Genomic DNA, 119,452 nt, shown 5'->3' with positions numbered 1-119,452 from the left:
CAAAAAAGGGTTTTACAAACAGAAATAAAGCTGGGTGTAGTGCCTCACTTTATTTTTTCTTTGTCTTTTTCTATTATTTGTTTGTTTGTTTGCTTTTGACAGGGTTTCTCTGCAAATCTTAGCAGTCCTGAAACTCTCTGTAAACCAGGCTAGACTCGACCTCAGAGATCCCCCTGCCTCTGCCTCCCAGGTGCTGGGATGAAAGCCGTGCTCCACCATGCTCAGCGCATCCCAACAAGTTTAACCCTCTGCTGCTTACATCCACCACAACATTATTTCAAGAGGCCATTGGGTCTTGGTGGCTGGGACTGTGCCACGTGGCTTTGGCAGGACTAATCTATGGTAGTGGGGTGCATTCGACTGACTCTTCACTGTTGTTATGGCAACAACACCTTGCTTTTTAGCTTGGGGACAGAGAAGACCACTCATTCCTCACCTCCAGGCACTGGCTGTCATTGTAGGACACCAGACATCATTCCATGTCAGTCACAACTGGATGATGCTATGTTCCACACCATGCCAGACCCCAGCAGTGAGCAGGATGGGATCAATGGGCTCATAGCATCTTCCTGGGAAGCCCTACAGTTCCTTGACGGATCCCAGCATCACTAACACTTCCAGTGTCCGCCAGTAGAAGCAATTCCCAGGGACTGCAGAGAGGTGCTTGACCAGTAGAACCACACACCCTCTTCTATCTTGCTGGACTCCCCTCCTCCTCAGGCACCCATAGGTATTCTTGCTGGATCCCATCCTGACTTCTTTTTTGGGAGGCTGGATTTAGCTCCCTGTGTCCAGACCTACAGACGGCCCTGCAGAAGAGTGTCATCTCCCTACCAAACCTCCAGACAGCCCATTCTAGCTCTATTTCAGCTTACTTCACAAGAAGGGGCCTGGGGAGATGAGCTTAGTGGGCAAGGACATTCACTATATCAACTCGAGGACCTGAGTTCAAATCCCTAGAGCCCACAAAACAGAAAAAAAGACAGGCTGGGTAGCATGGGCTTCTAATCCCAGCCCTGTAAGGGGGTGGGTCTTGCTGGCTGCCAGCCTGGTTTCAGGTTCAGCAAACACCTTGTCACTGGGGATAAGGTGGAGAGATAGAGCAGGACACCTCTGGTTTTCACATGTGCATGGGGTACACACACATATATATATATATATGCACATAAGACAGCGGGGGAAGGAGAGAGGGAGGGAGGGAGGGAGGAAAGGAGGGAGGGAGGGAGAGAGAGAAAGAGAGTGTGTGTTGCAGAGAGACTCCAGAAGGAAAACTGTACTTTGTTCTTTTCATACAAACAACTCTTTTGCACCTTTCCCATGTCTGGAACCAAGGGCCACACACTGAGTTACTCATTAATGTTTTCGAGCTGTGAACAATGGTGGCTTTTGTGACTCAGCAATCAGCCCTTTTCCACTTAAAATAAAAAGACATCTCTGTTCCTGGGGTGGCAGAACCTCTGTCACCAAAGTACCAAGGAAGCAGCAGGGGCTGGCATCTGGGCTGGGGCAGTAACTTTTAACCTGCCATGCCTAGGGAGCGGTTACTGCCTTGCACGAGCTTTTTGTGTTGTTGCTCGTTTTGGTTTTGATTATGGTTTTGGTTTAAGATGGGCCCTCACTACGTAGCTCAGGCTGGCCTCGAACTCACTGGGAGTTCTGCCTCGCTCTAAGGCAGAGCTGATTTTCCAAGCACTCTGCTCTCTCGCTCTCTGTCTCTCTCTGTCTCTCTCTGTCTCTGTCTCTCTCTGTCTCTCTGTCTCTGTCTCTCTCTCTCTGTCTCTCTGTCTCTCTGTCTCTCTGTCTCTCTCTCTCTCTCTCTCTCGTGTGTGTGTGTCTGTGTGTGTGTGTGTGTAGCCGGATACACCTGTATGTGCACATGTGGAGACCAGAGAAGGATGTCAAGATCTTCCATATTGCTTTGAGGGGTGGCCTCTCTCTGAATTGGAAGCTCATCATTTTTGGCCCACAAACTCTCAACATCCACTTGTGTCTGTTTCCCCGATGGGGTTGCCGGCATGCACAGACATACATGGCTTTTCGTGTGAATGGTAGGGTTTCAAGCTCAAGCCCTCATGGTTGTGTGAAAGAACTCGTGGCCACTATGCCAGCCTGCTCAGGCTATGTCCATGTTAGTATTCCTCACCCGGCCTCTTCCAGGCCACCCAGGCTTCCTCCCAGCAAGGCACGAGGGCTGGTGGGAGCTCTATCTCTTAATGCCATAGCCTTGGCCTGGCATTGTTGGAAACCAGAGGATGGTCCCTTCACCGCACGGCGTGGGCGGGGTTAGATGAGGGGGCGGGGCTGGGCTTGGTGGGTGGGGACTAGGGGCAGGGCCAGTTGTCCCTGTGTGGGAAATACACATCCCTTCTGATAGGAAGGAGACAGCATCGTATTACTCAAAGAAAATGTGATAGGAATCTAGGTGGCCACCTTTGGTGGGTATTGGCCTCCACACCAGGTCAAGGCTAGATGTCGCCCCATCCAGTCAACCAGAGCTCTGCATGCAGAGATAGCCCAGGGCATCCATCAGTCTGGCCCCACCAAGACTGATGAGAACAGACCCTCAGTGGATTGAGCAACCAAGCCGGAGACAGTTGGCGCCGCACCTTTGCTGGGTGTGGGGAAATTCCATCAAAATTAAAAAAGAGAACAGCCCCAGGGCTGGGGATTTAGCTTAGTAAAGCTAAGATTTAATCCCCAGCATTAAAAAATTTTAAAAAAGGATGGTTTACACTCCTGCAGTGCCAGCCTGCACTCTAGAGAAGTGGGGAGGAGGAGGGGTTCAAGGTCAACCTGGTCAACCTGCACTAGACAAATACACCCTGACTTTAAAAACTTAGGACTGGAGATGTAATTCAATCGTAGAGTGTTAGGTCTCAAGCTTGGGGAAAAATGGCAAATTGAGGGACCCATTTAACATCAAAGTGGATCTTGGCCGCCATGTTCTCCCAGCATCCCTCGGTCCCTACCTGTTATAGGGTGGGTGTGGCTGACATACCATGCCCTCTATCTATGCTAAACTTCTTCAGCGGCCCAGGGGCTGGGCTGCTCTGCTCCTCAGTTGAATTTCCCTATGTAATCCAGCCATTTTGGTTACGCAGCTCTATTCATTTACCCATTACCCTCCTAGCTCTCCCACGTCTACCACCCCTTCTCCTCACTTGGTTCTGCTCGAGGTCACGTTCCCTTTGGACTGTCCCAGATGTCCCTGCCTCTAGCTATGCTGTCCCTCATAGCTACAATAAACTTCCTCTAGCGTCCCTAGGAGAAGTCATATCTTTCCTTTCTACTTCTTTTTTTTTCTTTCATAGAATACCTGCCTAGAATCCCCCAGTGAGGGGCTAGGGTGTGGCTCAGTGGTAGAGCCTCTGCCTAGAATCCCCCAGTGAGGGGCTGGGGGTGTGGCTCAGTGGTAGAGCTCCTGCCTAGAATCCCCCAGTGAGGGGCTGGGGGTGTGGCTCAGTGGTAGAGCCCCTGCCTAGAATCCCCCAGTGAGGGGCTGGGGGCGTGGCTCAGTGGTAGAGCCCCTGCCTAGAATCCCCCAGTGAGGGGCTGGAACTGTGGCTCGGTGCTAGAGTTCTTGTCTAGCAAGGGCCATGGGTTTGATTCCCAGCAAGCACCACAAAAAGTAACAACAAACTCCAGCGCCTTCACTCAGAGTCTGCTTTGCAACATCTCTTGTGGCTTCACACAGTATCAAGGCTTACAGTATAGGAAAGGTTGCTCCGGAGCTCACCATCCTCCTGCCGTAGCCTCTCCAGAGCTGGGACCACAGGTGTGCTCACCTCCCTCTGTTCTGCCCTCATCTTTAGCAGGTTGCTTTGTTTAAGGCTGGGAACAACGTGAACACTCACACCCACCACGCCCAGCACAGCAGAGGAGGCCCGCGTCTAATTCTGGGTACACGGTCATGTTAAAAATAGCATCAAGCAATGTACGATGGCTGTATGGTGGGAGACACACTGGGCTCAAGGAAGCTGGGGTGATGTTTGCTAGCTTAATCATAGTAATGGCCCAGGCGCATGTGAAAACTCTCCCGGATCTGTTTCTCTGTTTCTTAACACTCTCTCTCTCTCTCTCTCTCTCTCTCTCTCTCTCTCTCTTTCTCTCTCTCTCACTTTTGGGCTGGTAGATGGAGCCTGATCCTAGTGCATACTTCAGTGAATGATCTGCTGCTGAACTGTGCCTGTGCTGCTAATCTGCGGCCCAGAATATGTGCTTGATGCATGTGGTCTTATGTATATTATATGTGTGGAGAATAGATGGGCAAGCTGTGCAAGCATGAAGACTTGTGTTCCGTCCCCAGTACCCATGCGAAAAGCCAGGCAGAAATGCACGTGGTACATGTTTACAACCATGCCGCTGAGGACGCTGAGACAAAAGCTCTTGAAGGCCAGCAGGGCACCCAGCCTAGCAGAATTGGTGAATTCCAGGTCAGGGAGAGATCCTGTCTGAATAACTAAGGTGAGGCTGGGGGATATAGCTCAGGGGGTAAAACGTTTGCTGTGCAGCTCTGAGGATCCCAGATCCTATGTGAAGTTGGATGTGAAATCATCCCCCAATCCCAGTGTTCTTATGGGAGGTGAGGGGACAGGAGAAATCCCAGAATCCCACACACCAGCTGATATTCATATGCAGCTATGAACAAAGGATCCCATGGCAAACAAGGTACAAGGTGAGAATGGACACCAGAGGTCATCCTCTGATTTCTAGAGGTCATCCTCTGACCTCTACACACAGGCTGTGGTATGTGTGTGCTTGTACTCACATACATGAACCTGCACATACGGACACATACAGAGGCCCTGTCAACTGAGCATGGCGAATACTAGTAATCTAAGCCCTAGGGAAGGAGAGACCACGAGTTCGAAGCCAGCCTGAGCTATATGAAGCCCTGTAACAAATAAATAAGGAGGAGGAAGAGGAGGAGGAGGAGGGGAGGAGGAGAAGGAGAAGGAGGAGAAGGAGGAAGAGGAGGAGGAAGAGGAGGAGGAAGAGGAGGAGGAGGAAGGGGAGGAGGAAGGGGAGGAAAGGAGCAGGAGGAGGAGGAGGAAAGGAGCAGGAGGAGGAGGAGGAAGAGGAGCAGGAGGAGGAGGAGGAGAATTCCTTTCCTAAAACAACCTCCATGGTAACTGGGTAGTGAGTGTTGCCTGTAATCCCAGCCCTTGGGAGGCAGAAGTAGGATTCGGGCCACACCAGTCATGCAGAAGCACGGAAACTGCAGGGGGGAGCTGTCTAGAGATGCCTAGACATCAGGACACCTAACTCACCCAGGCAACTCTAGAGTGAGTTCCTGTGAGTCTTCGCTGAAGCCACGGGGACTCTCATGCTGGCCTGGGAGCTTATGCCTGACTTCCTCCTATGCGATGCATGCTCGGTGGCAAATGGAGCCACACCAGTCTTGCCCTGGGATTGTGACATCTGAATCCTATTGGTCCTTCCCCAAAATAACCCTCAAGGTAGCTGGGTAGCGTTGCCTGATTTCCATAGCCCTCACTCCTGGTCAAGTCTGGCACTTAGCGACTACTCTGTAAGTACTTTCCTGCAACAATCATGTAGATTAAATTATGTAGATTTTCCTGGCCGAGTAGGATTCCCTTGGTTGCATTGGTTGAAACATGACCCAGACAGCCACAGGGGTGACAGGGAGCTGTCCCAGCCCAGGTTGGTGCTGTACTGGGAAGTGAGATGCTAGGGTGAGATACAGTCTAGGTCGGACTTCTCTCCATAGACAATACAGGGGCGCAAGACCTGGGTGTAGAGAGTGTAAATGGCTTCTACTTCTTCCTCTGCTCAGCATTGTACAGGGTGTGGATGACACCCCAGGGGATAGGCCCCATGGTGAGGGGCCCTGCTTGGGGGACAGGACTCCAGGTGCCTCAAGTTGAGGCAAGCTGCGGGAAGCAACCCAGCTACTTCTGGTGCCAAGAGCCACCCGCCCCGCACAGCCCTTTCTCACTGGGGCACCGCCTCCCCAGTGAGGCCTCCTGGGTTTTAAGAGACAGGATTAGAGCCCAGACAGCTGGGGCTGTAAACCAGGCCACCTGCTGGCTGTTCACAGTCTGCTGATGGCCCTTCAGCATCTGGGAGGTTGTGCCCCTTACTCCAGGTTGTTGGGTGAGCTCCCTCAACTTCAGTAGACGTTCACTGCTTCTGAAGTCTATGAGCTTTGAGGCCCTCGAGGTTAGAGAGGTCCTTGATGATCGCACAGGGCGTTCAGTGTTGTATAGAGGCCCTGTACCCGCTGGGCACTAGGTCTCTTTCTGGAGGCGTCTGAGGACACGGGAGACCCTCATCCTTCATCTCAGGATGAGGCTCTAGCCTCGAAGTCCCACAAGTTCTGCCTCTATGGGAAACCACATAGAACTATAGGTTCCCAGAGTTGGAGACAGAACAGACACAGCTCTGACCATGACACTGGGACCTGGGGGCTCATGGCACATGGAGGGATGTAGGTTTCTTGGAAGCCTGACCTGACATGGCCTAAGCTTGCACAACCTGTGACCAAAAAGCCTTGGCCCTGTACTGTGCTTTCAGCCCCGCCCCAGGCCCCCTGCCACAGAGGGGACCCCACATTCCACACAGCCTGTAGCTTTAAGCCTCCTGTTGGGCTGTCCCCTGCAAACTGCTCGTTCCACATTCTCGGGGTGGTGGGGTGGGTGGGGTGCGGGCACGCCCTAGGGAGGATGGCTATAAGGCTCACTGGGCCCCCGGAGAGCTGAGGATTTGCTATCCTGAAGTTCACATGGAGCTGCTGGTCCTGTGTGTCTGGGGGATCTTACTACTTCTGGGGCTGTGGGGACTGCTCCGGGGCTGTGCCCAGGACCCCTCCATGACCCGTCAGTGGCCCCCCGGGCCTCGTCCTCTGCCATTCCTGGGGAACCTGCATCTGCTGGGTGTAACCCATCAAGACCGGGCACTGATGGAGGTAGGGTGGGCAAAATCCTATGTTATCTCACAGCTTGCATGATGTCTGTGTCCCAGCTCTGACAGGGGAGGAAGTCAGTGGGGGATACAGGATGCCAGAGGCTTGTCCCAGAGAGCAGATGTTGGAAGCAAGAGTGACCTAGGCTCGGTATGTGTAATGTGCACATTCATGAGGGCATGGTTCTATCCCAGGACTGCAAATATATATATATATATATATATATATATATATATATATATATATATATATATATATATATATATATATATAGCTGGGCAGTGCAGCCAAGGGTCAGGGCTCAGGAGTGGTGGGCAGGGTGGGCTCTGGGACAATGAGGAAGAGACTGGCAGGTAGGTCTAGAAGCGACAGAAGTGGGGTGGGGGGGAGCTACAGATTGCACAGCAGTGCCCTTGTCTAGGTAGGGTATTAACTGAGTATGGCTTCCCCCAGAACTTGGAGGTGAAGGTAAGCTAGTTGCACCATCACGAGCCGGGGCTAACTGTCTCAGTGGGGTGGAAGCCCTTGAATTTTGTCCAGGGGACTCTTGCTTGCAGAGAAGTCCACACAGCTGCAGAGCTGGTTTGAAGCGGCCCTGCTCCACCTTTCCTAGGGTGGATCAGGCTAGACTCCAATGTAGCTGCAGGCACTGGGTTGAGAGGTTCAGGCCCTCCCTCGGGGCCCGAAGCCCTCCCTCAGTCTGAGGAGCAGATATGGGGCAGATCCAGCCATCATGGCTCTTGGTGAGAATCACAAAATTCCACTTTCTTGCTTTCAACATTTTTCTCTTTGAAACGGGGAGATGGAAGTTTGAACATTTGAACAGCGCCCCCTCCTGGGGAGACTGGGAAGCCTCTTGGGGGTCCTCTCCAGACCTTAAGCTTCCAGCCTACATAGGGTACGGCTGTGTGTGGTTCTCAGAGGGTGGGTGGAGGCTGTCTGACTCCTGTCCGTTCCCACCAGCTCTCAGAACGCTACGGGCCGATGTTCACAATCCATCTGGGATCTCAGAAGACCGTGGTGCTGTCGGGCTACGAGGTGGTGAGGGAGGCCTTGGTTGGGACTGGGCACGAGCTAGCCGACCGGCCCCCAATCCCCATCTTCCAGCTCATCCAACGAGGTGGGGGTAGGTGGGCATTGGGATTCCTTGCCAGATGGGGAGGGGACTTGACCTATTGGATTGGTACTTAGGGAGAGACAGGCTCAGTCTGTCCTGATCCTGAGCAAGTTTGTCCTGATCCTGAGCAAGGCAAGAGGGGTATGACCCAGGATAACCCCTGAATGGGAGGGCTTGGAGTTGAGCCTGGAGCCCCCCAAGTGGGCCCCCTGTTCCTTGCATGCATCATGAGATGGGGAGTGGCTGGCACTCACGGCTCATGTCTACCCCACAGGCATCTTCTTTTCTTCTGGAGTTCACTGGAAGGTGGCTCGCCAGTTCACGGTGCGCACACTGCAGAGCCTGGGTATACGACAGCCACCCATGGTGGGCAAGGTGCTGCAGGAGCTGGTCTGTCTTAAAGGGCAGCTGGACAGCTATGGAGGTGAGTGGGGGACCAGGTTGCCCCTGCCCGGCGTGTATGCCCACCTGAGGCCTGTCTTCCTCCGACCTCCAGGCCAGCCCTTTCCTCTGACCCTGCTGGGTTGGGCACCGTGCAACATCACCTTCACACTCCTCTTCGGCCAGCGCTTTGACTACCAGGATCCTGTGTTTGTGTCCCTGTTGAGTCTCATTGACCAGGTCATGGTCCTGTTGGGCTCACCTGGCATACAGGTGAGAGGCTTGCCGCCTGGCAGGGAAAGGAGCTGAACTAGAGTGTGGGGCCCAGTTCTAAACCCTGAGGTCAGGGAGGTTGGTACGTAGCACTCTCCAAACAAAGAATGTGTGACATCAGCCAAAGGCAGACATTGGTTAGCGTGTTTTGTGCCTGAACCAGGTCCTGTGCTCTCTGGAGGTTGGGGCGTTTGGACCAAGGATAAATGGGCTTTTTTACACATCTCTAAGTGTGGCTGCTGAAACATGTGCAGGGGCCTTTACGGTTTGTGGGACCTGTGTCTGAGGGGTCCCCCACACAAATGTACCTTTTTCTTTTATTTATTTACTTTTGATAGAGGGTGTCTCTATGTGGCCCTGGCTGTCCTGGTATTGCCTATGTAGACCAGGCTGGCTTCAAACTCACAGATCCACTCGTCTTTGCCTCCTGAGTGCTGGAACTAAAGGTGTGTCCTGTCATGCCTGGCCAGGCACCTTCTTGACTCCTTGTCACAGAAATCGTGAAAATCAGCCTTTCTAGCGTCTAGGGCCCTAACATTTAAAGCGTCCTGGCTTTGGGCTAGACACTGGAGCCAGACACTCAGCACCAAGCCTTTACAGTTGAGTCCTGGCTCAGGATGAGGCCCCACAGGGGTGAGGAGGGGCAGCCATTGTGGTGAGCCTGTTCTTAGACTTGCCTTCACACCATGTAGTAGGAGCAGGCCATGAGCTCACTCCCAGAGCACTCACTGTGGGGGATGAAGGAGGCAGGGACCCCCTAGATGCCCTGGGTAATAGAGATGGTCCCCACCACTTAGAGCAACATGAGGCATTCCTCCCGGTTATTGCCAAAGCACTTGGAACTCTGAATACCTATTGGCACCAGACCCACTCTGTTGTAAGCCACACATTGCCGGTCCCCAATCATAGCTATGACTCCTTCTCCATCGAAGCCATTCCTCTTCTGATTTTCCCCTTCAGCGATAAGAGAAAGGAGCACGTCCTCAGGCAGCAAAGAGTACTTGGGTCTTGCCCAGAGCCATCCAAATGTATCAGGTCAGCTGGCTCCTTCCTGCACACTCTGAGATTTCCTCCCCGTCCCTGGACTTCCAGGAGGGTGACAAGCCTCTAGTGCTGCTGGCCTGGTGCCCTCTTGTGGTCAGGGGCAGCGTTGCCCTGATTCGTTTGTCCAGAGCCTGGAGCCAGCCTCACCTGCCTGACGGATGGATTGACTTCCTCCCAGTCACCTCACCTCGACCCCACCCCACTGTCCCGCCCACTCGCAGTTATTCAACACGTTCCCCCGGCTGGGGGCCTTACTGCGGTTGCACAGGCCAGTCTTGAGCAAGATCGAGGAGGTGCGCACCATCCTAAGAACCCTCCTGGAAGCGCAGAGACCACCCTTGCCAAACGGCAGTCCGGCGCGGAGTTATGTGGAAGCTCTGCTTCAGCAGGGCCAGGTCTTCATCAGAGGCAGGGGTTGTGGGGGTGCGGGTGGGGGTCGAGCGGGGGTGTTGGCGGCCCCAATTCACGGGAGGGGAATTGTGGAGGGCTTTTTGCGACCTGCTGGGACCTCTGCGAGTCTCAGTCTCCTCCTTTATGAGGCCTGGCCCCTGTGAGTACCTGGAGTGGGCACTGGGGTTCGGTGAATTCCCAGTAAATGTTAGCTCTTTCCACCCAGTCTGACCTCTACCCATCCTCCTCCTGGTCCTGGGACTAGGCTGGGCCCACAGGTAGGGGTTGGATTCTCAGAGATCCAAGCCCAGTTCTGACCACCCTCCTGCAGGATGACCCGGAGGACATGTTTAGCGAGGCTAATGTTCTGGCCTGTACACTGGACATGGTCATGGCTGGAACAGAGACTACGGCAGCCACACTGCAGTGGGCAGTCTTCCTGATGGTTAAGCACCCACACGTGCAGGGTGAGAGTCACCCCATGGTAGAGAACCCTTAGGGGTTAGGAATGGGGCTTCACCCATACAGTGCCACCTTCTGGCCTAGGTCGTGTGCAGGAGGAGCTGGACCGAGTGCTGGGCCCTGGGCAGCTACCTCAACCAGAGGACCAGCGAGCACTGCCCTATACCAGTGCTGTGCTGCACGAGGTCCAGCGGTACATCACACTCCTGCCCCATGTGCCCCGCTGCACGGCTGCTGACATCCAGCTGGGTGGCTACCTGCTCCCTAAGGTGGGTCCCCACTTCTTCCCTTTGACTTGGGGTGGATAGAGGACTTCCTGGGTCTCATATTCACCTGCGAAAGAGGTTATTACCATGTGGTGCAGGCGGGAGGCAGGAGCTCCCCCAGACAGTGTTCTGCCCTCTTCTCCTAACTCTGAGCAGATCCGCCTACCCTGGGATCCCTCTGCCTTACAGGGCACCCCCGTGATTCCTTTGCTGACCTCAGTGCTCCTGGACAAGACGCAGTGGGAGACTCCAAGCCAGTTCAACCCAAACCACTTTCTGGATGCCAAGGGATGCTTTATGAAGCGGGGAGCGTTCCTGCCTTTCTCCACTGGTAACTTGCTGGCCGTTAGGATGTGCCTCCAACAATTTCTGCTCAGCTCTCTCCTCCAGTAGGGAACCGGTGCCTTGGTTTCTCTTGCAGGTCGCCGGGTCTGCGTTGGGGAGAGCCTGGCCAGGACAGAGCTCTTCCTGCTGTTTGCTGGCCTCCTCCAGCAGTACCATCTGCTGCCCCCACCCGGCCTCAGCCCCGCAGACCTGGATTTACGGCCTGCCCCAGCTTTTACCATGCGGCCACCCGCCCAGACCTTGCGCGTGGTGCCGAGATCCTAGGGTGCTCACAGACCGGAAAACCACCAGAGCCTAGCCTGCCTCTCCCTGAGGTTGCATTGCAGGTGATGGGATAGTTGTAGCATCCCTAGCAATGAATGATGAGCAGTGGTCCCTCTGGACCACCATAGCTTTTATGACCAGTGTACAGTGTGGCCAAGGCTGTTTACCCATCTGTGGAGGCTGGAAGCCCGCCTTTCATCTGGGCATCGTGGGGCAGAGGGTCTATCTGCCCAGCCCAGCAGCCCTCCCCGGTCCTGATATGGTACTTATAGGAACCCCAACTCCCCTTCCAGGCTCCTACACTACGGACACTACAGACGCTTCTCTATTCTGGTTCTCCGGGCAGCCATATCCTCAGAGTAGAGACTACACTCCAGTCTCTTCACCCTAACCCTAACCCTAACCCTAACCCTAACCCTAACCCAAAAGCCTGGTCTATAGCCCCTCCACAGCCCGCAGTATACCTCCCATCTCCCCACCTGGGCAGATTCTGCCCATAGCTTGGGATGCTCCACCTTTGACGGGCACCAAGGGCACCCCAAAGGCTGCCTGAACTTCACCTCAGATGACATTTTTGTTCCTTTCTTCTGCTGTGATAACTGGAACTCCACCGTGGTCACCTGCGACAAGAATACTCAGAAGAATCGAGACTCTTCCAGCTGACGTCCTTGGGAACCTTCCCCTGGTTCCTGATGCCAGTTCTCACCAATAGCGAGGAACCTACCATATTTCCTGTTTCAACTTGGCTACCAGGAAACCAATAGCTATGGTCCTTGTTCCTTCCGCCCCACTCCTTGGTAGTGTTTGTATTCCTTGTTTCTCAGTGTGCTCGCTCAAGGCTTTGAAATGCCCAGGGTGATAGCCTTGTTGCACACGTCTGACATGACAGCGTGCTAATTCTAACTGTGCCTTCTTCGGCAGCCACCGACACCACCAGTCAACGCAGGGTTTCCCCAAGTGCGGAAGGGCAGGGCTAGATGCCACCATGAGTGGCAAGCCCAGCTGGAGTGCACGTGAGACCCAGATCACACGACGCTTGGGTCCCTTCTGGCAAGAGTCTGGTGGTTGTGGCAAGCAGTCGCTGTTGACTAGAGACATGAATACCAGCCAGTGCTTAAATTTAGTAATTTAGTAATTTTAGTAATTAAATCTGGAGTGGCAGAAGTGTCTAAGGGACGTAGAACCAGACTGGGGACAGGGCTTTGTAGGTAAGGTTGCGTCTGACTGCAAACAGCCAGGTTGCCTGAGACCCCATGACCCAGAAGGGCCCCACACTTTGGCTGGCTGCCCATCTTCCCTCATCAATGCAGTGCTTGGCTGCCGTGCCCAAGTGCTCGGGACCTGAGACAACCTATCACACTTGGTTTTTGAGACAGGGTTTTTCTAGCACTGGCTGTCCTAGAACTCGTTCTGTAGACCAGGCTGTCCCAGAATTCGGGGTACTGCCTGCTTCGGCCTCCAGTGCTGGGATTAAAGTGTGTGCCACCATTGCCAATCTCTTCACTTTTACCAGGCCCGGGGACAGCTCAGCTCTGCTCCAATCAAGGGAGCTGGCAGGGTTTGAAGCCTGGAGGCCGCCCAAGCGAGTGTCCTCTTTTCTGCCACATGGCACCTTGTTCCAGGCAGTGAGGACAGAGGACATGCTTAAGGCTCAGGGGTGTGGGGACTGCCCTCTAGTGGCAGCTGGGTCTGAATGGACTGCTCATGAAGGAACTGTGACTTCTCACAGGCTCAGGATGCTGTGAACTCTGGGCCTCCGGGCAGCTGAGGGCAACTTGGCTTCAGCCCAGCTGGCCCCGGATGCCCATGTCCTCCCTGTGACGCATGTCCTGGTCACTTGGAGCTGTGAGTGGGTGGTGGACTGTGTCCTCTGTCCTTGGATCAGAACAGCTGTCATCACCTGAAAGACCCTGGAAAGACACGGCCTGTTGACATTCCTGTAGGAAAGGGATGGGTGGAAGTACTACTCCATCTACCAGAGATCCCAGCCACCATTCCCTCCTGCCTCTTCCACTGTGGGCTGCAACCCTGCTTGGGCATGAAATACTTGGCAAGTCAGATGAATCTGCGTAAATGAAGCAAAATCCGTAGCCCGGTGGTAGGGCACGCCTTTAATCCCAGCACTCGGGAGATAGGCAGGTGGATCTCTGTGAGTTTAAGGTCAGTTCAGTCTACAGATCGAGTTCCAGGATAGCCAGGGCTACACACAGAGACCTTGCCTAGAAAAAAACCAAACCACCCAAGCAAAAAGAGAAGTGTGTAACATACACCACCTGCAGCCTTGCTTCTGACCATGCGCACCATGCACGCCCTCGTGCACCCAATCTGCCACCAAGACACCTTGGCCCTGGCCAGATGTTAGCAGCCTCTGGGCTTTGTTTAATTTTGTTTTTCAAGACAGGGTATCTCTGTGTGACCCTGGCCATCCTGGAACTCACTCTGTAGACCAGGCTAGCCTCGAATTCAGAGATTGGTCTGCTTCTGCCCCTGAGTGCTGGGACTAAAGAGTCTCGTGGCTTTAACACCAAATGTTTCTGTCACAGAAAACACGTTTTTGGTGTTTCGCCCCTCAGCATCTCAGCTACCAAGCTGCCCCGTGATTGGGCAGCATTAGACAAAAGTCATGACTATGCAAACTTTCCTTTAATAAACGGGAAATTATTTGTATTCAGAATTGTTTTAATAAATTTCTTGAGATATGGCATATATTTTTCTGTAAATCTCTTTTATAAACCTCTATACCTGGGGTATAAAAGTGACTGATGCAAAGGGCCGTGGATAAGGAGGTCAAGAAGCTGTGGCTGGAAGCGGGAGAGGCTGAAGGCGGACACAGGCCGTGGTTCCCATTTGCAGACCCCAGTGAACTCACTACTCCCTGAGCCAGACTCGCACCAGATCCTCTCTAGCCTGTCAGTGCCCTCCCTGTGTGGCATCGATGGGCGATTCTTTATGGTCTGAAAAGTCATCCAATGGGAGTGGAGCGTGTGTTCTGATGGTGTCATGGGCCCAGATACAGATGCTTAGTCCTTCTGTTTCCAATGTGCTGGCCAAGAGGTTCAGTGAGAAGGAGCTGGCCCAGTGCTGACACTAGGGACAGCTGTGACTGCCAAACTGAGTAGGGATCATGGGGCAGCCACACAGGCCCAGGGGCCTCAATACGAGCCCTCAATAGGGTCTCCCTGAAGACTGGTGAGCTGCACCCAGGCTGCAGGCTTGGGCCAACCTTTAAGATACCCTTGGTAGAAAAAGAAGACTCTGTTCACAGCCACTTCAGGGCCACTCATGCAGGAGTGGCACCTTAGAACTATTTCAGGGAGACCATGTTCAACTCCCAAGGCACCAGAAACTGTTACAGCTTATAGGAGGGGGATGGAAGGACTTTGGAAGGAAGTCCTCGAGCCAGATGACCTGCTGGTGACCCGTTGGCTCCCACAGCTCTGGGAAGAGGTAGCAGTGCGTCCTCGGGGCCAAGGCGGCTCCTCCGCTAGGAGAGCAGCTGGAGCACCTGCCGGAGGCGCTGCATCTTCCCCAGAGACCTGGCCTTGGGGTCCGTCCCATCCAGCTCCTGCATCAGGGTCTCGGCCTTCTGCACTGTCAGCTCTCGGGCACTGCCCCTGAGCCCCTCGAGGTAGTCCAGCAGGGTAGAAAAGTGCTGTTCAGGAACCTGGAGGGAAAAGGGGACAGTGCTGAGGGCCAAGGCGTAGGGACCCTGAGCTGTGGGCACGCAATGGGAGGCTTGGCTTTCTCCCTGTGCTGCCGGGGGAACCGACCTATGTCATCTCATGATGGGGTCTCCCAGTACAGCTGTATGCAGGGAGCCTCGTCCACCCTGTTGCTACTTTGTCAGGACAAGGGGGGGGACATGGTGGGTAAGAGGCCACTGTGCTGGCATGACTCTCCTGTACCTCGGACATTCCCTGCATAAATTAAAAATGCCTTCAAACACTGTCCCTAGCCCAGGCTGGCCTTGAACTTGCCTCATGGGCATAAGGTCCTGGCTTCCATGCTCAGCCTGTGGTGGTACGGACCTGAGCTCAGCAGTGCTGCAGGACGCAGAGTAGGGTGAGGAGTTTGCGGCCATGAAGGAGCCTTGCTTAGCTGTCCATGTGCTGTGCATGGACCTGACACCGAGTGTCCCACTGTCCACACAGGGACCTGACACCCGAGTGTCCCACTGTCCACACAGGGACCTGACACCCGAGTGTCCCACTGTCCACACAGGGACCCTGACACCCGAGTGTCCCACTGTCCACACAGGGACCCTGACACCCGAGTGTCCCACTGTCCACACAGGGACCCTGACACCCGAGTGTCCCACTGTCCACACAGGGACCCTGACACCCGAGTGTCCCACTGTCCACACAGGGACCCTGACACCCGAGTGTCCCACTGTCCACACAGGGACCCTGACACCCGAGTGTCCCACTGTCCACGAAGGGCCCCACCTCGACCCATGCATGTGCACAGACCTTGTCCTCATCGTACATGTGTAGCAAGAGCCATGTCTGCCTCGTCTTCTGGAATCTCCAGCTCTCTTGCTTCTCAGCCCACCTGGGAACCAAGACAGAGACCTCAGGACGTAGAGCAGAGTCTCGTGGGCTGCCTGAGAGCATGGGGCAGCCGAGTCTGGCTCAAGGGGGACGTGCCCTTAGCATACCCGCCGTGAGTCCTCAGGCCACCTGCCCACATGTGTCCACAGGGTCACCTTCAACTCTACAATGCTCTACCATTTCGCTACATTAAAGAAAGGCAGCAGTCTACATGTCTTCAGGTCAGTTTTTCTTTCTTTCTTTTGTTTTTTGTGACAGCCTCAAATTCACTATGTAGCCAGGCTGATCCCCATCTCAGCCTCTCAAGTGCTGGGACTAAAGGTGTGCACCGTCGTCACCCGGCTGAGGCAGGGTCTCAATCTGGCCGGTCTCCTCAGTCAGTCTGGACGCAGGATTCCCGATCTCTGCCTTCTAAGAGAGAACTACAGGCAGAACCCCACACTTTCCCGCGAATCCTGGGGATCCACACTCTGACCCCCAGCTTCTGTGGTAAACACTTTAAGGACTAACTCATCTACCCAGCCTTGGTTCATTAATTCTTCACTGACGTTTCTGCCTAGGCCACGGAGGGTCTAGAATATGCCGTCGTTAGTCGGAATTTTCTTGCAGGCCCCTGAATGACTGCACACGACCCCCAGCTCACCCACCAGGCCTCTACATCCTCCTGGGCAGAGGCACCAGGAGGGAAGGACTAAGATTGGTACCCAGCCTTGCACCTCTGGCCCCTGCTCTCTGGCTCTCGCGGCTGCTGCACAAGGCTCTCGGGCTGTCCACTGAAGCCACAGTTCTCACTCCACCTCAGGGTTGAGCTGAGCTCTACCTGATACCTACTTGAGTATTCAAGTCCATGGAGGGCCTCCAGTTGTGTGTGGACCCCAGGGTCAGTCAAGGGTTCCACTTTCTGAGTGTGTCCTGTTTCAAGGTTCCCACCCCACACATTCTCCCATCACTTTCACACACCCTAAGTCCCTGAGAGTGGCTTCCCCAGGACTGAAGGATGCAAAGTGGAGGCAGGACAGCAGGCTGGGAAGGTCAGCTAGAGGTTACATAGAGACCAGAGCACTCAGGCCACACCCCAAATACCTGAAATGGCAGGCAGGGCTAGCTCTGAGCCCAGTAGGTTTCAAGGCAGGAAGGAAGTGGCCATTTGGCAGACACCCTCAGGTCTCCCCAAGTTCCCAGCCATGCAGGTATGGTAATTGAGGCTACACCATTGATGGTACAACGATACCATGGTAGAGAATCCAGGAGAACAGAGCCCGAGCACACATGGGGCTTGGGACGCAGTACAGGCTTCAGCTGCTCCCTGGGCTTGGCCACCAGTCCTGGCAGACATTCCCAGGCCTCCAGTGAAGGAGTTGGTTGCACTGCATTTGATCTGATTCCCACAAGGTACTGTGCCCAGGTCCACTGGGCTCTGTGGTCTTCCCGAGCATTGTGGGACTGAGGCTTTCTGTGGTATCTGAGCCAATCCCACCTGAACCTCTGCCGGCTGTAAGTGATCCTATGAAGCACAGACAGCAGGGCCAGGAGGAAGCACAGACAGCAGGGCCAGGAGGAACACGAGCTGTAAGAGAACGCCACTCTCAGGGGCTGGGGATTTAGCAAGCACAAGGCCCTGGGTTCGGTCCCCAGCTCCGAAAAAAACAAAAAAAAAAAAAAAAAAAAACAAAAAAAAAAAAGAGAAGGCCACTCTCTACCTCACAGATTCCATCATCCCCCGTTTCAGGAAACCTCGACCGACCAAACACAAGGAATCCTGCTACAGCCCCAGCTTCTGGGGCTCCTGACAAACCACCTCTCTACTAGGATCCATCTGGATCCCTGGGACCTGCCTGAAAGCTGACCTGACTTGGAGACAGGCCGCTCTCTCCACTGTTGCCTCTGTGTCCTACATGGAGGCTGCCGAGCCTGAATGCTCAGGCCCCGGGTAGAAGCTCTCCGGGGACACAGCTGTTGTGAGGCTCCAGCTGCCCCCCACCACCAGATTCCTCTCAACATCTGCCCAGTGTGATGGTTTAATGCTGTCCACTTGATAGGATCTAGAATTGCATAGGAGACAGACCTCTGGGCACATCTGTGAGGGAATGTCTAGATGGGGTTGATGGTGGTGGGAAGAACCACTCTGAATATGCTGGTGTTCTGTCCCCTGGGCTGGGGTTCTAGACCAAATAAAAAGGAGAAAGTGGGGTTGGGGATTTAGCTCAGTGGTAGAGCGCTTGCCTAGCAAGCGCAAGGCCCTGGGTTCGGTCCCCAGCTCCTAAAAAAAGAAAAGAAAAAAAGAAAAAAAAAGGAGAAAGCAACAGCATTCATTTCTATTTTCTGCCACACAAGGACACTACATGACTAGCCATGTCACCCTCCGCCATGATGAGCTGCAGTCCTGAACAGTGGCCCCAAATAAACCCTTCCTGCCATAAGCCACCTTTGTCAGATGTTGAGACCACTTGGGCCCAGTAGCTAAGGGTGTGTATGCTCTTTGCCTGGAACTGCAGCTCCAGGGACTCTGACACTATCTGCTGGCTTCCACCGGTGCACATGTGTGTTCATACACACAGAATTAATAATAAGGTTGCTGGCCGCGGTGGCACACACCTTTGATCCTAGCACTCTGGGAAGCAGAGGCAGGCAGATTTGAGTTTGAGGCAGCCTGGTCCACAGAGTGAGTTCCAGGACAGCCAGGACTATAGAAAAACCCTCTCATAAAACCAGTAAGTAAAATAAAATAAAATTTAAAAAATTTATTTTTCTGCTTTAAATATTTTTAGTTATTCTTAACTATGAATGCAGGAACCTGTGGAGGTCAGAGGTGGGCATCGAATCCCGTGGAACTCGAGTCATAGACAGTTGTGAGCTGCCATGTGGGTGCTGGAAATTGAGCCCAGATCCCCTGGGAGAACAGCCAGTTTTCTTAACCACTGAGCCATTTCTCCGGGTCCAAAATAAATCTTAAAAATAAAGCACCTGGGAAGAGTCCTAGCTGAAGGTTTGTCACAATCTGGAACCTACCATGGTTCAGGGTCCTGTGGGCAGAACACCTGTTTTCAGTGCTCAGCTAAGATTGGGGAGTCTGGGCACACAGTAGCCACAGGACACCTCCACAGGGTGAAAAGGAGGGGGGATGCGTGTGCCTGAGGGCAGTTCTGTGGATACAGAACAGGCAGGGCAGGGCCTCCCCAGTACCTGTCAATGGCTGACTGAGCTGGATGGACCACCCGCCCTTCCCCACCTACCACAGTGGACCACCCACCCTTCCCCACCTGCCACAGTGGACCACCCGCCCTTCCCCACCTGCCACAGTGGACCACCCACCCTTCCCCACCTGCCACAGTGGACCACCCACCCTTCCCCACCTGCCACAGTGGACCACCCACCCTTCCCACCTGCCACAGTGGACCACCCGCCCTTCCCCACCTGCCACAGTGGACCAGCCTCTAGCCAGCACCATGGCAGCAGCAGAATGTTCTGGATTCAGCCCACAACAGAGTTTACCCTTGGAGGTACTCCAGGGCCAGGACAGCAGCTGAGGGCTTGGCTGGCGGAGTCTGAACCTTGGCAGTCTGTGCTGTGGCAATGCCTGCCTCCCGCAGCCGCTTCTTCTCTTCCTTCTTCCGTTCCTTCTTCAGTTTCCTTTCCAAGACCCTTCTCTCCTCTGGGGACAACTCAGGGCTGGCCTCCTGCACCTGAAAGTTAAGGACAGGCTGTCAAACTGGGTGTGGGTATGGAGCTAAGACAGACTGCTGCCCGCCCACCCTTCTATTCATAGCTCAGGTGCGGAATCCATCAGGTTTCAAGAGCATGGACCATTGTTTCCTGAGCCTTGTGCAGTACCCACAGTAGCCAACAGAGGGCAGCAGTTCCACGGAACTTTGCCTGTTCTTTTCTGGCAAGTTCTTGGTTCCTGGCTCCAGCCAGTCCTTAAGACCTAGCTGGGTGCTGGCACGGTCTCCATTGCTAGGGACACCTCTCAGTGAAGATCCCACAGAGTAGGATGTGGTGCTCTGGCCTTGTGAAGCACCACTTCTGGAGGCATCTTGCCGAGGAAGCCCATGCCTGCCCTCTCCCTCCCTGTCCTAGGAGCCAAGTGGAGGACAGTACCACAGAGGCATTTGGCAGTGCCAGCATGTCAGTCCACTTTCTCTTTCCTGGAAAAAGCAGAACCAGTGTTGATTCTGATGTTGCTAGAAGCCCGGAAAGGGTGTGGGAACATGGTGAGGAACCCAAGTACACCACCCCAGCCTTTCCAGGAAAGGCGAGCTTCCCCATGATCCCAGGTTCCCACAGGTCCCACCCCCAGGGCAGAGTAACAAAATACAGCAAACAGAGGCACTCCCTCCCCCCTGGAAACCCACGCCCACAGTTCAGTCACAGGACACCCACACGCTCAAGTAAGAACGGTTTCTCCTCAGTCCACACAGGAGCTGGGCCATCAGGGGCTCCAGAGACTCCAGTAGGGCGCCCTCCTCCACACAGGAGCGTTTGCCTGGGGCCCAAGGCAAACTCTTGCTTCCCTCCCCCAGTCACCCTGTATCCCTGCAGCTGGAGAGGTCCCAATCTGAGAAGGCATTCTGGGCAGGTTGCCTGAGGGCCCTCTGGGGACAAGGAAAGGAGTCTAGAGAGTTAACTTAGGCCTGGGGGGGGGGGTGTAGAAGGGGAGACTGGCTGCCCCAGCTACCAGCTCCGATTGGCTTTGGCCAGGTCCCAGAGGCTGTGTGGCTGACAGTTGTATAAACTGTAGCAATGGAAAAAAAAAAAAAAAAAAAGCAGACAGCTTCCCCCAGCCTCCGCAGGCCTGCCTCTGACCCCACAGCCACAGCCACATGTGGGGCACAGTGCCACCAGGGCCAAGGTCCATCAAGGGAGTAGACAGGGCAGGGGAGCAGTTAGATGGATGATCTGGGGAGGGGACATTAGCCTCCCACTGTCTACAGGGCATGACCTCAGCAACCCCAGGCCCAGGATCCTGGTCTTTGGATCTAATGATGCTGCCTGTGGACACCTGGCTGGGAGTCCTGTCACACACACTAGAAGCTCTGAGGGCTGTCTGGAGTCTCCTGGGGGTCTGCAGCCCTTGTGCCCTCCAAGAAGGAGAGCCATGGTCCCTGGACCGAGTTGATGCAGGAGAGACAGGCTGCCACCAAGATCGCAATTGTAGAATGGGTCTGTTGAGGTCACTCTGCTGTAGGAACCCAACTGAGAGAGACACCGTGTGCATGAGGTCAAGTGTGGGAGCTCTCGCCTAGAGAACTGAGTCTACATCGAAGCAAGGCTTCCATTCCCTACCCCTGCCCCTGTCCAGAATCGGCCACACAGCAGACTCTTGTTAGGCAACTTCCCCCATCTTCAGAAAGTACAAAAATAGACCCCTACTTCTGCTAAATGGGCTGACTTCCCTCTTCAGAGACCCCACCGTGTTGTCTCTGGCACTGGTTTGAATTCCTCGTGGAGGATCCGTCATACCGTCACCTGCCTGTCCATGATATTAGCAGCAGTTCTAACCCAGAAGAGCCTCGACAGCAGTGGTTCTCAACCACTGGGTCGCGACCCCCCAAAACCAATAGGAAACCCTGACATTCACATTACAGTTCATGACAGTAGCAAAAATACAGGTATTAAGTAGTGACGGGAGTGATTTTAAGGGGGGGGTCTCCACAACACGAGGAACTGTGGCTAAGGGTTGCAGCACCAGGAAGGCTGAGAACCAGGGCTCTACAGTAATGTATCTCAGTGTCCCCCCTAAATGCCCCCTGCCCCCAAGACCTAACACTGCCTCTCTACTGGATCTCTGAGGGAGCTCATGCTGGCCCCTGTGAAGACTGCAGAGGGAGTCTCTATCTGAAGCCACGGAGGTGACCACACCTCTGCCATCACTCTGTAGCTTGGGGTTTTACAGAAAGAGGAAGGCCATGTTAGAGTTGGGGCAGTGGGAGCTGGGGCTTGTAATGTTTGCCTAGCATGCAGACAGTCCTGGCCCCAGCACTGCATAAAGCAGGCATGGTGGAACACTTGCCTATCCGAGTACTCAGGAGGCAGAGGCAGAAAGATCAGGAGAGCAGAGTGAGTCGGCCTATCTGTCTCCACTTCATTTATCAGCCGTAGGATTACAAACATGGACCGCCACGGAGCTTTCAATGTGTTCTCATGGGATCTGACTCAGGTCCTCCTGCTTGTCCAGCAGGCACTGGCTGACAGCCACCTCTCCACCTCCTGTTTCTTTGTTGTTGTTAAATTATTTTTAAGATGTATTTAGGTACATGGGTGTTATGCCTGCATACATGTACATGCACATGTGTGCCTGGTGCCCTCTGATGTCAGAAGTCAGTGTCAGATCCCCTGGAACTGCAGTTACTGGAGAACTGGATGGTTCTGATCATGTGGGCACTGGGCGTTGAAACTGGATTCTCTGGAAGCCGGACAAGTGCTCTAAACCAAGAAGCCATCTCTCCAGCCCTCAAAGAGGAACTTGGTATGTGGCCCGGGCTGGCAATTCTCCTGTCTCCGTAGCCTCTGGAGTTCCGGGTCAGAGCTATCATACTCAGCGTCTCTCCTCTTTTTAAAGAGAGGAGCTCATGTAGCTCATGCCATGCTGGGTGGAAATGGCTCTGGTGTAGAGCACTTGTTGCTCTTACAGAGGACCTCAATTATCTGGAATTGCAGCTTCAGAGGGTCCAATGTCCTCTTCTGAACTCTGGGTACATACGTAGTGCTCATACACATATGCATATAAAATGTGAATGTATATGAAGTAACCTTTTAAAAACCCACAGTGTTGTTGCATTAAGAACAGCAGCCGCAGGCCTCAGACTGTGAAGTGCGTTTCTGTCCTGTATTAAGCCACGACTCTTCTGAGTTCCGCTTCCCTTGAGAAAAGGCACAAATTTCACTTGAAAGGGCCCTGTGTATGTGGTTCAAGCTGAAAAACCTAAAAAAAAAAAAAAAAAAAAAAAAATCCCCAGAAAGCTGATTTGGTGAAGACTGGTTCCTGATTCGGGGAGCCTGGCAGTGCTGTCTGTCCCATGGTACGGTGGGGACACTTGGGTTGCCTAAATGGATGCTGTATCCTGTGGAGGATCCTTGTGTGGATGATGGACTGAGCTCCTTGCTGTCCCAAGAGGCAGGGAGGAAACCAGTTGTCCTTGGTAGGCTGACACTTTTGAGGCCACGGCAGAATCAGCAGTCTCCCAAATGGCACCCATTGAAGGTTCCTCCACCCACATCTCCATCAACACTCACGGTTTACACTGATCCGGGGCTGGCGGAGCAGGCAGCCTTTGTCCTATGCTGACAGGCAAGGCTTGCTGAGGCTCTGGAGACTGAGAAGGAAACTGGACCATCCCCCAACAGCCTTGGTAGCTGAATTCAAGACTGCCTGGTCTCACACCAGGTGACAAGGTGTGTCTTTTCAGGGAAGTGGCTGTTGTCACTCTCCTGGTCCCCACTATACCTAGAGGACCTGGTGAGTTCAAGTGAGAGCAACAGTGTCTATGACAGGGCGCCAGCCCTAGCCTGAGGTGTGAGAGCAGGTCTTCCTTGTCCCCAACACTCAAGGACCCAAAGCTCTTGGAGTTGAGGCCAGGTTCCAAGCACATGACTTCACCCAGTCCGTCTGTCTTCTGCAGAGTATGATGGGGGTGGAGGTTAGCTGGCACGATCAGCTTCAAGCTGACCTGGAATTATAAAGCCCAGGGTAACGTAGCCTCCCCTTAGAGACAATCTTGCCTCAGTCTCCCTGAGTTCTGGGAGTACAGATATACATTTTACCCAAAGGTGTTCAGAAGAGTCCTAGCCAGCCATTCTGAGCCACACTGGTAACAGGAGCCTGACCTATTTGTGCCTGTTGCCAGGTGAGGAGGCTTAACTCTATCACCTGTGAGCAGGGTCACCCAGGTAACCTGGTGCTGTCTGCCAGCGGAGACGCCAGGCAGCACTTTCTCCCCCGCCATCACCAGGTGGTACGTAAACCCAGGATCAGCCTTGAACCAGGGCAGCTGCGTGGGCTTGCTTCTCTTGTTTATTCCTAGATTTAATCGGGAAGCCCTACTGTTTTTGAAGTCTCAGACCCTGAGGAGACACACAAAGGTGGGTGCTGCAGTAAACCCCCAGCTTCAGGCACTCCACCATTGCCTCAAGCCCCTCCCTCGGTTCCATGAGAGTCAAAAGAGACCTTCTGTGTGGGAGGCAGAGCAAGGGCCCACTGTCCTTCCCGAACAAAGTCCACAGGGCAAAGAGATGTTCTCCCTCTTCGTGGAGCTAGAGAAGTGAACTTCCGGCCCTGGCCAGGGTTTCACCTGTGCTGGGGCCAGTGTGACTGGGGTATGTCCTCCTCATAGGGATTTGTGCAGTCAGTGCCGAGTTTTTGAGCATCCACTGGGTTGGACATCTTGATCAAACATTCTTGGAATTATGGAGGTGGTTGGTGAATATACCCCGAGGATTGAGAGTCCAAGGCTGGCTTGAGCTTGGTAAGTCTGTCTCAAAAATAAACAAACCCCTCAAAGGTTGTTGTACGGCTTGGTGGTAGAGGACCTGATGGGGTGCCAGAAACCCAGCTCTGTATGGCCCTCTTTCTGGGAGTGACTGAGGTCAGATGTAAAAGGATGAACACAGGTGAGGGTGGAAGGACCCTCTGTCGTCCCCACTCCATCATGTGATCTGAGCAGCTGCACTGGGGGCGCAGCTGAGTAGCAGGTCATTTGACCCGATTCACACAGGACCTAGTCCCAAGGGCACAGCAGATGGCTGACAGAGCCCAGCACCTGGCCTTACATCCACCACATGCCCACGTGGTGCCTCCAAGGCTGGAGCATGGTCTCTGATCCCTAACACCCCTAGACACGTTCGCCAGACATTGGAAAAGGCCTACATATGACAGTGATGTTTGAGGGGAAGACCACGAGCCCTGCAGAGGCTGGAGGAACTGGATGCCAAGGGCCGTGGACTCTGGTCTGGAGACCAGAAGCCTGTTTCCACTCCTCAGCCCAGAATCACCCCTCATCCATTCACTTGGATTCAGCCTGAGTCCAGGGTCCCCCAGAGGTGTTGAGAGCCCGTCCCCAGACCTCAGCGGACTACTGCCCAGCTATGCACATACTCAGTAGCAAACTTTCCAGAAATCAAAATAAAAGCCCAAGCAAATAATGAAGAATGAGGAGAGAGTGTGTGGGAAATGAAGCTTTTTATTTGGAGGTAATTATTGAAACACTGTGGATGTTGGAAGTGACTGCCAGGCTCCAGGTCACGCACAGTAGAATCAACTGGTGCTACAAAGGACGCACACAGAGGGAGGGACCTGGAAGGCTCACTCCCTCACTCCCCTCCCCTCCCATGTCTGCTTAGATGGAGATGATTAGGACCCCAGTGGGGTCAGTGCCTTGCTTCACTGCACAGAGGAACCAAAGCCCCCTCCATTCTGACCCATGGAATGACCCGCAGATGTGCACACTCGAGTTGGGGAAGCTACTGCATCGACAGCCGGTGGCTGTGAGCATCAGTGCGCTGCAGGCAAGGGTCTTTGGGCAGTGCAGGGGTGGACTCTGGCTCTGTCGTCGAGGCGCTCACAGGCAGGCATACGTGAGCTCCTGGAGGACAGGGACGGTGTCCACCCCGTCCAGCTCTGCACAGCTGTGCTCTCTCTTGCCACCTTGGTGCCAAGGCAAGGGTCACACCCACCTAGGGATCTCCTAGGAATGACTTCTCAAACGCACAAAGTAGTTACTGTGTGCAGGCATGCACAAAATGCCACCTTAAACTCCATGCTAAAAGGACGACAAAGGTGACAGACGCGGCTCTCAATGACCTGAACGGCACAGGCCAGCAGCAGACCCGAGGCTCTCCCTGAGAAGTAAAGACAAAGGAGACTGGGCTATCACCAGCTGCCATAGGACACACGAATGAATCCCTAGAGGTGATTCTGTCACTGCCACCAAGCCCAGGCTCTGTCCAGGCCACAGATCCTTCTGCAGTCACTGCAGAAACACCATCTGTCACTTGGGGGCTAAACACAGGCTGAAACCTACCCTTGACCTCAGACTGCAGGTAAGACAGCCTGGACCCCAGAGAATCACCTTTCTCCCAGACTCCAGTACAGACCACATGGCCTCTAGGTTGCTAGTCCCCAACTGTAGATCGGTTTTCTTGGCTCTCTGGCCTCAACCCACCTGACTCAGGCTGACTGGCCTCACCGACGGGTTCTAAAGGTCCCATTGGTTTGCTAGGTTTAACCTATACCACTGCTATCTCACAGGCTGCCACTCACGTGTCCACCGTTACTGCGTGACCAGTCCCGCCATGGGAGCAGACAGACCCCTGAGCTTGAATAGGTGGGGAGATTTCCTTGACTAGGATGAGGGGCTGGCCCCAGAAGATAAAACCCCATTGCCTGCAGGTCACGGAACTGGTCCCAGTAGCTCTGGCCCAAGTTTAAGTGCTAAGCTCAATTCGTCCATCAGAGAAGCTCCTGGGCCAAGAGAAAGGACAGAAACAGTCCCTGCCACCTGAATCATGGGGGTGGGGATGAGGCACAGGACAAGCTCCCATCCAGGTCTACTCAGAAGTGGCAGAAAGCAGCCAACAGGCAGGGCAGAGGACCCTGTAGCTGGGGAGATGGGGCGGTCTCTGATCAGACACCTGCAGCGAGAGACCCTGAAGTGAATGAAGGAGAGATGTTCTGAGGCAAGGAAGCTGTGGACAGCTTTCTGCATGGGTGAGCATGACAGCTACATGCAAAAAGGGAGGCAGGCAGACAGGACCAGCCTCCATGGCCCCTGCATGCATAACTGAGCGTTCCCAGTCCGGGAAAAGCCAGCTGGCACAAGAACCTCTGCACTATGCAGAGCCCACGCTGCAGCCCTAAGCTGGGACTCGGTCTCATCTGCTGCACTGCAGCTTCATTCGGCTGCAGCTGCCTCCTTCACCCTAGCTGTAGCTGGGCCAGGTACCCACATCCCCTTCTCTAGAGCTTCCCAGCTTTGTCCACCCCGCAGAGATGGGTGCCCTGCTCCCAATTCTATTTGAACCTGCCGGTAGTCAAGGCCTTTGATTTTTGGCTTCCTCTGGTATAGCAGCTGTGTCCACATCCAAAACGGTCTGGTGGACCCCCAAGTGACATTAAGCTCATGGACGCTTTCTTGCTGTGGCCAAGAAAGTCCATTTTTCCTGCTACAGTGGGTCCAGTAACCATCCTGCAAGGTCAGATGGCTCAGCTCACCTGTTCAAAGTGACTCCCCAGGAATCCAAAACTGCACTTTTTGGTTTTGTTTTACAGCAGAAATGTGAAGACAGCTCTGAGCCAATGAGGGCAGAGATGACCAGAACAGAGAGAGGCAAAAATGACACTCACGAGATCCTCTACAGTTGCTACTAATTTGTTTGTGCTGATCTTGCTATTTTATTGCAGACCGGACTTCTAAAGCTTGAAAAACCCATTAAGCAAAGTGCAGAGTCATCCAAGGGACGGGTGCAAACAGTTGCAACTGGGCAGAAAATGGTGTCTCTCAGGAAAAAAACAATTATGCACAGTTAAAACTATCAACCTCCAGGCTTCCACACTAGCTGAGCATTCTGTGATCCTATTTCTTCTGCTCCCGGCCAGTGATGTGGCAAGTGACATCCTGTGAGCACAGACTGCAAGGTTCTCACCTCAGGGTCCTAACTATACCACCTTCCCCATAGACTTTAGGATTTCCTGCAGAAAGGCTCACCTGGGAGCAATTGAGAAGGCCTGAAAGAATGTCTGCCTCCTGGGAGATGGAAAAAAAAAAAAACCCAGGCGAGTGGAGCAGGCAAGAGTGAAATCAACATTACACAGGGACTTCATTAAGTGCCACAAAGTTTGTCATTACGCCCCTCTCACTGCTCACAAGCAGCTTTTACTTAAGTCGCGATTTCTGGGTCAGGGCTCTGCACACACCGCGGACACCCCTGAGGTCCACAAGGCTGGCTGGTTAATAAGACAAGCGATCCCAATAGTAGGAGGCCAGTAAGACAACGAGATGGGCCCTGGCTGTAGGCTCGGGGTTTGGGCAGGCAGAGAGCGGTGCGGTGGGGCACCCGGACGACCTCGCGTCGCTACAGGGCGAGACCGCCACCGAAGCCTTGGGGCCACCTCGCACTGCCCGCACCGGGCCACGCACTGACCTCGCTTGTAGGCAGCCGGGAGTCGTTGGTGCGAACTGCAGGGACTGAGGACACTTCACAGCAGTGAGCCCCAGACTGGGGCGGAACCAGATTCAGCCGGCTGGACAGTGACGCCGGCGCGCCTGCGCCCTTGGCGCGTGGGCGTGGCCTCTGCCGGGGCTTGTCCCGGCACCAGGGGGCTGCTTGTACGTCGGTGGCGTGGGTGGTCCCATCTACGGATAACTAAGGCTATGGCTGAGGTGTATGCTGTTGCCATGCCTCCCTCCAGCTCGCGCAGACTTGTGTTCCACAGCTCCCAACACAAAATTAGGAAAGGTTTTCAGCGGTTGGGTTGGGAGCACTTACTGAACTTGCAAAGGGCTGGTTGGGTTCCCAGAACACACAAGCATCTGAATTTACAGTTCCAGAGGGGTCTGACATGCGCTCGCTCGCTCCCTCCCTCCCACGCCCCAGAATGAATGTATGAATAAGGGAGAAACACACACACACTGAGTGTATGACTAAGGAAGAAACGCCCAGCGACTCTTCTGCATCTGTCTCCAAGTGCTGTCATTTTTGAAATGAGACACCTTGCCAGGTGCCCACATAAGAAGAACAGTAAGAAACGACCTACAGTTGGTACCTAAGAACACGCTTCTTCCACACCAAAGACTATTGACCTTGGCAATGAAGGAAATACAAAGATTCATCAAGGCGGACTTCGGAGCACGTGATGAAAGTCTGCTCCCAAGGCCATGAGGTGTGCTCCATTCATAAAGTCCCGAGATGTCTTACTGTAAGGGCTGCCAGGAAGCAGGACTGGCATATCTGGAGAGATGTGGGAGGAACCTGTGGTATCAGAGCTGGACACAGACACAGCGCCACGCTCCAGGGGGGATGCAGTGGGGATGCTGCAGTAGTTATGAGCATCCTCTGTGCTATTTTTCCAACCAGGGAACCCTTATCTATTTCAAAATACAAAGTCGAAAATAGCAAAGGTAAAAGAAGAGGAGTCACCAGAACATCCTTCGTGCTTTGGCTGTTGGCTAGTTTTTTGTTTTTGTTTTTTTGTTTTTGGTCAACTTGACACAGTAAGGGTGAGGATGAGGATCAGCAACTGAGACATGCCTCCATCAGATTGGCTGGTGGGCAAGTCTGTGGTACATCCTTTTTGTTGTTTTTGGTAGTGATTGATGTGTGAGGGCCCAGCCCACTGTGGGCAGGAGGTCCTGGGTGCTTATAAGAAAGCAAACTGGGGGGGTTGGGGATTTGGCTCAGTGGTAGAGCGCTTGGGTGGCAAGGCCCTGGGTTCGGTCCCCAGCTCTGAAAAAAAGAAAAAAGAAAAAAAAAAAAAAAAAGAAAAGAAAAGAAAAGAAAGCAAACTGGGTAGGTCACCGTGAACCAGCCAGCAATGAGATCTTCCGTTGTCTGCTTCAGTTCCTTCCTTGAGCTTTTGCCCTGACTTCCCTCTGTGATCATGTGGGACCTGAGAGGGTTAGAAGAAGTAAACCCTTCCCTCCCCAAGCTTAAGTTCTCCTGCCTCCACACGGAGTTGCACACAATGGACACACAGGATACAACTAGGTGATCAAGTTGGATTAGCTTTCATTAAGCCTGCCGAAAGCCTGACGAAGGGCGTTTGAATCAAGCTGGGTGGACACTGTATAAACCCTTTTGGAGCTTCTGTAAAAGATGAAAACTGTCGGGAGGGGGCTGGGGATGGCTTAAGCACGATGCTTGCCTTGTAGACTTGATGACTCAGGTTTGGATCCTCAGAGTCTTAACTTCTCTTCCTGACAAAGGCAACTTAAGAGAGAAAGTTTGTTCTGGCTCCACAGCTCAGGCAGGTTAAGTCCACCATATCAGAGAAGTCAAGGCAACGAGAACTTGAAGCAACTGATAATGTGGAATCAGGAAACAGGTAGAAATGAATGCTCAGCTCCCTTTATTTAGAGTATGTTACCAGCCATGGGACATCCCTGCCCATAATAAAGATGGGTCTTTCACATTAATTAACATACTCAAGATAGTCCAGAACAAGAATGTCCAGAGGCCTGTCTCCCAGGTGACTCTGGATGCTGTCAAGCTGACAATTAACACCACCCATCACACCAGGCATCCAAGTAACCTGGCACGGTTTGCTCTTGCTCATCCTGGTAAGAGGGGCGGGGACAGGAAGGTCCCTGAAACTCTGGCTGGCCAGCCAGCCTAGTCTAATTGGTGAGTACCAGGATCAGGGAGTATACTGACTGGTTTTATGCCAATTTGGCCCAAGCGAGAGTCATTGGAGGAGAGGGCTTCAATTGAGAAAATGTCTCCATAAGATCGGGCTGTAGGAGGGGCTGGGGATTTAGCTCAGTGGTAGAGCGCTTACCTAGGAAGCGCAAGGCCCTGGGTTCGGTCCCCAGCTCCGAAAAAAAGAACCCCCCCCCCCCAAAAAAAAAGAAAAAAAAAAAAGAAAAGATCGGGCTGTAGGCAAGCCTTGTAGGGCATTTTTTTTCAGTTAGTTATTGATGTGGGAGGGCTCAGCCCATTGTGGTTGGTGCCATCCTGGTGGTCCTGGGATCTATAGGAAAGCAGGCTGGGCAAGCCATGGGAGCAAGCCAACAAACAGCACCCCTCCATGGCCTCTGCATCAGCTCCTGCTTCTTGGTTCCTGCCCTGTTTGACTCCCTTTGATGATGGAAGTTTGAACCAAATAAACACTGTCCCTCTCGAGTCACTCTGGCCCTGGTGTTCTATCACAGCAACAGTCACTCTAACTAGGACAGGGAGAGACTTTATATCAAACATAAGTCCAGGAGAGATTGAGAAAGACACGAGATGTTGACTTCTGGCCTGCATTCACTGGCGTGCACACACTTTGGTTGTGGCTGGACCACCCTCACGGCAGCCCGTCTGCTTTCGTACTCCGCAGGCTCCCTGAGGGAGCCACATGGAAGGACAGCATCACAGAAAGAACTGTTACTAAACCGCTCTGCAGTCACTGCAGCCACCTTGGATGGCCTATGGCTGGTGCAAACAGAACCTACTTTATTTGCATGCAGAACTGCTGATTGGTGCAGGAACACTTGCCACACCCCTTTACTGACACGTGCAGTGATGAGCTGAAGCTAGGGTGTCTCTTGTTTGTTTCTGTTTATTTGTTTATATTTGGAGGCCTTTTCTTTGTTATTCTAAAGCATGTGGGTGTGTGCAATGTGTGTGTGTGTGTGTGTGTGTGTGTGTGTGTGTGTGTGTGTGTGTGTGTGTCTGAGGTTGACAGCTGGAATCTCAGATTCCTCTTCACCTGATTATTTGAGGTAGGACCTCTCACTTGGGGCTAGAACTCACCAAGATGACTAATCCAGCCATCCAGCTTGCCCTAGGGATCCCAGCTCCACCTTCTTACCATTGGAATTACAGGTCATGTCCGCTAGGCCAGGCACTTAGTGACCAATGGGGATCTGAACTCTGGTCCTCACACTTGTACAAGCACTTTATCCACTTTATCCCAGTCCCTTGCTAGCAATTTTGTTTGCCAGGGAGTGCAGGTGGGAAGGGTGGGGGTGGTACAAGACAAGGTTTCTCTGTGTGGTCCTGCTGTCCCTAAACAGAGATATGCTTGCCTCTGCCTCCTAAATGCTGGGATTAAAGGCATGTGCCACCACCACCTGGCTCCTTGCCAGCTTCTTCTTGAGCCCAACCACAGCACTAGGGGAACAGCTGTCTTCCAGCTGAATGACAAACCTGCTTATAGAGAGAAGGGCATTGGCCCCAATCACAGCAAACCTAGCATGCAAATGAAGGCTTCTATTTCCACCAATCACAGGCTCATCTCTTTCCAGTTAGGTCCTGAAGTCCCTCTGCTAGGCCTAGGGGAAGTGCCCTCCCTGTGTCTAAAGTGCAAATGGTTACAACTCGAGTGCACTTTTAGGTTTGTGATAGCAAAGGCTGGTACAAGGTGTTTGCAACAGTCCTGCCCTCAGGAGCCCGAGCAGTCAGCTTTACCACTGAAGAGTTAAGCTTAGAGCAGCTGCTGCCTTACGGGTCATTGCTGGGCTCATCTGACTGACAGTTCCTTTGCTCTAGACAGCCTGGCAAGCCAGGAAGTGCCCAACAGCTGCCAGGAAGGTCTCATTGCCCATCCTCAGCATGTTCCTTAATACAGGGAAATGGACGTCTCACTAGGCTTAGAGAGCTTGTCATTAACGCTATCGGTGTTAGGATTTTGCAGCATTAAGACCTCGCCCATCCAGAAAGAAGCGAGTACCTGTTTCACTGGGATCAACCCAGAAAACCAACCATACCATCCCTGTTATGCATGAAGCCCAACTCCAGCCACTGACACTATGCACAAGAGTGCGGTTTCCTGCACACTGTTTGATGGGTACTCGGTGGCCTCTGAAAGCTCTACCTGTCTTCCAGGACAAAATGCTGAAGGTGGGTTAGCCTGCAGCCCTGTGTGTTTTTCATTGACTGCCGTCCTTCCTCTGCTCTGCTGACTTTCAGCTAGAATGTTCCCTGTCACTCAAAGCAGTTGAATGGCTGTAAGTGACAGGGGCCCAGGCAGCAAAGGTGACCCTTTGTGGATCTGCGTCAGACAGAGGCACACGATGGTAATTGGGATCTGGAGGAATCGGCAGTGTCTGTGCTATGGTGGTGTCACTTCTCTTTGCCTCCTACCTAGTCAGCAGTGAGAGTGGCCCGAGTGGCCCTGGCAGCTGGGGAACAATATCTCTGACACACAGACCCAGAGAGGGCAGGCTAGGGGCAAAGTCAGACACAGGCATCTCTATTTTTAGCATCTGCCAGCCGGAAAACCACCTCCTTCTGCTTCCCTTCTCTCTAGCTGCCACTGTTCGTGCCCGCAGTGATCTGCGTAGGACCAGAATGTCTAGGTCCCACAGTACCAGCCAGGCTATGGCAGGCTTGTTCTGATGCAGAGTTCCCAAAGTCTCAGGCTAGAGAGGCGAGACTGTGGAGAGGAGGGCTCCCAGGGCCACAGGAAAGGCTAAGGGGCTTGGTGTATCCTGGCAGACCCACATGGCTGGTTGCTCCCACCACACATGCTGACAATTCCTGTTGTTTCTGGAGCCTCCCTGAGGGCAACTGCTCACATGCCTGTGACTAGTGCTCCTACTCCTAGAGGGGACTTTGGTCAGCACAGATGCTCTGTTAGTCAATAGTCCCAGACACTACAGTTTGTCACCAACAGAAGACCGTGAGGAGATCTTCTGAGTGTGAACCGTGTCACTGTATGCCAGGCTCTCCTCTGCCAAGAGCAACTGAGAATGACATTGGGATCATCTTGAGGCCAGAAGGCCTAGCCACAGCTGGAAAGGAAGCCTGGCCCTTCTCGAGTTACTCATGGGAAGATCTGTTTCCACTGAGGACAGGAAAGGCCCTGGCAGGCAGCCAGGGTGGTGGACTCTGTGAGAAGGCATGGGAAGGGTACAAGAAAGGGCATGGGCACCTGTGCTGACAGAGAGGCTCACCACGCAGGAGCCTCAGCTTCGAGTGGACTCAGACCACCTGCCCCGCCCCAGCTCAACTCTTCCACCTTTCCTTATTTGGGTGATCAGTCAGATGGCTCTAACACTTGGGAGGCTCAGGCAGGAGGATCACAAACTCAAGGCTAGCCTGGGCTATAGAGTAAAACCCTATGTCAAAAAGTGTTTGTAATATGCTAGGTCCTCAATGGCACTAGGTTATGTCCCTATAATTCTACAAATAAAGTAATGTGTTTATTGAGAGAACCTCATGGAGATAAGGCTAGCTTTAAAATTGCTCTATAGGCAAGGCCGGCCTTGAGCGCTTCATCCTCCTGCTTCCTACATGCTGAGATTACAGGCATCCACCGCCATACACTGTTTATGTGGTGCTGTGGCTGGGCCCTAGGCTTTATGCATGTTAGGTAAGCATTCTACCTACTTAGCTACAACCCCCAGCCCCCATTGAAAACTAATAAATTAACTTAAAAGTATTCCCTGCCCCCGGTCAACGTTCCCTAGATTCAAATCTACACGACAGTGCACCAACGCACAAGAGGAAGTGGCGAAAAGGGGGAGCCAGTGAGGACAGACGTAACCCCAATACCCACCAATCCCCTGAAAGACCCAACACAACGTCTCAGGAAACAGGGCTACTCTCAGGTCCCTGCCCAGCAGTTCTAAGTGCCCTTGTTGAGGAATGCAGCTGATCTTATCGACTGCCACTCCAGAACACCAGGAAGACCTGCCAAGTCCCAAGAATGTGGCCTGGGAAGGGAAGTTCCGGCGTTTCCATGGTGCTTGGCCTCAGCAGGGCACTGGGCTGCAGTGTGAGATGAGACTCGTGACCACGCGTACATGGCATGCGGAGGCCTGAGCCGGGGCCATGCCTGACCCTTAGGAGCCCTCCCTGCAGCACAAGGGGGGCCAATTCTGTGGGATTTTTTCAAATATCAACCCCAGAGCAGGAGGTGAGACACAGCCTCACACACCCCTACCATGTCCAAGATGTCTAGCTTGGGGACTAGCCTGCTCAATGAGAAAACAGTCTGCAGTCAAGTTGGCAGCTGCGGCCCTGTGCGACGGTCTCCTTGCCTGGACTCTCCTCCAGCGTTGCTCTTCCTTTGGACATCTGTACTGTGCTTCCATGGGGCAGGGCAGGCAACCAGTGGGCACTCTGCACTGGGACACCAGGAGGGCTCCGTTAACTGCCAGCACTTCTTAGCTGTGAATGAAGCCTCACAGGAACCTGCGGATAGGCCCCAGGAGACTGACACTTTGGAGATGGATAACGCAGCCCAGACCCTCACCAGGAGTCCTGGGGGCTGTTTATTTATGGTTTAGTTTTGTTTTTATGTCTACCTTGGCAGTCATTCCTCAGGTGCTGCCCACCTTGTTTTTATAAGACAGGGTTGGTTTTGTGGGGGAAGGGTTGGGAATGGTTGGTGGCCTGAAACATGAAAGTTAGGCTAGCCAAGGGGCTCTGCTTGCCACCTCTCTAGCACTAAGAGCACAGGCTACCACACTCAATCTTTTTGACATGGGTTCTGAGAGATCACATATAGGTTCTTATGTTTGCAATTGGGCCAATAACTCCAGGACCCTCCCCTCACTTTTGACAGTCTTGCTTTGAAACCCCAGTTGGCCCAGAATTTGCTATGTAAGCTACAAGGGCCTCAGATTTATGGCAGTCCTCCTTGCTTCTGCCTTTGAGTGCTGAGAATATAGATGGGCACCATCATGCCCAGTTAGGCTGGCTGGCTCGTTCGCTCGCTCTCTCTCTCTCTCTCTCTCTCTCTCTCTCTCCTCTGTGTGTGTGTGTGTGTGTGTGTGTGTGTGTGTGTATTTTGTTGTTACTGTTTGTTTTTTAAGACAAGATCTCATGTATCCCAGGATGCCTTTCAGGTGATTTTTTTAGCCAGAGACAGCCTTGAACTTCTGATCCTCCCTGCTCTACCTCCTGAGTGCTGGGACTGCACCACTACTTCTAGCTTATGTGATGTTGAGGATGAAACACCGGGCTTCTTGAAAGTTAGGGAAATACTCTAAAAAGGCATCATTTCCACTTTCGCATTGGACAGCAGCTACACAGTGTGTTAGGGCTGTTTTTCTTCAGACAGCTCCACACAGGCGCCTGTAGGCCCCGGGAACCACGAGTCGTGGAAATTACAAACTTTGATCGGGCAGGTGCGCGGCTCTCCAGTATTAAGGCGGCCTTGTCCGGCCATGGGGACTGTCCGTCCGGACTGGGGGCGGAGCCTGCGGGAGCTAAGCACGCGAGCCAAGAAAAGGGCGGAGCCACAGGAGCTGTGGGTCGGGAGAGAGGGCGGGGCCTGATCGCTTTGCTCGGCGGGCGGGGGCGGGACCACGCGAGCGGCCCCCGGGGGGGCGGGACGGGGTCACGTGTGTACACAGCCCCCGCGGCGTGCGCGCCGTGAGCTCCGTTGCCTCCTGCAAGCCCAGCTGCCCGCCCGCGGCCGGTGAGCGGGCCGCCGCCCAGCGAGCGGTGAGTGGGGCCCGGGGCGGGGAGCCCCTAGTGCTCGGTCCTGGGAGGGAGGGGACAGCGCCGAGTTGCGCTGAGTGGGCACCAGGGGCCGGGTGCACGGTCCTGAACCCGAGGCGGGCGGTGGGTCTGCTGCCCGCGTAGGCGGACAGGCTCTCCTAGGACGCTTCGTCCCTTCCGAGCGTCAGGACATTTGGAACCCGTGTGTAGAGATAGCGGACCTTGCGCCATCGGCCCTGGACATTCACCGGGCATAGGAGGCAACGCCAGGAACTAGAAGCCCCAGGTGAAGGGATACAGCTCTGGTCCTCAGGCTTGCTGACTAGGGCTAACTTAGTACCGCTGTCCAGAAAAGCACCTGCCAATTTAGCGCGCCCTGACTGTGATTATGTTCTTGAGAGCTGCATTCCTGCTCTGGTCCTGACCCAGCAGCTTGACATCTATGCCCACCCCCATGCATCGGAGGCATTGATAACCTGGGGATAAGCTAACTTTAAAGAACTATAAATTAATCCTATTGGAACGGCTCTGAATGTGTCCTGAGGTCACTCCATGCATAGGAGGACCAGGCACTATCTCTGAGCGTGCAAGGAGATACTATTAATAATTACACCGAGGGTACAGTCACATTACCCTTAACCTGTCATGTAGGTCTTTGAAGAACTACCACAAGGTCCAGATATCTAAACTAGAACCTCTGGTGTCTCCCAGGGTACAGTGTATCACAGTAGACTCGGTGTCCCCGTGACTTCTTCTTCATGAAGAAGGTTGAGACACATTCACCTAATGTGAGGAGGGTACATGGGGATTTAGGTCAGGATGTGTAGGCTCAGCATGTGCAAGGGAGTGAATAAATAGTATGCGCCAAGTTGGGAGGGGGATGGCTGGGCATTCTCTCCTCACCCACCATATCCTAGCATGACTCCCCCCTTTAATGACCCAAACATACTGAGACATATCAAGGCCAAGCTTCTGGGGGAGTAGAAGACCACAGATCTCCAGAGTAAGTGCTCACATGTGAGTTTTCTGTTTTCCTTAAACCTGCCCTAGCCACTTGCTCCTGCCTGCAGCCTCCTAGCTTCCCAGCAGCCCCAGCTGTCCTGACCCAGCAGCTGGACAGTCAACCTACAAGTCGGGCTGGCCAGTACTGGGTTACGTGTCCCTGAGCTCTCAAAGGCCCCAGCCCAGGACTCCAAGCACCGCAGAGGCTTCAAAGAGCAGAGAGAAGTGGTTGAGTTTTTTGTCTGGTTTGAGATATTGCTGAGAGAGCCCCCTCATCCTAAGACAAAGCACAGTAACAAGGACCAGACAGCCTGTGCATCCCAATGTCCACCCCAGAGGCCCTCACCCATACCAACAGGAGGAGTGGCTAGGAGTTTCCCCATTTGAATCAGGACCAGAGTAAACCTAGCAAAGGACTGCTGTGATCAGGGCAAATATGACAAGAAGAATAAAAATAACCACCAGGGCCGTGATAAGATCTGTGGCTTTGAGCGCTTCCCTGCAGGTGAAGCCACACCCAGTTTGTTTAAAAGCTGAGGTTATCAGGAGCCCAGATGGGGGTGCACGCCTACAGTTCTGAGTTTGCCCCTCGTTCTGGAGACACCTCTATCTATTGTTATTTTCCCCCACCGCCTCCCAATGTCGTGTTTGTGGTTGAGGCTATAGGTCCCAAACTGCGTTAGTCAGGGAAAAGTCCAAGTTAACAAACTGTGAGCAAGAATAAGTTCCGTCTTCCTCCGGGACACCCAGGGTCCATATAGGCACCCTGCCTGCTCCAAGGCAGAAGTAATTTGGTTTCAGTCTATGTGCCCCACCCCACCCCCAGCTTTAGAGACAGGGTGCTGCTTTTATGTGTCTGAGGCAAGCAGGCTGTCTGCTCCAAGCTTGCTCCTCTGCACACAGAGATAGGGGGCTGAGCCTGGCCCATGCTCCTTCCTCTGCATTGTGAGCTTGGAGAGCAAAAGGCTGTGAGAATCCAAACCACTCACGTGCGTGCGTCATTCCGTTTTCTTATCACAGGCCAGGAAGGCAGAGGAGTGGTTACAGGAATCAGCCTGCCACAGCCTCTGCCTTCCCGAGCAGTGAGTTCCTACGGCTCAGTGTTGTTTGCCAAGACTTCTGATCATCACTACAAAGGGAAATAAAATCAACATCTAGAAGTCATTTTTGAAGCACTTAGTTTTAAAACACGCAGCCAAAGTTGAGTCTCCTGGCACACAGAAGCAGGTCACCTTATACCAACCCATCAGGCCTACAGTACAGCAGCGGATGGCCTACTGTGAGTGTCTGCATATAAATCTGAACGTGGAAGGAGTTAGGGCATGACCACAGTCCCGTACCCGGGGCACCAAGCCCAGTCTGTGTCTTCATTCACACGTCTTCCCCATCTGCAGAGATGGTGTCACCCAGTGCCTGGCTGGGGGCCTGAGGTATTCCCAAAGGTGCACTCAAAGATCCACCAGATGAACGGGGAGCAAGGACCTAGGTAGGCCAGGACCTGCAATGAAGACCTGGGGTGTTTTTCCCCTTCCTCGCTCTCTTTTTCATGGTATTGGGGAGGGAATGCAGGACCTCATTGAGCATGGTAGGCAAATGGTCCACTGCTGAGACACGGGACGCTCCCTGGGGGATTCTAGGCAGATGCTCTCCTGCTAAGCCACACCTCCCAGCCCTCTGTTTACTTTGAGACAAGGTCTCTCCCAGGTTGCCCAGGCTGGTCTTGTATTATTACACTGCAGCCCAGACTAACTTTGAACTTGGACTCTTCCTGCCCCAGTCTTCCTCTAGGTAGGATACCTAGCTTGTGCCATCACGCCTGGTGGACGGATGGTGCCAGCCTAAGTTGTGAAGCAACAGGCTACAGAGATTCCCCTGAACAACAGATGATGCGATTTCCTGATTAACAGGCAAGACATGAAATATGGAGTGTTGAATGAGTCTGCTCCAGCCACGTAGGAACAGGAGGGTCTGGGTCTACTAGCACTGTCTGGGGGCTGTTGCCTCTGGGGCTGCTTCTGGCCGCCTAGCGTCACAGGAAACCACTATTTTTTACTCAGTGTGGCCATGCTGTTGCTAGAGAAATCCACTAGCAATGAACTAACTTAGACCTCGTGAACTTGTTTTAAATAAGGCATAAAAAAAGATGTCAGTGTCTCATCTTTAAATGCTCTGACAGACCAGCTGAGAATGGACTCTGGTCCTTGTCAATTGTGACCATGAGCAGGGTCACTGCTGTGCATTTGCTGAGCAGGGAACCCCGTGAGGGGTCCAAGTAGCACAGAGCCTCAAGAATTTTAAGTTACAAGCGGAAAACACCCCCCCCCACACACACACAGCTACTTCCTTCCCAATTCCACATGCCTTAGAAAGCAGTGAACTCAGGCCAGTGGAGCCCATTGTTTACCCTGTAGTTTAATACTAGAGAAACGTCAGTGCGCTCGCTGTATCCTCATCAAGCTCCAAGCCAGAGCAGACTATATCTGCATAGCCTCTGCTGCCCACCTAATGGCCGTACTGGAGAAAGCCAGGTCCCCGGAGTGAATTCTGGAAAGTCTTGACATTTGCCCCTGTAGCCACACCCCACCCCTCCCTGATAGCTCACGTGCAGTGTGTCTCTTGGGTCCATGTGCTCTCATGCCCGCCCGCCCTCCGTTTCCCCTTCCCATGTGTCAGTTGACACAGAGTCCGAGCGAAAGGTCACAGACCAGCTTCTGTTGCTCCGATGACAGCTAGGAAAAAGACTAGAGATCTGTGCCCAGTGCTTCTGAGGCTTAGAAAGCACTCTTGATGCCCTACCCCGGACACCCAAGCTTGGGGGAGTTTCTAAGTCTACATCTGGGGAAACTGAGGGACAGGATGGCAACAATCTGTCTAATCAGAGGGGCATAGTCTGTAGGCAGAAGGGCTGGCAGGAAAGCCTCAGCCCCTGTGCCTGTCTGTCACAGGAAGAGGGGCTGAGCTTCCCAAGAGCTCCCAGCAGGGGCTCCCAGTCTCACTACCCCTATGTCCATTTCAACTCTTCTCCTGGGTGCAGCATACATCGGGCCACAGGTGTAATCAACACCTGTAGGTAAGGACGCTATTTAGAGCTTGACACAGTGGCCTATGCCTGTAATCCCAACACGCAGGATTGGCTGAGGCAGTGGGGTCATGAATTCAAGGCATGCCAGGCCTTCAATATTAAACCCTGTTTAAAACAACGACAGAATAATCTTCTATTTTAAACTTGCACAACCATGCCTAAGTACCCTGATGTGGCATGTTGGGGACATAGAGGCCCTAGGTTCCCTGTGGGGACAGCGTCCACTGCAACTTGGGCTGTACAGAAGGGCAGACCTCACAGGGTGATGTTCCCCTCAGACCTGCCTGGACCCAGCTCTGAGCGAGGACCTGTTGATTGGCAGCACAGTGCCACAGTGATCTGGGCACGTGCGTTGAGACTGTCTACAGTGAGCCAGCTATAATGGACATTCTTGGAATCCCAGGACTTAGGCAGCTGTAGCAGGAGAATCACAATCTGAGGCCAGCCTGAGCTACGTAGTGAGACCTTAGTCTCAACAGAATCCAAGACCCCAAAGTTATGTTCTCAGGTCCGAGAGCGAGATGGTAAACTCCTGACCTGGACAGTACTTCTCGGAACTTCAAGGCATCCGAATATAGTTATGTTCTTGCGGAGGACCCCGTCTTGCAGGTCTCTGTGGTCTAGGATGCAGACGAGGTTTCCTTTCTTTAGTGCTCCTGGATAGCCCAGAATGATGGGGAAGAGGGGAAGCCCACTGGAGAATCTTCCCTTAGGCATCCCAGCCTTCCACATTGGAGGGCACTGGGACCCACAGCCAAGTCCTCAGAAGGCCAAGGGTGGTGTCTGAGGGAGAGAGAACCACCACCTAGGTGCCCACCAGCCTGCTCAGATCCAGGTACTAATTAGGCCACACCAACCAGGATGGAGGCAGTGCTCATTACCGGGCCATTCTGTCAGGCTTGGAAGGGTAGTGAACAGGTTGGCTGAGGTCATCCTAGAGTTAGCTAGGCAGCTTGGGCAGGAAACAGGAATGGAGAGTTCTTCCCTGGGGTCTATTCTGAGCTGCCACCCTGGCTGGGGTAGGACTGTCTTTGTACCCACTGTCATTCCTTCTATCAAAACCTTGTTCAGGTCCCACGGCAAACGTCAGTGCCATCTAGACTTGTTACACACAAGGAGAGCCTCCTTGTCCTGATCTCAGTCCTCCCTGACACCTGTGCTCTGCTCCTCACTTTGCTGCTTTGTGGATGGAGGAGACTGAGAGGCTATCAGCTGAGGGGTTCAGCTAAGTGGGGATTATCTCTGCTCTCACACACAGCCAGGTGTCCCCTGCTCCTGTAAGGCTGGCCTCTTTGTCCTTTCCTTAGTCTTCTGCTAACCTCACATGCTGGAACCTTAAGACCCTTCCCCTGGGGTTGTACCACTGTTGCTAGTCTGTGTGTGTGTGTGTGTGTGTGTGTGTGTGTGTGTGTGAGAGAGAGAGAGAGAGAGAGAGAGAGTGTGTGTGTGTGTGTGAGAGAGAGAGAGAGAGAGAGTGTGTGTGTGTGTGTGTGTGTGTGACAGAGACAGAGACAGAGACAGAGAGACAGAGAGAGAGCACCAACATCGTCCATATCCCCTTCCACTGTTCTCTGTTTATTTCTGAAGTTTCACTGAAGCTGGAGCTCAGTGATTCATCTATGGGCTGGCCAGCAAACTCTGGGAGTCTGTCTCTGCTTCCCCAGTGCTAGAGTTACAGACATACACAGTCTCCCCAGCATTTCATATAAACGCTGGGTCAGGTCCTCGCTTTACCAACTGATCTACCTCACCCCCTTCCCCTTTTATGATTGTAATTAACAAAAGTCTGACAGAGGGCAAGTGAATCACTGTATCATTAATGAGTTCATTAGCAAGCTAACTGCTCTTCTTGGGTAGCCTAAGGCCTGTGTGGTCCTGGCTCCTTTGTCCTCTTAGCTGAGGTTCCCCGTGCTTGAATGAGGGGGTGCCCAGAATGAGGGACACGTTGACCCTCTGTCCTGGCAAAGTTGGGAGTGAGTTTGGGGCTCGTGTTGGCCAGAGCCTGAGCTGGTAGCACCTCCCATGACGATGTAGATACAGAACGAGAGTGTGTGGGCTGCCACAGTACCCTCTGGGAGACACATCTGGGGTCGGTGGAGCCTGAAACCAGCAGGCCAGCTGCGGGGAGGCTGGGCTTTCTGAGACAGAGAGGTCAGAAGAAACCAAGAGCCCCACTGACGGTGTGAGGGCCACTCAGAGCTGGCAGAAGGACTTAGCAAGGTTGGACTATGATTGAGAGGAGCCTGTAGCTGCCAAGTTAAGATTGGCAGCCATCAGGAAGAACAGGGCATTGAACAGGAGACAGAGTCATGGGCTGGCCTGGCTTCAGAGGGGTGACTTGGTGCTGTGTCTGAAGACTGTGCAAACCAAAGGAGACCTGGGTAGGCAGGAATTGTGGGGGAGGACTTCGGGTATGGGAGCAGCCAGGAGTAGGAATGGAATAAAGGAGGTGTGATAAGGGTAGGGTCTGGAATGATGAGGAGAGAGGGAAAGGGAGAGGGAGAGGGAGAGAGAGGAGAGAGAAGAGAGAGAGAGGAGAGAGAGAGAGAGAGAGAGAGAGAGAGAGAGAGAGAGAGAGAGAGAGATGGCCGAAACGTGGGGGACAGGTGGGGTGTTTCTGGCAACACAGGGCACCCACAAGCATGGGCTGGGCTAGTGGGCAGTGTTTTGTGACTAGAGGAAATGTTTTCTCCGTGGTCTGCTGAAGAGGGGCTGGCAGCAGTTGGCAGGGCCCCAGAAGTTGGGTCATTAATGAATTGTACTCACTCAGGCAGCTTTGGGCAGAATGTGACACGTGCTGGGGGCAAGTGCTGGCCTCCACCTCTGCTGTCTCTATGTTGCTGCATAGGGGGCACCTCCCTGGAGCCTACCCTATTATTGGACAAACTCAAGCATCACCTGACAGGCGCAGGTCTCAGTGGAGACCACCAGACGATTTCTTCCCAGCCTCCCACTGGTTTCTGATCCAGTTTCTCAGGAAGGAAATTACCAGATGGCCTGGCTAACTGGAAAGACAGCCTAGCCCAGGTCAGAGGGTGGAAACCATGTCATTGTTCACTGACTACAGGAAGTCCACCTTCTCCAGCAGCAAGGAAAAGAACAGGAAAGAAGATGCAGGGAGACAGGAACCCTTGGAAGCCTGTGAGTACATCCACACCCACATGCTATGGGGCAGTCTCCCTAATTCCCTTCTGTGGACAGAGAGGTTAGTTGGTTGAGACCACTGGACTTGCTGGGACACTACTGTTAGGTGCCCACAGCCTCAAGGGGGGTGACCCCAGTGTACGGTGCCCCAAGTGGAAGTGACTGGACTTGAGGTCCCCAAGGCCAGAGCTCTACAGCCAAGCACAGAGACTGGCTATGGTCCTAGAGTCTTGCCTGTTGCTCCCAGCTGTCATAAGGCCATCCCCAGCTGTTCCTCTCCAAGCTGCAGCCTACACCTTAAGGTGGGGAGGGAACACTCTCAGGGTGGCCAGAGGGACATCCCTAGGGCAGAGAAGTTGGGGCGGAGGCTCTAGTGACACTCTGACAGACCTATGCCTCTGACGTGGCTGATGCAGCCTACACAGCCACTCTGCTCTTGGGATCTCCCAGCTGTGCCTGCTGGGAGGAGGCATCTCCTAGGAGCAACATCAGAGCAAGCCATAAAGAACATCACTTTTAGAAGATAACTGAAAGCAAGTCTTATTCTGGCTTTTTTTTTCCCATCTGAAATAAAAGTTCTGATGAGTAAGAAAATTTCGAGCAGCAGTTACCGGATAGCTGCTAGACAAAGCTTATCAGCTAGCTGTTCAGCACCCACAAGCTGGCAAGAAACATGCCCCTCCCCAGTGCACGCAGGCTGGTTAAACAGCGTGGCACAGCCCGCAGACCCAGGCCATGGCAGGCGGCACATGAATATGGAGGGAATTCTACCCAGACAGACACACACTGTTCCACATGATGCTTTCCCTAAAGCCCAGCTGCTCACCCAGTGCGAGCCCGAGCCCTACCTCCTGCCCCACTTCTCACTGCAGGCCATTAGCAGTCCGGGCAGCTGCTGTGCCCACCAGGCTGCATGGGGGCCACAGCGGGGCAAGCAGTCCTGCCAGGCGACAGTGCTGTGTTGCCAAGTAGTAGCTCCTGCCCGCTCTTATGGCCCTGGACAGGTCACATGCATGCACATCTGGAAGTGCACGTGTGGGAGGCTTTGGACCCCCTGCCCCAGCCCTGATGTTTTCAATTCTAAGCCTGCCCTGTGCCACTGCTGTGCCTTCAAAGAGCCTTGTGTGTCCCTGGACCTGCAGTGAAAGCAGCCAGCATCTCTATGGCGGAGTCTCAGAGAGGTCCAACTATTTTGTCCTTAGTTCTACAGACAAAAGTCTGTTCAGTTCATTTCCTCAAGGGAAAGGGAACTCAGGACTGAACTAAACTGCTCCGGGTCTCGGGTCTCCGGGTCTCCGGACCTGAGCTGCCTGTACCCGACCTGCAGGCCTTCCCTGCCCTGGGGCTGGATGCTCCGGGGCAGATACAGAGCACCCCTCCACCCACCCTCCCACCCCCACACAGTGCAGAGGATGTGAGCACACTTGATCTGGAGGGCAGACTGTCCAAGTGCCGCCTCTCCTCCCGAAACCAGCTGTAAACACAGATAGGGAGGGGCCTCCCTGCCTGCCAAGGGAGCCAGCAGCTTTGTGAGTAACCGACTCACGGGAAACAAGTGTGGCAGGAGTTGTGTGTGCTGCTCACGGGCATCGCTGGCTGGGCTCCCTCCAGCCCTGGCCCGCCATGCTGCCTGCCGCTGGCCTCCGAGGGACTTGAAATAAAGGTAGGAGCTTGGTGGCTGTCACTTACTGCAGGCTTTTTTTTTTTTTTTTTTTTTTTTTTTTTTTTTTTTTTTTTGTGGTTCTTTTTTTCGGAGCTGGGGACCGAACCCAGGGCCTTGCGCTTCCTAGGTAAGCGCTCTACCACTGAGCTAAATCCCCAGCCCCACTGCTGCAGGCTTAATGGGGCAGAGGATGAGGAAACTAGAACTGATGACCTGCTACCAAAGTGAGTCACATACACGTGAGCAAGAGGGACAGAGCAGAATCCTTGGACAGAGGGAGCTCTTATTCGATACACAGAGTGCTGTACAGTCATCTACAGTACAGGGTCTGGAGGGCACAGTTCCTGTTGTCGGTGTTGGGAAACTTGTTCTCATCAGAGGATCTTGTGGACTCTCATAGCCTCTCTCCACACTGAGGAAGAAGGGTTAAAAGTGGACCAGATGGTAGACTTTCCATAAAGCCTGCGTCCACAATGCTAACCAAGGCCAGGTCAGCAGCAATGTAATGTGGCGGTGGGAGTGGTGACCAGGATTGGAGAGAACACTCACTAATGCCCACCCACACTGTCCACAGAATACCCACTCTTCCCTGTGGACTGTGGCACTGTGGTCTGGTGGATGAAGCTCCAATACTGTGTGCTCCTGTTCAGCCACCAAAGTCAGGAGTCACATATGATGCCCTGGGCCTTCTGTGCTAAGTGCTAGGGGAGGCGCCACAGAACAGAAGGGAACAGGAGAGCAGGCCCGGAAGAGGTAACCAGAAACAATAGACACCACAAAGAGACATACTTCAGGAGTGGGCCAGGAGTCGGTGTGCACTGACCCTCCGCGGGCCAGTTCCCAGCTCCCCATGAAGCAGGCAGGGGACACCAAGTGAAACCCATGTCTGGTAGAGGATGTAGCAAGCATTTGTCCTTGAAGGAGGTCAGGGCCACTTAGTACTAGGCAGGGCCCCACTCCCTGGCCTTTTTTGTCTATCCATTGTCCTAGCTGCTGGGAGCACAGGTGAGGACTGCAGGGTCTTTGCTCAGTGGCCTCCCATGTGCTACATCTGAATAAGTCCCAGCATCACCTGCTGAGCTGAACCCTGTGTGCCTGACCTGGGAGGAAGACAGGCTGATGTCCAGAAACACACGATGCCAATGGCACCAGAATAATGGCTGCCACTGGAACTCCCCATCCCACCCAGAATTTCTGCTGGCCTGTGCATATGTGGTGGAAGAAGGACCCTCCATCACTGCTGTGACTGTCCCTGTAGTTGGCTGTGTAGAGCAAGTGGGGGACAGCCCTTAGTCCCAGTGGGGGCCCAAGGCAGGTGGACTAGTGCCAACACCAGCAGCCTGGCTTCCTCACTTTGTCCCTGCAGTCTGGGAAACAGGAATGTTCACTCCAGTGTATCTGCTCGGGATGCTTTTTCTCTTTTGATCTTGTGAGCCAGAGGTCTGGTTGCGCCAAAGTATAGTTTGACTGTAAAGTTCCCCATTAAAGAACTGGGTGTCCCTGAAGAACAGGTGAAGAGGAATTCTCTATAGACCTGCTTGCCAAACTCGCATTCACTTACATCAAGACTGACTGGACAGACTGCAACACAGGCTCTGTGCTGCCCCGTGGGTCAGTGACCCTGGGGGAGGAAAGGAATTCCGGGGCTCACCCAGGCCTCCCACGTCTCCCTGCATTGCTGGATCTGGGTGCCCAGGAACCTAGCAAGCGTCAAGAGTAACTACAAAGCTGGGGAAATGATGTGGGTACCACGCAGCGTCCATGCTCAGCCTCGGCGGTGCCTGTGCCTGCTGTCTCCACACACCTCCAGGGCAGTAGCTCTCCCAGGCTCTGCTCTCAGGGTACAGTGCATGGGGCTACAGGTGTACAACACCTGTATCTCACATGTGCTTATCCGTGTGCTTGTTCTGGTACACACACACACACACACACACACACACACACACACACCCTCTTCATGTCCCCCTTGGCACACACCATGGCAGGTGTGTGTCCATGTCCTACCAGATGACAGCCTATACTAATATCTTCTACAAAAGAAAGAGGGGGCAGCCTGGCACTGCCGAGTGCTCTGAGGTTCTGTGGGTTCTGTCCCCAAAAAGTCCCCTAACCAGTGCCAAAAGGCAGCAGTAGCTCTGTTCATGGTGACAGGCACAGCTGGTGCAGTCATGGCACAAGAAGGCACATGGAACATATGTCTAATGGTTTCTGCAACAGCCTCTCTGGTGGGTCACCTGGGGTTTGGTTTCCTTCACCAACAGTCCAGGAGTCTCACCATGGCTATGGATGGCTACAGCAGCCTGGCCTGGAGCCTCCTGTTTGCAGGCGCACATATGCTGGCAGATGCAGGTACACACGTACACAGGAGAGTGGTGACTAACTCTGTCCCTTCTCTCTCAACAGAGCTGCGAAGCTGGGGTGAGCTGCCATGTGGAGCTGTGGCCCACTCAACAGCACAGCGTGGGCTGAGGAGCCGCTGTGCCGGAACCTGCGCCTGGGGCTGTGGGTCCTCTCACTGTTCTACCTGGGGGCAGGTGTCCCTGTGGGCTTAGGCTACAATGCTCTTTTGGTGCTGGCCAATCTGGCCAGCAAGAACAGCATGACCATGCCTGATGTGTACTTCGTGAACATGGCTGTGGCGGGGCTGGTGCTCACAGCACTGGCACCTGCGTACCTGCTGGGTCCTGCCCACTCCAGGTGGGCCCTGTGGAGCCTCAGCAGCGAGGCCCATGTGACACTGCTCATCCTGTTCAACGTGGCTTCCCTGGTGACCATGTACTCCACTGCACTGCTGAGTCTTGACTACTACATCGAGCGTGCCCTGCCGCGTACCTACATGGCTAGTGTGTACAACACCCGGCACGTGTGTGGCTTCGTCTGGGGAGGGGCAGTGCTCACCAGCTTTTCCTCCCTGCTCTTCTATATCTGCAGTCATGTGTCTTCTAGAATTGCCGAGTGTGCCCGGATGCAGAACACGGAGGCAGCCGACGCCATCCTTGTGCTCATTGGCTACGTGGTGCCAGGTCTGGCTGTGTTGTATGCCCTGGCACTCATCTCAAGGATTGGGAAGGAAGACACACCCCTGGACCAGGACACCAGCAGGCTGGACCCCTCAGTGCACAGGCTGCTGGTGGCCACTGTGTGCACACAGTTTGGCCTCTGGACACCTTACTACCTGAGCCTGGGGCACACAGTGCTAGTGTCACGGGGAAGGACCGTGGAGGGGCATTATCTGGGCATCCTACAGGTTGCTAAGGACCTGGCAAAGTTCTTGGCCTTCTCAAGCAGTTCTGTGACGCCGCTGCTCTACCGTTACATCAACAAAGCCTTCCCCAGCAAGCTCCGGCGCCTGGTGAAAAAGATACACTGTGGGCGCCGCCACTGCTCCCCCGACCCTGCGGGGATACAGCAGGTGATGGCCCAGGCGTAGCTGACCCTCTCTGGGCCGACGTCCAAGGAGAGGGCCTGACCATGAGGAACACTAAAACTCAACTGGACGCATAGCACTTTGTTCCCCAAGCACATGGTGCTTCCAACCCAAAAGACACGCCGAAGCCAGAGTAGCACAGCAGGGCATTTCTCTTGACATTTTCTGTGTTTTCCCCTAAAAGACCAATCTTGGTCTTAAGCTGCATTGTGGAAAGCAGAGGTGCCTTCTGTGAAGAGGCTGCTTCTAACTAACCCTCACCATCCCACCCACGGTGTGTGCCTTTCTCCCAGGGGCATCTTCAAGGTCCATGTCCTCAAAAGCAGGCTGACCTTTGGTTTCCCTGATATTTGGACTTTCTAAATGAAGCGATGAAATCTAAAGCCAGTATTTATACTCCATATTGATATGATACTTGATTCTCCTATTATTTTTTTAAATAGAAAGAAGTGTTAGAAAAATACCTAGTATTAAGAAGAAGGCAGTTCAGGGGAACACGGCTGTCGCAAATACCAGTGTTACAGCTTGAGGACAGGACAGTGTGTCAAACCTGTGGCAGCTCCACAGCCACTGCTGACAGTGACAGCTATGGTGCACTGGCCCTGTCCCCACCCACACATCTGGCACCTCTCCTCTACTGCGTGAGGATCTTAGTATAGGTCTGTCTTCCCAATGCTTCCACATATGCACATAAATAATGGAAGGAAAAGTGTGTTCTCTTAGTGCCAGCGGTCTTCCAGAGATCTGGATGTGGTAAAGTGTTAGCCAGGCATGGAAGGGAAAGGCAGGATGGTATGAGGCTAGGCGCTCCAAGATGACAAGGGACTGGCATCCAGGGAAAGCCCAGCTTGGCCAGTCCCACACGGCTGTGGGGTGGTTCGCAATGAGGCTCACCTCTCACAGGTTCCTCTGGGCCTTTTACCATCCTTGTGTTTGGTGATTATTTACTCTAACGTGGGCATGAAAAGAAGTCCCACACCAGCCTTGTCTAGGTTACATGGCAGTCCACAAGTCCCTGCTCCTAGTTCTAAAGATCTCCATGTGACCATCTAACCTGACAGCCTCTACAGAAGGCCAGTGTGTGATCCATAGCCGGTGGCCTTCCCACATGGTTCCAGGGCTGGTCCTGGCTGCTCCGAGTCGGTAACTTTAGTTTTATCTATTCTATGCAAACTATATCTTCTTGGATGGTGACTGCTCCAGTTAATCTGCCTTAAGGAGAATTAGGGAGAAACATGAGGCCCTCAGCTCATGAATAAACCAAAGGGCTGGGTTAGACAGGCGTCTTCAGAGTTGCTTATGGCTGAAGAATTTTGAGGACTTTAAAGTGGCAATGCCTGATTTTCCTACCATTCCCCCAGGCGCACAGCTGAGTGAGGGCTCTGAGGCTTCCCATCCTGATGGCCATACTGAACACCTTAATGCTTGCCAAAGAAACAAGAACCCTCACCATGAATAATCTAGCTAGGCCTGGCCTACAGGCCCGCTATAATTGTCCTATGGGTGAGAGCAAGCCCAGGGACCAAGGTCAAGGCAAGCAAAAGGCAACCTAAACTCTGTGGGTCACAGAGGAAACAGGATTCTGGTGGGCAGGGCTGTTTGCAGTGTCAGGTCCCAGTTCAACGGTCTTTGCCCTGTGGACCATTTTGCACCCTTTGCTACAAGCAGAGGTCCAGGGGAGGGGCAGACCCCAGGTCTAGGGGTTCTATGCCCTGGAATCCTCACCCCAGTCACCCACAAGCAAGGTGGGGGAGGCCCAAATCATGTTCCTCTGCTGTACCTTCTCAGTGGCCTTAGGTACAGACTGGCTAGGTTCTTGGGGACCTGTGAGGGATTGGAAGCCAGGACCAGAGCTGTGAGAATGAGATCAACTGTATGGCTACTTGCTGCAGGGATAACAGTGGAGACCCAGATGCCTACCTGGGTCTTCCTGGTGGGGCCACACATCACCAGAGTAGTGGCCATCTGCAGTGCTGATCCCTTTGCTGTAGAGACCCCTGGAGTGATGCACCCTTCCACCCGGGGCCCCATTCCCACCCCCACCAGCCTCCTCCTTACCCCAGCTTTCCATCACAGCCGCCCACGCTCTGTAGGCCCTGGGCTCGGATGTTTGCTGTCTGTGATCCTGTGCTAAGTTCACTGTGTGTCTCCAGGGTCTGCCTCCCAATTCTGCCCTGCACCTTGCACCTTCCAAAGTAGGAGAGAACCTAAACCACACAGAGGTTACTGCGTGCGTGCGTGCGTGCGTGCGTGCGTGCGTGCGTGCGTGCGTGTGTGTGTGTGTGTGTGTGCGTGCGCGCGCGCGCAGCTGTGCTTTCTTGCGTGAGTTTAAGACTTCCCCAAGGCATACTCTTCCCCAAGGCTTGTTAGTTTGGCCGTTGACACCGTCTTGATGGTTTTATTTACAACGAATGTTCTTATTTTCATTCACTCATAAGAAAGCTTGCTGTGCGTCATTATTCAGGATCCCAGAAAGGGACCTTTTTCTTGGGTTTCCTTCACAATGCCACATGACGCGACATAGGAAACCATTGCTCACTGGAGCAGATATGCCCAGGAACCACCAGACACCTCTTCTGTAGAGAAAGCTTTCAGCAAAGGTCAGGCCAGAGAGAACTTAGGACAATAAACTGCGTGTCTGGTTTTGGGTTTTGAAGCCTGTGGGAAGATGTGGGTGTTCTCACTCCTTTCCTACAGGATATACCCCAGTGGCTGGGTCCATTTGCCGAAATTCTGTGAATGTGAAAAAGAAACTACTGATGAGAGTCACACTTCTGAAGACTATTAAATTATTTAACACTCATCACCCTGTCTCCCTTTATGGCTTTTTTAATGGTGGGGGTGGGAATTCTCACCACCAGGACTTTGCAACAGCGCCTACTACTAAGCGGTACAGTCAGGTCCAATGTCTTACTTTCTAAAATGTGTGCTTCTAGGGTACGTGATTTGTATCAGGAACCAACAAGCAAAGTCCCTTAAAGCTGGCTGTTTCTTGGGGGCTGGGGATTTAGCTCAGTGGTAGAGCGCTTACCTAGGAAGCACAAGGCCCTGGGTTCGGTCCCCAGCTCCGAAAAAAAAAGAACCAAAAAAAAAAAAAAAAGCTGGCTGTTTCTTGGCTGTATATGCAGCTTGGTGGAAGGGGGCTTCCTTAGCACACACGCATGAAGTCCCAGCTTTGGTCTCAGCACCCGCATGACCCTGGTGTGGTGATGCATGCTTATAAACCCGCCAGTCATCTGGGAGCTGGGAGGAGGGCAAGGGCATCCTGGGCAACACAGTTTGAATCTGAGCCCAGTTGTAGGAGACCTTGTCTCAAGACAAGGTCTTCAGGGCTGTGGAGGTCGCTAAGGGATTAAGAACACTGGCTATAAACCACGTATGGTGGAGCACACCTATAATCCCAGCGCTTGAGAGGCAAAGGCAGGGAGATCTCTGAGTTTGAGGGCAGCCTGGTCTACAGAGTGAGTTCCAGAGTAGCCAGGACTACATAGAAACCTTCTCTCCCCACCCCACCCCCCAACAACAACACTGGCTGTTCTTCCTAAGGACTTGGGTTCAATCCCTTGTATCCACAGGGTGGCTCATAGCCATCTACATTTCCAGTTCCAGGGGATCTAACACCCCACCCATCATGTGGGGCACCCAAGTGGCCTTCATGGGTACCCACGTACACATTAACAATAACACAAATCTTTCTTTAAAAGACTGTTTCCACTCATACTATAAATCTTAGCACTTTTCATTTACTCTGTAGTTTGTCTACAGAATTACATTAAGCTGATAAACCTAGAGTTGCTAGATGGCACGTACCCTGTGACTGCAGGCCTTACGGGTAACAGAGAACTTGACACTTTCACTCAGCTGGCCGCAGATTAGCAAGGGAAAGGCTATACTTTTGTACCATCCTACTTTTCCCCAAAACGTCATCCATCTTTAGGGACAGGCTGAGGGTCTCGTTACAACCTAGTAGCTCCCTGGGGTCCCTGAAACATGTGGGAGGGTCCACCCCAGCAGCAGCTGACCCCACTGTGCAGAGTGCTGGGCGATAAGTAAACAGGTAGGAACCTGGGCGTGGTGCTCATGAAACAGACCCCGTGCTCACAGTAAGGAGTGAGTAAGCAGCTCCCAGTCTGGAGTGTGCTGTGAGCTTGCCTGGCTTTGTTAAATGCATGTGTGAATGAACGTGCAGTTGGGGGTGTGCTTTTCCTGGTACTCTTATGGTGTAGTCGGCTTCGGCAAAACCAAGAGCTGAGATCAAGGGAGTCCAAATCCACTGGATCCGACTTACCTTGAGGCACAGCCTCTCTGGAGGATCGTCATAGTCCTCTGTGTGGTCCACCAGGGCAGTAGTGCAAGGACGGGACTCCTCCCACAGTTGAGTTCCCTGGCCTTGCTACACTGTTAGATGTACAAGTGGCAGGGTCCCTGAAAGATACACTGAGAACCTCAGCAAGTGTGACATCCCTGCTGCCACAGGACCAGGCACATAGCCTCTAATCCTGCCCAGCATGTCCCGCAGTCAGCGGGAGGGACAGGACCAGGGGTGCACAGCGAGCTTTCCAAGGGAGGAACTCGAGCAGAGGTCCCCTAAGCAATCACATGCACTTCAGGTCTAAAGAGGGAAGGCAGTGCTAACTACGTTCCCAGACTTAGTCACTGTTTTCTTCTGGGGTGCACGTTAGGCCCCCGAGGTTTCTTTCCAACCCTAATCTGAGACATATCATAGCTAAGTCTCCGAGCTTCTTTTTAGAGAAAGGCGGGATGAGCCAGGATCCTGCCACTCAGCTCCCCTAGCCGCCCTGCAGTGAGGGAGCCAGTGTCCCTGGCTGATGTGTCAGGTCACAGCTAGGAAAAGGGAAGGACTTAAAACCCACCACTGGGGGTTGGGGATTTAGCTCAGTGGTAGAGCGCTTGCCTAGCAAGCTCAAGGCCCTGGTTCGGTCCCCAGCTCCAAAAAAAAAAAAAAAAAAGAAAAGAAAAAAGAAAAAAAAAAAAACCCACCACTGCTGGAAAGTTATACTCGTTATGTGTTCTGACCACCCACTCCTGCTTTCCCCACTCTATTTCCAGGTCTCCCTCCATTTGTGTGTGTGTATGTGTGTGTGTGTGTGTGTGTGTGTGTGTGTGTGTGTATGTATGTATGTGTAATATGCATTGTGTGCGTGCATGAGCAGTCACCCTGGACACCCAAGAGCCTGCCTCCCTAGGCCACTAAAGGAGACACTGTCTCTGGGGCCCTGAGGAATTTTCTAGAATGATGGGAACAGTCTCTTAATGGGTCGCTGGATATGTGGCTGCATGCACCTGTCAGAACTCATCAGCCAGGAACCTGGAGATCTGTCAACCAGGTCAGGTATGGACTGGCCCTCAGTGTCTCCTGGGGAGAGGACAAGAATGGCCAGCTCCATGCCATCCTCATCATGGATGACATGAGCCTGGGAGACACACACGGAATGCTGTAAAGTGAGAAGTGCTGTCAATTTCAAGCTGTGAACAGAAGAGCCCGCCTTAGGACTTCCCTGGGTTTGTGTGTTTCCTGTCTCTGAGACAGGCTTAGCTTCAGAGCTCCACCTTGTGGCTGTCAGTGGACTTGCCATCAGTGACTTCAAACCACAGGCAGCACAAGCCAGGGGCAGGTGGCCAGGAGCCAGGAGAGGACAAGTCAGGCAATCGCTATCAGCTTGCCAAGCCCAAGACCCTCCCTCCCACATTTGATAACGTGGGTCCCAGCTAAGTATCCCGAGCAACCCCACTGATGTTCACTACAGGAGGGATTTACATGGAGAAATGCTCTGATCTCTAGGGCTTCTGAGCATGACGCTGGGCTCCTTTACAACATATCCTATGATCTTTAGCAAATGTGGGTCTGGGGATGAGTTTGTCTTTGCCACACCATGGAGAAGCTGAGGCACGATGGGTCTAGGAGGCAGCGTGGCTCTCAGAGGGACGGAGGCCCTAACACTGGCCATTCTTTCCCTTTGCTGTAGAGGACATGTGTACCTAGGGTTGCTCTCTTGTAGCCTTCTTGCTCAAAGTCACAATCTTGTAGACTTCTTCCCAAGTCACAATCTGCTGAGGCCATGGAGGCAGGCCCCGGCACCCTAGCCAGCATGCGCAAAGATCCCACGTACTCCAGTGGTAAGGCATGGCTAGTCTATGCGCAGGCCACAGATGGACCGCTAAATACCGTGTGGGGCTCTCAGGTCTCCCCTGCTGTGGCAGACACTGCAGTGGATATGGAGGACATGAACAAGGCCCTATCATATAGCAGCCCCCTGCAGGGGGCTTATGAGACTGAAGACACAGGCTCCCCTCTCCAGGCTGCAATGGCTTTATAGGAGGAGTCTGTCTCGTGAACCTGGCACTATATCAAGTGTCCCTACATTCTCCCTCCCTGTGCTTTCAGGAAAACCCAAGGGTCTGGGCTCTACTAAGAGGGTCTAGATTGTTTCACTATGAGTTCCCAAGTCCTGTGAAGAGGTGTAAGCAGCTGGGAGAATGGGGATCTTCTCAGGTCTCATGGACTCCTGACACACTCTTGGTCAGCCACACGTACAAGGTCAGGTCTGAAAGTCCTGTAGACAGTAACGGGACTCAGGCTCTCTGTGACCACAGGAAACTCTGCCTTGATTAGTACCAAGCCCAGTGTGATGATTTATATCAACTAGATAGATACAGAATCACCTGTGAGACAAACTTCACACACCAGCCAAAGTTTTTCTAGAGTGGGTGGACTGACTCGGGACTCTCCCCGAATGGGCAACTCCAGTTCATGGGCTGCCATCCCAGATGATAAACAGGAGAAAGCAAACAAAGAAAATATCAACATCTACCTCTCTCTGCTTCCTGAGCACAGTAGCAGTGTGACAGCAGCCTCTTGTACATGCCTCTCTCTTCCCTGCCATGAGACTCTCCTCTCAAACCAGGAGCCCCAAATCAACCCTCCTCCCTTAAGTTGCTTTCTGTTAGATGACAGGATCCAATCAATACAGCGCAGGAGGGGCTGGGCTGCAACTACACACACTCACACAAACATACGCCCCCAAGGCAGATCTCTGCACAGACACAACTCGGGATTGTACTTGCCAAGGACTCAGCAAGCTTGGGCTTCCATCACGGCTTCACCCTGAGATTCCTTGTAGCTGACTCAACAGGGCAAGTGCAGCCAAGTCTTAGAGTCTCTCACCCACAGCGAGGAAGGGAGGTGACTGCTGAGGGGGGATATAGTGCCCCCAAGTCCTTTCACTAAAAAGGAGGCACTAGCAAGGGGTGGGACCCGGGTTAGGGTTACTACCGCTGTGCAGAGACACCATGACCAAAAGCAAGTTGGGAAGGAAAGGGTTCACTCGGCTTACACTTCGACAGCACTCACTGTTCATCACTGAAGAAAGTCAGGACAAGAACTCAAGTGGGGCAGGAACCTGGAGCTAATGCAGAGGCCACGGAGGGGTGCTGCTTACTGACTGGCTCTCCCGAGATGCCCGGCTCAGCCTCCTTTTAATAAAACCCAAGACCACCACCCACAGTGGCCTGGGCCTCCCAACCAATCACCAGTTAAGGAATGCTACGTAGGCTTTCTTATAGCCCAGTCTTACGGAGCCATTTTCTCACCTGGCGACCCTTCTGACTTTAGTGTGGGTCAAACTGACATAAAATTAGCTAGCACAGGTGGAATGGCAAGATGGGCCTGGGCCCAAGTGCCTGGCCCAAGGCTCCAACCAGGAGCGCTAGTCTGCGCAATGATGGGGTTGTGGAGAATTAGATCCTGGGATGCACTGGCCAGTCAGTCTGGTCTACTGGGTGAGGTCCAGGCCAATGAAAAACCCTGCTGGGCTCAGAGGAAGTGATAGAGGTCCTGAAGATGACACCTAAAGTTGAGCTGTGGCCTCCATGCACGTGTGCACCATTACCACCCCCACCCTACCCCCGCTTTAAATAATCCAAAAACCCAGACAAGTTTCCTGGAAAACTCAGTTCCACAGGGAAGCTGCATGTCCTTGGCAGACCACAGCATCCTGTGACAGGAAGCCAGGCAGAACAGGAGGACCAAGAGTCATGTTGACAGCATCCGGGCTGCCTCAAGATCCCCACTATCTCATCGGTGACACCAGAGAAGACCGAAAAACCACATTAAAGCACTGCTTCAAAAACCAAAAATCACCCACGAGTCAACAGAGATGTGAACAATCAGGTGTCTAGGGAGGAAGAAAGAATGACGATCACACACATACACACACAGACACACAGACACACACACAGACACACACAGACACACACACGCACACACACAGACACACATACACACACAGACACACACACGCACACACAGACACACACACATACACACACAGACACACAGACACATATACACACAGACACACACACACAGACACACACACGCACACACACACAGACACACACACGCACACACACAGACACACACACGCACACACACACAGACACATACACACAGATACACACACACACAGACACACACACACAGACACACACACATACACACACACACAGACACACACACGCACACACACACAGACACATATACACACAGACACACACACAGACACACACACACAGACACACACACGCACACACACAGACACACACACGCACACACACACAGACACATACACACAGATACACACACACACAGACACACACACACAGACACACACACATACACACACACAGACACACACACAGACACACACACAGACACACACACACAGACACACACACACAGACACACACACGCACGCACACACACTGGCTCTGGCACTCCAAATGTGCACTCCAGGGAGGCTGAGGCAGGAAGATGGGAAGTTCTAGGACAGCTTGGGATAACCGGCCTCAAAATAAATAAAATTCAAATTGGGCAGTGGTGCACACACCTTTAATTCCAGCACTTGGGAGAAAGAGGTAGGAGATCTGTAAGTCTGAGGCCAGCCTGGTCTATAGAGCAAGTTCCAGGACAGCCAGGGCTACAGAGAGAACCCTTCTTTCGAAAAAAAAAAAAAATTCAAAACCAAATAAACAAAGCCAGTTCCTGGGATTTGGCTTGGTTGGCAGAGGGCCTGCCTATCAGCTCTGTCACGCACAAAGCCAGGAGTTCTAACCCCAGGTGGCACAAAGCAGGTCTAATCCCAGCACTGGTCAGCAGAGGCAGGAGGATTGGGAACTGAAGGATAGAGAGGACTGGACGCCTCCCTCAAATCTGCTGCAAAATTGCCAGGAAGGGCCTGCAGCTGTCTCTGCAGTCCGCGGCGGTCAGTTGGTATTGTATTGAGGAAGCAACACAATGTGGGCAGCACTCGGGGATCCTCGTCAGGGTCCATCTACAGCACCTGGTAGGAAAGCCACAGTAGCCTAGAACAGACCCCAGGCTCAGCCCGCACAGCCTCACTGACTGCTCCAGGTCACAGAATGGCCTGTGCCCCTAAATGCATGTGCTCAGGCCAAAACAGCCTGGTAGGCAGTGTTCCTGTAACAGTGCTACTGTGTGTGAGCAGAGATGCCACACCGAGACCTAGGGCACCAGATAGACGGGGAAGAGGAGTGAGCCAGACAGAAGCCAAGCCCAGCATAGTGAGGACAGACGTCTCACAACAGAAAAGGACCAGGTACAGAGCCCCGTGCCTTCCAGCATTAGCCAAAACAGGATCCACACTGGCCTTTCAATCCACAGTCCCAATTCCAGGACCTGGCTTCCCTTCCTGGTTTTCTGTAACCCTCATTATGGAAAAGGTTTCCTACAGGTCGTTCTGTGAACCTGTCCACCTGATCCCTGGGCTGCCACATTGTAAGACCAAAGTCATGGAGTCATTGGTTCTTACCTTAGCCAGCATGATCCAGTATGGCAAGATGACCCTCTACCCCCCAGACCACATACTGAGTTCCTTCCTCAGGCCCCCAGATGCCAATGCCCCATAACTACCCCTGTTCCAAACTGCAGGGTCATCTGGCACTGTAAGGCACTGGAGAAAGGCAAAAGGGGCCTCTGAGTTGCTGCCTAAGAGACATGTGTTAGCCACCATCACTCTGCAGACTTTCAGGGGAAAGTGCAGGCTGTGTTCTGGAGATGCCCACAAAGTAGTTCAGACACATGGCATCCCTGCCCATCTTTGTATGCCCAGTGCAGCAGGCTCAGGGCTCAGAGAGGTTGGGGTGAGCTACCGACCAGCTAGAATATTTGAGCCTGGTGACAGTGCCTAGCCATATACATGTGCCCCACCTAACCAAACTATACGCTTAAAACAGAAGATTATAGACTCGGCCCTCAAATAAAGCTGGAGTTAAATGTAAAGACATGGCAGGGTTGAGAAGACTGGAAACGTCATCACTGTTGACACACTATAAAATGACGCAGAAGCACTGTCTGCGGTCTGTCCCTGAGCTTGGTCTCTTCTGAACTGGAATCATGAAGCGTGTGGCATTCTGTGTCCAGCTTCTCCCTGCAATATCTGAAGGGCCACCCACACTGCTGTGTCAGGACTTCCACCATCTCCACGCTGAATGATGTCTGCTGGATGGACGCATGGTGTGCTCTTCTGGTTGCTTCCACGACCTGGCTGTGTGAACGGCCGGCTATGGGACTTTGTGAGAAGGAGGGCCATCCTGTGAGCCTCCCCTCCCCGCAGCTCCCAGCGCAGGCTCTGCCCTTGGTGTTGGGGCCTCCTGGTGGGGCAGGACTACGGGCTGTGCAGGTCCTGAGCACAGTAGCACCAGCACACAATCCGAGGGCCATGCCTTCCTGTAATCCCACGGCAGCGTGAGCAGACGATCTGGGGCCACATCCTGCTGCATTCTGAATTCTAAATTCCCACAGCAGCACGTGCACGCAATCCAGAGACCACATCTTCTTGAATGCTTACAGCAATGCTTACAGCAGTATGAGCACACAGTCTGGGGCTACGTCTTCCTCAATTCTGAATTCCCACAGCAGCGTGTGCACGCAAGCCAGAGGCCGCATCCTTCTGAATACACAGCTGCAGGAGCGTTCAGTCAGGGACGTGTCTTCCTGAATTCCATTACCAGGTTGGAGCGAAAGTTCGGACCAGCGCTTTGGCCCAACAGCACACGTCCAGGCAATCACAAGCTTAGGCAGGGGTCATAAACTGAAGAAGGCCTTGTGATATCAAGGAAGTGGCCACTGAGCTAGAATGGAACTTGGCCTGGGAGGTGGTTCATGGGTGGCTCCCTGCAATACCCATGGGAACCAGAGTTTACCCAGCACTACCCAGGGGAGCCACCACTGACTTTCCTCTGTCACATTTCTGGGGATGCCAGCTCACCCACAAGCTAACCTGAGCTCAGGGGCTTTCACCACTCATTTCCCAGCAGGACACTAATGCCTGGAGATGACCCCAAAGATCTCACAAAAGTGAATGCACAGAAAGAGGAGCACAGCAGTTCTGTCAGGCACATGGAAGAACCAGGGTTGTCCCACACACTGAGCTCAGCCTAAAGACCAGCATGGGTCAGGGGGGAAACATCAGAACCTGAGGACATGCAGGGCCATACCAGGGTATAGAGGCTTGGGCTGGGCATCTGTGCCCTGACTGCAGCCAGCTCTGCGGCCCACCTGAGGGTCTAGTGCCTGAGCTGTTGAAGCTGGGCAGGCTGGCCACTGCCTCATTTCAAAGCTGAGCTGCAGAGCCTCTAGTCCCACTGCCTGTCCTCAGGGGCTCCTCCCTGTGGGCCCAGAGGTGTGCTAGGCAACTCTCTGTGACAGGCAGAAGACGGTTCCAGAAGAAGACTGATAACATGGGGTTGTCCCTTCACCAGGGGACAGGGTGTATGTCACACAGAGGGCACAGCAGCGGGCCTCAGAGAAGTCTGTACTCCCCTTACCAGCAGATAAACAGAATCTGAAAAGGAGGGAGTTATCAGCACCTATCCTACCTCTCCCCAGGAGAAGGCCCAGGCACTCGTCCAAGGGAGGCAAAGAAGGCTGGAGTCACAGTGAGTCCACAGGCTACATCCTATCATGGGAGTCTGATATGCAAGGGACACTGAGATAGGCCCGAGGACTCAGGAACCATTCTCACAAGTGACAAAATAGGGTTTGCAGAACTGTCAAAGGCTATTAGGGAGGTCACGACCAGCAGCCACAATGAGAATTGCAGTCAAATGTGGAAGTGCCCGAGGTGGCCCCAAGACAAATCAGCAGAGTGTCCCTTTGAGGCCCCACTGGCCTTAGAGTCCATGGGCTGACTGCTACCATGTTGAACTCACAGCCAGGTAGGGGACACACAGGAAGCTGGTGCAGAGACATGGGGTGACAGCTGCATTCATCACACAGCAGGTGGGAAGGGGAAAAGGGAGGGGCAGCAACTTTGTCCTAGAGGAGGGAGGCAACTGGGATGAGGCCTGAGCCATTAGGGCCTCCTTAGACTTCTCTTCCACTAGATTCTTCTTCTCTGGGCGGCATCTGGCATTCAGGGCTGAAAACGCACTCAGGAGTCCAGGTCCCCAGTTAATGGCTTTGTAGTCCCATCCCCCACCCCCGCCCCTGCCGCTCAAGTCTGACAACAGTGGGCCACACAGGAACTACCCAGAAGCCCCCGCACAGCACTGGGATGGCTCCTACAACACTCAGGAAGCGGAAGGAACTGCCTGAGACCACAGCGCAGCCTGGTGCTGATGCCACGTGAACGGCCTGCAACACTGCGAAAGTAGGCATACGAGGGTGGGGGCGGGGGCGGGTGGGGGGGGGTGAGGGGTGGGAGTACAGGCAAAGCCCGCTGCGTTTTAAGATTTTAAAGTGTCCCCAAGACTGTTTACCTTCATCTGGCTGGGGCTCTCCTCAGAACTTGGTGCCTATGCTCAGCACTCCTCTCAGCCAGCATCGGGGCATCCTGCGCAAAGCCCGGTGGAGAGGACACAAGCAGATGTGCCTTCTGGCATCATGTCCAGGTTCAGCCCCATTCCATGCGACCCCAAGATGCAGCCCTAGCTGCTAGTGCACAGCGTAGTAAGGGGTGCCAGGTATCACCTGCCATCCAGACTGCAGTGTCCACTGTCCTGAGTCACCCATGTAGGAGACAGAGGGACGAGACCCTCATCCATGTGGCAGCGTTCCAGGCACTGGTTTGCCCTCATTGGGAGGACTTTTTCCTGCTGGGTGGGGCTTCAGCTCCTATTTTAGGTTACGAATGTCTTTGCCTTCTGGGAGGGACCTACTGTGAGTGGCCAGTACACTTCTGCAGGAAAGCTCTGGAAACCTCAGACTCACATACACGTCACTCTTCCACCTCAGACATAGGCCCATTTGGATTCTTCGGGGTCACATGGTCCAAACATAGCCCGCTTAAACACAGTGTGTGGTTTGGACAACTCCAGGCTAAATCCTGTTTTTCCTTAGAAACTGTGGGCGTCTGTGCCAGCCTGTCTTTGGAAAGTGTGGAGCAATGGAGGGAAGACTGGATGAACAAAGAACTTGTGCCAGCCTCACAGCAGCCCCCCAGTGCTGACAGAGCTTTGTTTGACCCCAGGGCCTAGCACAGGTGAGCACTGTCTTATGTCCTGGGGAGGTAGGCGCCCTGCTCACCCAGCTTGTCTTCCTGCGTGTGACTGACCAGTGAATGCACCCAGGGCCACTCTCAGCTGTGGTAAGTTTGTGCAAACCAATTTCTTTATGGTACAAGTCCGTTACATTAAAAAAAAAAAAATTCTAGCCTTTGGCATGGTGATGAAGCTTCTTCCTGTAGGGTCCAGGGTGGCTCTGGTCAACTCCCACGTGAAACGGGAAAGGTCCAGGGGTGTCGGACAGTACACTAATGTCAGCAGGGCTGTCGGGTTAACTGGGAGGACTTCAGCTCTGGGGATGGGAGTGGGGGATGGAGAGAGGCCGCTGTGGCAGAACAGAAAGAACGCTCTGTAGTGGGACATCTGGAATGTGTGTTTGCATGGGGCATGGAACCTGGAAACAGGGAACTCTTGGCTTGACTGAGCAGGGTGAGGTGGGACAGCATTAGTGGGCAGGGGCTGGAAGGAAGCCTTTGGAAACTGGGGCAATCGGGCTGACCACCTCTGCACTAGGTGGACTTTGTACTCCGGTGGGTTAGTGTGGTGCTCTCGACACGTATCCCTGTGAGCCATTAGATGCCTTGCCAAGTGCATTCTGCTCACTTGCTAAGACCTCCATGGAGACATTCTCAGTGGTGCTCTGCAGTGGTGCTTGGCAGACCCAAACCACAGCCTTGAAGGGGAAACAGGCCTCATCACCTCCCTGCAGACACAGGCGAACACAGCTGTAGTGCTGACGGCTCACTGGGCCACAGAGGCAGAAAGAGTGATGCCGAGACAGACACAGCCTTGGCCCTGGGAAGCTGCTTTAGCCAAGCACTCCACTGCTCTCCTCTTCCCTCTTCTGGGGCTCACCTGTTGGGCTCTAGCTGGCCTGAGACCTTTGCCCTGCCCACACCCAGCTCAGGCAGGGTGTCATCAAGCGGCTGACCAAAAGAGTCAGGAAGCCCTGTAGCTGGAGGAAGGACCAACAGGGAAGTGCCATGGAGGGCAGGCTGCAGAGAGAACCCGTCAGGATTTACTGCCAAAAGCCTTTGCCACTGAGGCACAGGCTAGACTGTTCTGCCACCCTGTTGCCACCGCTGCTGGGGTCCCAGATATTGCAGAGCGAGAACAGAAAAAGATCATCTGATCCCCCACCCCACATACACACACTGTAGTATGAAGGCTGTGCGCATCCTCACAGAATCACAGTAAGTGAATCAAGACTACAGAGAGTCAAGACTATGGAAAGGCAGAAAATGGTGAACACCTCTCCTGGTAACCTCTCAGCAACTTCAGCTCTGCCCTCCCAGCCAGGCAGTCTAGCACCGGACGGCTCGAGCACTTGCTTGTGTGTCTCAGGGGGATCCTACTTTGGAGGAAACTCTTGGATTACTCGCCCTGGCCCTTGCTACTGGATCTCAGGACAGCTGAGGGCCTCAGGTGGCACATGGCGCCTGGTGACAGGGACAGTCAGCTCCAGTGCTCAGGGCCAGTACCTGCCCTGACTTCAGGGAGAGCTGGCTTCTCAGCACTTCCCAAACTCAGCCTTGTGGGAAAGGTGCCACACACAGTCATATGTAAGGCAGAAAAGTAACAGATATCACCCTCTCTGGGGTCACCCCTCCACTCTCAGCTCCGGTGCTCAGGCCTTAAACAATCACAAAGAGTCCCCCCAACACTTAACATGCTGCTAAGGAAGTGTGCTAGGTTTCCCGGAAAGAAGGCCAAGGGGGAAGCTAGGAGGCCCAGTGCCTTGGTCTGACAGCACAAGAGATTCTACTTCTGCTTCTTACCTACAGGCCCACAGAGCAACCACTCTGCAGGAAGCAGGAAGCCTGTGTGAGGCCAGGCAGGTCTGCCCAGCTAGGCCGCTGGTCACTGAACTAGAGTGCAGGTCTGGCCCATAGCACATGGGGACCAGGAGGAATTCAGAAGCTCCTAGAAACCAGTGTCTGTGTGTACAGGTGCATGAGTATACACAGTTTATAGTGTGTGCCCATATGTGTACCTGTTTGTAAAGATGTGTCTACGTGTTCGTTTATATATACATACATGTGAATGTATGTTTGCCTGTTTATGTGCCTGGTATGCACTCGTTTATATGTCAGAGTGTGCCTGGTATGTGCATGTTTTTGTTTCTGTGTATCCAGATGCATATCTGTGTATGTGCACATGCACACTTGTGTGTTGGTATGTGCCTGAGTATACACACATGTGCATGCATGTTTGCATGTTCATGTGCCTGGTATGTACGCACATGCACACACATCTACATGAGACAAAAGGCACATACATGTACCTTATCTGGAAGACTTGAGAAAAACAAACAAGAGACCGCTTTTATCCTTATTGTACTGAAGGTAATTTTTCTCAGTTCCTAAACAACACAGAAACAGATAGCATTGGGATCAAAAGGACAAACGAGGACAGTCAGGCAGGCCCCTGCTGCACCCACTGTGACAGTCCCTGAGTCCTACACTGCCTTTCCACATCCCTGGGCTGGGGGTCAGAGGTTGGTGGCCCCTTCTTGGCCCGGCATGCTACCATGATGTCAGTCCAAGCTCCCGTCCACAGTCTGTGCAGGGCTGGCCAGGGGCTGGAGTAGGACATCAGGCTATGTGTGTGAAACAGACAGGATGACTCACAGCGGCTCTGCCCCATTGGCAGGGCAGGAGATTGGAATGGAAACATTTACAAAGCCGAAGCCAGAGGCACTAGAATGGCTGAGTCCTGCCAAAAGGAGCAGACAGCTGAGGGGATGGAGTGGGATGGGGCCTGCAGAGTGGAGCACGGTGGATCAGATACGGGAACCGTCTCTCAGGGCTCTGGACTCATCTCCTCAATCCACTGTCCACTCCTGGCATCTCATATGCCAATGCTTGCAGCCTCCACCACCCTGGGCTGGCAGTCCATGGGCATCACAGCAATCCTGTGGTCCCCCAAGACACAGTCTGAGACTGATACAGCTAAGGAGGTGGTAGGAAGCCAGGAAAGTCTCCTAGGACACTGAGGCCACTTTACCTGCTGTACCACACACATGTAAGGCCACCCACACTATTTGTGGACCACACAATAGAATCTCACACATTCATGTCATTTCTGCATTGTTTGAAAACAATTTATGAGCCCTTGTTGGAAAGCTCTGTAAAGTAAGTGTGGCTTGAAAGGGTCTGTCTGGACGAGCACTGCGCCCACGTGGGTAGGGCTTAGCAAGCTCTCTCGTGGCCTTTAGAAAATGCCCTGGGGTGTGCTGACTCTCTTTTGCCCACCTAAGCAATGCCGGGTGAGGGGCCTACTTCCAGAAGTGCTATTTACAGAGTGGCGGCCAAGAGCCACTGTAGGAACATAGCATTCTCAGACGCTAGCCTTGGGGAGCTCCCAAGGGACACAGACCTCAGCGGCCCTTCTGCAGGGCCGGGAGGCCCCAGGTTCTCAGCCTACAATGCGTCCATGGAGTGTCTGTCTCTCTTCTGTGAAGTTCTAGGCTTTTTAAGAAGTTAGGTCGGGTTGTGATAGAAGAGTAGGTTGATGGTCCAGCCACCCCAGAAAATTGGTGACCTCGTGTGAACCTGGAGCTAGCCATGCCACTATCAGATATGTGCCCCAGAAAAAAAGAAAGTGTTTGCACTGGAGAGCTGAGAGCAGCTGTGTGAGAGCCACTGTACAACACTGTGTGGACTTCTTAGTGACAAGAAGAAAGTACTAGTGGGGCAGGCAGGGACACCAAGATCACAGTGCCAGGGAGGTAGGCACTTTCTGTGCACAAGAAAGCAAGACCTGAGGGTTCCACACAGAGACCTACTATGTGCTACCCTGGACATGGAAAGCTGCAGGAGATAAGGCAATAAATGGCTGCCGGGGCTGGGTGCCAAGGGCGGTCAGTGAGGGAGCTGTGTCAAGGCCTGTGACCAGAATCAAGGTGGTGCCTGTCAAGAAAGGTGGTGCCTGTCAAGAAGGATATGTGTTGTTTCTACAGATTCTCTGAAATAGACTTGGGCAAGAGCTTCAAGTTCTCAAGGCTCAGGTCTCAGGGGTATTAACTCCCAGGCTGACCCAGGCAAACTGACTCAGGCTGTCCTACTGCACATATGAACTGAGATGCAAACGCATTGTCAGACAGATGTACTCCAGAGGACTAATGCGAGGTGTTACCCAATGGGAGCCAAGCTCAGGTTGCGGTGCTGTTGCCTCCCTCACCCCAACCCCAACCCCGTCTCTGTCCCACTTGGGGTGGACCATGGAGGAAGGGGAGCTGAGGAACTGTTCAGGCTACAAAGAAACCCAGGACATGGGGTGTTAGAAGGCAGATTGCGGAAGGTTTGGCAGTGGGGGCTTCAGTGGCTTGTCGGGTAGAACGTGCTGGTAAGGAGGCCAGGTGGTCCTGAGGTGCTTACTAGGACTGAAAGCATGGGACCCTGAGCTCCCAAGAATGGGTCCCCCTGAACCTCGACAAAGACAGGATGGCAGACGGTAGTAGGGCATCAAGGTCTGCCAGAGTGTGCTGAACACAGAAAGCTCTTGGCTGCTCCTTGCCTAGCTGGCCTTTAGGGCAACCTTTCTCCCTATGGACAAAATCACGGTCTGTGGTGAAGAGGGAACTCAGGCACTGTCCTAGTCCACCGGCTGGGAAGCAGAGGCAGCGCTTACGGAAGGGCCCTGGGTGATGAATGCCCACAGATACTCAGTAGCACACCACACACGAGGCACAGAGCGGCCGCAGAGACAGATCAGACGTCTGCTCAGCAGCTCTGCTTCCTGACCGTGGACAGAGATCACAAGATGACTTCCCATTCCACCTGACAAGACAGACTTGAAATTGCTTCCTCCCGGGCTGCTATGACTCTTCATTTCTACGCCGCTGGCTCCATAAGCACCGGCAGCTGGAAGCCATCACAGCCACTGCTGTGTCTTTTCAGACTGTAAGAGACAGATACGATGAGGAGCCTGTAGGCCCACAGGGAGTAGCAAAGGCTGGCTGCTGGCTGCTGGCTGCTGGCTGGCTGGCAGCGGCGGTGGCAACATAAACATCTGAGCACATCTCAGACTCATCAAAGTCAACCTTCCTGCTACTTGGGACACCCAGAGAGAACTGTACTCTGGGTCTGAAGACTGACAGGGTGAACAGGATGGCAAGGGACAGTGCATGACCAGATGACTGTGTCAAGTCCTAAAACCTAGAACCCAAGCGGCCTATGAACAGATGGGCTAGCCTGGACTCCTGAATCTAAAATAGTGTGCATTGTGAAATGCTAAAAATTAGTTACACCCACCACGTAGGTAATCCACACAGGTAAAACAACCACACACATAAGACTAAGATAACAAGAATTCAAAAATTAAATGATAAGAAAAATTATAAAAGCAAAGAACTTGGTTTTAAAACCAAAGAAATGGTTAGGAGTACTCACTGCTTTCACAGAGGACCTGAATAAGCCCAGTTCCAGAGAATCAACGCCCCTTCCCCTCTGCCACCTCAGGCTCAAGCGTGCCCACCCACACATGGACACAGCATCACACATTCCCAGCCCTGTGCGCTCCTTCCTATCATTCATTCTGGGAGACAACCCCTTGCCCTTGTCTGTTCTCCTCTACACACGGAGCTCTTCCCTGCCCATCTCCCCCCTCCTATCTCATCTCTCTGTCTGGTGGGGAACCTGTGGGCAAGTGACGCAGGATCTCCCTCCATGCTTTCTATCTGCCACGGCTGTTGCAGCCTGTGGATTTCGTTGCTGTAGAGAAACACAGATTCTTGATTCCACCATAGTGGGGAGACAGGGTGGCGAGCATCAGGCACTTTGAACCACAAGCTTGAAACAGGAGGCAGAGGGTGTGCGAGGCTTTACACCCTCAAAGTGAGCCCTCAGTGACACACTTCCACCAGCAAGGCCATAACTCAACCTCTCCAAACAGCAGCACCAACTAGGAAGCCAGTATTCAGATTCCTGCCAGCACGGGGGACACCTCATTCAAACCACCACACACATACGCAGAACCTCAGAGCAGGCACAGCATGCCAAACCGTAGTCACATTGTATGCATCGGTCAGCCCGGCCAACACACACACACACACACACACACACACACACACACACCCCACAACCACCACCACCACCACTACCGCTGCCCAGACATGTGGATTCTCTTCAGAGCAAACAAAAGGCTGGCTTTGGAGCTAGATCAGCCCTCAGAAAGCCCATTAAAATTATGGCTCCACTTTTATCGGCCTCAATTTCCTTTGAATAAACAGCAACACTATTTCCTGGTCTCCACTACTATTTAGTTAAATTTTAAAGGGAGGAAGGGGCCATTTGTATGGAAACGAGATTATTTCATTTACCAAAGATGGCCTGGTAGAGCACTGGGGCTGTCAAGGTTCCTTATTTAAAGCCCTGCCCAGGAATTTACAGCTACTATGTCATTTCTGGCCAATAGGGCGGGAGGTCTGGCCACCCCAGGGAGCTCCCACAACATCCCAGCCTCCAAAATACACCACCCTGGTTTCTAGAACAAGGTCCCTACAAAGGTCAAAACTGGCTGGAATCTTCTAGGGTGTCGCAGAATGTCCAGTGTGAAGGCCTGCTGTTCCTAGCAATGGCAGCAAGTGCTGGTGACAGTGCTGGGCCCCACAGCCCTGTTCCTGGGAGAGAGGTCACTGCCAAGACCCATGCTCAAAGCTACTGTTACCTGCTGAGGGGCAATGGGGTCCTTGTGGGTCACCAGTGAAGGTGCCTGGTCTTTCTTTAGCCTCATCCCGCACCTTTTAGTGTTGTGGTTTGCCCTGAAGTTATCTGTATTTTGATGCTAATGCTACTGCCCCAAGGACAGCTGCCTAGTCACATGCTCAGAACTCAGGTGACTTCACCAGAACCACCTCCCCATTGAATTTATAAAGTACAGGTGAGGGGCAGGTACAGGATAGAAGGAGGCCTATCATTGCAGGAGAAGGAATGATGGGAGGGAGAGAAGTTTGAAGGAAGTGGAGGAGACTAGAGGAAAAAGGAGAGACAGGAAGAGGAGAGGGTGAGAAGCCATGGCAGGTGACGTTAAGATTCTGCTCTGTGTATTTACTGGTTGTTATTAATGCTCCTAAAGGATGGATGGTACCGGGCTTTGCATGTTTAAGTGGGCAATTATATCTTATCAATTGGGTCAAAGATTATTGTGTTGTGTGTTCTTTTATGTGAGGGTTTGAGTGTAGGAAAGTGTGGCGGCAAGAGACACTGGGCCGCTGAGGAGTGGGGATGTGTTTCCATCAAGGTATCTAGCAGACATCTTGGGGCACTACGGTGCCAGAGCTAGCGGGTAAAAGACAACTTTACTTTTTTATTTTTATATTTTTACAACAACAGATGGTGAACCAAGGTGATGGACAAGAATCCACTAGTAATCTTTTTTCTTTCTTTCTTTCTTTCTTTCTTTTTTCGGAGCTGGGGACCGAACCCAGGGCCAAGCGCTAGCGCTCTACCACTGAGCTAAATCCCCAACCCACTAGTAATCTTAAGAATTGAGAGAAAGTTTTTATTTTCCAAGTAAGAGGAGGCCGGCGCCATCTTAAGTCATGTGATATCTCTAGGGCGGGAATTCAAACCGAGAAACTGGGAAGTAGCCTGGGCTGGCAGGCTGATGGTCCCCTGCTGTATGATAAGTAATGGCAGCTCAGAGAGTTAGAGATTAAAAGCTGCTTTTTAAGAAAGTTGTTTAGAAAGTTTTTCAGGATATTCTCTTAACGTGGGCTCCACAGGAATTTTGGGTTAATTTCCTGGTATCACAGAGTACAAAAGCCTATCAGGCTAATTGTTTAGCTTACTTCCTTTTTAAAAAATTTAGTCTTCATGATGGGTGTGACTTTGAGTTTTATGGTTATATTATTACTCTGGGAGAGAGTGCAAGATACAAGCTTTTCTGGTTTCAGACTAAGGAACACAGTATTTTGGGAGAAAGATTTTTGTCTTTGTGTTTTTAAAAAGTGTGATTAGGCTCTGGAAACCTCACTGATCAGATCATACTGATCAGATTTGATAGAGGTAGACCGCCTGAAAAATTGATTCAGGAGAATCAAACAAAAAGATCTCTCGATTCTAAACTTTTGTCTTGAGAGTTGTATTTTGCAGAGTGTGCCTACTTGGAATCCTGGTCTCAAGGACTTTCAGTTGAGTCCAGGCAGGACACATCAGCTACAGCATTTGCTTCATTCTTCCTACCCCCTACCCCTAAGGATATCTCAACGCCCATGTACAGCTTGAATAAGTTATGGGGGGGTCGTCGCCCCAACTCCCTGGACTTTGGGGGGCTGAGAGTGGTTATTCTAAAGTTGTTATTATGAGGAATTTAGAAATGGTTGTAATTTAACAGGGAGGAATTAGCTAGATTGAGTTATACAGTTGTAATCTCATTTGTTAACTAAGTTAAAATCATATCTTTGCTTTGATATAGAATTTATTTGTTAAAAGTTTAAAGGTACAAGGTTTAGAGCCAGTCCTTCTATTGATGTCATTAAAACTTCTCAGTTGATTACATCTGTGAGTTAAGGGCCAACTAGCAAATTCACAGCTCTGACTTTGTGAGAGTACTTTCAAGACAATAGTAAGATATAAAGACAACAGTCCAGATTGTCTTAGATAGATAGATGGTTTTCAAAAACGTCAGACATCCACAAAATTTGAGATTTAAAGTTATTTATCTTTTGTTGAGACATATCTGCTCCTATCAGATCCCCTCTGATGGATTTAATGAAGAATGTTAACATCTCTACCTCCAGGAGAGGCAATACTTTGTGGCTAGGCAGCCACTGGACAAAACTGCCTGTTTCATCTGCAGACTAATACTGTCCAGAAAAGGACACATTATGCAGAATAGTTGATTGATAAACTGCCAAGACAGGGTGATCAGCCCTTCAATATCTGCATTTCAAGAGTCTATCAGTTGATTTTGGGCCAGAAGCCTGAAGACTTGCCCTCGCATGTTGCTGACAGGGGACTGTGCTAATGGAGATTTGTCTCTACAACCTCTCAGTTCTGAAAGCCGTGTTAGGCTTCCTTTGTGTATAGATATTTGGTCATTTTCAGATTTCTGACGGGGTTGAAGACTGATTATAGTCTTATAGCCTACCAGGCTGCTTAACTCTGAATATACATATTTTATTGGATAGTTATCAGATAGTATACAAGCTAGCCAAGATATAATATAGATTTTAAGCCTTTCTTAAACTGGAATGAAGAACTAAATGTTCTGTCTAACTGATATAGTGATGGACTGGGTGTTAAGTATATCATATGCTTTATAAATTGTAGAACGGTAATAATTGTACTCAATTTATATATAAGTGAAAAGGCTTTTTAACTGGACAAAAAGGGGAAAATGTTGTGGTTTGCCCTGAAGTTATCTATATTTTGATGCTAATGCTACTGCTCCAAGGACAGCTGCCTAATCACATACTCAGAACTCAGGTGACTTCACCAGAACCACTTCCCCATTGAATTTATAAAGTAAAGGTGAGGAGCAGGTACAGGATAGGAGGCCTATCGTTGCAGGAGAAGGAAAGATGGGCGGGAGAGAAGTTTGAAGGAAGTGGAGGAGACTAGAGGAAAAAGGAGAGACAGGAAGAGGAAAGAGTGAGAAGCCATGGCAGGTGACGTTAAGATTCTGCTCTGTGTATTTACTGGTTGTTATTAATGCTCCTAAGGGATGGATGGTACCGGGCTTTGCATGTTTAAGTGGGCAATTATATCTTATCAATTGGGTCAAAGATTATTGTGTTGTGTGTTCTTTTATGTGAGGGTTTGAGTGTAGGAAAGTGTGTGGTGGTAAGAGTGGGTCGCCGAGGAGTGGGGATGTGTTTCCACCAAGGTATCTATCGGACATCTTGGGGCACTGGGGTGTGGACCTAGTGAGGTAAAAGACAACTATACTCTCTTATTAATATATATTTTTACAACAACATTTAGCTCCAGGCCTTTTGGAGACATCTGAACCTGAGGCCTTACTCTTGATATCAAGACCTGCCCTGACATCCTTTCTCCATTCTCACAGAGGCTGGCACTAGGCATCTTTGGAAAATCCTGTCCCTTATGTATTGCAGGTGACCCTCACTGGGCCAGCCACGCGGCCACACGGCTTTTGCTTCTGTTGCAGGTCTGAGAACTCTCCTGAAGATGGACCGTCACAACATGTCCTGGATCCACTACCCGAGCCAAGTGTCCCCGGCTGTGGAGGACGTCATCGCAGCACAGAGCATCATTTCTAGGTGCACACATGTGTATGTGGCAGTGTGCGTCCCACTGAGCCTAGTGCTGGGGCTCTTCAGTCTCAACGTCTTCATCCGGGACCGTACTAGGCTGGGGGTACTGGACAGACTCCTTGCAGGCCTCACGGCCACTAGCATCTCAGTGACTCTACTGTCCCTCAATGCTGCTGGCCGACCCGACTACATATCCACGACAAACCTGGGCTGCGGGGCACTCTCATTCTTCTCTAATGTCTGCTACTTCATGGCCCAGTACCTGCAGGGAGCCACGCTTCCCCTGGCCTTTCTGCCGGGATCTCCCTGCTGTCAGCTCTTGGCAAGGCCTGTGGCAAGCCTAGCTGCTATCGGGGGCTGTGCTGTCTGTAGCGCCCTCATCGTGGTGTCCCTGCTGGGTACATTTGGCGAGTTGCACACAACCACCATGTGCCAGGCAGATCCGCTGACTGCATGGCCCGAATACGAGATTGTCAAGTTCAGCCTGGGCTTTGCACTTGCTTTGAGCTTCCAGATGGTTCTCTTCCTCCTATATGCTACACAGCCGGCCTGGCGAGTGGCTCCTGATCAGAGGGACACAGCGTCTGGACGCTGGGTGGTACTGGCTGTGGCTCTCAACATGTTCGCCTGCAGACTCTTCTTCAATGTGGTCCTCCTGCATCGGGCCCAGCTGAAGCTGTGGAAGGATGTGGGCTCCCCTCGGGATGAGCTGCTCATGAACCTCGCAGAGCTGGCCCTGTCCGGGGAGAGCTGCATCAACATGGTGGCCATCCTCCTCCTCCACACACCATGCAGGCTCAGGTTGCTTGGCCTCCTTGAGCACCTCACACAGAGATGCAGGCGGGGGCCGGACACCAGCATGTCCTTGAACAGAGTAGGGGGCTAGCCAGGGCCTGCCTGCTGGCACAGGCCACACCCCTCGCTAGTGCTCAGGGAAGACGGCCTTCCCAGGGAGCCTGAGCAGGCTTCCTATGTTTTGGATGGTTAGCTTGCCTATGTTTACCTCAACCTACGCAAATCAAGACGGTCTCTCTTCCCACACCTTCAGTCACACTTGAGGGACGCAGTGACATAGGTAAGGAGGCTAACCAAAAACCATGGGTCTGCTGGAGGGTGTCCTGACGATGATGGCACATGTAACCACCTTGCCTGTTGGTTGCCACCTTCTACGCAACAATCCAGGCTGACGACACAGGAAAGGCACTGTGGAAATAAACATGGTTTTCACCTAACATCCTTGTTTCTTGAGATAGGATCTCACTGCAGCCTTGGATGGTCTTGACTCTCGTCTCCCCGCCTTGTCCCTGATGCTGGACTCTGGGCCCACGTCACCACACCTGGCTGCTCACTCAGTTTACAGCTCTGTTACCCTGGTACGGTGTAGTTGTTCCAGTTGTCCACTGCCGGAGAATGTGGGCAATGGAAGCCCTGCCAGAAACCTCCTTTAGGTTTGTCTTTTAAAAATCTGTCATCAGCCAGGCTGGAGAGATGGTTCAGCAGTCCAGAGCACATGGTACTCTTGCAGAGGTCCTGTGCTCAGTTCCTGGCACCTACATTAGGTGGCTAACAACTGCCTATAACTTCAACTCCAGGGGGGTCCAAGGCTTTCTTCCACACACAGGCACCTGCACGCATATGCATATACCACTCCCCCCCCCCCCCCGCCTCCACCACAATCCCTGGTGTGCTGAGATTATCACCCATAAATGGAAGGTCACAGAAACAGATGGCTTCTACCTAGTGACAATGGTGTCACAGTCGCTACTGAGAGCTCCAGGTATGTCCCGTGTTGGAGGCCTGGTCACCAGTAGGGTTGTGCTAGGGATCTTCAAGAGGGAGGCCCAGAGGAAATGATCATGTGCCCCTCCCTGGCCTCTTTCAGACTTTCTCTATCAACACGTGATCTCTTATGTCCAGTGTGCTCTCACCACCAGCCCCACCATAATCACATCAGCTCCTCCCATGATCCCACCCTGGCGTCGGCTGCCCCAGGGCACCCTTGCAGACCCTCACTCCACTGACATTCAATGTAGCCAGAGTTGAGTTGAGTGCCATGCAGATTCTGGAGTGCTCTGACTGTGGTACTCTCTTCTCCAAGTACCACGTCCCAACAACACTGGCTCACCCACCCTTCCAGGAATCCAGTGTCTGTCCCCTCCATTGACCACCGCCTGTCCTGCCAGATAGAGCTCCTTTCTGTGCTTTGGACAAGAGGACACCTCAGCCAGGAAGCCGTGAAACACAGGGCATCACCTGGTCAGGACCAAATTCTGTACAGTGGGTCACCTCCTACCTCTGGCCCCATTTTCAGTGGCTCATGGTTGGTTCCCTCAGGTTCACACTCATGGCAGATGTGGAGGCCGCTGAGTTAATGTATAAACACCTGCCACAATGGATGTCCATGCACAGGCCTCAGAAGAAAAGAGGGGGCAAAAGACCATGCTTGAACTGCTGGGAGCAGAGGGTCTCAGCCAGGAGCTGGAAACCAGACAAGCTAAAGCTCACACCTCACTGAGCTCCTCAGTGTTCCAGGCAGGGAGTATATTTAGAAACATGGCCACAAAAAAGTACACTGGTGCCTCTCCAATGGTAGGACCCTGGCTTTTCAGGATGTACTGTGTAGACCAGTGTCATGTCTTAGGAAGTGTCCAATGTTATTTTAGGTGTGTTTATACTTGCTGTCCATATATGGGTGTTTTGCCCGAGTGCATGCATGGCTGCGTATCACGTGTGTGTGGTGCCTGAAGAGTCTGGAAGACAGCGCTGGCTCCCCAGAACCATGGATAGTTGTGATTGGCCATGAATTGGCTGGGAATTGAACCCAGGTTCCCAGAAAGAGCAGCTCTTAACCTCTGAGCCATCTCTCCAGCCCACTGCTCTTTTTGCCCCTGGAATTCAGCCATTAGGGTAGGCTGGTTGGCCAGTGAGCCCAAGGGATCCTCCCTCTGTTCCTCCTCAGCACTGGACTAGACTGTAAGCCGCCACACCTGACTTTAAAAGTTCCAGGCGACAGGGCAGTGCTGGCGCACACTTTTAATCCCAGCACCCGGGAGGCAGAGGCAGGTGAAGCTCTGAGTTCAAGGCCAGTCTAGTCTACAGAGTGAGTACCAAGGTAGCCAGGACCACACAAAGAGAAACCCTGTCTAGGGTCATGAGGGGAGTCCTAGGGGAGCCAACACCCTCTTCTGGTCTCTTCAGGCACTGCACACATGTGACACACAGCTATGCATGCAAGCAAAAAACAACTATATTCATATTATTTACTTACATATTTATTTTACACATGCACACATAACATACATGTGAAGGTATGAGGAAAACTTGAAGAAGTTGGTTCTCTCTTTCTATCCTGAGGGTCCAGGGATTTAACTCAGATCTTCAGGATTGGAGGCAAATGTTTTTGCCTGCTGAGCCCTCTCCTGGCCACACCTCTTTTTTTTATACATGAGTTCTGGGGATTAAACTCAGGTTTAAAAAAAAACAAACAACAACAACAAAACCTTCAGGTTTTCCTTACAAGTACTTTACTCACATGCACTCCTTCAGAACTGGACTTTTGTGCTTTAAAAGGGCACTAAGCTGGGTGTGGTGGTGCATGTCTGTGATCCCAGTACTCAGTAGGCTCAGCCAAAAGGATCCAGAGTCCAGGGCCAGCCTGGGCTACATATGAAGAGCCTGTCTTTAATACAAAACAAATAACAGGGGCTGGGGATTTAGCTCAGTGGTAGAGCGCTTACCTAGGAAGCGCAAGGCCCTGGGTTCGGTCCCCAGCTCCAAAAAAAAAAGAACCAAAAAAAAAAAAAAAAAAAAAACAATAGAACAACAAAAATGCAGTTGAAGAGGGCAAACAATTAAAACTACTGAAATCTGATTAGGGGAGGGGCTCCAGTGACTAGGGGAGTGGTTCCAGTGATGGGAGGGGCGCTCTAGTGATTAGGGGAGGGGCTCCCGTGATTAGGGAAGGGGCTCCAGTGATTAGGGAAGGGGCTCCCGTGATTAGGGAAGGGGCGCTCTAGTGATTAGGGGAGGGGCTCCCGTGATTAGGGAGGGGCTCCAGTGATTAGGGAAGGGGCTCCGATGATTAGGGGAGTGGTTCTAGTGACTAGGGGAGGGACTCTAGTGCTGGAGCAACAAAAGGCTGCACCAGGGCCCTGTGGGTAAGATGCTGAGCCAAAGTCCCTACAGCAGGCCTTAGATAGGGTTATACCCACTGGATTCTGTCTGTCTGTCTCTTGACCCGCCTCTATATCCACTATATCATAACTTCCTGATAATTCCTACAAGCAAGGAACCAAGAGGAAGATGTAGAACAAAAGAGAGCAAAGGGGACACCTCACAATGCAGTTCTGAGTACTCCGACCCAGGGCAAGGGAGAAGGAAATCTCAGTGTGGAAAAGGAAACTTGGAACTGATCGTGAGTGGGGAGAGTGTCCTGTGGACCCCAAGGCTCTCCTGGCTAAGAAGAGGACCCATCTCTGCCACTCCCCCCAGAGCCTCACTCCATCACCACTCCCTGGTGTCAGTGGCCTCCCTGAATGGTACTCACCCCACTCCCCCCATCTGCACTCTGAGCTGGACACACTCACTTTTGGTTGCCAACACTCTCCAGGAATCAAAGGAAGCAACCAGAATGCTCCCAGCAACCGTGAAAGAGGCCCAGCTGTCAACACTGTGAAGCTACTGAAATTTTCCCTACGGGCACACGGGCTGGAGGGGAGGGGGAGGGGGAGGGGGAGGGGAGGGGGCAGCTGCAGGGCAGGGCTATGACACTCTCCTAGGGCTGTAAATTCCTTCCCACATTGGAAGATAAGGCCACAGAACTGGCTTTTCTGGGAACAGTCCCAGGAAGACCTAGCCGGCTCCCGTAGTGTACCCCAGGACGTCTGTCTGTAGGAAGCCCCCTGTACTTCCCAGGGCCAGGACCACAGCACTCGATGCACCTAGGGCCGACATGCCCACTCCCATGGTCCCAGGCCAGGCTGCTCTGGGACCTGGATGAGGGTGCCTCTCTCAAGGTGTGCGTTTCCCAGCCACCACCTCCTAAGATGAGAAAAGGCTCAGGAGTCAGGGAGGCTGAGTCACAGCCTTCCCAAGCCAGAATGGGCAGACGGCACAGTGAGACCAGCTCAGCTCTGGTCTTCCACGGTCAGTCAATGGCCCAGGAGAGCTGGCCCTGACTGAACGTCTCCTCACTGCCCTGGGACCCAGGCAAGTGCTTGGCCTCCCCGACTTTGGCTCTTTCTTTATGAAGAAGATGCCCGCCTCTCACCCTACTAAACACTTACATATTTAAGTTGAATAGTAATTGTCCAGAGCTCTCTGACTCCCGAGTCTGGAAAACTAGAGGAAAATACACAAACTGGGCCTGAGGGAACGCTGGTAACAGTGCAGGAGAACCCGGCTTCAGATTCCCAGCATCCATATAAAGAGCTGTGTGCAGTGTCACAGACCTATAATCCCAGTGCCAGGGGTGGAGACAGGAGGATGTGTGGAACTCACTGCTGGTCGCCCTAGCTGAATCAGCAAACTCTGGGTTCACTGAGAAATCCCATCTCAAAAAATAAGCTGGCCAGTGACGGAGGGAAACACTGGGCATAGGCCTGTGGCCTCCATACACACAAGCATACAAATATACAAACACACATACACAAAATGCATAAATGTTGTAGAGTGGAACGCATGGGCAATTTTCTCCAAGCTTTGTGCTGTGTCTTTCCAAAACACATTACTTGTCACTTCAGGGTCAAAGCAAATCATGGGAGCAATCCTACAAACGCTTCTGATTGTCAGAGTGTCTCCCCAGTTGGGACCCAAGGAAGACCAACTGTCTAAGAGGTGGGGTGGCCTCACTGATGAAAGGAAGCTACCTGCCTCACTCCCAAGAAAGCAGAACATCTGTGTGTCCAATCTGCAACCATGGGCCACGTATGTCCCGGAATAGCTATGAATGTACCAAACACACTTGTAGACAATTACAATGTCAAAAGGCCTTTGCAGGGGGCTGTCTTATGTCGCACCCATGCTCCAGATGACCACCGAGGAGTAGGAAGGAAGGAGCTGAGCGATGCTGCACACTGGCCATGCTCAGACTCTGGGGTCATGTCCCCCAAGGACTCTGACTGTCAGGCAAGAGGTGACCCTAGACCCATGAGGTGCTGGGGCTGGTCTGTGCTGTGGAAGAGGCAAGAAGACCAAGAGAGAGAAATATAAGTGGTGTGTGTGTGTGTGTGTGTGTGTGTGTGTGTGTGTGTGTGTGTGTGTCTCCATGACTGGCGGGACGATCCCTGATGGCACTCTGGATCCTGATACCAGGGGCTTTGAAGCATGACTGGGCTATGTGCTGAAGAGCTCCTGTGAGGGCTCATGAAGGCTTTACATGACAGCATCTGCTCCCTATAGACGATCCAATACTGTCTGTATCTGGAACAGGTGTGGCCTGTCACACTGAACTTCCTCTCCAGTCTCTCCCTTTAGCCTCGAGTCATACGTGTGATGTGAACTGGGCAGCCCGAGTCCTGCCTGCCATGCTACACCAGCCAGTGTAGGAACTTCAAACACAGCACCATTATAAACAACTGTAGACTTATGTACCAAACATATATTGCCAAACCCACACAGACATCAAACGCACGAGGGGGCAAGCAGATCGGGAAGGACATGAGCAGGCTGGTACGAGGACAAGGACCCTGGTCCAGACTTAGCCACTGGCCCTGTCTTCACTTGCAAATGTTCATGCTGTATCCCTCGGGTTCTGTCCTCCTTCAAGAAGCCAAGCCCAGAGGTAGCCTTGCTCTGAGGGAGGGATCCTGAGACTCTGTTATGGGAGAGTAAAGAGGAAGCCCTCACCACTGCGCTGACAGAATCTTCAAGGCCTCTCTCATCCCTTACCCATATGAAAACCTACGAAGGTCAGAAGGCAGACATCCCCTCTGCCTGGGTTCTGTTGTGTCTCTTAACGGAGTGGTAGCCTAGACAGGATGTATATTAAAGGGAAGGCTGGGCTCAGCGGAAGATGCTCTCCTAAAACTTCACCTGCCAATCCTGCACCTGTGCATGATGTCAGAGCATCTGCGGGATTCCGCAGGAACCCAGAAGGCAGCGAGGGCCTCTCAGTGCTCCAGCACCATGGAACCTGAGCTTGGCTTGCAAGAGTGGGATTTCTAAGGGAGCGGCTATTTTTAAGTGGCACGCCTTGGCTATTTCAAGGCTTGGGTTTCTGTTTTATTTATTTAATTCAAAAGGAAGCTGTGTTTTCTCATGATTTGTTTCTTTCAGGATGGTGTTGCAGGCATTTTTTTTTTTTTTAATGTTGACGCCATCCTGACTTGGTAAGCTGGACAAAAGATACTAAAGGACCAATGGGCTCTTTCCCTTGCTGCTCCCAAAAAAGTCAGGGCTTCTACAGCTCAAAGGGGTCCTGACTTAGTATTTTTCCATTAAAAATTTCATTTTTAATGGAACTCTGCTTAAAGATGTGTACATTTCCAAAAATACTGTCTCAAAGATTCTAAGCCAGCATCCTATAGAAACCCATCAAGTGTGTTTGCCACACACATAGGCACAGGGAAGAAGATCAATGTTTTCTAGAGAACACACACACACACACACACACACACACACACACACACACACACAGAGCTATCTACATGCAGGTAACTGCTTCATTTTTTATAAATAAAAATATGTTATGTGTATGACTGTCTTATCAGCATGTGTGCCACCTGTGTGCCTGGTTCTCAGAGTCTGAGAGAGGGAGTTGGATCTCCTAGGTTCAGATTTACAGATGATGATGAGCCACCATATGGGTGCTGGGAATCGAACCTGTGTCCTCTTCAGGAGCAACAAATTTTAACTGCTGAGCCATCTCTGCAACCCAGTACCTGCTTCTTCCTGCTCCAGACAGCCTGCCTTTTAGGGAGCAGCCTGGGGTGGTTTCTGCAGTCCTCAGCCAGCAGAAGCATGCACTGTTCATGCTCAGAACACAAATGCCAGCTCAATGTACTCAATATCCCAGACTGCCAACCATCAAAAAGACAGCAAGAGAAAAGCACAGAGGTCTGCACTGAAGGAGAAGAGGGGGAACCCTGCCGGTCTCTTGCCAGCCAGCCTAGCTGTATTGGCGAGCTCTAGGCCAATGAGAGACCCTGCCTTAAAAAAACAAGGTGAACACAACAATAGCTAACAGAGGGTCTCTAACCTCCGCAACCACACACATTCATACATATATACATGAACATGTACTCATACTCAGATACAAAGAAGAGAGTACAAACGAGACCAATGAACTCTAAATTATCATGAGTACATAATAATTTGACTGGATGGCTCAGGTCAGAGCTGTTAGAGGTCTGATCATGTGGTGAAGCCCAGTTCCCCATGCTTGTCTCCACCCCCAGGGCAACAATTCTAAGCCCACCCCAGTGTTGTGGGTGAAACTCCAACAACCGGAAGGTGGGATGCTTGGGGATGGCAATAAGTCACAAGGCTGCTCAGCTCCCAGGGCCCTGGTCTCCCCAACCTTGGCTATACAAGGCCTAGAACGGGAAACAGAGAGAAGACAGGTGGTGGCTCACCTGACCCCTGGGCAGAGGGACACTACCCCCGGCTCACATTAAAGCAGAAAACCTACCTGATTCCTAACTTCTGAACAAAATGTCTGCTATTTGTGGACTGTATTTCCCGCTACAAGCATCCCTCGGAAAACTGTAGCTTACATTCGCTGTGTGACTGCTGCCCTACTATGCTGGTGGAGGAAACTCAGTGTTCAGTTTTAAAGCCAGCACCAGCTGAAATAACCAAGGGTATCATTGCGTCCACAAATGAGGAAGGATTCTTACCTAAAAGGTAAACAATATTACAATCCTTTCACACTTCAAGATAATTATGTCAGTGGGTGAAAAACAGCAGTCACCCTGGAAATGTCCATACAATACATGCCTAACAGGACCGTTTTCACTGTTTACATGTGGGAGGAAAAAACTGCCAGCAAAAAAATGGTTAATGCTGGCCTTAAAAGGAGGCTGGCCAGAGCCCAGTGAGTAGGCTTGGGAAGTCTATAAAGGAGGCGCTGTGCCAAGGGGGCCAGACACTGCGGGACAGCCACAGGCATCCACAGGCATGGTGAGCCTGCTCCCTTCCAGACCTGACACTCTTCTTTTCCTCTCCTGCTGTATCCCTGCTGGGCACCATCCCCAAGGTGCTACGAGTCCAGGGACAATCCCTGTGAGCAACCTCCAGAAGCACCTCCAGCAGATGGTTCAGTGACTCCATGGCCCAGGTAAGAGTCACATTTGTGGCCCAGGTTCCAGGTCTGCATCTGGCTGGGAACCTCTTGCTAAGGTGGGGAGGGAATGGTGGAGCAGGCACCCCGGGACAGCATGCTAGGTATGAGTGAGGCCGGGGCTCTGATCAAGCACAGGCAACAGCATGTCCATCTAGAGCTTGGTCACATTTGGGTCACATCTGTAACACCACAATGCTGGCACTCTTTGTCTGCCAAGGGAGTCCTAATGGCTTAGAACTGCTTCAGGGACAGGGACCTCCTAAGTCTGGCAAAAACCTAGCCTTGTTTCCCCAGATCTGGACACACAACAGAAAATCAGGATACTAATATTGATCATTAGATTAAGAGAGCAGCAGTTGGGACCAAGGACAGAAGCCTGGGTGTCATTTCTGTCATGCATCCACCAGAACAGTTGATCAGATCTAGGGAGAAAGCCATCTGAGGGATTGTGGCCAAGCCTCATCATTCACACATTCTGAGTGAGTACTTTTAAATTTTCAGGTTTTGTTTGATTGTTTCAGCCCTGACTGGCCTCTAATTCACTACATAGACTAGGCTGGCCTTGAAACTTGGAGCTCCACTTTCCTCTGGTTCTTTTGTGCTGAAATTAAAGTATGTCCCAGGCCCAGGTATGTGATTGGAACTGGAAATGAAGGGAAACCCTCCACACTGTATTGGACTCAGAAAACCTGACTTATGGGGCTCAGATGGGCACTTCGGAGAAAGACGGGTTGGCCACCCACACCCACACATCCAAGGCAGGATGTGGCCACAGCAATGAGCTGCCCCTCCTTTCTTCTTCCCTTTATTTTAACGAAGCAGTATTTTGGGAGAGAAAAGTCAATTTAAACCTTTGGCTTGCTCTTGCTTCACCTCAAAAGCAAATACAATCACCACAAGAGAAGCAACAGAAATGCTGTGGTCCCTGGAGCCCATTCCAGGAGCAGGGTGTTGTCCTGCCCTGCACTGGGATGGCAGCTGCACTGCCTGGGGCACTGCCGGGGGCAATATGGACACTGAGTAGCCTTCCTGGCTTCCACCCACAAGATGCCAACACCCATCTCCCACACAGTGACGCCCCAGGGTCTCCAGACACTGCCAGTGCCGCTGAGAACCTGGGTCACACCAGAGAACCCTGATGCAGAGTCATGCAGGCTAGGATCCATCCTCAGGGACAAATAAAACTCAGCTTCAAGGCTGCAGCGACAAAAATGCTGTATTTCACAGTAACTCGTGAAAAGGACAAAAAACGCTTTCCTTCCTTCTTCTCTCCTTTCTTTCTTATTCCTTGAGATTGGGGTCTCAGGCTGTTGCCAGGATAGTCTCAAACTCCTTCCTGTATTCCAGGGATCCTTCTGTATCATCCTTCAGAGTAGATGGGAGGACGAGGAATCTTCCCTACTGTTTAGAGAATTTGAGGACAGCCTGGACTAAGAGAGAGACCTTTCGTCAAAACCAGCCTATGAGGTGGGCGAGGGTGGCACACGCCTTTAATCCCAGCATTAAGGAGGCAGAGGCAGTGGGATCTCTGTGAGTTTGAGGCCAGCCTGGTCTACAGAGTTCCAGGACAGCCAGCTCCTGTCTCAGGAAGAAAACAATACAGCTGTACATATGCATTTGTGTGTGTGTGTGTGTGTGTGTGTGTGTGCGCGCGCGCGCATGTGAAGAGAGAAAGATACTAAAGGTGGAACCCACAGCTCTCTTGTGTGACAGGTAAATGCTTTACCACTGAGCTACATCCCAGTCCTCAAATAACAGTGTTTATTCTTCCCTTGTCTTTACTTCAGTCTTGGGGGGCAGGTGTTTACTCCTGGTGCTCACACTCCGGACCACCTCTAGTCAAAGAATAAAATTTCTCTTACCACTTACGGCAAGAGAAAAGGCAGCTCCCATCCTGTGGACTACCTTTGAGAAAGTCTGGGTTTTTCCCTTCCCATGTCACGTCTCTTCCCAACAGCTGCTGGAGTTAATGAGACTTCCTGTCTCGACAAACAGTAGTTTTCCTCAAACTCCCTCACCGCGCATTAACAGTATTTCATGAGCCCTCGATCTGACCGGTCCCACTGCACCTCCCATGATTCACAGACTGCCACCAACTGTGGGCGCCCTTAGGGGACAGAAAGGAACACTACCCTGACCATCTCTTCTGTTCCAGCTCAGGGGCACCCACCCCTTCAAGATGGCAAAAGCCAGAGTCCAGGCAGACCCTGTTCTCACTCATGCACTACACCTGGCTTCTTCAGGGAGCTCAGGATTCTTGACGCTTACTTAGTCTTGCCCCGTCTGCCTCCACAGGTCCTCAGAAGGTAAGCAGGCAGCAGGCGTTCCTGCCCGGCACCAGCCCAGACGCCCTGTCTGCCCTTCTGGTTTTCTGAGACAAACAGGCTCCCAGGACGATTCTTCCTGCCTCACGCATGCCTGGCTCACTTCCCAGGGAATCACCTTTGTGAAGATGGAGCTGTCACGTAAAACAGACTTCTGTGACCCTTTCAGCAAGTCCTGAAAGCTTCTACGGGAAGCCATGGCTGCAACTACTCCAGCACAAGATGTTGGCGTAGAGATCTACCTAGGTCCCGTGTGGCCAGCCCCTTCCAACAGCACCCCTCTGGCCCTCAACCTGTCCCTGGCGCTGCGGGAAGATGCCCCGGGGAACCTCACTGGGGACCTCTCTGAACATCAGCAATATGTGATCGCTCTCTTCCTCTCCTGCCTCTACACCATCTTCCTCTTCCCCATCGGCTTTGTGGGCAACATCCTCATCTTGGTGGTGAACATCAGCTTCCGGGAGAAGATGACTATCCCAGACCTGTACTTCATCAACCTGGCAGCGGCCGACCTCATCCTGGTGGCCGACTCCCTGATCGAGGTGTTCAACCTGGACGAGCAGTACTACGATATCGCCGTGCTCTGCACCTTCATGTCCCTCTTCCTGCAGATCAACATGTACAGCAGCGTCTTCTTCCTCACCTGGATGAGCTTCGACAGGTACCTGGCGCTGGCCAAAGCCATGCGCTGTGGCCTCTTCCGCACCAAGCACCACGCGCGGCTCAGCTGTGGCCTCATCTGGATGGCCTCAGTGTCCGCCACGCTGGTGCCCTTCACGGCCGTGCATCTGCGGCACACCGAGGAGGCCTGCTTCTGCTTTGCCGATGTCAGGGAGGTGCAGTGGCTGGAGGTCACGCTGGGCTTCATTGTGCCCTTCGCCATCATCGGCCTGTGCTATTCCCTCATCGTGCGGGCCCTCATCCGGGCCCACAGGCATCGTGGCCTGCGCCCACGCAGGCAGAAAGCCCTGAGGATGATCTTCGCAGTGGTCCTTGTCTTCTTCATCTGCTGGCTGCCGGAGAACGTCTTCATCAGCGTCCACCTACTGCAGTGGGCGCAGCCAGGGGACACTCCCTGCAAGCAGTCTTTCCGTCATGCCTACCCCTTGACAGGCCACATAGTCAACCTGGCAGCCTTCTCCAACAGCTGCCTGAATCCCCTCATCTATAGCTTCCTGGGAGAGACCTTCAGGGACAAGCTCAGGCTGTATGTGGCGCAGAAGACGAGCCTGCCAGCTCTCAACCGCTTCTGCCATGCCACGCTCAAGGCAGTCATACCAGACAGCACGGAGCAGTCAGATGTCAAGTTCAGCAGTGCTGTATGAGAGGTACCTCCTAGAGGAAAACGGACAGGGGAGCAGGCGTGCCCAGGAGCTGCACACTCCTAGCACAGGTGGTGGGCGAGCTGAGCCATGTCATACTCTAAACCCCAGTGGCTAGGGGGAAATGTCACATGGCTGGGTCACCTCTGGGGCTGCTGGGATTCTTCCTGACTGCCCAGCTCATGGATACTGCCATCCAGATTCAAGGCAGTGGGCCACATGACATTGACCTCTGCCCTCAAAGGGCACCACGAAGGCCTGACGCTTGGTTTTCTTTCCATACCCTATGTTTCCAGAAGACAAGTCTGTTGTTGATTAAGTAACAGCCCAAAGGACAGGCCACCCTATGGCACTACCATGGTTATATCTTCTGTTACGTGCCTGCTACACGGAAGAGCCTAGAAACAGAGCATATGTACCAGACCCAAACTGGCTACGTTCCCTTTGCTTGTGACGTGTGATTGATCATGTACACTCTGTCCAGTGCAGCCAAAGCTAAGGACCCCAGAGCCTTCTTCCTGTCTTCCAGAAGGCTGTGAGGTCATCCCAGATGCCACTCCTAACTCCTCAGTGAACAGCATGTCTGAGCTGAGAAAGGCCCTTTAACAAACCACCTCCCTGCTCTGGGATGCTCCTCTCACAAAGCTTGTTTACAAAGGTGTTTGCCCTTCTGTGAAGGTGGAAGGAGACCGTGGGTGCTGCTGTGCAGGCTGCTGGGAATCCCATCATAAGACATTTGTCGGAAGGACTTGACTCCACAGAAAATAATACTGGGAACGGTGAGCTGTAAACGGATCTCATTAAAATGTAAAAAGAAAGAACAAGAACTAAGGATCGGGTATTCATTCAGTGTCTGTGAATAAAGAAAGGCCAGTCACAGGGCGATGGGCCATAGGGGCCGGGGTGCGGGAGAAAGTCACCCTAGTACAGTTAGCTGATTGCTAGCAAAAGAACACTATGCCCACAGCCTGACACACCTGAGTGCCATTCTGAGTTCTCTCCTATGTTCCAACAGCCCATCTATCTAGGCTGAGAGGCCTGGCACTTCTGAGATGGGGTGGGCCACATTCTTTGTTTCACCTGGCCAACAAACATGTCTTTCTTGTCACTTATGTTGACAGCCACACTTGGCCTCACTTAGGGGTCTGCAAAGGACAGCTATCTATCCCTAGAAGACTCTGGACTGGGAGACATGTCCAGGGCTGGGAGTTAAAGGGCCTGGGGCCAGGAGGCAGGGCCTCTGGTCCTGTATCACAGGACAAACTCAACCTCAACCTCCTGACCACCTGCCTGGGCAGCTGCCCGTGTCAAAAGACCCATGGCTCTGGGTGAGGACCCAGGGTCTCTGGACTCACATAGGAGCTGAGGCAGGGCCCTAGGGGAACATACAAGGTAATACGTAGGCTACAAAAATTACCCACTTTGTTGCTAAAGAATATGCTATTTTCTATTCAAACCTATGACCCTGCCTTTTTATTCTGATAAGATATATTTACGGATAAGATTAAATTTTAAAAAATCACGTGATATTTAAATGATTAAGTTAAATAAATATTAAAGATATTTAAGGATCTTTCCAGATACTCAAGAACAATATCTGGAAAGAGAACAGATGGTTCAGTGGACTTGGCAGAGAAAGGAGTCAGCCAAACTGCACAGGACACAGATTCCCTCTGTCTCGGTGTTTTGTCAGGCACAGCTTATGCAGGGTGGCGTGGCCGTCAGCCTGGAGTGCTGCATTCCCAGCTTTAGTGACCCTAAGTACAAGTCTTCAAGAACAAGAGCATTTGTCCCAACTGTTACCTGAGTCCCATGCAGGGCTGGCTTTCTACCTGGGTAGGACATGGGACACCTCCTCCAGGATGGTATCCATAAACCAACAGGTGAAGAACCCCCACGGGAAGTGGGCAGGTAAAGACCCTGGTGTGTGGCTGTCTTGCAGAGCCCTACAACTCAGGCAGAAGCCCTTGGCTCCACCCTAGCAAACCCAAGGAAGGCGTACATAGCTGATGCAGCCCTTGCATAATCTAGAGGGGTAAACTCTAAGACACTTTGGTCAGCAACCTCTAAGCCGCAAGTGCGCTCACGGTGCTCCTAGAGACAGGCACAAAGAAGGGCTTACAATGGAGGCTGAGAAGTGTGGCAGCAAACCCTGACAGGGTGACATCGTTGTAAACCTTTGGTTTAAATTGCCCTTTTGACCTCAGTGATTGACAGGAAAAGACCCTCCATTCCAAATCACAGAAAAGGGCAGCGCTGGGCTTCAACTCCTCGAATGTGCCTATGTGGGAGGCGTCTGTTGGCCATCCTCAGGCCAATGTGATGCGCAGATGCCAAGGCTTTCAGCTTTCACTAGGGAGGCAGCCAGGGCGTCAGAAAGAGAACAGAGCCCTGCACACACATCCCTCCATATTATAGAGAGGAAAACACTGGATGCTTGCAGTCTGTGAACACTCAAAACCATGGACAATAAAGGATGGGGCCAGGAACAGGACCTCAGCCTCCAGCGCAGCCCTCGGCAGCTCGGCAGCCTCAACAGGGAGCCAGAGACACAGACGGCAGCCGGGGGCCCCCCTTCCCTCTTTAGGGCTACAGCCCCAGGGCTGACAGTTACAACTACAGCTGCCCTTGTGGAAAGCCACCCTTGGGTTCTCTAGACAGCAGCAAAGTGGTCCATTGGGACTACTATGGTCCTAAGATCACACAGGACTGGCCCGCTCTTTGCCACATACAATATCACCTTCTATTTAAGGCTCCTGACCAGAGTCTTCTACCGACTAAGCTGTGGCAGGTTGGAGCCAGAGAGGGTTGGAACACAACTGCCTCCTCTATGCCTCAAAGCACACTTGCCATCTGCAAACGTAAGGAGAACTGCTCTTCACGTGGGTGGGGTGGGTGACAGACGTATATCCCCAAGTCCCAGGGCAAGGTGGCCAGAAGGATAAGTCAAGAAGGCTGGACTTAGGGGGCCAGGGCTGGGCAGAGTGGCTGGCTCTGAAAGGGCCCTGTGCAGCCCATTTGACCCCCCCTGAGAGTGTGTCCGGGAGCTGAGCTGAGGCTAACACAATTATTCTTGGCAGGAACACCAGAAGATAAAATCAAGGCGTTTTAATCGCACTGCTGTTTCCTGGTAACCTGGCTCACTTTGGCGTACAAATGTAGTTCAGACCCTAAGAAGGGGAGAGGCAGCTACCGTGGGCATGGAAAACCTGCTTAGAGCTGGAAACCATTCCATCACCTACTCAAACCTTACTAATGAGCTCCCCCTTGCACTCCAGCCCATCCGCCCTTCCGGCCCTGGTGAGCAAGGCCTAAGGTACAATTAATTATCTTCTCCTCGCTTTGGTGGGACAGAGGAGGCCAGCCACCTGGCTGCCCAGGAGAGGGCAACATAAAGGATAATCAGCAAGCCTGACAGCTCCCTCATCTTTTGGGGGCCTTTCCCGGAAAAGGCTTGTGCAGTGTCTCAGTATAGAGGTGCTTCTGCTGCCATTCTGAACACCACCAGCGCACCCAGGAGCGGCCTCCTCTTCACTCCTCCATAAGCAGATGTAAAATTCTGCCCCAGCTGTCTCTGCTCATCAGTGTGCAGTGTATGCAGGGCTGGGGACACGGGCTGGGAGTTGCACTCGCCTGTGCTGTGTGTGCATGTGTGGAGGCCAGAAGTTAATGCGGGATGTCTTGCCCTATCACACTTGGTGATAAAAATCCTATTTTTTTGAGGCAGACTCTCTCACTGAGCAATGATTCCAGGTATTTGCCTATATGCACACACATACATACAACATACACACAGACAGACACACAGACATACACACTCATGCACACACACACATACATACAACATACACACACAGACACAGACACACACACATACATACACACACTCATGCACACATACACATGCACATACACACAACATACAGAGACACAGACACACATATACACACACACACTCATGCACATACACACAACATACACACAGAGACAGAGACACAGACACACACTCATGCACACATACACACGCACATGCACACAACATACAGAGACACAGACACACAGACACACATATACACACACACACTCATGCACACACACAACATACACACAGAGACACAGACACACACACTCATGCACACATACACACACATACACACAACATACACAGAGACACAGACACACTCATGCACACACACACACTCATGCACACATACACACGCACATACACACAACATATACACAGAGACACAGACACACACACACAAGCCAGCGTTGAAGTTACAGGCACACACTACCATGCCTGGGTTGTAACTGGGTGATGGAGATTCAAATTCAGATTCTGTCTGGCCTCACTAATACTTTTTCTTAACACGTTTTTCGTGTGTGTGTGTGTGTGTGTGTGTGTGTGTGTGTGTGTGTGTGTAGGTCAAAGAATAACTTTTCAGAGTTGGCTCTCTCCTTCTACCAACTAGGTTCTTGGGATTGAGCTCAGGCTGTCGGCTTGGTGGCAAGACCCTGTACCCACTGAGCCATCTTGCTTCTAATGTGAGAATGGTCTACTATGGTCAGAATTGGCTCTGGCTAGCAATGGCTTCCCATGTAGTCAAACTTGAAAATGCCCAGTGCTGGGCTGGAAAGTTCAGGATACGTTCTACTCTTACAGAGGACCCTGGTCCCAGCACCCACATGGCAGTTCACAACCACCCATAACTCCAGTTCTAGGGGATCTTCTAGCCTCCGTGGATATCAGATACACGTGGTGCACAATACCACTTTTTGGTTCACAAACACGCATGCAGGCAAAACACTCACACACATAAAATAAATGTAAAACTAGAAGTGTTTAGTTTTAGGCTGGGACACGCTCAGTGGGTACAGTGCTGTCTAGGACCTAAAGACTCTGAGTTCTGTCCCCAGCACAGCACAGATTGGGCACTGTGGGATGTGCATGTAATCCCAGCACACTTGGAAGGTGGAGGCAGGAGGATTACAAGTTTGAGGCAAGCCTGGGGTACACGGTGAGAGTCTGTCAAAAAGCAAGCAAGCAAACAACAACAACAAACACACACACACACACACACACACACACACACACACACACAAAAAACCCAAAGACAAACAAACAAAGACCCCACATGGTCCAGCAGGTTCATTGCAAATTATAATTGTTACAGAGCCACATATACTTTTGAACGTGTAACTCTGAGGAAGTGTTCGGGATAAAATCATCTAGAGATTATAGCTGAAATGTCTAAGGGCTCCTTACCCGATCACAGAAGAAAAGCCGACTTGCCCTTGCCCCTTTAAGTCAGTCTCAGAGAGGACGGCACAGATCTCTACAAAATGCAGTGCTCACGAACGCTGCTACATTCTGCACTGAATTGAGCTGGGAGGTAAACATGAGTTCTGTGCATAGTTATTACAAACGGGTAGCAGAATTTTAAAGTCAGGATTTTTCTTTTAAAAAACAAAACTCTCGGCTGGGGATTTAGCTCAGTGGTAGAGCGCTTACCTAGGAAGCGCAAGGCTCTGGGTTCGGTCCCCAGCTCCGGGGGAAAAAAAAAAACAAAACTCTCAAGCTGGAGAGATGGTTCAGTAGGAAAGGTACTTGTCTGTAAGCCCGACCACCTGAGTTCAATTCCCTGAATCCACATGGTGGAAGGAGGGTGCCACCTTCTAGAAGTTGTTCCTCTGGCCTCCATAGGAGCACTGCAGCATGCATGTGTGTGTGCCCTCGCGCACACACACGCACACACGCGCGCGCGCACACACACACACACACACACACACACACACACACAAATGGTAAGCATTAAAACCTCACTGATATATATGCCTTCAGCCTATTGGAAGGGTGGGGAACGGACTCCAAGCAAACCCCAGGAGATGTGTCTTCTTCAGTACCGGGGATGAATGCTGATGCTGGATCCAACTGAGCACACTGGGCTCCACTTGCTCAGAGTCTAGGACCAAAGGAGGGCAGCCACAGCAGCCTGGCCCCTCAGAGACCTGGCAGGTTCAGGGTGGGAGTGCTGGAACATGTAGTTCTCATCAAGAACAGCTCTGAGAGGACGGGGTCACATCCAGGACAGAGGAGATGGCCTAAGGGCCTCCCGTGGGCCAAACTGGGATGATTTGAGCATCAGGATAATTAAGAGGAATCAACAGTTACAGTTATAGACTATTAAAGAGCAGCCATGACTCCGTTCTAGTAATAACTGGATAAATATAACTCACAGAATAAATACAATGTAATTAGAGGCTGAGAATGAGCTGGAGCACAGGCACTGGGAGGAGGAGGAGGCAGGGTTCCAGCCTACGAGAAGAGCCGGCTGGCAGAAGAGGGGATCTGGAGTAAGACCAGCCCCTCAGGAGCCTTCCCCTAGGGCTTACTCATGTGACCACAAGCCCCCAGTTATGAACCCTGGGCCCTCAGTGAGGGGGTGAGACAGCTGCAAAGCCCAGCTTATTAGAGCAGGGAGCTCCCACAGGGCACATGGCACAGCCCCTCCCTCCCACGTGGCTACACTGGCATCACTGAGGAGAGGGAGTCGACACTCAGAGGAGCAGGGACACACACACCTGATCTAATCGTGAGCAAACGTCAGGAAACAAACCCCAAGTGGTGACAGGGAGCCAGCACACACTCCAAATCTCTATGATACAAGAGACGAGGACTGAGTGACAGTTCAAGGTCAAGTGAAAGGGGTGGAGAATGCAATATAAGATCCCTAGCCAGAAAGGGGTTGGGTGGGCACAGAGATCCCGGTGGGATAAACTACAATGAGGGAAAGATGTACCAGGCGAGGGGCTACACATCTGTAATTGCAGCACATGGGAGGGGGAGAGGAAGGTCAGGCATCCACGTGAAGCCTGGGCCATGTGAGACCCTGTCTCAAGTGAAAAAGGAACCAGAACTCTGCAAAGGCTTATTGGGGAAGATCTAAGGTTGTGTGCCAACGCCCGATTTCCTGAGCCTGCCTACCGGAGCGTGTACCGGGCTACTTCCCACTCCCTCAGCACCCACTGAGATGTCCAAAGGTAAAGAGGTTCTGCAGCTGGGAAGACGGCGCAGCCTAAGCACGAGGCCCTGCATTCATGTGAAAAGCCGAGCATTATTCACCTACCTGACCCAGGGCTGTAGGGGAAGGGGCAGTAGGGTGGGAACTGGACAGAACAAGGAGAGGTGACACCTTGGTCAGCTCTCAGCTGGACTCCCCTTTACGGATTCGTCCTTCTCTGAAGGGCCATGCCACCCTCTGCCTGGCTCTGCTGTCCCTTCCCCTCAGAGGGGAGACACCCACACTGCTCCTACTTGCCATTAGCAGCTGCAAAGTGTGTTCTGAACAAGGGCAGGCTTAAGCCATCTGGAATCCTCCCAGCCGTCCTCCAGCATTTACTGGGAAGCTCCTAATTAAAGTTTTCTCTTCTCACTTGCTGCCTGGTAATTCCAGCTTTATTTTCTCTTTCACAGTGGGAAACTAATTATCCGGGGTGCCTTTCCACAGGCTTTTCAATTAAAAATGGGGAGGGGCTTCAGTAGAATTAAATGGAAGGCGGGTGGGCAGTCATCCTCGGCCTTCACTCAGAGAAAGCCAGTTCTCTGTCCTGGAGGACAGGCTCTACACCAGAGCACAGTGGCTCAGCCAGCCCAGCAGCCCAGGGCCTGGGGCCGACAGTCCAGTCACCACTGTCTAACAACTGCAGCAGCAGCAAGGTACAGAAAGGAAACACCAGTCACATGACTTACTCAGCAAGTCTGCTGCTTACGTGGGGACAAAGGCCATGGGGGCTTGGTGTGTGTGTGGAAGATGCATCGATCAACCAATAAGAGCAGCAGCGCTCCATACCCCTGGGAATGGCCAAAAACAAGAGGAAGTGGAACACGTCACCCTGGGGTGCTGCTACTTGTGGGAAGCCTAGCTCTCTTCTCAGACCAGAGAAAGGCAGACGTTAGTACTCTCTGGCTTCATCCTTCTGCACTGACAAGACCAGAAGTGGTAATGCATGGGAGGACTACAAGTTTGAGGTCAATCTGAGCTACATTGTAAGACCTACCTCAAAACAAGCAAAACAAGACAAACCCCCAGGACTTGAGTGGAACTAGGGAGACAGCTCTGTAGATAAAGTGCTTGCTTTGCAAGTCCAAGAGCCTGAGTTCGAGCCCAGAACCCACTTAAAACACCAGGCATGGGGGCCTACATTTGTAACCCTAGCACTGGAAAAGCAGAGACAAAAACTACACAGACAGGAGGCAGGGCTCATCCGGAAACTCCATCCTACCCATGTTCCCCCCACTCTGGGAAGACATCTATTTCTAAGGCGTCTCGCTCACAGGCACAGACCAAAGGGCTAGAGGCCTGGAGTGGGTTGGCATGTCCTCTGGGAATGAGTCCTGGGCAGAAGTTCAGGGCTGCTGAGCAGTGGGGGGTGGAGTGGGGTGGGGGCGGCCAAAGGGTCTTCAGAGCTGGAGAGACATCTCCCAACCCTAGCTGAGCTGCTGACCAGCAAGGCAAGTTGCTTGGCATAGCAGAAGCCTAGAATCTCATCACAGGCTACTTCTTCCAGCTTCTAGGGTTATCAAGATGCACGCATGTGCACACACGCACACACAGAGGCACACACACACAGAGGCACGCACGCACGGTAGGGGTTCCAGGGATGAGGAGCTCGTACACACATTGAGCTCAGTTCTCACACGTCTAAGCCGGTGGTATCAGGAAGACGTCATCTGGGCTAATCTGCCTGCTGCCATTGTGCAGTGGGTGGGGACCCATTTGAAAGTCACAGGAACATGGAACAAAAAAAGGCACCCAAACCTGCCTGTGTCCTACCCTGGGGTGGGATCAATCTGAAACTTATCACAAGAAATCAGCTGTGGCTCCTGGAGCAGTCCCAGCTGTATGCCCGGGGAGCTGGCTCCACTGAGAACTAACATGTCTCAAGGGAAAAGGCACAATAAAATGGTAGCTAAGCCCAGGTCCTCCTCCCCTGTAGCCTGGGCCTCCCTTCTGACTTTCCACATGCGATCTGCCTTCCCCATGCGGCCTCAGCATCTTGATAACATGGTGGTGACGTGTTAGGACAATCCCAGCCCAGAGCCTGTATGTAGCCACTTCAGGGAGCACGCACTCAAAGCCTGCACTGGCTACTTGTCTTCCAGGCTCCGGCAGCTCCTCCCAGCATGAACAAGAACAGAAGTTATGATTGTGGTCCCTAGGGGTCTGTCAGGCTAACCGAGGGAAGTGACAGCAAAGGAGGGCCATGGATGTGTACGGACAGGGTGTTCAGGCTTTAGAAACCCAGTGTTCCTCACTAACTGGGATAGCACCCTTCAGACACGGAGAGAGGAACAGAGGCTGCCTCCCTCTCATGCCCAAGCAGTGGCTAAAACTAGCTAAATCCACAATCACCAGTCTGAGACTCGGTGTCGTGGAAATGCTCTTCCAAGAGGAAGTACCTTGGTTCAAACATTGCAGCCTCTAACAAGGCAAGACACCCCCACCAGTGCAAAGGGCAGCGCAGCGCGCACGCGCGCGCACACACACACACACACACACACACACACACACACACACACACACAAACTCCTTAAAGGCACAGAACCCAGGTGGGCTGGAACTCCAGGTTGATTTCCTAAAGCAAGCTGGACACAGTGGAGGTGGGGTGTGTCAGTAGAGCCCAGACACCCTCTGCCAATGTGTATGCATGCACACACATGCAGTGCACAAACACAGGCAGACACACATGGGTACACAGAGACATCTGTTTGGCATGCACACAGAGGCACAAACCTATACACACGCACTCAGGCACACACAGAGAAACATACATACAGACATGCATGATGGAGTGTTATTCTCACACACAAGATGGTTAAAGAGCCTAGCCAACCTCAGTGTTGTCAAGGCAACGGCACATTCTGCACTCTGCTGCTGTAGCAACGTGAACTCACACAACCCCGGTTTTGGGAACAGTATAGGGAGTGTGAGATCCTCCCACAACAGCTCCTGCCAGCCCTAGCCTGACAGTCACACCCTTCGAGATTCCTCCTCCCCATCCCAACCTCCACATGGGCTGGTCACCTGGAGTTTCCAACAGAAGGTAACCAGAGGGACAGAGCCTCCTTTCTAGGGCTGGTTTCTGGTTAGTCCCTTAACCCTTTCTGCTCTCATTTTGCACTTCCTTTTAGAAAGGCTAAAGGTGCCAAGGAGGAGGCAATCCAGCCAAGACCAGCAGGACCTATGGCCTTAGCCTAATGCCCTTGAGGATCAGGACCCTTCTTTGATGGCCACTGAGTCAACGGGAAGCCAATACCCCAGAAGTCTGCAGTGGACTCAATATGCTGTAGTGTTAGCTTACTTCCTGGCTTAGCTAGCAGACATAAAGGGTGGCTGGAAAAACATCTCTGAGAGAAACCTGTATGCCCATGCAGCACAACATATACAATAAGGAGGTGAACACAGCCAATCGCCACCAGAATCTACTGCTTAAAGGAAGAGAATGGCCGATGACAATGAAAAACCTAGGGCTGCATACAACAGCAAGACTGAGATTTAAAAAGCAGAGCCAAGGGGCTGGGGATGTAGCTCAGTGGTAGAGCGCTTACCTAGGAAGCGCAAGGCCCTGGGTTCGGTCCCCAGCTCCGAAAAAAAAAGAACCAAAAAAAAAAAAAAAAAAAAAAAAAAGCAGAGCCAAGAAGGTTTAAAAAAACAAACAAAAAGCTTAATAGACTTCCACCCATGGAGGTTCGCATACAGGAGAGGTCTCATAGTGCTGCTTACACTCACTGCTGCAGACAATGTATGGATGGCCCTGGTCTACTGACAGCTCTGTCCCTGGCCGGGCTGGGATCACTAACAGAACCAGGCATGTATTCCTAGGTATTGTGAAGTGAGGGGCAGGGGATGTTGGTCTACCTGTGTCGTCTCTGCTCCAGCACTGACTGGCTGCTGTGTTCACATGGGTGCTGAGGCTCCCACTGTCCATCACGGTCCCTGCCCCCACAGTAGTTTTGCGGAAGAGGCAGCACTTTGAGGACAGAAATCGAGGAAGCTAGAGGAGAGGAGGAGGGAAAGGAGAGACCATGCTCTGCAGAGCCTTGAGGAGTGTGGGTCCGCATGCTTTTCCTCGGCTCCCCTGGTGTCACTCTGCTGCCACCGCTAAGGGGATACTGTCACTGCAGCAGCACAGAACAGAAGCCTCCTGCAAAGCTCCCGGCAGCTTAGCCCCCAACAAACATCTGGGCTTCCTGGCCCCCTCCTGGCTCCCCAATTTTTTTGTCTTAAAGTTCTATTTCCTTGTCTCTGTTTTTGAGGAAGAGTTAGTGTCGAGTTTTTGAGACATGGGCTCTATTGTGGTTGTTCCTTTCTCTTTTTTCTTCTGAAGCCCATTCTAACTTCAAACTCGCTAAGTACCCAAGGATGACCATGAACTTCTGATCCTCCTGCCTCTACCTCCTCAGTGCTGGGATAAGAGGCACCCACACCCAAGCTAGTTTATGCAGTGCTGGGGAAGGTCCTCAGGGCTTCATGCATGCGAGGCGAGGGCACTCGGTCCCGGCCCTGGTTCTACTAAATAAAACAATAAAGAAGTTCCTCATCTAACACAGCTGTTAGTTCAGTGGCCACGGCTGTTTGTCTTGAGGAAGGACAAAAAACACTACATATTAGATTCCTGACAAAATATGCACATAAAGGAAAACTCAGTTGATATGCATGAAATACTGCCAGCCTTTGTCCTGCATTTCAGATCTAGCTCCCTTTCAGACATGCTGGCGACGAGCACTGGAGGGAGCCCAGACTGAAGTAGCCGCATAAGGACCCAAGGGGCAGCGGGGACGCACAGTACCTCATGCGGCCAATACAAGACCTCAGTAGGCAGAGGCCTGGCACAGCAAGACGAAGCAAGACACAGCAGGACACAGCTGGCCTTGGGCCAGGAGGGATGCACACACCCCACGTGGCACCCACTTATGTAGCTACCCACCTAGCTGACTTGGGCCCTCCTCTCCAAGAGGTGGATGAGATATCTTTCCATAGAAAAGGACTCAGAGGGCAGGGGATATGGCTCAGTTGGGCCAAGTATTTGCAGTGCAGGCAGAAGGACCTGAGTTCAATCCCTAGCACCCATATTTAAAAAAAGTAAGACTGGACATGATCGTGCACACTTGTAATCATAGCACTGGGAAGGTGGAAACAGGGAAATCCACCAAGAGACCCTGTCTGAAAAATATAAGCTAGAGCGCTGGAGAGATGGCTCAGAGGTTAGGACCCTTAATTATTGGCTCTGAGTTCAATTCCCAGCAACCACATAGTGGCTCACGACCATCTGTAATGGGATCCGATGCCCTCTTCTGGTGTGTCTGAAGACAGTTACAGTGTACTCACATACATAAAATTAAATTAAATTTAAAAAAAACTAAAAAAAAAAAAGTAGATAGCACCTGAGGAGTAACACCTCACCGCACAGACACACATATGCACAGACACCCATGTTCCAACAGTACAGTTGGCATGAAATCATGTGCACTGATTACTTGGGATGGCAAAACCCAAGCCTAACTTCTGGTATAGAAGGACAGGAAGGGCCACACCAGACAACAAGGAGCTTTGCTTCCTGGTGGATTTCTGTCAGGTACGATAAAAGAAAAGCTGCAACTAGTAAAGACACACACACACACACACACACACACACACACACACACACACGCACACACACATACACACACACGCACACACATACACACACACACGCACACACACATACACACATGCATGCACACACACATGCACGTATGCACACACGCACACACACATACACACCAGCACTTTCACAATACAAACACATATACCCCCCCACACACATGCACAGGTGTGCACATACACACAACACGTGAACACAAGCACAAACATACACACAAGACACAGACCCTACACACACACACACACACACACACACACACACACACACACACATATAAACACACAAACAGGCATAATCCAGCCCATGGACCACAGCTCTCAGCTCTCAGTGCCATGCCACTCCCCAACAAAATATATTTTGGAGCCTCCCAAATGGGCTGCTGGTAAGGTGCTTGCCACACAAGCCTAACACCCTGAGTTTGATCTCTAGGACCCATGTGAAGTTGAAGGATACAACTGATTCAACAAAGTTGTCCTCCAGTCATGTGTGCTATGGCATGCTATGACATGTACACATGCATGGGAGTGCACATACATGTATACACATGAACAATACTAAATTTTAAAAACTGAAGAGCTGGTCTGGGAGCATTCGAACCAAGACGGCTGCCTTCAAAGACCATCCTTCGGTCGCACTTCTGGTTCCAAGCTCACAGTGTGGACAGGTGCAGACTGAACTTTAGAGCTGGTCAAGCTTGACTTCCTCAGACTCTTTCACTTAGGACCTAATTTAATTTAATTTAATAATAGCAAATGCATACTTACTGTTCAGCACAGGAGTGGGGGCAGGGCAGAGGAGCCTGCCTCTCCTGGTCAGGAGTGCCGTGGTTCAGCATTTTAACCTCGATCCCTCTCCACCTTATTGTTTTCAGATAGGGTTCCTCCCTAGACCTGGAGCTCACCAATCAGCATAACTAGCCAGCGAGCTCCAGGAATTCTCCTGTCAAGACCCCCAACCCTAGGGTTCCAGGCATATACCTACCATACCTGGCTTTTTATGTGGTGCCAGGAACCAAATCCAAGTCCTTGTGTTTACACAGCTAGTACCGTCCAGAACGAGCCATCTCCCGACCTGAAGCCCCTTTCCTAGTATCCTGATTGCCTTGAGGGAAGGGATGTCAGTCACAGAGCCAGCTGGAATGCCCACATTACAGCCGTTTTCTGCTGAAGAGCCACCATCAGCACCATTCGTTGCAAGCAGCCTGGGTGAGCTTTCAGTGAGCTCTCAATGCCCTGGCAGCCTTTCCTACCCAGGCAGAATCAAGAGCCTGCCAGGTAGCTCAGTGAAAGCCTGGGACTGGTGTGGAAACAGGCTCCTATCTGCATAAAAGTTGGTGCTGACTGCCCTTCTCTGACTATAAAAAGCAGGCTTTTCTTCATCTTCAGGAGAATGGGGTCGGGTGGTGACACAAAGAAAGGACAATGGCAGTGATGTCAAGAGGCTAAAGCATTCTGGAGAGTGGTCATTCAGAGACCAAGGGAGCAGAAGTGAAGACCGTGAAGGTTAGACAGAGCTGAGCATGAGACACCTCAGGCCCTGGTGGCTGAAAGAGTCCCAGAGAGCTGCCAAGCCTTAAGTCCCAATATCTAAGACCCAAGGGCTTTGTATCCTCTGTCACTGCAGGGCTAACGGTCCTGACACCAAAGCCACTATCAGAGTTGTAACCACAGACAGTACCACCCATGATACTGGCTGCTGCCACCACCACCCAACCTTCCAGGGGAGCAGCCAGAAGCACAAGGAGGAACAGCCATTCCGGTACCTGAGCAGAATGGTTAAAGTTAACTCAAAACCCCCACGCAAAAAGGAATCTCTGGCTTCTAGGAATTTTGGAACAAGCCTCCATATCTGCCCACCCAGCTCCTGGTCTTGGACATCTGATGGGCACTGCCCACACTGAAGGACCCACCATTCCCACTCTGCCCACTTCCCAACAGCACATGCTGTGTATTCTGCATTCCATGCACACCACCTCACAGGACTTGCCTGACCTAAGTTGGGCCCCTGATGACTTTACTTCTGAGATGGGGCATGGGAATAGAGGCTCATTCTAAATATAGAGGATGGGTGGGTGCCCATGGGCCAACGCAGCACCCCTGGGAGGGGGTGGCACAGCTGTAAGGTAGAAGGAGCAGGTTGTGGTACACCTGTGAAGTAAGGCTGTCAGTCACACACCGTGAGAACAGACGAAGTGAGGACGCCAGCCTCAGGAGCCTCAGAAGCCTCAGGAACCTCAGGAGCCTCAGGAACCTCAGGAGCCTCAGGAACCTCAGGAACCTCAGGAACCTCAGGAGCCTCAGGAACCTCAGGAACCTGTCACTGCTCTCGAGATACCACCTCTTGCGCTCCCTCTTAAAGTCCAGCAGTCAGCAGGATGACCTGAACCTATAACAAGGCCACAGGGCCTGCCACAAGGGTGCCCGCTATCCTAAGCATGGGCTCTTGCCCAGGGCCCACGGAATGAGGATGAGACATTTAGGACAACTCTTGACTTTCACAGTCCTTGACAAGGGTGATAGTTACCACTGTTGGCTTGTTGGGACCCAGTATCGCCTAAGAGCTGAACCTCTGAGCATCTCTGAGGGAGCCTCTAAATGGGTGAGGTGGGAGCTTTACACTAATTATAAATGGCTCCATCCCATGGGCTGGGGTCTTCGATAGGATAAGAAGTAGAAAGTTATGACAGGCATTTAATCCCAGCACTAGGGAGGCAGAGGCAGGCAGATCTCTGTGAGTTCGAGGTCAGCCTGGTCTACAGAGCAAATTCCAGGAACAGCCAGGGCTACACAAAGAAATCCTGTCTCAAAAAATAAAAACAACGGGGCTGGGGATTTAGCTCAGTGGCAGAGCGCTTACCTAGGAAGCGCAAGGCCCTGGGTTCGGTCCCCAGCTCCGAAAAAAAAAAAAAAAAAAAAAAAAAAAAAAAAAAAGAACCAAAAAATAAAAAATAAAAAAATAAAAACAACCAGAGAAAATAGAAAAAGCATCCACCTCTTGGCTTCCTGATAATGCAATGTGAGCAGCTGCCTCTCACGCTCTTGCCTCTCAGGCTCCTGCCTCTACCGTCCCTGCCATTAGCGAAACAACCCCTTCTTCCCTTACATTGCCTTTGTTGGGTATTTCATCACAGCAAGGAAACAAGTTACTAGCACAACACTGTCGCCAGGGAACAGCTAGAGAAAGCTCACCCACCATGGAGAGGCCGGTGGCTTCAAGTGGCTTACAGAGGTCCTGATGCCCACTCACACCCAGAGAAGCACCTATCACACTCAGGCGGCAACTGGGCATGAAAAGCAGCCCTCATCAAGTTGCCAAGAGCTCCTGGCAGGGCACCCATGGAGCTTGCTGTCAGCCATTCCTGGAGCTAAGCAAGCAATCCCAGACGCAATCGGTCCGTGCTCTGAACAGCGGGAGATGCGCACTCAGTTCCTGGGAAAATGTCTTCAAAGCCACAACTGTTTTCCCAGCTGTGACGCTCCACCCTGGGAAATCTTTCCATGCCGTTACAAGAATAATTCTGAAATGACTGTACAAACATGCAAGCCTGCGCCCCTCGTCCTGGTATTTGAGTCTCCAAACAGGGGAGCTTCCTGGAGCACCCTGTGTGCAGAAGGACGATGCCCAGCGCCACCTATGAGTGGCAGGGCTTCCCCCACAGACCTGGGCTCAGCTCCCCTGGCTTCCGCCCTGACCTGGGAAGCCTTGTCAGGGAAGCCTCGAAGCCACGGAGAAGGTGAACCCAGCAGGACTGCTCCGGGACACTTTCTATTCTATAGCATATGTAATCTATGTCAGATACGTGCTGACGCAAGAAGCCACCCAGCATGGAGCACAAGACCTGGGAGAGTGTGGACCGTCACAAATGGAGTCTGGGCACTTGCAAACGGAACTGTAGGGATAGGGTGTGGTGCCACAGGAAAGCAGAAACAAAACCCAGCAAGTGTACAACGGACCTTTAAGACCGGAACTCCACGGCACACCCACCCAGAGCCAAGAGGTATAACGGGCCCCTGAAATACAGGTTGGATTGGAAACCTGGGCCAGGCTGCCATCAAGCTGTGGTCCGCTTTCCCTGCATGAAAGCTGAAGCCACTGGCCCAGGCCACCGAGGCTGCCTCAGAAGCAGAATGTGATGCACTCGGGCATCTGCAAACAAGACACTTCAGGACAGGCTGCTGGCCCAGGAGTCTAGACATCACCTCAATCATTTGTTTTGGCAGTTAATCTTATCTTGACTATCAACTTGATGTCATGCAGAACCATCTAGAAGCCAAGCCTTTGGCTACAACTTTTTGAGAAGAATTTCTTGTCAAAAGCAGACATAACCTGAATCTGGGCAGCGCCATCCCATGACCCGGGGTCCTGGACTGAATAAAAAGGAAAACTCTAATTTAGCACCGCACTGATCTCTGCTTGCTGTGGATCTAATGTGACCAAACGTCACATGGTCCTGCAGCTGTCTCGCCCACCATGATGGATCAAATAAACCCTTCCTCCCTTAAGCTGCTCTTGTCAGGTGTCTTGTGAACAAGCTGAGAGAAGAAACTAATTCCCACACTCAAGTCTAGAAAACAACAGAGTTCAAGGGCTGGAGAGAGCTAGCTCAGCAGCCAAGAGGGCTGGCTGCAGAGGACACGGGTTCAAGTACCAGTGCCTACATGGCATTATACAATTCTCCATATATATATATATATATATATATATATATATATATATATATATATATATATATATATATTCCAGTTCTAAAAGTATGATCAGCTGTGCTCTGCTCACAGACAATGTCACTATGACAACCCTTAGTGTGAATGAAGCCTGAGGCCAGCCATGCCTGAAGAGAAAGCAACAAAGATAATAAAATATACAAACATTTTTCTTGCCAAACTTTTCCATGTTTTTGGTATTTTTACGATGGGCTCATTTTGTTTTGAAAAGGGGCAGGAAAGCTTTGTTTGGAAAAAGTTAAACATGCTGTTGCACGAGGACGGCGCTCAGCCGGTAGAGGACTAAGTAGCATCGCCAGGCCCCGGGTCCCGTGCCCAGCACTACAGAAACTGGCTGAGGAGAACCTGGACAGTCTACAGGATGAAGCTCCCGGAGACCCCTTACCAACCCGACAAAGAGACATTCAGCAGGGTCTCTAGGAAGAGATGGGCGAAGGGTCGGGAGTTCAAGGTCAGCCTTGGCTGTGTGAGACTGTCACAAAACAATCTGAAGAACAATCTTAGCAGATAAAGCACTTGCCATGCAGGCAGAAGGATCTGAGCCTGGAACCCGAACACCGTAAGAAGCTAGACGGCCAGCACACTTTGGTACTGCCAGTACGCCTACAGTGGGATGGGAAGTAAAGACAAGAGAGCCCCAGAAGCTTGGAGGGGGGCTTGAAGCGAGTAGGGGAATGGAGCCCTGTCAATCCTCTCAAGAGCTAATTGCAGCAAGCCCGACTGAGTGCTCACCCCAGGGCAGAACGGGTCTTTCCAAGTTGCTCACCAGCACTGCCCAGTGAAGGAGCAGCTCCGCTCCATGCCAAGGCCTCTGACATCATTCTCTTTCCACAGAATGATCTGTGGAATTCCCAAGGGAGAAAAGACACAACAATTTTATTTTTCATCTCTTTTTGTCTGGCTTCAGGATATGGAAAAAAACACTTCATTAGTCCTGGCTCCTAGAGATCCAAAACTTCTAGGAACCATCCTCATCACCCGGTCGGTCCTCTTTCCCCATTTTAAAGGCTGCCTAATTAGAACCATAACCTTACCTTAAACACTTTCCCTCTATTTGCTGAGATTCCACGAGACAAGAGCATCTCCTCAGCTGCCCTGAAGGCAGAGTGCAGCCTTTCCCCACAGCACCTCCTTCATTCAAAAGCTGAACCCAAAGCACATACTTTTCTCAGAGGGGGCAGGGGTCCAGCCCCAGAGCAGTAGTGACTGGGCCCAGGGGCCACAGAACACCCTAGGATAAGCCACGGGCAGGAAGTACGCCCCTCTCCTTCACATTCCTTGCTGGTCAAATTCCCCTGCCTGGAACTTCTAAGATAAACTTTCTTATTTTATTTTATGTGTGGTGGGGGAGGGGTGCCCATGTCATATGGAGGGCACATGTCACATACATGGGCACGAGACAATTCTGCTGAACCAGTTTTCTCCTTCTATGTTTTTGTGAGATCTGAGGTCAAATTGGGTTGCCAGGCTGGCAAGAGCCTCTACCTTCTGATCCCTCTTACCAACCCCATGTGCCCAGCTTTGTACATGGGCCCAGGAGGTTGGGAACAAATGGCAGCAAACATTGTACCAACTAAACCATCTCTCCAATCCAAGGGCATCCTTCTGACATCCTGCTAATCCATTCAGCGTGTGCAGGTGTGACCTCACTCCATTCAGTCTTGGTATCTGACACAGTCTTTCACAAATTCCTCAAACGTCAGCATTTTTGTCTTGAAACCACTGCATCTCTTGGGCCCTGCCCTGCTGGATAGGTTACCCCCTACTCCACCTTTCTCCTCTCCCTGCTGCTCACACTCCCCTCGCACAGGTCAAGTCCACATCTGCCCATCTGCACTCCACATCCTCACACTCTCTCCAGCCTGGTCTTATCTCTGCTCACTCTGCTTGCTTCTGATTCCAGAATCGTACTTAACTCCCAGATTTCTATTTGAGTCTTTACCAGCCTTTCCACATCTCCTCTCGTCTCCTGGCTAACAAGATGGTTCCCGTCCTGCCTACCGTGCAACGTGCTTTTCTGCTGTGGGAGTCTGTGAATTCCCCTGGCCTACACAGAACTCAGTTGGGCCCTTCCCATATAGTAGAGAGGGGATGGGTTTGGGTCCTGTACCAACACCTGCTAGTAGCCCTGGGATCCCAATTCCACTTTTAAGTCTTGAATCTCTGGGCCAGAAAGAAGCTAGAATTTTGTGATTCGCATTTGTTTTTTTTTTAATATTTTATTTATTTAGTATATATGAGTACATTGTAGCTGTCTTCAGATACACCAGAATCTGTTATAGATGGTTGTGAGCCACCATGTGGTTGCTGGGAATTGAACTCAGGACCTCTGGAAGAGCAGTCAGTGCTCTTAACTGCTGAACCATCTCTCCAGCCCGTCGTGTTTGTTTTTAAAGTAATAGTTTATTGAATGTCCCACAAGAGGGCAGTGGGCTGAGCACACCCCCATCTTGTAATGCGCACTCCAAAGACAAGACTGGCAGTGGATATCTGCCGTCCTGAAATTCACTCAGGAGACTGAGACAGGAGGGTCACAAATTCCAGGCCGATCTGGTCTAAAGAATAAAACCTTGTCTCAAAAACTGCGAGGAAGAGGGCCTGGGAAGATGTCTTAGCTGGTGAAGTACCTGTGATACAAGAATAGGTAGCTGAGTTTGGATCTCAAGCAATCGAGTTAAAAAAAAAAGTGTGGAGAGGTGAAGGAGGAGTGCTAGAGTTTGCTGACCAGCTAGTTTAGCCAATCAGCAAGCCCTGGGCTCAGTGAGAGATCCTGCCTCAAGAATAAGATGAAGTATGATTGAGGAAGACACCCAGACCACCCTCCATACTCCGCGTGCACATACATGAGACGCACACACAGACAGCAGACAGCTAACAGAGAAATAAAGCGGGGTGTGATGATGATGCACACGCCTTTGATCCCAGCACGCGAGAGGCAGAGCCAGGCGGATCTCTGTTGAGTTCAAGGCCAGCCTGATCTACACACCGAGTTACACCAAGCCAGCTACACAGTGAGATCCTGTCTCAGAAAACCTCCAACAACAAAATAATAATAATAATAATAATAATAATAATAATAATAATAACAATAAATAAAATAGAGACGAGAGTGGAGGGGAGGAGGGAGATGGAACTAGAGTCCCCTGTGCCTGGAAAGCAGGGACATAGATATATGTACACATTCAGTGCCCAGACTTGTGCATGGTTCACACTCTCCCACACACACTATAGTGAAGGGACCACAGCACTGACCATTCTAAAACTCCGCCACAGTGCACCCTAGGGAGACAGAAACACTCTTGGTTATTCCTGAGCACTGCTTCTGTACTTGGACATTTCTGTTTTTACATCGATCGTGTGCAAGTCAGGAAAAAACAACAAACATTTTCCAATTACGCTGGCTGAGCTATTCTCTATCAGGCACGAGGAAGCCCGGCACAGAAACATCACCCAGCTGACCAAGGCGGACACACTCGAGCAGCGGGTACATCAGGAACCCAGCTGGCCTAGGGACGGAGAGTGGGTCCTGGTTTTGTTTTTTGGGGTAGAGGAGAACTGTCAGGTTCCCATGGCAGTGAGACAGCCAGCCAGCCACCAGTTCCTCCACAGACCTGACCCCAGCCTGGTGCCTGAGCATGGGTAGAGGCCAGTGAGGTGCCTACTTGCTTGCTCTGGTGGAACTAGTGGGGCAGGAGGGTGGCCACCCCCAAAAAGCTCCAGGAGTAAGAGATAAATACGCTGCACAAGCTTACGAGACAAGGCGCAGCAAACATTAACACAGGACTGGGGATGTGGCCTGAAACAGAAAAGGGAGATGCTGCAGGCACAAATACATCTGATTTGCTTGTGGGTCAGGGGGAATCACACAGCCACTGGTGAGAATATACTCCTAAGAACTAAACGCGCTTGCGCTGGACCACCCAGTAACAACACCCTGGCAACAAAGACCCACAGTCAATAAACGCTTATGTCAGTTTTAGTCACAAAAGCAAGGACCACAGACGCCCTTGGCTCTGTAGGTGGGGGAGGACTGAGGGGCTCCACTGTGTCTTGCCTAGTGGTTATGGGGGTCACATGTGCACTAGAACCGCACAAGAACACACACACACACACAAACACACACACACACAAACGCACGCAATACATGTCCCTGTGCCAGAGCAAGCTCTGCAGGCTGCCCAGTCGCTCAGCTTCATCACTGCGGGCCCTGACACAGGGCACCATCCATCACTGCAGGAAACTGGGTGAAGGGTGCTTGGGGCCGCCTTCTGTGTAGTTTTGCAACTTCCTAAGAATCTACCAGAATCTGAAAAAAAAAATCTCTTTTAGAGAAAAGGCAGGCAAGCTCCTGGTGGCACCATCCTCCCTGCCTCACCCCACCCAGTGTCACTGCCATACAGCATGGCATGTCCCAACACAGGAGTTACAGTTTTCAACTGTCACTTCTGCCCATGGGCGACGAACCAAGTTACCCTGGGTTGGGCCAGCTCCATGGTGTGAAGGCAGTGGCAGACAGGCTACACAGACACTGGTTTCCTGAGGCCAGTTCTTCACTTGCAGGCCCCAGACATCATCAATCCATGACATGTAGCACACGCCAAAGACGGAATTCAAATACTGTGCTAAACTCCTCTGGGGTTTCCAGGCAGAATTCCTTTATCTTGGTTTGTGTTCATTTAACCCAGGAGCTGCCACCGGGAGATCAGTCGGCAGCAACCTCCTTAGAGACAGCAGAGGGAGGCCAAGGGCTGATGATACACAGGCCCTTGTCGGCAGCCTGTCTCCTGTGGGCTAGGGAGGTGTGTCTGACCCTAAATGAACCACCCTCTTGGTGTTCAATGCCATCCTTACAGACACAGATGCTACTGTGAGACTGCTTGAAACCCCACATCTCCCAGTGAGGCTTCTGCAGAGCAGTGCCCATGGCAACCTCACCCTAGCAGTGACACACGGCCCTCATTCCTTCCCACCACCAGCCAGTGGTCAGTCCTGTGGAGCTGGGAGAGATGGAGCAGGACTGTTCCTGCTACTGAGCCACGCTGGGCTGTCCACAGTTAAGGATCCAGGGACGCTATAAGGCAGGATGCGCTGCCTACACTGGTACTCAGCACAGCTGGGTGCAGGCTGGAGGGCACAGGCACTGGCCGGAAAGATACCCAGCTACAGAGGGCTCCACACTCGGGACCTCAGAAACACAACCACAGGCACGGGACGGATGCAGCCACCAGCCCCTTACAGTGGGTAGAGCAGGCAGGTCAGGGAGCACCCGCCTAGAATATCTGTGAGGAGCTGGGGACGGGCTCACAGAGTACCTCATTAGCATTAATAACACACTAGGTCCAATTCCTAGTACTATACAAAATAAAATAAAGATGGATTCCATTATTTTAAAAAAATAAGATAACACAGTAAAAGCTGAGCAGACATGTAGCCAAAGATAATTTACGAATGGGCAATGACTATAAAGACAGATGCTCACAGGATGCTAAGCAGATCTCAATGAGAAGTGCACACACAGATAGACGCTCACAGGATGCTAAGCTATCTCAATGAGAAATGCACACTGGGCAATGACTATGAAGACAGACGCTCACAGGATGCTAAGCAGATCTCAATGAGAAATGCACACACTTTGTTGTTGGTGTCGTTTTGGATTTCTCCAGTTTTAACGGTTTTTTTTTTCCTTCCTTGGAATTTTCGGGTTTTTTGGGTTGGTTTGGTACATGTGTGTGTGCATGTGCACGTGTGCTTGCACGCACTTACGGCTTATTTCTCTTTGCTTTTATTTTTGGTATTTGTCATTATTTTTCCAGGAGTTTATACATGAGTACTTACATCACTCTCACCCACACATTCCCGACTCCAGCTCCTTCCCTCACCCCCCAGGATCTCATGATCTTTTCCGTATTACTGTCACACATACTCTCACAGACACACACGTAAGTATAAATACATTCTGTTGGGTCCATCCAGTGTCATTCATACATGCACGTGTTTAGGGATGACCACTTAGGGACCGGAGAACTTCTCAGGGGGCTCGCCCGCGGAGACAAGATTCTAATGTAACCCAGGGTGGCTTCCAATTTGCTGTGTAGCCAAGGACAGCCTTGAGCCCCTGATCATCCCGCCTCACCTCCTGAGAGCTGTGGGGATTACAGGGTTGCACCACGTCTGTTTTGTGCCATGATGGGAATGGAACCCAGAGCTTTGTGCACACTAAGCAAGCACTCTATAATCAAGCCAGACGGTGCCCTTCGAATAGAGCTGTGCTTCTCAACTGAGCACCAACGGCCTCATACACAGGCAGCCCGGGTGGCTCATACCTGTAATCCCAGCATCAGGGAAGCTAACTCAAGAGATGGAAACAACAAAATAAACAGTCAGACAGTAAGGTAAGAGCATGCCCACAGGAAGAGCTAGAAGTTTGAATGGCAGGGGCTGCCACTCAAAGAGACCCTCCCTTCCCCAGTCCTCGAGCTGGATACACTGTTCAGATACTCCACCATAGGGTCCCAGACACACACACAACATGATTCAACGACCCAGAGCTGGAATCTCCTGGAGAGACGAAGTGCAGTGAGACGCACGGCGATGCTCAGAGAATGTCCCTAAGACCACAATGTAGAAACAGGTCAAAGGTACACAAGTAAACAGATATGTGGGGACCATGCAGAGCAGGCACCCGCAACACTGAGGACAAAACAATTACAGAGGACAGTGCAGCCAGGGAGCAGAGCTGAGACAAGACTTCCCACAGCAAACGGCCCAGAGCCTGGTGTGGCAGGAAGATGAATCAGACTCTAACGGTTAGTCCAAAGGCTAGTGGCAGGACTCCGCCTCTGGCCACTGTCTTGCCACTCCCCTAAGACAAGTGATGTGATTCCCAGGCACTGTTATGAAGACTAGAACCACTCACCCCAAAGGTATAGTGACAAAAACAAGGCCCGACTGACCCCTGTCTTAGCATGGCTGGGGGAGATTGGGGCAGACTCCAAGCCATAAAGTTTCCAAGTCCTCTGGATGGCTTCCTAAGAAACCACAGACTGAATGCCCACGACGTATGTGACTTTCTAAGGGGCCACAGCCGAATGACCAAGCCAGCAGCTCAGACAGCTTCCATGCAGCCTGAGCCCCATCAGGGAGGACCCGACTTGGATGAGAAAGGCCACTGGGGACCTAGATGCCACTGACTAGCTGGCTGTACACATAATCTTTGTGGTGTGTGCACACAATGCATGTGAGTTCTACCTTTGTCACATGTGCTCAAGTTTTGTTACCTGCAACTGCTCTGCTGTGTCTAAGGTTTTCCTGACTTTCAGTCTTTAATTGGCAGAAGAACAAACTCAGCTAGGACCCCTCCATGTCAGTTACACTCGTGACTGCAAAGCTAGTAATTTACTACCCATCCTAGCCCTGACCGCGGCAACTTCTCAAAAGACAAACCAGCCAAACAACGACAAGGACAACAACAAAAGCATGCACTGTTCTTTTCGCCAGTGACTAGTCACTGTCTATGCATCCAGCCTGACCAGTCCTGGTGTGGGACAGTCTGGTCTCCACAGCTGATGATCTATTGCCATCAGCCTTCACCAGCATCCACGGTGTGAATGCAGAGAGACAGAGACACAGTCAGAAACACAGCCACCTCCTGGCTTGCCCCACCTCATATGGGTGCCAGGCAAGCCAGTGTGGCTCAGCCCGTGGTCCAATCAGCCCTTCCCAAGTACTAGCACTTCCTACGGCTCCATCTGCAGCTCTTTGCTGTAAGGAGTCTGGAAGGACTAAGGCAGAGATGGGGACCTGGGCTCCAGGAAGGGCTTCCTTCAGTCGACAAGGACCAGATGCCTGTGGTGCAGGGCATCACCAAGAGTAGGGAATTACTGTGAACTCCACCTCTCACCGAGGCCCACAAATCTGCTGCCTGTGTGAATCCAGGAAGAGGGAGGCAGCAGGGCCAGGGCCTTCTCAGACCAGCAGCCAGGAAACAGGAACTAGTCTGGTGGGGTATTTGAACCGCCCCTGTGCAAGGATAACGCAAACCACCCACTCCTCCAGGGCCTCGGGGTCAGGGCACCATACAAGCAGGGACTCAAGCAAGGCACCCACACACTGCAGGCCCCGGCACCAAGACCCAGAGGGCAGTGGTCTAAGCAGGCAGCAGTTCCACAGGGCTCAGAGCCACAAGTGGAACTTGGGTTCCATGGAAACTGCTCCCCAAGGGGCAATGAAATTCCCAGCACTTGAGGATACTTGGGCGGTCCTGGCGCAAGCACAGAGCACTGGGCTGTGGGAAATGCTGTGCGGGCCCTGGGAGCTCCCTATACTGACACTTCTGGGAGGACAATGGAGTGGCCCAAGTAGGAACAAAGGCCTCTTCCTTCCCTGCTGCAGAGTCTTGAAGTTCATTTAGAGCCTCAGCATGACAGGACTGGACCGGAATAGTACTTTTCATGAGTTCCCAGGTGCTGGCTGACTGCAGGCCTTGCTACCATCCTTCTTGAATGCTTGGGCTCGGCTTTCCCTATTTTTCCTTTAAAAAAATAGGCCTGACACATCCTTCTGACAAGTTCCCATGAGAACCAAAGGGAAAAATGTTTTTGTCCACAGAGATCAGCATTCCTAAGCAGAGAAAGGGTTCATTCTGTATGCAAGATTGGCTTCTAGAAACAGGAGAAGGGGACCTAAGGCCCTGAGTCCCTGAGCTACAGTCCCTAAGTCACAGTGGCCACAGAGAAAGGCTGCCTGCCAGCCGGGAAACGCCCTGGTCTCCATTCGGCACGAGTGTGGCTTCCGACCTCTATTGGTCAGTCTCCTGCTGCCCAGGCCACCAGAACATCACTGGCTTGGAGGAAGGCCAGTGCGCCCGGGGCCTCATGGAACAGCCCAGAGCTCCTGCCTCCCAACACCTGTATCCAGAAAAGCAAACACAGCCTGTGGCTCCCCTGCAAACTCTGGGCTCCCAATCAGACCAAGATGGAGACAGAGAGAGAGAGAGAGAGAGAGAGAGAGAGAGAGAGAGAGAGAGAGAGAGAGAGAGAGAGAGCGCAAGCGCACAATGCAATGCACAGGGAGTACACCACGTTCCTTGCAAGTCCATGAACAACCTAAGGAGGGCTGGGAGGCTGAGGCGGGGCTGTGCGGTTGAGCTGTTGCTTAGCACGGAGAACGCCTTGGGTTCCACCCCCCAGCGCAGTGGAATAGAAAATGCTTTGCCAGGTGTAACGTCGCACACCTATAATCCCAGCACTCAGGAGGAGGCAGTGAGTTTGCAAACCTGAGGCTGTCTGAGCTACATAATTAGAGAACAAAAAGTCCCACGGGGCCCAGCCACAGCGTCACGTGTGCCTCTGACCATGGTTTATTTCTGCTAAGTAACAAATCTGGAATATTAGTATCTGATGGTGTCTGGAGGGCTGTAAGCAGCTACTATTAAAGGTGACTCACCGTCAATGAAAGAATTTAATACCTAGAACGTCGAAGCTAACAAAAAGATTTTAAATGTTAAAATTTCATGTATCTGTGGCCAACAATATGGCTCAGCAGGTAAAGGAGCTTGCTGTCAAGCCTGATGATCTGAGTTCAATCCCACATTGGTGGAAGGAGAGAACTAAATTCCCTGAGTTGTCTGCTGACTTTAACACACACACCATGAAGGTACACACATGCATACATTAATAAATGTTTAAAAAAATTTTACATTTAAATGTAAATCTCCATATACATGGCAGATACACATTATAGGGTGAAAAACAAACCCATACAATGGTTAGCATCATTCATACCCTCTCTCAGTGAATATTAAAATATATCATTTGGGCCAATAAGATGGCTCCTGGGTAAAGGTGACTGCTACCAAGCCCGATAACCTGAGTCTGCTCCTTGGAACCCACAGTGTGGAAGGAGAGACCTGACCCCCTCTAGTCGTCTATTGACCTCCAGACTGGTACCATGAGATACAAGGATACACACATGAGTAAATAAAAAGGGTTAATTTTTTTTCCATAAAGCATGAAGGATTTTGTTTACTGGTGCTGGGTTCAAAGGCAGAGTCTCCCACATGCTAAGCAAGTGCTCTACCACTAAGCCAGGGCCTGGTCCCTAGACTTGAGTTTTTTAGACACAGGTTCCTGGGCCACACCCCAGGCACACATCAAAGAGAGAAGCATCCAGAGGACATAGCCAGGAGGCTCCGGATCCCAGACTCTCCACCTGACCAGGCTGGTTCATTACAGTCCACAGCAAACACGGGCACACGTGAAGCATATAAGTTCCTGTCTCACAGCCATTTCAGAAAGCACCAAGCACGCCATGTGTGCGGCTCCTCGCAAAGTCACTTACCACGGGGCTGGCCGCCTCCTTGCCTGGCCTAGCTTCAGATGCCCTCGGCGTCTCCTCTGCCGGTGTTATCTTCTGCTTTTTACTCTCCTTTGCTGTCCGCTCGAGACCTTTTCTCTTCTGTTTCACCATCCTGGAAGAGCCCACAGAACGGTGTGTTGTTAGAGTGGAGAGGGCAGTTTCTCATTCTAACACAAACGGAGCTTTGAAGACAATAAGCTAACCAGGACAATGGCTGCTGATAAAATGCTTCCTGTACAACCAGGAGAACTTGAGCCTCAGAATCTATGGGGAAAAAAAAGCCAGGTATGGCAATGCACATCTGCAAAGCCAGGGAAGGGAAGCATCCCTCGAGCTCACTGGCCAGTCAGCCTGGGTGAGCTCCAGGGTTGGTGAGAAACTATGTCTCAAAAAATAAGATGGAGAGCAATAGGTACCTGATGGTCCTCTCACCTGCAAACACATGCATTCACATGTCCATGCACACACACGTGCGCTCATGCATGAACACACGCACCCAACATTTAATGCGAAAAGATGATCAAAGCATACGCCACTGTAGATCTAGCAATGGCCACTGTCAGGAGTTCCCCTTTAACACGGATATCTAATTTTTCCTTTTCTTTGACTTTAAAACAGGGTTTTACTAAATGACTCAGGCTGGCTTCTTGAGCTCACTCTGCAGCCCAAGTGGGACTTGAACTTACGAGGCTACAGCTTCCACTAGGGATGGCAGGCCTGGTCCACAATCCCCGCGGCTGTATTTCTAACTCACCAACAACACTGGATAGAAAGATTAAGAGCAACAGCGAGGCACCACAGTGACACACTCTTCTAATCCCATACTTGGGAGGCAGAGACAGGCAGATCTGCGGAAGTTCTGGGTTACCCTGAACTACATAGGGAGTTCCAGGACAGCAAGCATTATATCTCTGAAAGAAAGATTAAGCATAATGCCATCTTTGGACTGGAGAGATGGCTCAGCAGTTAAGAGCACTGGCTGCTCTTCCAGAGGTCTTGAGTTCAAATCCCGGTAACCACATGGTAACTCACAGCCTACTATAATGAGATCTGATGCACTCTTCTGGTGTGTCGGAACAGTGTACATAAATATAATAAAATAAATAAATCTTTAAAAGCAAAACAAACAAAACCCCCACCATCTTTACTATTCCTTAATTACCATATATTAGTGGCCGGTTTCATCTTTTCCAGGGTGTAGGCTAAGCCACACCCCTATGCAAGCTATGAACAGTATTATACCCAATCGCAGGCGAGGCTAAGAAGCCCTGAGGGGTCTGAGGTGTTCTCCGAGCTGGTGCAGAGCCCTGAGGCACTCCTAAGGACTGAATGAAGCTAGATATGAGGCACTGAGATAAATCACTGCTTCCTGTGAGGACTGCTTCCTCACACAGCAGGAAAAACAGGAGCTCCCAACCAACACGAAAAGTAGGGAAGGTGGCACGTGCCCCCGGGAGGCTGAGGCAGGACTGTCACTAGCTCCAACCCATCCTAAACTAAGAGCCTGCCTCTGCACACGGTGGCACACATGCAATTCCAGCACTCAGGAGGCAGAATTAGGAGGAGCTTAAGATGCTCCAGACCAGCCTGGAACTTGAAAGTGAGAACCCCCCCCCCAAAAAAACCAAAACACAGCAAAGAATGATTACAAGGCTGGCGATGCAACTTAGTGGTAGGAAGAAAGGTCACACATACAATCCCTAGTGCCAAAAAGAAAAGGAAAGAAGGGGAAAGAAGAGAAAAAGAGGAGGGAGGCTCAGCATAATGGGAAGGATGAGAAAGATCTAGAAGCTGTGAACACCCCAGAGGATAAATCTACAGTCATATAACCCTCCTGTGTGAGGCCGTGAACCTGCAGGCCTGCGGCCCAGGTGGGCAGGCATCAGGGCAGCCCTGTCCCATTGGAGCAGACACTACCAGGGCACATAGAAATAATATTATACTACTCTAGAATCAGAAAATTCCAAGCTCTCTCTATTTTTTTTTAAATTAAGCCTCCCCCATTAAAAAAAAAAAAAGAATATTTGAAGCCAGAGGATACAAATTCAATTAGCAGTGTAATAAGAAATCTTAAAAGAAGGAGAGAATGTTGACACAGGGACACTGGAAATAGGGGTGGTGACGCCAGACAATTACCTCGTTAGAGAAATAAGGAAAGTTCAGCAAATATTTACACACTGCTTAGGAGAGAAGCAAGGCCTGTGCTCACCCTGGAAGTTAGCATTAAAAAGTTAATCAGAAAGTCAATTTGCGGAAAAGAAGAAAAAGATGGTTCTACATTATAAGGTTCTAGGAGACAGCAACTCGAAATTGAGGCAATGAGTGTTCTAGCAAGCATCTGCGTTTGTTTGCAGTCAAACGACTTTCAACAACCTTGCCATGACAATTCAAAGAGCAATCTATCCAGCGACAGCTGGAGAACAGCAGAAGAGCCGTGGGGAGGAGTGGGCATGAACCTCAGAATGAACGCAGAGTGGACCAAACCCACATGCAGAAGAGCCCAAGCCTACTACACTTATAGGGTCTCACAACATAGACCAGGCTGACTTTGAACTCAGAGAGATCTACCTGCTTCCGCCTCCTGAGAGTCAGAATTAACGGGCCAGCCTGAGATTGTTACAATTTCCACAGCTGAACACTCATGGCCCTGGAGAACACTGTGATCTCTCAGATAAAATATTGATAACTAGATAGTCTAAGGAAAAAGAAGCTGGACTACCTCATAACTAAAAGCTTCTGTCCTTGGGCTAGGGAGAGGCTCAGTGGTTACGAGCTTTTGCAGAAGGCCCAAGTTTACTTCCCAGTACCCATATCAGGCAGCTTAAAATTGACTATAACTCCTGCTCCAGATCCAATAGCTCTGTTCATACACAATTAAAAATCCAATATAAAGGTGCTAGAGAGATGGCTCAGAGGTTAAGAGCACTTAATACTCTTACAGAGGACCTGGGTTCAGTTCCCAGCACCCACATGGTGGCTTACAGCTGCCCAAAACTTTCTTATCTCTACCTTGAATCTCACCATAGGAGAGGTGAGATTACATATTCACACCACTGCATCCAGCTTTTTATGTAAGTCCCAGGGATCGAACTCAGGTTGTCAAGCTTGTGTGGCAAGTGCTTTTACCCACCCTGGCCTGGCCTAACTAGTGAGTTTCAGGCCTCACTGTCACAAAAGTACAAGGTGGATGGCTTCTGGGGACCCCTAAGGTTGACCTCTGGCATGCACATGCACACACAGGCGCACGCACACATGCACACACACGTGCACGCACACGCACACACGCGCGCGCACGTACACACGCACGCACGTACACACGCACGCACGTGCACACACACACACACACACACGCACGCACACACGCTGTGAATTTCAGAACGGGCAAAGGTCTTGAACAGACATTCAAGAACATGAAAAGATGCCCAACTTCACTAGTCCTTTAGGAAATGAAACCAGAGACACTGACTGCTTCCTGCAGGAACAAAATTAGACAGAGGGCTAGAGCTCTCAGTGGGTAAAAACATTTGCTGCACAAGCTTGACGATATGAGTTTGATTCCTGGGACTTTCATAAAAAGCTGGATGCAGTGTGTGAATCTGTAATCTCCCCTCTCCTATGGTGAGATGGGAGGCAGAGACAGGAGAATAAGCCTGGGGTACACAGTGCAGCAGCAGAAACCCGAAAGTCTATGCCTCAACAAGCTCAGAGAAGGAAACAGACTCCCTAAGTTGCCTCCATGGTACCTAAGACCACTAACGAGAGATTTTCTCCAGTCTAAAACCTGGGCTCACTAGATCTGGGATTCCTATTCTGTCCTCTGTTTTGTCCCAGAGCCTTGGGTGACACCAATACATAAAAGGAACCCGAAGAATCTTTTTGCGTATTTTTTTTCCGGAGCTGAGGACCGAACCCAGGGCCTTGCGCTTGCTAAGCAAGCGCTCTACCACTGAGCTAAATCCCCAACCCCTTTTTGCGTATTTTGAAACTGAGTCTCATTTGGAAGACATGGCTGCACCGCAGCTAGCAGCAAATTTTTTCAGCCCCATCCTCCAGGATACTTGAGACCACAGCAGTGTACCACTTTGTGAGGATGGATACGTGGTAGGACTGTTGGGCGCATAGAAAAGTGGGTGGGTGGATGGGTAGGTGGATGAAGGATGTGGATGGATGGATGGATGATGGATGGATGGATGGATGGATGGATGGATGGATGGATGGATGGGTAAATAAGTGAGTAGGAGGATGGATAACTGGGTAGAGAAGTGGATGGATGTTTAAGTAGACAGAGGAGTGGGCGAAGGGCTAAGTGGACGGATGTTTCCATAGGGGTGAATGGGTAGGTGAGTGGTTGAATGGATCTATGGAGATGCACGTGGAGGGCTGGGCAGAGATGCACAGTCGGGTCCAGTACGCCGTCTCCCCGGGTAGCTGCGATTCCCCCACCCCAAACTCCCGCGCGCACCCCCAGAACCCGCTGAACACGCACCTGCAGCTCCCACTCTCACACACTCTGCCACGCGCCTCCACCACCAGCTCCGCAGGTTCCGCGCTGTCACGCCCTCAGAAGACCGCCGCTATCCATTGGACCAGGCCTGCGTTCGTCTTCCACCCAGCCAATAGCCGCCGCATGGCGGGCTCAGCCTCGGCGCAGGATACTGGCGTCATCTTCTGAGCTGAGAGTGCAGGCAGTTACCGGGGCAACTCCTGGTGGCGTGGGCAGGGGCGGCCGAATTCTGGCCGCTGATTCTGGGCTGGAAAGTTGGAACATCGCTCAGAGAATTCCAGCATGGTAAAATTAGTAAAACCAAGGTGTGCCTGGCTTGGAGGTGCACGCCTTTCGTCCCAGCCCTAAGAAAGTTGAGGCAGGAGGATTAGGAATTCAAGGTATCCTCCTCTATATAGGGAGTTCGAAGCCAGACTAAATTGACAATAGACCCTGTTTTAGCTTATAATTCCAGCACCAAAGAGATGGAGACGGGAGGATCAGAAACTTGGGGTCTCTTTGAGATTCATAAAGGCCAGTGAGATGGCTCTGATGGTAAAAATGCTTCTTGTAAAGCTTGATAACGTTAGTTTGATACCAAGGATCTCTAAGTCAGAAGGAAAACCAATTCCCACCAGTTGTCTAATGACCAACACACACACACACACACACACACACACACACACACACACACACACACACACACTAAATAAGTAAATAAACTTTTTAAAAATCAAGATTTGGAAAAGACAAAAGCTGAAAAATGAACGCAAAAGGAGGGTGAACGACTGGAGACATGGCTCAGTGGTTAAGAGCACTGGCTGCTCTTCCAGAGGTCCTGAATTCAAATCCTAGCAATCACATGGTGGCTCACAACCATCTGTAATGGGATCCAGTGCCTGCTTCTGGTGTGTCTGAAGACAGCTACAGTGCACTCATATATAATAAATAAATAAACCTTAAAAAGAAAGAATAGTATATGTGCCATTTTAAAACAACAGTTATACATTTCATGTATGTATATGTATGTATGATGTACACACACACACACACAGCGTAGTGAAAAAGTAAAGGGTCAGGTATAGCTGTCATTGGCCTTGCAACAGGTCCCCAGACCTTAGCACACTGACTCCATGTTGGAAGTACCATTCAGGCTGTAAAACTTAGCACACAGACAGAACCAGCAGCCAAAACTAAAACAAGGGTCTAATCCAGCACAGTCCATATAGCTCTGGGAAAGTCTCAGCATATACTGACCTTGCTCTCCAGCTTCTGTAGTTCTGCTTCTGGCTAACTCTTCTTTCTAACTGTACGTCAACTCAGGACATGGTTTTAGTGTTTACCCGGAGAAAGACTCACTACTATACTAGGATCTCACCCAGTGCAGTCACCGGCCAGCTAATAAAGACTTCCTATTTGCTTAAGTCATGTCTGAGCAGTCTTCTCTTGTGAGTACTCCACAATAGCCTTTCATTCCAGCATCGCGGCAGAGGCAAATGGATCTTTACAGATGTGAGGCCAGCCTGGTCTACATAGTGAGTTCCAGGCTACACAGTCAGACCCTGCCTCGAAAATACAGATGGGGTGGGGGTGATGTAATTAGAACTGAAGTTCTTGCTAATTCCCTGGATTCCCTCCTTAGCACCACAAAAAATAAAATAATAATAGTAGTAATAGTAGTAGTTGTTGTTGTGGTTTTTATCTGGGCCTGGTAGCATAGGGATATATAATATCTCAGAAAAGAAGGAGGAGGAGGAGAAGGAGGAGGAGGAGGAGGAAGAAAGGAAGGAAGGAAGGAAGGAAGGAAGGAAGGAAGGAAGGAAGGAAGGAAGAAAGAAAGAGAGAAAGGGGAAAGACAGAAAAAAGAAAAGAAAAGGAAAGGGGAGAGGGAACCAGTGATACAGCTCAGTAGGTAAAGTTCTTGCTGAGTTCCGTTGCCAGAGTTCACATAAATAAATAAACAAACAAACAAACAAACAAATAAATAAATAAATAAAGCTATTCCTGTTGCCAATGTTGTAATCATGGCACTGGGGAGGAAGGGGATCCTGGAAGCTCAGTACAA

The 119,452-nt window shown here is 51.8% G+C and overlaps 5 protein-coding genes and 1 non-coding gene across 19 annotated transcripts; 4 read left to right on the top strand and 2 right to left on the bottom strand.

Annotated features, from left to right (window-relative positions):
• Positions 1-6,736: 6,736 nt before the first annotated feature.
• Positions 6,737-11,619, top strand: Cyp2w1 (cytochrome P450, family 2, subfamily w, polypeptide 1). The gene is made up of 9 exons (NM_001427669.1): positions 6,737-6,928; positions 7,889-8,051; positions 8,317-8,466; positions 8,539-8,696; positions 9,962-10,135; positions 10,462-10,597; positions 10,677-10,861; positions 11,048-11,189; positions 11,280-11,619. Exons 1-9 carry the CDS (start codon positions 6,746-6,748, stop codon positions 11,465-11,467), a joined length of 1,479 nt encoding a protein of 492 aa, NP_001414598.1. The 5' UTR covers positions 6,737-6,745; the 3' UTR covers positions 11,468-11,619.
• A 2,509-nt stretch (positions 11,620-14,128) lies between these two features.
• On the bottom strand, positions 14,129-118,051 carry C12h7orf50 (similar to human chromosome 7 open reading frame 50). Of its 8 annotated transcripts, NM_001025033.1 has the most exons (5): positions 117,391-117,429; positions 112,887-113,016; positions 19,510-19,700; positions 15,937-16,018; positions 14,129-15,131 (listed from the first exon to the last, which is right to left on the bottom strand). In NM_001025033.1, the coding sequence occupies exons 2-5, from the start codon at positions 113,013-113,015 to the stop codon at positions 14,952-14,954; spliced, it is 582 nt and encodes a 193-aa protein (NP_001020204.1). In that variant the 5' UTR covers position 113,016; positions 117,391-117,429; the 3' UTR covers positions 14,129-14,951. The 8 variants fall into 8 exon arrangements, with proteins under 8 accessions (NP_001020204.1, XP_063127648.1, XP_063127652.1 ...); XM_063271578.1 differs by lacking the exon at positions 15,937-16,018 and having other exon boundaries at positions 117,391-117,558; XM_063271582.1 differs by lacking the exons at positions 112,887-113,016; positions 117,391-117,429 and adding an exon at positions 61,225-61,617 and having other exon boundaries at positions 19,432-19,700.
• Positions 25,529-25,624, bottom strand: Mir339 (microRNA 339). Its single transcript, NR_031784.1, has one exon. It is a non-coding gene; the product is annotated as a microRNA 339 (primary transcript).
• On the top strand, positions 35,897-51,229 carry Gpr146 (G protein-coupled receptor 146). Of its 5 annotated transcripts, XM_017598438.3 has the most exons (3): positions 35,993-36,108; positions 43,257-43,330; positions 47,400-51,229. In XM_017598438.3, the coding sequence occupies exon 3, from the start codon at positions 47,425-47,427 to the stop codon at positions 48,424-48,426; it is 1,002 nt and encodes a 333-aa protein (XP_017453927.1). In that variant the 5' UTR covers positions 35,993-36,108; positions 43,257-43,330; positions 47,400-47,424; the 3' UTR covers positions 48,427-51,229. The 5 variants fall into 5 exon arrangements, with proteins under 5 accessions (XP_006249019.1, XP_017453927.1, NP_001102532.1 ...); XM_006248957.5 differs by lacking the exon at positions 43,257-43,330 and having other exon boundaries at positions 35,897-36,108; NM_001109062.1 differs by lacking the exon at positions 43,257-43,330 and having other exon boundaries at positions 36,008-36,108; positions 47,402-49,115.
• C130050O18Rikl (RIKEN cDNA C130050O18 gene like) lies at positions 61,707-73,422 on the top strand. 2 transcript variants are annotated; one of them, XM_063271734.1, is made up of 2 exons: positions 61,707-61,946; positions 72,032-73,422. In XM_063271734.1, exon 2 carries the CDS (start codon positions 72,105-72,107, stop codon positions 73,074-73,076), a length of 972 nt encoding a protein of 323 aa, XP_063127804.1. In that variant the 5' UTR covers positions 61,707-61,946; positions 72,032-72,104; the 3' UTR covers positions 73,077-73,422. The 2 variants fall into 2 exon arrangements, with proteins under 2 accessions (XP_063127804.1, XP_006249041.1); XM_006248979.5 differs by having other exon boundaries at positions 61,709-62,051; positions 72,085-73,422.
• Gper1 (G protein-coupled estrogen receptor 1) lies at positions 80,492-85,946 on the top strand. 2 transcript variants are annotated; one of them, XM_006248914.5, is made up of 2 exons: positions 80,492-81,467; positions 83,769-85,946. In XM_006248914.5, the coding sequence occupies exon 2, from the start codon at positions 83,995-83,997 to the stop codon at positions 85,120-85,122; it is 1,128 nt and encodes a 375-aa protein (XP_006248976.1). In that variant the 5' UTR covers positions 80,492-81,467; positions 83,769-83,994; the 3' UTR covers positions 85,123-85,946. The 2 variants fall into 2 exon arrangements, with proteins under 2 accessions (XP_006248976.1, NP_598257.2); NM_133573.2 differs by lacking the exon at positions 80,492-81,467 and having other exon boundaries at positions 83,950-85,228.
• Positions 118,052-119,452: the final 1,401 nt, after the last annotated feature.

The sequence above is a fragment of the Rattus norvegicus genome, chromosome 12, assembly GCF_036323735.1.
Source record: "Rattus norvegicus strain BN/NHsdMcwi chromosome 12, GRCr8, whole genome shotgun sequence".
Classification (NCBI taxonomy): domain Eukaryota; kingdom Metazoa; phylum Chordata; class Mammalia; order Rodentia; family Muridae; genus Rattus; species Rattus norvegicus.
Note: the sequence above shows the minus strand (reverse complement) of the source record. Positions and strands in the feature narration are given on the sequence as shown.

Bases quoted from the DNA above. Each gene is read 5' to 3' on its own strand.
- Cyp2w1 (NM_001427669.1), top strand. From the start codon at position 6,746: ATGGAGCTGCTGGTCCTGTGTGTCTGGGGGATCTTACTACTTCTGGGG. The intron at 10,136-10,461 runs GTCTTCATCAGA...ACCCTCCTGCAG, and splicing joins CTCTGCTTCAGCAGGGCCAG to GATGACCCGGAGGACATGTT. The intron at 10,598-10,676 runs GTGAGAGTCACC...CTTCTGGCCTAG, and splicing joins TAAGCACCCACACGTGCAGG to GTCGTGTGCAGGAGGAGCTG.
- Gpr146 (XM_006248957.5), top strand. From the start codon at position 47,425: ATGTGGAGCTGTGGCCCACTCAACAGCACAGCGTGGGCTGAGGAGCCG.
- C130050O18Rikl (XM_063271734.1), top strand. From the start codon at position 72,105: ATGGACCGTCACAACATGTCCTGGATCCACTACCCGAGCCAAGTGTCC.
- Gper1 (XM_006248914.5), top strand. From the start codon at position 83,995: ATGGCTGCAACTACTCCAGCACAAGATGTTGGCGTAGAGATCTACCTA.
- C12h7orf50 (XM_063271577.1), bottom strand. From the start codon at position 113,015: ATGGTGAAACAGAAGAGAAAAGGTCTCGAGCGGACAGCAAAGGAGAGT. The intron at 19,701-112,886 runs GTAAGTGACTTT...CTTAACTTTCAG, and splicing joins AGGAGGCGGCCAGCCCCGTG to GTGCAGGAGGCCAGCCCTGA. The intron at 17,585-19,509 runs GTAAACTCTGTT...GTTCTCTTACAG, and splicing joins GCCCTGGAGTACCTCCAAGG to CTCGTGTTCCTCCTGGCCCT.